This window comes from Alnus glutinosa, chromosome 5 (genome assembly GCF_958979055.1).
Source record: "Alnus glutinosa chromosome 5, dhAlnGlut1.1, whole genome shotgun sequence".
NCBI classification, from domain to species: domain Eukaryota; kingdom Viridiplantae; phylum Streptophyta; class Magnoliopsida; order Fagales; family Betulaceae; genus Alnus; species Alnus glutinosa.
Window position 1 is genome coordinate 24,182,514 of NC_084890.1, and position 115,974 is coordinate 24,298,487.

Below are 115,974 nucleotides of genomic sequence, written 5' to 3' on the forward strand. Positions count from 1 at the left end.
ATAATTGTACAATACAGGTTATTTTCAAAATAAATTTTAAGACTCTAATATGGTAAAAATCTAATAAAGAGTTTCTAATTAAGGCCATCAATCATGGTAAAAGTAATTACAAATTGAAAGTCTCATTATTCACATTCAAAAAAAAAAAAATTCCATAAATTCTTGAAAAGTCTCACTTATTTACTTTTTCTAAAAGCCCTATTTTTATATTCATGAAATTAGTCCAACTTGCATATTTTTTCCCCAACGTTTATTTGAATTGAATGTTTAGAAAAATATGAAAGTCTTCAAAGTTCATAAATTCTCATTATTTGCGTTGTACATAATAGATAGAATTACACCATTGGTGAGTCTTCAATGTCCAACAATTTTTTTTCCGCATTATGTTATATTACAATTCAATTTTTATATAACTTATTTCCACTTTTCTCTTTATTTTTCTTTAAATCTTATTATTGCATGTCTTTGAATTAAGTGATAAGTCATTCTATATCTAATAAAAAATATATAATATAAATATTAAAATAAATTTAATTTAATTAATATTTAAGTATAAGAAAATGGCATCACTTAAATTTGTCGCCTTAGGCCTCAAAAGTTATCGAGTCGGCCCTGCGTGGAGTCATTTTTTTATTTTTTATTTTTTGTTCATTCTATCTTCCATAAAATGAAAAAAATGACGCCACGTAGGATGAGGTGTTGGAGAAGTGTATGAAAGATGTAGGATAATCATTTCTCTATTGTCATTATTATTTGACAATCTTATAACCTCTATAATCAATGCAATTGGTATGTTAAGCGTGACAATTTATATGTTTTATCTTTCTTCATTAATCTCATTATTATTTGGTAATCCAATAAATATTGTAATTAATACAGTTTTGCATATTAAGGCTGTACAATATATATGGTTTACCCATTTGCCATGTAATGTCATTTCCTATATACATGTGTGTGTGTGTGTGTTTGTGTGTGTTTTCTAGGATATATATATTTGTATAATTGTGTCTATGCGCTTTAAACCTGCATACTCATATGTGGCAAACCTATTTATTGACCATGGCAGCAAGGGTGGACTTAATAGTTTTCTGCCTGTGCTTTCTCCATCTTAGCAACAATCTGGTTGAAGCAGATTGGAGATTATCTTTAAAGGAAGAATTGAAATTTCATAAGTGACTTATAAATCTTCAAAAGTTTACAATTAAAAGCATTCAAGTAAGATTTTTGGAAGCTTTTCTTTTAAATTCTTTTATTCTAAGTAGATTTTTTTTAATATTTTGCATAAGATATTGAACTTATGATAGCTATGCCTAAGCTAATCATAATAAAAATCAAAGTCCCTATCCTAAAACCTCTACATAGGAGATTGAGAGTCACGTATGGGCTAAAGCCATACTTAATCATAATAATATAATTTAATGCCATATACATAATTCATATGTCCTAGTTTATTTCATGTTATTAGACTCACAATATGTTTGGAACTACTTTTAATTTAGGGTTAAATAGGGTATTGCCCCCCTGTGGTTTGACTCTTTTATTTTTTGCCCCTTATGCTTCAATTTGCATCATAGATGATATTTGAGCTATGATTGAAGACGGAGATGGTACCTCCGTCCAAATTTTATCTAAAACCTAACGGTAGTTCACGTGTCTATTCTCAGGTATTGACAAGTTTCATATGCATTAAAAAAAAAATGAAAAAACTTAAAATAATAATTTTTTTTTTTTTAAAAAAAAAAGAGATAAAAGCTTTCAAAAAAAGAAAAAAGAAAAAAGAAAAAACAAAAGGAGGAACCGCCCCCTTGCCTAGTCAGGGGGTGGCCGAACCACTCCGGTGGCCCATGGAGGTGGCTACAAGGCTCTTAGGGGTGGTTTTGGCCGCTCCGAAGGGTCATATAATTCAATGCTTCGTTTTCAAGTTATCTCAAAGTTAAAACAACAAATTATGCTTGGACTAAGAAATATGCATCAAGTCATGATTGAACAATTTACACATTTGATCTGCATATTAAAATTCAATTTATTTCAGAACCTTAGAACATCTCACCCATTTCTTGCCACTGACGTTTTCATTGAACATGGCGCGTTTGATCTTTGCCATTCTCAATCGGGTTCCTTTCTGCATGTGCAAGAACATAGTCATGACAATGATAGAGATGCAAGAGGATAATCAAATTGCCCTACTCTTTGGAGGACTCATCACGAAGATCTTTAAGAAGAAGTTGACAAATATCCCTGTCAATGAGCCAGAGGATATGCCTGACGGACCTTTTGAGAAGATGATCATGATGAAGTCAAATGCCCAGCTTCACCAGTTCTAGGCACAGGATGATCCAGTTCCTACAACTCCTTCCGCTCCTTCAGTTGCCTCTTCTTCACATGCTGAGCCTTCAGATGATGCTGTTTTGAGTATGCTAACTCAAATATCTGATCGGCTGCAATCTATGGATACGCGGATGACTGATATGTTTCAATCCATGGATAACCGGCTTATCTCCTTAGATGATCGATTTTTGACCATAGATCAGCGCATTCAGCTCAGGGAGGCAAACATGGCCCAGATCAATGTACGGAACACTCTCCGTCATATTCTTCCAGCAGACCAGCGGGATGAAGTGCCCTGGCATTTGTTTTTATCTTCTTCTTCTTATATATATATATTTTTTAATAGTTGATAAATTTTTAGAAAGCTAAACTGTTTGGATATTTTGGACTTAATATTTTTGGATAATTGTGACTCTTTTTTTTTTTTTTTTTTAATTACTCTTTTTACCTTTTGTCCTTTTCTGACAAAAAATGGGAGTAATTTTAATTTTTGAGGCGTAATCGTTTTTGCCCCAGAATGGCCAACGGAAGAGTTTGTTAGTGTTTATTTATTGGCTATATTTTGTCGACAAAAACGTTACCATATCAAGGATTTCGTATTCCCAGAAGACTTTCAGAATAATATTGCAAGAATTTTAATCAAGAAATGAAAGGACCGAACAAGGGAAGATTTCCAATATATTTCTCAAGAAAGGAAAGAATTTGTTGAAGAAGATCTTTTGAAGACTTTAAAGACTCAGAAAAGTCGGTATCTTTGCAGATCATCCAGATGGCCAAGATCAGTGTCTGGACGGAAGCCACAGAGAGTTCATGTTTGCTGGATGTCCGGACAGCCCATCGGACGCAAGCCATAGAGATTTCATGTTCGCTACATGTTCGGACGGCCAGTGGAAGCGAGCCACAAAGAGTCCCTATCTGCGAGGATGTCTTGATGTAAAAGTGAAGATTGCGGTTGGAGAAGCTTTTCCATGCAGATGTCCGGACGCTAGGTCAGCTTGTTTGGACGCGCTTCTGCAAAATATGATATTGCTGATACTTGTCCGGACGCGCGATGACCTGTTCAGACGCCGCTGCTTAGAAATCCGTTCTTGACTTATTTTAGGATTTTCAGACCCTATTTAAAGGGGCTTTTAAGCAGTGTTATTGTAAGAATTCCTATAAATAATTCTAGTGTTCTAAGAGAATGTTTATTAGGCATAAAAGTTATATGTATCTCTCTTAGAGTTTATTTTGTGTTGTAATTGTTCAACCGTTGAAGTCTAACTAGAAAGGAGCTCTAGTTAAGGAAGTCAATTAAAGAACACTCCAGACAGGTCTAGGAGAGAGGCAGACAAATAGGCGCTTGTTAGAGTTCAAGAGAGTGACTACTACAAAGAGTTGTGAGTACGAACTTCTTATAACTAGCTATTTCTTCTATTAGTTGATTTCCTAGGTTTGGCTGCCCTTGAGTTGTTTTTTTCTTTGGCACAAAGAGTTTACACTTCGTAACAAAATATCTGTGTTATTTCTCTTGAGATTTGATTCCTGCACTACACCATCACAACAAGTGTACAACAACCCTTCACATGAGAGTAGGCCCTACACACTGGGGCCCACTCTCATTTGAGGGGTTGTTGTGTAGTTGTTGTGTTGGTGTTGTAAATCTAACATTTTCCTTTTCTCTTTACTGCTTTTTATATTTGGATATCTGTTTGATTGCGGTAATTTAGGAGTCTATATATATTTTCATAGGCATTTTGAAGAGGATTGAGAAGAAGGGATAGAGAAAGATAAAGAGAAAGAGAGGGTACGATTGGAGGTTAGTAAACATACACAGGAACTAAGAGGTCCTTGGAGGCCCTCCATTTCAGCTGTGCGGTTGTTGAAGTGTGCCTTAAATTTTTTCCCTTTCTTTCTGGGATTCCATTAGCTTGGGTAATTGATTAGCGGCGCCAAAGCAATTGGTACAGTTCAAGCAATAGGCGAAGTCGTTGGAAGCGAAATCATGCTTTTAGCCTTTCTACTTGCCTGCCTAGTGGATGATCGAACTTGGAGGCGAGGTTTGGGTCGGTTTGGACTTTGACCAGCTCGACAATGAGGTTGGTCGTGACACGGAGAAGCTTGTTGATTAAATTTTAATTAATTTTTTTAAAAAATAATAATAATAATTTTTAATTATTTAATTAGTGTAATTTTAAAATATTTACAAGCGTATAAGGGACATTGCACTCCTTTGCTATCTCATTTAACCCCAAAGCTTAACAATAGGTGTGACATTGCAAACTTTTTAAACTTGAATACACTAAATCGAGAGGTTTTTTTTTTTTTTTTTTTTTTTTTTTTTTTTTTTTTTTTTTTAAGGGAGGAGGGGAGTGATTGCAAAAATATGTTAATCTTATATGTGGGTTGTATGAAATTTCCTACAAATCTATCATTGTTTGACAATCTTATAACCTCTATAATCAATGTAGTTGGTATGTTTAAGGCTGGACAATTAATACATTTTATCTTTCTTCATTAATGTCATCATTATTTTGTAATCCTATAAATACTGTAATTAATACAATTGCCATATTAAGGCTAGACAATTCCTATGGTTTACCTACTTGCCTTGCAATTAATGTCATTTCCTATATGCATGTGTGTTTGTGTGTTTTTAGGATATATATATTTGTGTCTATCAGTCTATGAGCTTTAAACCTACAAGCTCATATGTGGCAAACCTATTAATCGACCATGGTGGCAAGGGTGGACTTAACAGTTTTCTTCTTGTGCTTTCTCCATTTTAGCAACAATCTGGTTAAAGCGGATTGGGGATTATCTTTAAAGGAAGAGTTGAAATTCCATAAGCGACTTATAAATCTTAAGAAGTCTGCAATTAAAAGTATTCAAGTAAGATTTTTGAAAGCTATTCTTTTAATTCTTCTATTCTATGTAATTTTTTTTTAATATTTTGCATAAGATATTGAACTTATGATTCTATGACAAAGCTAATCATAATAAAAATCAAACTCCTTATTCTAACACCTCTACATAGGAGATTGAAAATCATGTATGGGCTCAAGCCATACATAATCGTAATAATATAATTTAATGCCATATACATAATTTATATATCCTAGTTTATTTCATGCTATTAGACTCCGAGTATGTTTGAAACCTCTTTTAATTTATTGGCTAAAATAAGGTAAAATATACATTTCAAATCACATCTAGGAAAATTTCGGCAATAAAAATTCCATTTTTTTTTTACAAACTAAATTGTTATGAGATCCAACAAACATACACATAAGTTTGATTTGATTTGACATCTGCAGACAAGAGATGGAGATATATATGACTGTATTGATTTCTACAAACAACCTGGCTTTGATCATCCTTTTTGGAAGAATACCACTTTTGAGGTTGAACTGTTAATGCAAACCTTTTTTCTTTCAATGCTAACTAATACAATTGATATCGTTCTAACCTTTCAAGAGTGTTATTACAGATGAAACATAATTTGTTTGTAGAAGGAATGAAAGCCAAAAGGAATTTGCCATTAAATTTTGGACTAAAAGGTGCAGGTTGTCCTTATGGAACAGTTCCTATAATAAGAATCAATAAAGATGACTTGGCAAGAGCCAAAATGCTTTCAACAATATATTCTTCAAATATAGATGAAGAACCTGGACATCATGTAAGTATAATTTTTTTATGCTTGGAAAAAGGGTAATATATTTTTGTTAGTGAATCTACCCTAGTATTAGTGATGCAAGTGACAAGAAATTGATTATCTCATGCAGTATGCAATACTTCGAACAAAAACTGACCCCAACAGGAAGCTTGTTGGAATTGAATCATATTTTAGCATAAATAATCCAAAAGGAGTCACTGGATCTCAGTATAGTGAATTGCGGATGACATTTTCAAATAGTTTTGACACCATAAAAACAGGTTTCACGGTAATTTTTTAATTTAAGATATCATATCCTTTGTTAGCTAATTTTACTATATCCAGCAGACTAACATACTGAGCAAATTTATTTTTAGGTAAATCCTTTATTGTTCAAAGATAACCAAACTCGTCTATTTGCTCACATCACGGTGTGTTTTCGTAGATTATGTTGAGTAATTTCATTTTTTTTTAATTATTTGCAATAAATCGAACGATTTGTATTTAATATTTTCTATTGATTGAAAAATCTTTTATTTCATGAACTCATTCTACCAGATTGATGGAAGAACACATTGTTTCAATCAACATTGTCCTGGATATGTGCAAATAAATTCTCAAATACCTCTAGGTTGGGCGACAGACAAGATTTCAGTTGTAGGTGGAAAACAATTTGCCATTAAATTGTGAATCAATAAGGTATGAAAATGAATATGTGCATTTAGATGTTCATTAAATTACTCAACAAATCCATGGGGAAAAAAAAAAAAAATTAGCCATGAATATATATGTTCTTATATATACACTTGTTGACACTAAATTTTGTTTCATTTTGACTTACTATCACGCGGTAGGAAATACGTGATGGGCCAAATTCAACAAAGTTTGTTTGGACATTATACTTTGAAGAAGAGAATTCTGTAATTGGTTTTTGGCCCCCGGCACTATTTGGCAAATTAAGTGAGTTTGGCAATCAAGCCGATTGGGGAGGAGAAGTCTATAGTCCACTAGATCAACCTAGTCCCCCTATGGCCACTGGCCTTCCTCCATACGGGAGGAATTCAAGATATTCCGCTAATAGTCGTCAAATTGCAGCTGCGTATGAGAATGCAAAGTTTCATTTTGTCAATCCAATCGATACAGAGGTGTATGCGTCTGATCCACCTGCATACGATATTCATGATTTTGGATATTATGATGAATATTGGCGACGTCTTATTTCTTATGATGGTCCTGGCGGAATCAAAGGAGCTTGAGACTATAGTATAACTTCTCATTTTAATAATAATGAGTTTTATCTAATTATTGATATTTTATGCGACCATAATTTGTTTGTTCTTGGCCAATAGTTAAAATTTAAAACAAGCTGGACCATTGGCTATTTTGTTTCTTTCATTTTATTGGTTACATAATGTGCCACTAACGTTATTTTTATAGTTTAGATAAGACTCATATACTTTTTATATATGCCCAAAGTTAATTTATAAATCTGCGAAAAAACAACTTTACTCTATTACAAACTAAAATACCATGCAAAATAATTAGAATTTGGGACTCTGATTTTTTCCAACAGTAGCTACCCTAGTTGTGCTAATGAACTAGTCCAAGGCACCTATGGATCTGCTGGGGTGATTGTCCCAAATGTGCGACGACATTGGGGACAATCAGCCCTTCTCCCTATGGCCACCATGTCCACAAGACATTGTGCATGGAAGATGTGTGCGCATGGTAGCATGCGTAGGCTGTCTCCTTCCACCAACTCCGTTTGACATATTCCACAATGAGTGGTTTCAAATGCACCCACTGCCCCAGAAAAAAACTCTAAACTTAGTAACCTTTCTATCATCCGCCTTGGCTCCCTACGCAAGTAAGAAAGCCATAAATAGCGTAGTCGCAAGCCTATTAGGGATAGCACGCCCCCAAGGACACAAAAAATAACACCAATCTTCCACTCCTTATTATTATTTTCAGGGTGTGGAAGGTTATCCATTCCTGAAACTCCCGTAAAAAGGACAGAAAAAGTTATGAAGTATATGATCCGACGAGCCTGCAATAAATAATATAAGATTATGTTAGAATTAATCTGCAACGTAGCCAATTTGACCAAGTAATTCTATTCATCACTCTCATTTTTACCATCTTCCTAAAGTCTATATGACGTGATTTTTCAAACTAAAAATTCAATTTTTATGCACCAAATGCTATGAAGGATCACGTTATAACGTAAACTTTGGAGGATAGAGGTGATGAGAGTGATGTATATCATTACTTGAGTACAAACTCACGCTCCAGGAAAGACAGGAAATTAACTAGCTGGAAGGGCTAGTTCTACTCACACTCAACATACATGTCTAATGTCTTACTGCATAAAACAAAACTGAAGAAACCACATGCGAGAAACAAATTAAAGGAACACCAAACAAGGTATACTACTCTAATAACAACCATTAATTACAAATCAACTCCAATCTACCAGAATCTATTCTATTTACAATAATACAACAGAGAGATCGGAGGCAATGCATGGTGACATGTTTCAAGCCAAAGGATCCAGATGGTTCATACTCAGATCCGATCCAACAAAATATGTTTATGGCATCTACGTAAATTAATGATGCAAGTTAAAACCACATAATTCAATGCTCTATCTGCTTCCAAGTCATCTCAAGTTAAAACCACAAATTATGCTTGGACTAAGAAATATGCATCAAGTCGTGATTGACCAATTTACACAATATTTGAGCTGCATTTTAATATTCAATTTATTTCAGAACCTTAGATTGTACTAATATCAATAAATCTTGATTTTCTTTTTTCTTTTTTCTTATAATGTTCACTTGAAATTCTTTTAAAAGAAATTCTCAATCACAGAGTTTATGTAATGTATATATAAAGGGCCTATTGCACCAATTACATGTTTACAAATCATTTATTCTAAACAAACGGTAAATTCTAAATTAATGGATTAAATTTGTACCTCTTCATCATTTATGAATTCTTGATTTTCTACTGATTATGCATTTCACATATGATATATAAACTATTTAATTTAAAAAGAATATTTAAAAAATATCATAAAAAATTCAAAAAAACTCTTAATTCAATAACATTAGAAAAATTGCAGGCAGTTGCATAAATACTCGAATGGATCATTGGACATTGAACTGAGCATCATCAATACCAAATCCAATAGTGAAAAGTTTCCTTTATGGCCGATTCACGTTTCAGATCATAATTAAGTGGATAAATTGTAATTGCTTAGAATTAAAAAGAATAGGATAAAATTAATTAATGTGAGTTAATTACTTGTACCCGATGTCCATTGTTGCAAAAGTAGAGTACTGTGGAGGCCAAGATCCATTGGAACGACTCTCCATTGACTGCAGAGACGTGTTGGAGGCCAAGATCATCGCCTTTGAACCCATTCATGACGTGAACGCACAACTTGTTCAAGGCTGAGTTGCTAATCAATGCCTCACTCAGCATGCACACAGCTAAGACAAGTACTAAGAGGAAACGACTCATTTTCTGTGCCTTCATTTCAAATGCTTACTTACCTCTATCTACCCTTTAAATACCCAATCAAGTTAACAACTCTTCATTCTACAAGTTAACTTCTCTTTTTATGCATGTCCATATTAATTAATTTCCAATGGACCTATTAAAATCGGTCATTTACGAAAATTAGTCCACCAACCATTTCCTAATCAATGATAAAAAAAAAAAAAAAAAAAAAGGCATTAAATGAGATACTTTTATTTATTTTATTTTATTTTATTTTTACTTCTAATTGGGGGCATCTGTTTAATTTGCACGACAATGCAAGAAGCAAAAAGTTTTGGAGGCTATTTCCTTGGCAAAATGGATCGAGTTAAATGATATAATTACCAAGCGTAAGAAAAAGTGTGGGCGGCAAACTCTGCATTATTGCCGGAATCGCCCATTTGATGATCATTTGAAAAATGGGATTCATATGCCATGTCGGTGGTGAAATTAACTATATATAGGCAACAACGATTTTAAACTTAATTCTTTCCGGCCAAGATGTATATATTTATAGACAACTTGGGAACAGAGCGACTGTTCAGAATACTTGAAGCTGGCGATCGAGGTGCAGAGAAAATCAATTTGAAAACGACAAACACTCACTCGCCGTCTTAATTATCAATTTTTTCCAAAAGAAGCAAAGGAAAGACAATTAAGCTAAGAAACTTACCCAAACAAGCACCTTGTTTGTTTGTGTGTGCGCTCTGTCAACACTCCACGACCCTTAATTAAGTTTTACCTTCGTGTAATAAGTGTGTTCTACAATTTTTATATTTTATTTTTATTTTTTCTTTTTAGGTGAAATAAGTGTGATATACAAAAGAAAATAAAGAGCCTATAATAAAACATAATTTATATGGACCGGATTGACCATTTGTTGAAGTTGCATTTTTAATTTTTAGTATTGCTTTATTTTTTTAATTTTTTTTAGAGAAAAGTACAAGTACCATCCTCAATGCTCAAACTACCATTTCATTGTAATTTTCCTCTCAAAATATCAATTGTTTCAATGTCTCCCTAAATTATCAAAAAATGTCAATGCACCACTCCCTTCGCCAGCAAAAGACAAAAATGACTTGGAAAAAATACACATATCCCCTTTAAACTACCACTTAATTGTAAATGTCCATCCTAAACTACCAATTGTCTCAATGCCCTCCTCTCAAACTACCAAAAAATGTCAATGTCTCCCTCTAAGACCAACAAAAAGACAAAAATGATCATAATTTTTTTTTAAGAAGACAAAAATGTCCTTCCAAATTTGAAAAAAAAAAACTAAAACTAAAAAAAAAAAAACTATTAAAAATTATGTTTTTTTTTTTTAAAAAAAAAATTAAAGAAAGAATGATTTTTTTCTTCTTTTTTTTTTCAAAAAAAAAAAAAAAAAACAAAGAAAAAATAACAGAAATTATAAAAAGAAAAAGGAAAAAGAATTATTTTTTTTTTATTTTTTTGTAAAATTTTTTGTTATTTTATATTTTTTTAATAAGTTTTTTAGTTTTTATTTTATTTTAATAATTTTATAAAGGGTATTTTTGTCATTAGGGGGACATCGACACAATTGGTAATTTGGGGGGACATTAACAATGATGTGATAGTTAAAGGGGATTATGTGTACTTTTCCTATTTTAAGACAAAAATATCTTTATAAAAAAAAATCAATTTATTTATTTATTTTTTTTAAAAAAAAGGTGGTATGAAAAAAATCAACAAAAATCCCATTGGTTTTTCATTTGTTTTGTTTTTTTAAAAATAAAAATTAAAAAAATTGAGTCATTAACACCATCGATAGTTTAAAGAAAATATTGACAATGTAGTAATAATTTAAGAAAAAAACGTGTAATTTTTGTGTTTTTTTTTTTTTTTTTTAACCTCCTCTTCTTGTAGTTGTGAAATAGTGGCTGTGGTTTTGCGTAGGAACCAGGATCAGCAGAGAAACTAGGAACTTCTCTTTTTATGCATGTCCATATTAATTTAATTTCCAAATCCAATGGACCTATTAAAATCATTTACGAAAATTAGTCCTCATGACTCAGTACTCATCCCTATTTGCCACTTGGAAATAGCTAGCCAATCAAATCTCACGTACACTCAAAAAATTAACCTGGATTTAGCACATATAAAAAGACCAACCATAATTTACTAATCAATAATAAAAACGAAAACAAAAAGGCATTAAATGAACCATTTCAAGATGGATGATTAATAGATGAATGAGATGGCATCTTTTTTTGCCTTTTCTTTTCTTTTCTTTTTTCTACTTCTAATTGGGGGCATTTGCTTAATTTTCACGACAATGCAGGAAGCAAAAAGTTTTCAAGCTACGTTGATATATATGGTTATTTCCTAGGTACATAATTTTAGTGGTTATTTTCTTGACAAAATGGATCGAGTTAAATGATATAATTACCGAGCGAAAGAAAAAGAAAAAAAAATGAAAGATAAATAATTAAACTGACTATGGCGATTAATTGGATAGTAATTATGTTTCTTTTGGTTTAAGAAACTGATAACTCAATCGGTCTTGTTGGATTTAAAAATTGGGATTCTCCACACACTTACGTAATCCCCTGAATAGTTGGTAAGATAGATGCTTTGTCGAAGCATTATGTTGATATTAATGCTACTGATAAGGTATAGAGAACAAGCACTTGCATGGTATATATATGGGCCACTAAACGGTATAAAGTGCATGGAGTTCTATTCACGGCTGAAAAATTCCTTGTACGGTATAAAGTTTGATATGGTTCGGAGATTAATTTTTTCTAACAAAAGATAAAACAAAGAAATGCCAAGGAGTGACACAGTATCAGAATAATTTCAGCTTACTTCACCTCAACCTCCACATTTAAGACTAGAGACTAAAGTTGAAAAAGAAAAACGTAAGAAAGAAATGCATTCGAAACTGTTTTTGTGGCTTTTAAGGTAGAGCCGTAGAAGGAGATGATATCAATGTAAGAGTTTGGTTACAAATGCCTCGTTAATTTATTGCCACTAAGATCGTCGAAGCTTAATTAATATGATTAATCGCAACTTTCTTATTAATTCTATTAAAAAATGTAACTTTTTTAAAGGCTTCATTTTCTATTTCACACGATTATTCATTATGTTATTACTATTTTTAGCAATTTAAAAGATAAAAGAAAAAGAAAAGAAAAGAAAAAGAAATAGGTTAAAAGGTTGGACGAACAGCTAGCTATGAGTAAGTTCTTTAGTCCTTCAAAACATGATAAAAGCTTATGTATATCTTTAATTATTGTGCGTATCTTTAATTCTACGGGCTAATTTTGATATTAAATAGATCGGATGAATGTTAACACTTCTCTTTTTTGTAGTCCTATTTCATATGCTTGCAATGAGGCGGTGAATGCCATTTTAGTCAGAAACAAGAACTAAAAATTTTCGTTTAAAAAAAGAAAAAGTATGAATGATAAGGTAGATTTCTGTCAATAGCGGTGGACCTAGGGGGAGGGCAGGAGGAAGGCAAGCAAGGGAGGCTCGTCTTCCTCCTCCCTGGTGTACTCACAAAAGAGAGGAAAGGCCGGAGAGGACGAAGGTCACACAAAGAGAAGTTCTTTCGCTTGGGCTTTGAATTGGTCTTTTGGGCAATCAATGAAATGACTTTGTCCCATATCGTCAAAGTGCCTGCCCATATGACTACATTTGGTTACATTTGTCACTTCCATACCACAAGTATAAAAAGATATGTAATGAAAGGTTTAGACTAATCACAATGCACCGTCTATAATGTTATCAAAATAAAAAATAAAAAGAAAATCAAATTTTTATACAATAGTCTCTTGGCATGTAAGAAGTACATATTATTTTAATAATATATATTATTTTATACAAATCACTTATATGATGGGCCAGAAAAATAAAAAAAATCATATTCAATCAACCAGTCCACCTGCAGTGGCGATTTCAGACAATTAATGACATTAGCTGGGTACTCAGAATCACAATTACTCTTTAGTTTTATATAATCATATATAGTTTGGATAAACATAATATAAACAAGTTGGAGCGACCCGAAATACTAACCCACCCGAAAGACCGTACCCACTAATAACGGCTAGAAAATTCCAAAATCTTAAAAGCGTGCGTTACAAAATTTAAGAGAAGAGTACCCAGCCGTTGGATTTCACATCCATCCAATGGTCAGATTTCGATCAAGAGTCTGACCGTTGGGCTTGCAGCGTTTCATATCTTTAAAACTCGAAGCCCTGAAGAAAGCAAAAGAAGCCTTAGAAAGAAAGAAATCAATACAATCTGGGAGAGAGAAACTAGAGAGAGAGAGAGAGAGAGAGAGAGAGAGAGAGAGAGAGAGACTGTGGTATTTGGGGTCGACGAGGCGGCGACCACATAAGCCGAAGAAGGAGAGACGCTCAACAGTCGTATCCAAGTGTTTCTGCCGTCGTTGTTGTCGAGTTTTGGAGGAGTTTTTGGCTATAACGCTCAAGGACAAGGACAAGAAAAAGAGTTATTATTGTTCCTATGCAACAGCCCGGAGGTAATTCCAGTTCTTTTTCGAGTTTCGACCCTCTCTGTTCGTTTGCATCTTATGTAAGTTTTTGTGATAAATGTTTTCTTTTTTAAGATTAAGTCCATTTCCTTTTTGGCTTCTTTTTTATCTATTAGTTCAAATGCTGTTTTTCACTACCACGTCACCACAGTAATTTCAGTTCTGAGGGATCTTTGTTTGATGCAATTTAATAATAAGAAAGAAGCGTTCTAGCTTTGCTTTAATTCTTGGAGAAACTCTTTTTGGTTTTCTGCTGTTTCAGTATCATTGGTGGTTTAGAGTTCGTTGTTTCTTTAATCTATGTTTGTTGCTGACTTTCTGCATATGTTAGTATCATAATAGCATTTGGATCTCCATACTCAATTTTTATTTTTTGGACTATTCGATTTTCTAAGTGTTGTGTTCTTTTTCTTTCTTATCAATCATGTTTATTTTGATTTTACGGTGGTATTTTCGGGTGGAGGGAAACTGAAAAATGTGCCAGATCATGCAAAGAGAGCTGTGGTAATCTGGGCGAGTTCTCCAAGATATTGGTAATCTGGTTGCTAAGAGAGCTGTTCATGCTCAGATTTCTCAGAATAATGCAAAGTCTGTCTCTTGCTCATATAATCATTCTTGCCTAGATTAGCTCATACCCGAGGAGGTGATAGTGATTAGCTCTGACGAATAGGACGAGGGTAAAACTGCTGGTGGTAGAAAATCTCAAGGAAGAGAATGGCTTCACTTCAACCCTCACTTCTCTTGAAGGCACCCTTCTGGTTTTTGATTGTTGATGTTGTTCTGTCTCTTTGTTTGTACTAAACGTATTAGCTTCAGGCTTCTTTGTATTTTTATTTATCTTGTTCACTACTTGCAGGCCAACAGAAGGTTCTTCTCTTCTCATCCTCGTTAAATTACCTTCGTAGGAATGCCTCTGCTTCAGCTAATATCAGCAACCTCATTTCGCAAAGCTCTCCTGAAAATCCAGGTTTTCGATCTAAACAAAGAGATTTATTTATTTAGCGATTCCTGATCATTGTGGTTTTACAAGAAAGTGAAAGGAACAATGTAGTTTGTCATTTATGAAACAAACATTGTAAATGGATTTCCTTATATTTACATAATGCATTTCCTTATAGAGGATTGTTGAACAGTTAGATGTTTATAATTATGATTACGTTAATGCTTGTAAGTGTATGGTTCGACGAAGTGGATTAGGATTTAAATGTAGTGCTGGAATTTTTTTTTCAGAGGATCAGCCAGGATATACTAATTATTTTGTTGGAATATTTTGGAGTTTATAGTTAAAACTCCATTCTTTTGGGTGTGCATCTGTAATATCTTGCAACAAGATAGATGATAACTTTCTTGCAAATTATTTAGTTATTTATATTAAGATTGAAAATTTTAACACATGATAAATGATTTCTATTCCCTGAAACATCGCCGCGTCCATTGTGATAGGAAATTTGTGAATTTTTTTTGTCTTAAATTGACAATATATACTTTCATATACTCCTCTTCGTTCAAAGGTAATTTTAATATACAAAAGATATCATTTGAAACTTTTTCTTTAATTTAATATTTTTACTTTATTTCTAGTAGTATTATTTTATTAATCTTCCAACTCTAAGAGAAAACTCCTGGCTCCGCCACTATCAAGGAACTCTTTGATGGTGATTCAAACAAGTCATCTGGTATGTTTGTTTGAGGGATACCGATGACATGCTCTTGAGCTTTCATGTTACTGATAAAGATTGACGCACTGCATGATCCATGATATGCTATGGATAAGATATTAATTAATATGGATTTAAGTGGGAATGCTCTTTACCATGTCTTTTCTCTGTCAATCATGCTCTACTTTCAAAATAATTATGAACTTTGACTTGATAAAATTCAGAGGGAGAGATGTTGAAGATACTCTTTGTTTCTTTTATAATTGGTTCTTATGCTTTCTGCTTCCTTTGATTTCTTTTGCCTTTTTTCTTCTTCTTTAATCTTCTAGCTCCTCTCAAGCGCACAAGCAGCTCGTCCTTCGATGAGAAGCTTCTTATACAGTCTCTCTACAAGGTACTGTCTTTTTGTTGTGAATTCCAGCAGCAAGTAATGGGCCTCCTGCTACCATGTACTGCCCATGATTATTTAGTTAGGCCGTAGGTTTGAATCCCACTCATTACTTGGTGAAGAAATTTGATAGGTGGAAATCCATGTTGAATTCTTTTGCAGATTTTGGTTTTTGTGTCAACAACTAGTCCCATCCATATCTCCATCATTTGATGAAAGTACATCGATGATGTGGTTTCTGTTATCCTGAACCTAGATCATCTTCATATCCTCCTCCAGTTGACAAGATGGGATTCATCTTCTGGAGGCCTGATCTCAATGTTGTAAGGGAAGATGGAGGCCTGATCTTTTCTTACAATATTGAGATCAGGCCTCCGGAAGATGAATCCCATCTTGTCAACTGGAAGAGGATATGAAGATTATCCAGGTTCAGGATAACAGAAACCACATCATGAAAGTACTTTCCACAAAATGATCTTGATTGTGAAGATCTGGATACAATCTGTATGGCAGGCACTATGGCTCTCAGTAACTACATACAAGAGATTGTGGTATCAGCAATTTTTTATCATTTAATGAATAACAGGGATCTTGATTACTTGTTATATATCATATGATAGGTAAGATTATCATTTCTAATGGTGCCCCAACGATTTAGCCTCTACTTTACACACTGTTGTAATGGAACAGTTTGTCCCATGGATTGAGTGTCTTCCTCCAAGGGAAATCCAATGGCAAAGATACGTTAAAGTTGGAAGCACAGCTCTTTTCCTGAACCAGGCTAAGGTATGTGAAGTTGAGAATAGCAGACGTGGTATAAAACCAGACTAACTAGCATGATCTGATTCTACTTCTTTTCCACCAATTACAGAATAGTAGGAAGCCGTAGGCATGAAGCCAGAATCAAAGGCTGAAAGCACAGCTCCTGAACACAAAAGTGAAGTAGCATCAGCTTCAGTGCCAAAGACGGATGGCAATAATACAGTTCCATCTTCAAAAGCTCCAGTAAGGATTTTCTTTTCTTTTTTCCCATTTTTTCTTTGCTCTGTTTATACACACCTGTGCATGAGTGCATGTGTACACAAAATTGTGAAACCCCAAATACTTGTCTTAAAAACAAAAGGTGTTTTGGAGAGAATAGAACAGTACAACAGTAATCAATTTTACGTAGTTTCTGAAGCCATCAATTTCTGCAGTGTATAATTTTCTCATTGACTACTTTCTGGGAAAATTGTAGGGAAAGGCCTTGCAACAACAAAGGTGGCGTTACCTTGGAAGATTGTAGTCAAGGCCCATACCCGAGGAGGTGATGGTGATTAGCTTTGACGAAGAGGACGAGGGTAAAAGTGCTGGGGGAAGAAAATCTGAAGGAAGAATGGCAAGACCTTCACTTCAACCCTCAGTGCTCGAAGCAAGGTGATTTTGTTTTGCAGGCACCCTTCTGGTTTTTGATTGTTGATGTACTTCTGTCTCTTTGTTTGTACTACACGTATTAACCTCACCAATAAACTGAAGAAACCAATCGAAAACATTGATGCAGCCGGCGTTGACAACGAATTGGCAGTAGTTGAATACTTGGATCGATAACATGTAAAACTTTTACAAGCACGCTCAGGTCATGTCTCACACCTTCTGACTCTCTCTCTCTTCTCTCTCTATCGTTTTTCTGATGTAAGAATCTAATTACATTGATCGGTTCCATTTGCAAACTGTAAGATTTTAATTTGTTCCTTTAGTTGTTTTGAACTTCTGTTTGGTGGATTACTGCATTCTAGTCGATATTTTCACTCGTTCAAAGTTTCGAAATATTAATGTATATTATATAGATTCTTAGTTTTTTATTTCTTTTTTGAATTTAAAATGAAACTGGATTTTCTTTTGATACTTAATCAAATTTCTCTTTTGGGTGTTTTGATTTCCTGTGGAATATTTTACTAAATTTGAAACTGGTGTTTGTCGGAATTTGCATTCTATTATTAATTTGTTTTTGTGAAATTTTTTTTGGTTGTCAATATTTTTTGTATTTGAGTTTTCGACCCTATCTCTATTCGTTTGCATTTTTTATTTGTTAGTTTTTGTGATATTGGTTTTGATCTTTTAGGCACCAGTGGATTCAATATGAAACTGGATTTTCTTTTGATATTTAATCTATAAATTCCCTTTTCGGTATTTTAATTTCCTTTGAATTATCTTACTGAATCTCTCAAGTTTTGACATCATCTTCGTTTGTTCGCATTTTTTTATCTGTTAGTTTTTTTGATTTCTTTCGCACCAGTGGATTTAATATGAAATTGGATTTTCTTGTGATATTTAATGCATTTCTCTTTGTTCTTGTGAAATTGGATTTTTTTTCACATTTGAGTTTCGACCCCATCTCTATTTGTTTGCATTTTTTACTTGTTAATTTTTGTGATACGTTGGTGTTTGATTTCTTTTAATATTTAATCCATTTCTCTTTTGGGTGTTTTGATTTCCTTTACAATATTTTACTTAATCTGCCACCAATGTTTATCGGAATTTGATTTTTTTTTTTTTTTTTTTTTGCGGATTTTCTTTTGAAATTTAATCCATTTCTCTTTTCGATGTTTTGATTTCCTTTGGAATATTTTACTGAATCTGCCACCGATGAGTGTTGGAAATTGTGTTTGGTTTTTTGGTTTTAATATTTAATCCATTAATGTTTTGGGTGTTTTGATATTTAATCCATCCATGTTTTGGGTGTTTTGATTTCCTTTAGAATATTGTACTGAATTTGCCACCGGGGTTTGTCGAATTTGTGTTCAGTTTGTTTTTGTGAAATGTTTATTGGTTTTTTGATTTTTGTATTTATTTTCGACACCATCTTCGTTCGTTTGCATTTTTTATCTTTTAGTTTTTGTGATTTTTTATTTATTTGTGATTTATTATCAAATTGGATTTTCTTTTGATATTTAACAAATTTCTCTTTTCGGTGATTTGATTTTCTTTGGAAAATTTTACTAAATATGCTACGGTTTTTGTTGGAATTTGTGCTCTGTTTTTTTTTTTGAAATTTTTCTTAGTTGTCGATTTTTTTTTTTTTTTGGTATTTGAGTTTCGACCCCATCTCGATTCGTTTGAATTTTTTATTCGTTAGTGTTTTGTGATACGTTGGTTTTGATTCCGTACGCACCCGTGAATTTAATATGAAACTGGGTGTTTTTATTTCCTTTGAATTATTTTACTGAATCTACCAATGGTGTTTGTCGGAAGTTTTTGTGAAATGTTTCTTGCTTTTTCAATTTTTTCGTATCTGAGATTCGACCCCCATCTTCATTCGTTTGCATTTTTTTATCTATTCGTTTTTGTTATTTCTTGATTTCTTTCGCACCAGTGGATTTAATATAAAACTGGATTTTCTTTTGATATTTAATCAATTTCTCTCTTGCTTGTTTTGATTTCGTTTAGAATATTTTACTGAATGCGCGTTCTCTTTGATTTTGTGTTTCTTGGTTTTCGATTTTTTTCCCATTTGAGTTTCTTGACACCATCACCATTTGTTTGCATTTTTCTATCTTTTAGTTTTTGTGATTTTCTTGTGATATTGTTTAGTTTTCCTTTGGAATATTTTACCAAATTTTCCCACCGGTGTTTGTCGAAATTTGCGTTCTATTTGATTTTTTTTTTGAAGTTTTTGTTAGTTTTCAGTTTTTTTTTTTTTTTTTTTTTCGTTTTTGAGTTTCGAGCCCATCTCTAGTTGTTTGTGCATTTTTTACATGTTAGTTTACGTTGATGTTTGATTTCTCTTTTTCGTGTTTTGATTTCCTTCATAATATGGTTTACTTATCTGCCACCGATGTCTGTTGGAATTTGAAATTTGTTTGTTTTTGGGAAAGTAGAAGGTTTTTGAATTTATTTATTATTATTATTATTTATTTTTTTGTATTTGAGTTTCAACTGCATCTCTATCCGTTTAAATTTTTTATTTGTTAGTTTTTGAGATACGTTTTTTATTTCTTTTGTTTTTAGTTTTGAGATACATTGGTAAGTGTCGGAATTTGCGTTCTGTTTGTTTCTATGAAATGTTTCTTATTTTTTTTTTTTTCTCGTATTTGAGTTTCAACACCATCACCTTTGTTTGCATTTTGTTTTTTATCTTTTAGTTTTTTTGATTTCTTTCGCACAAGTGAATTTAATACGAAACTAGATTCTCTTTTAGTATTTAATCCATTTCTGTTTTAGGTGTTTTGATTTCCGTTACTAAATTTGCCAGTGGGGCTTGTCGAAATGTTTCTTGGTTTTTGATTTTTTTTTCGTATTTGATTTTCGACACCATGACCGTTTGCATTTTTTTTTAATCTTTTAGTTTTTTGTAATTTTTTATTTTTTTTATTTTTTTCACCCACTAGATTTAATATTAAACTGAATTGGATTTTCTTTTGATATTTAACAGATTTCTCTTTTCGGTGTTTTGATTTCTTTTGGAATATTTTACCAAATCTGCCACTGGTGTTTGTCGGAATTCGCGTTCTGTTTGTTGTTGTGAAATTTTTCTTGGTTGTCAATTTTTTTTCTTATTTGAGTTTCGACCCCATCGCTTTTCGTTTGCATTTTTTATTTGTTAGTTTTTGAGAAACTTCCGAAGTCAACAAAATGTGAGACCCAGATCATCGGGTTCTCAGATGATGACTATGCAGGGGTGCCTCTTCCGCACACCGACGCTTTGGTGTTGAGCTTGGCCATTGTCAACCGCAGGATACACCAAATCCTGATAGACATAGGGAGCTCGGCTGATATCCTATACAAGCTTTATGAAGATAGACTGGAGAAAAATTGTCTTGGCTAGACACTCACTGGTGGGATTCTCGGGAGAACCGCTATTCCCATTCAGATCTATCTAGCTCCCGGTCATGGCAGGAACATACCCAAGCCAAAAAACCAACATGGTAAAAGTTCTTGGTGATAGATCGACCCTCGGGGTACAATGCCATCCTCGGGAGGACGACATTGAATGAGTTCAAAGCAGTAACGTTGACACCCCACCTAAGCATGAAATTCCCCACCGAAGAAGGAATTACGGTCCAAAAAGGTGATCAGAGGATGGCCCGGGAATGCTAGAACACAAGCTTGACAAAGCTTCTAAAGGTCATCAGCCGATGTAAAAAAAGAAAGGAGGACGGGAAATAGCAATCATAGCTAGAAGAAAGTTAAGCTTGTTTGATTCCTCGTAGATTAGAGAAATCTGCAGAATCCCGAACGAGACCAACGTCCTCGAGAAGAACGCAACGAGTCCAGCAAAACCAAGTAGTCTCGCGATGGCCGAGAAAGGCGCCGTAAAAGGACCCCGCCAAATTGTTGTCGAGATGACACTCGGAGGAGGTAAGGAGCTGGAGCCAACCTCGTCAGGCACCACAGGAAAACCTTCCGAAAATTCACACAATTGCTGAGGGTTTCAGAGGAGGAGGAGTGTCTAGCTCGGCTCGTAAAGCCTCTATGCAAGGCAAATGAAGGACTTCGAAGTGTACATGGTGCAGGAACCTCCGAAGTCGACAAAATTTGAGACCCAGGAAAACCTCGGATGATGACTATGCGTGGGTGTCTCTTCTGCATATCAACGCATTGGTGTTGAGATTGGCAATTGCCAACCATAGGATACAGTGAATCCTGATAGACATAGGGAGTTCGACTGATATCCTATCCAAGACAGCCTTCGAGCTTATGAAGATAGACCAGGGAAAAATTGTCCCGGCTAGACACTCACTGGTGGGATTCTCGGGGGAACAGCTATTCCCATTCGGGTCTATCGAGCTCTCGGCAGGAACATACCCAAGACAAAACACCATCATGTTAAAATTCTTGGTGATCATTGTACAAGGCCATCCTCGGGAGGACGGAACTGAATGAGCTCAAAGCAGTAACGTTGACACCCCACCTAAGAATGAAATCCCCCACCGTAGAAGGATTTGGGGTCCAAAAAGGTGGTCAAAGGATGGCCCGAGAATGCTAGAATAAAAGCTTAAAAAAGCTTCCCAAGGCCATCAGCCTAGGTAAACAAAGGTGGATGGGAAATAGCAATCATAGCTAGGAGAACAGGAAACTTGTCTGATTCCTCGTGGATTAGAGAAATCTGTAGAATCCTGAACGAGACCATCGTCCCTGAGAAAAGCGCAACCAAGTCCACAAAAACCAAGGTAAGCCTCAGGATGACTGAGAAAGGGGCAGCAAAAGGACCGAGGAGCCAAATCGTTGAGATTCCACTTGGGAGTGGTGAGGAAGGAGCAGGAGCCGAGTACGTCAGGCACCGCACGAAAAACTCACGAATATTCACACAGTTGCCGAGGGTTCAGAGGAGGGGGAAAGGGTCCAGCTCGGATCGTAAAGCTCCGAGGCAAATGAAGGACTTCGAGGTGTACTCAGTGCAGAAACCTCTGAAGTCGACAAAATGTGAGACCCAGATCATCGAGTTCTCGGATGATGACTATGCGGGGGGTGTCTATTCCACATACCAACGCTTTGGTGTTGACCTTGGATATTGCCAACCACAAGATACGTCGAATCCTGATAGACACATGGAGCTCGGCTGATATCCTATACAAGGCAGCCTTTGAGCTTATGAAGATAGACGCGGGAACAAGTATTCCATTCGAATCTATCGAGCTCCCGGTCATTTCAGGAACATATACCCAAGAAAAGAAACCATCTTGGTAAAGTTCATGGTGATAGATCCCTCTGGTTTCAATGCCATCCTCAGGAGATGGCACTGAATGAGCTCAAAGCAATAACGTTAACACCCCACCTAAGCATGAAATTCCCCATTGACGAAGGAATTGGGGTCCAAATAGGTGATCAGAGGATGGCCCAGGAATGCTAGAACACAAGCTTGAAAAAGCTTCCGAAGGCCATCAACCTCAATAAGAAAACATAAGAGGACAGGAAATAGCAATCATAGCTAGGAGAACATTAAGATTGTCCGATTCCTCGTGGATCAGAGAAATTTGTAGAATCACGAACCAGAACAGAGTCCTCGAGAAGAACGATTCCGAGTCCACCAAAACCAAGGTCAGCCTTTATATAGCCGAGAAAGGCATCGTTAAAGGACCGAGGAGCCAAATCGTTGAGATGACGCTCGGGAGTGGCAAGGAAGGAGCAGGAGCCGAGCAAGTCAGGCACCACAATAAAATCTCCCAGAAATTCAAACAATTGCCGAGGCTTTTAGAGTAGGAGGAGAGAGTCTAGCTCGGCCCGTAAAGTAAAAATGCGAGGCAAATGAAGGACTTAGAGTTATACTTAGTGCAAAAACCTCCGAAGTCAACAAAATGTGAAACCCAGATCTTCGGGTTCTTGGATGACTCTTCCGTATAATGACACTTTGGTGTTGAGCTTGGTCTTTTCCAACCACAAGATACATCGAATCCTGATTTACACAGGGAGCTCGGCTGATATCCTATACAAGACAGCCTTCGAGCTTATGAAGATAGACTGTGGAAAAATTGTTATGGTAAGACACTCACTGGTGGGCTTCTCGAGAGAATAGGTATTCCCATTCGGGTCTATCGAGCTCACGGTCATGACAGGAACACACCCAAGACAAAAAAAAATCATGGTAAAGTTCATGGTGATAGATCGACCCTCAGGTTACAATGTCATCCTCAGGAGGACGGCACTGAATGAGCTCAAAGCAGTAACGTTAACACCCCACCTAAACATGAAATTCCCCTCCAACGAAGGAATTGGGGTCCAAAAAGGTGATCAGAAGATGGCCCCAGGAATGCTAGAACACAAGCTTGAAAAAGCTTCCGAGGGCCATCAGCCTTAGTAAGTAAACATAGGAGGACAGAAAATAACAATCATCACTAGGAGAACGGTAAGACGGTCCGATTCCTCATGGATCAGAGAAATTAGCAGAATCCCAAACAAGACCATCGTCCTTGAGAAGAACGATTGTGAGTCCACCAAAACCAAGGTCAGTCTTGATATGGCCGAGAAAGGATCCATTAAAGGACCGCGGAGCTAAATCGTTGAGATGACGCTCAAGAGATACGAGGAAGGAGCAGGAGCCGAGCACGTCAGGCACCACAAGAAAAACCTCCCTAAAATTCACACAATTGCCAAGGTTTTCAGAGTAGGAGGAGAGAGTCCAACTCGGCTCGTAAAGCCAATTGGCAAATGAAGGACTTCGAGTTGTACTTAGTGCAGAAACCTCTGAAGTCGACAAAATGTGAGACCTAGATCATCGGGTTCTCGGATGATGACTATGCGAGGTTGTCTCTTCCGTATTCCGACGCTTTGGTATTGAGCTTGGTCATTGCCAACCAAAGGATACACTGAATCCTGATTTACATAGGGACTCAGCTGATATCCAATACAGGTCAGCCTTCGAGCTTATGAAGATAGATCGTCGAAAAATTGTCCCGGCTAGATACTCACTGGTGGGCTTCTTGGGAGAACAACTATTCCCATTCGGGTCTATCGAACTCCCAGTCATGGCAGGAACATACCCAAGATAAAGCACCATCATGGTAAAGTTCTCAGTGATGGATCGACCCTCAGTGTACCACGCCATCCACGGGAGGACAGAACTGAATGAGCTTAAAGCACTAACTTTGACACCTCACCTAAGAATGAAATTCCACACCGAAGAAGGATTTGGGGTCCAAAAAGTTGATTAGAGGATGGCCCGGGAATGCAAGAACACAAGCTTGAAAAATTAGAGTGCTCGATTAATTATGATGCTAGAGGTTTTTGTTCTAGTAGGGGCAAGGCTAAGCGGCCTAATGTGATGTATTAGTCTCGGGGTGTTGTGGGTTTTGTAGGGTTTTTTTGGGTTTCCTTCTGTTTGGGTTTCTCGGGTGTTTTTCTTCCCTTTCCACTCTTTCCCTTTTTTGGTGTCCTTCATGTATGCTTAGGGGCGCCTTTACGCTTTTTATAAAATTCTCTACTTACTTATCAAAAAATAGATTGTCTGATTCCTCGTGGATCAGAGAAATCTGCAGAATCCCAAATGAGACCATCGTCCTCGAGAAGAACGATTCCGAGTCCACCAAAACCAAGGTTAGTCTCGTGATGGCCAGAAACGCTCTGTTAAAGGACCGGGGGGCCAAATCGTCGAGATTACGCTCTGGAGTGGCGAGGAAGGAGCTGGAGCTGAGCACGTCAAGCACCACAGGAAAACCTTCTGAAAATTCACACAATTGCCGAGATTTTCAGAGGAGGAGGAGAGAGTCCAACTCGGCTCGTAAAGCCAAATGCAAGGCAAATGAAAGACTTCGAGTTGTACACAATGCAGAAACCTCCGAATTCGACAAAATGTGAGACCCTGATCATCGGGTTCTCGGATAATTACTATGCGGGGTTGAGCTTTGGTGTTGAGCTTGGTCATCGAATCCTGATTGACGTAGGTAACTCGGCTAATAGACTGTCGAAAAATAGTCCTGGATAGACACTCACTGGTGGGCTTCTCGGGGGAATAGCTATTCCCATTCGGGTTTATCAAGTTCCTGGTCATCGTAGGAACATACCCAATACAAAAACCCATCATGGTAAATTTCTTGGTGATGGATCGACCCTCAGTGTACAACGCCATTCTTGGGAGGACGGAACTGAATGAGCTTAAAGCACTTGGGGTCCAAAAAGGTAATCAGAGAATGGCCTGGGAATGCTAGAACACAAGCTTGAAAAAGCTTCCCAAGGCCATCAGTTGAGGTAAGAAAACTAAGGTGGATAGGAAATAACAATTATAGCTAGGAGAACATTAAGCTTGACCGATTCCTCGTGGATCAGAGAAATCTGCAGAATCTTGAACGAGACTATCGTCCCCGAGAAGAACGCAACCGAGTCCACCAAAACCAAGGTAAGTTAAGGGATGGCCGAGAAAGGTGTCGTAAAAGGACCAGGGAGGCAAATCGTTGAGATGAAGCTCGGGAGAGGCGAGGAAGGAGCAGGAACTGAGTACGTCAGGCACCACCGGAAAACCTCCCAAAAATTCACACAATTGCCGAGGGTTTCAAGGGAGGGGGAGAGAGGGTCCAGCTCATCTCATATAGCCAATGCAAGGCAAATGAAGGACTTCGAGGTGTACTCAGTGCAGAAATCTCCGAAGTCGACAAAATGTGAGACCCAGATCATCGAGTTCTCGGATGATGATTATGCGGGGGTCTCTAATCCGCATACAGAAGCCGAAGCTTTGGTGTTGACCTTGGGAATTGCGAACCATAAGATACGCCGAATTCTGATAGACATAGGGAGTTCGGCTGATATCCTATACAAGACAACCTTCGAGCTTATAAAGATAGACCAGGGAAAAATTATCCCTGCTAGACACTCACTGGTGGGCTTCTCGGGAGAACAGGTAATCCCATTCAGGTCTATCGAGCTCCCGGTCAAGGCAAGAATATACCTAAGAAAAAAAAACATCTTGGTAAAGTTCAGGGTGATAGGTCGACCCTCAGGTTACAATGCCATACTCGGGAGGACGGCACTGAATGAGCTCAAACAAATAACGTTAACACCCCACCTAAGCATGAAATTTCCCATCTGCGTAGGAATTGGGGTCCAAAAAGGTGATCAGAGGATAGCCCGGGAATGCAAGAACACTAGCTTTAAAAAGCTTCAGAAGGCCATCAGCCTCGGTAAGAAAACATAAGTGGACGGGAAATAGTAATTATAGCTAGGAGAATGGTAAGATTGTCCGATTCCTCGTGTATCAGAGAAATCTACAGAATCCCGAACAAGACCATCCACCCCGGGAAGAACGATTCCGAGTCCACCAAAACCAAGGTCAGTCTTGATATGGCCGAGAAAGGCACCGTTTAAGGGACTAGGTAGGCAAATCGTTGAGATGACACTCGAGAGTGGCTAGGAAGGAGCAGGAGCGGGAGCCGAGCATGTTAGGCATCACAGGAAAACCTCCCGAAAATTCACAGAATTGCCAAGGTTTTCGGAGTAGGAGGAAAGAGTCCAGCTCGGCTTGTAAAGCTAATGCATGGCAAATGAAGGACTTCGAGGAGTACTCTGTGCAGAAACCTCCGAAGTCGACAAAATGTGAGGCCTAGTTCATCGAGTTCTTAGACGATGACTATGCGGGGGTGTCTATTCCGCATATCGAAGCTTTGTTGTTGACCTTTGCTATTGCCAACCATAACATTCGCCAAATCCTGATAGACACAGGGAGCTCGGCTGATATCCTATACAAGACGGCCTTCGAGCTAATGAAGATAAACCACCTAAGCATGGAATTTTCCACCGACGAAGGAATTGGGGTCCAAAAAGGTGATCAGAGGAAGGCCTGGGAATGCTAGAACACAAGCTTGAAAAAGCTTCCGAAGGCCATCAGTCTCGGTTAGGAAACATAGTAGGATGGGAAATAGCAATCATAGTTAGGAAAACGGTAAGATTGTTCGATTCCTTGTGGATCAGAGAAATTTGTAGAATCACGAACAAGACCATCGTCCCCGAGAGGAACGATTTCGAGTCCACCAAAACCATGGTCAATCTCGATATGGCCGAGAAAGGCGCCGTTAAAGGACCAGGGAGCCAAATTGTTGAGATGACGCTCGGGAGTGGCGAGGAACGAGCAGAGGAGCTGAGCACCACGGGAAAACCTCCAACTAATTCACACAATTGCCGAGGTTTTCAAAGTAGGAGGAGAGAGTCCAGCTTGGCTCGTAAGCCAATGCAAGGCAAATGAAGGACTTTAAGTTGTACTCTATGCAAAAACCTCCGAAGTCAACAAAATGTGAGGCCTAGATCATCGGGTTCTCGGATGACTATGCGGGGGTGTCTGTTCTGTATACCAACGCTTTGGTGTTGAGCTTGGTCGTTGCCAACCATAGGATACACCGAATACTGATTTACACAGGGAGCTCGGCTGATATCCTAGACAAGACAGCCTTCGAGCTTATGAAGATTGACGGTGGAAAAATTGTTTCGGCTAGACACTCACTAGTGGGCTTCTAGGGAGAACAGGTATTCCCATTCGGTTCTCTCGAGCTCCCGGTCATGGGAGGGACATACCCAAGAAAAAACCCATCATGGTAAAGTTCTTGGTGTAGGATCGACCCTCAAGGTACAATGCCATCCTCGGGAGGATGGCACTAAATGAGCTCAAAGTAATAACGTTGATACCCCACCTAAGAATGAAATTCCCCACCGAAGAAGGATTTTGGGTCCAAAATGGTGATCCTAGGATGGCCTAGGAATGCTAGAACACAAGCTTGAAAAAGCTTCCCAAGGTCACCAGCCGATGTAAGAAAACAATGGTGGACAAGAAACAGCAATCATAGCTCAGAGAACAATGAGCTTATCTGATTCCTTGTGGATCAGACAAATCTGTAGAATCCTGAACAAGACCATCGTCCCCGAGAAGAACGTAACCGAGTTCACCAAAACCAAGGTTAGTCACGGGATGGCCGAGAAAGGCGCCGTAAACGGACTTGGGAGCCAAATGGTCGAGATGACGCTCGAGAGAGGCGAGGAAGGAGCTGGAGCCAAGCACGTTAGGCACCACTGGAAAACCTCCCAAAAATTTACACAATTGCTGAGGGTTTCAGGGGAGGAGGAGAGGGTCCAACTCATCTCGTAATGCCATGCAAGGCAAATGAAGGACTTCAAGGTGTACTCAGTGCAGAATCCTCCGAAGTCGACAAAATACGAGACCCAGATTATCGAGTTCTCGGATAATGACTGTGCATGGGTGTCTATTCTGCATACCAAAGCTTTGGTGTTGATCTTGTATATTGCCAACCATAAGATACGCCGAATCCTGATAGACACAGGGAGCTCGGCTGACATCCTATACAAGACAACCTTTGAGTTTATGAAAATAGTCTAGGGAAAAATTGTCCCTCATGTTACAATTCCATGCTTGGGACGACGACACTGAATGAGCTCAAAGCAATAACGTTAACACCCCACCTAAGCATGAAATTTCTCACCGACAAAGGAATTGGGGTCCAAAAACGTGATCAGAGGATGGCCCGAGAATGCTAGAACACAAGCTTGAAAAAGCTTCCAAAAGCCATCAGCCTCTGTAAGAAAACATAGGAGGACGGGAAATAGCAATCATAGCTAGGAGAACAGTAAGGTTGTCCGATTCCTTGTGGACTAGAGAAATCTGCAGAATCCCGAACGAGACAATCGTCTTCGAAAAGAACGATTCCAAGTCCACCAAAACCAAGGTCAGTCTCGATATGGCCGAGAATGGCGCCATTTAAAGACTGGGGAGCCAAATCGTAGAGATGACGCTCGGGATTGGCGAGGAAGGACCAGGATCAGAGCACGTCAAGCACCACAGGATAACCTCCCTGAAATTCACACAATTGTCGAGGCTTTCAGAGTAGGAGTTGATAGACCCGCTCGGCTCGTAAAGCCAATGCAAGGCAAATGAAGGACTTTGAGTTGTACTTAGTGCAAAATCCTCTGAAGTCAACAAAATGTGAGACCCAGATCATCGGGTTCTCTGATGACTATGCGGGGGTGTTTCTTTCGTGTACCGACGCTTTGGTGTTGAGATTGGTCATTGCCAACCACAAGATACACCGAATCTTGATTGACACAGGGAGCACGGTTGATATCCTATACAAGACAACCTTCGAGCTTATGATGATAGACCATGGAAAAATTGTCTTGGGTAGACACTCACTGGTGGGCTTCTCGAGATAACAGGTATTCCCATTTGGGTCTATCGAGCTCTTGGTCATGGCAGGAACATACCCAAGACAAAAAAAACCATCATGGTAAACTTCTTGGTGATGGATCGACTCCCAGGGTATAATGCCATCCTCAAGAGGACATCACTGAATGAGCTCAAAGCAGTAACGTTGACACCCCTCCTAAGAATGAAATTCCCCACCGAAGAAGGATTTGGGGTCCAAAAAGGTGATCAGAGGATGGCCCTGGAATGCTAGAACTCAAGCTTGAAAAAGCTTCCCGACGCCATCAGCCGAGGTAAGAAAACAAAGGTGGACGGGAAATAGCAATCACAGCTAAGAGAACAGTAAGCTTGTCCGATTCCTTGTGGATCAGAGAAATTTACAGAATCCTGAACGAGACCATTGTCCCGAGAAGTACACAACCGAGTCCACCAAAACCTAGGTTAGTCTTGGGAGCAAAATCGGCAAGATGACGCTTAGGAGAAGCGAGCAAGGAGCAGGAGTTGAGCACGTCATGCACCATTGGAAAACCTTCCGAAAATTCACACAAATGCAGAAATGTCCGAAATTGACAAATGTGAGACCCATATGATCGGGTTCTCTGAGGATGAATATAAAGGGGTGTCTCTTCCGCATACCAACCATAGGGAGCTCGGCTGATATCCCATAAAAGACAGACTTCGAGCTTATGAAGATAGACTGGGGAAAATTGTCTTGGCTAGACACTCACTGGTGGGCTTCTCGGAAGAACATGTATTCCCATTCTGTTCTATCGAGCTCCTGGTCATGGCTGGAACATACCCAAGAAAAAAACCATCATGATAAAGTTCTTGCTGATGGATCAACCCTCAGGGTACAATGCCATCCTCGGGAGGACGAAATTGAATGAGCTCAAAGCAGTAATTGATAAGCTTCAAATGTTGCACATTTAAGCCCCTTTAGCATTGCTATTTGTTTGATTTTCAGGTTTTAAATAAAGACCTAGAAGACCTAGAAGATATTGGTAACTTAACCAATCATAATAGAAGACCTATATGATGCGGTTAAGTTTAATCAAATCAAGTGAAGGATTAAATCGAAATTTCTCCACTAAGAGTCAAAATCGGATTGGGTTCAAATTTGGATTCTGCACATGTCTCAGTGTTTTGATCATAACTTTTGGCTCAGATATTGGATTGCAATAAAATTGTTGCGTTGGAAAGCTAATAAAAAAATGCAACAACTACGTCAGAAATAGCTTTTCCCTAATTCGGACGTTTACTATGAGAAAATTGCCCTATAATTAAAGACCCCAATTCTTAACGAATTTGGAATCATTTTCCTACTTGGATTGAAATTTCAATCTCATATTTGGACAAGAAGACTCAAGAGACGATTTTTCTGGAATCCCAAGAGTTTCTAGGCCTCTCATAGTCTCTATAAATAGACCCCTAAGCTTCAAAAGAATGAGTGCTTGTGCTTGTGCTTAGATTTAGACAGAAAATTCTTCTTGGAAGCTTAACAAGTTAAAGAGGAGAAAAACATGGCAGGAGGCCATCCCAGCACCATGATGAGCGGCTAAATTCCTAATAGGGTGTTGATGTAGCCCTTTCCAAGTAACAATGGTTTGATTGTATTTTAATTTGGGATTCTATATGCATGATGTTTATATTCAATCATTATGAATTTCCTTTGAAGGCATCCGGACACCCCACAGAGCAACATCGTCCGGACGCTAGGTCAATCAGTATTCAACACGGAGTTGGATTTCTGAAGTCGACACTGTTAGGAAGTCTCTGCAAGCCGTCCGAACGATGTGGCAACACGTTCGGATGCTGTCCAGCATTTCAGAATATTTCAGTGTTCCGTTCAAACGCTACAAGGAGTTATAGCGAAGACCGTCTTGACGCTTGGCCAAGCCGTCTGGACGTTGACTTGATAAAGATAGAATTGCGCTGTTTCTGAAAGGATATCACAAAAGACTGTCTAGACGTGGCTAACTTCCGTCCAGACGCTCGACAGCCAGAGCCCGAATCTCAGCAGTTTTAGGTTTCCTGTAAGCCTATAAATAGAGGGCCCTGGGCTTGTAAATAGTACAGAATTCGGTATTGAAATCTCCTAGCTTTGATAGGGTTTTTAAGGAGAATTGAAAATCTACTAGCTCTCAAGTCGTTGCCGGTGTGTGCTCAACAAGTTCATGTAAAGGAATCCATCAAAAACCCTTTCGGATAGGAGATCTGGTTGGGAAGCGTTCACAATAGGCTTCGTATCAGAGTTAAAGGTACGACTACTGCATAAGGGTATGTGAGTATGACTGTCTTGTAACTAGCTTTGTTTTTGGATAGTGGAGTTCCTGGGTTTGGCTGCCCCAGAGTGGTTTTTTCTCTTTCATAGAGATTCCACTTCGTAACAAATATTTTGTTTTATTTAAATTCCGCATTTAAGATATTTTGTTGCACACAAACACACACACTTGGTTAAATTAGAAGTCAATATTTTATTTTCAGTAAGCTTGTCCGATTCCTCGTGGGTCAGAGAAATCTGTAGAATCCCGAACGATACCATCGTCCCGATAAGAACGCAACCAAGTGAACCAAAACAAAGGTCAATCTCGGGACAGCCAAGAAAGGCGCCGTAAAAGGATGAGGGAGTCAAATCGTCGAGATGACGCTCGGGAGAGGTGGGGAAGGAGTAGGAGCCAAGCACGTAAGGCACCACAAGAAAATCTCCCTGAAATTCACACAATTGCCAAGGGTTTCAGAGGAGGAGGAGAGTCCAGCTCGGCTCGTAAAGCTTATGTAAGGCAAATGAAGGACTTCGAGGTGTATTCAGTGCAGAAACCTCCGAAGTCAACAAAATGTGAGACCCAGATCATTGGGTTCTCGGATGATGACTATGCAGGGGTATCTCTTCCGCATACCGATGCTTTGGTATTGAGCTTGGCCATTGCCAACCATAGGATTCACCGAATCCTGATAGACACAAAGAGCTCGGTTGATATATACAAGATAACCTTCAAGCTAATGAAGATAGAATGGAGAAAAATTGTCCCTGCTAGACACTCACTAGTGGGCTTCTTGGGAGAACAGGTATTCCCATTCGGGTCTATCGAGCTCCCGGTCATGGCAGGAATATACCCAAGACAAAAAACCATCATGGTAAAGTTCTTGGTGATAGATCGACCCTCAGGGTACAATGCACCTCGGGAGGAAGGCACTGAATGAGCTCAAAGCAGTAATGCTAGAACAAAAGCTTGAAAAAGCTTCCCAAGGCCATCAGCCTCAGTAAGAAAACAAAGGAAGACGGGAAATAGCAATCATAGATAAGAGAACGGTCAGCTTGTTTGACTCCTCGTGGATCATAGAAATCTACAGAATCCCGAATAAACCATCGTCCTCAAGAAGAAATTAACCAAGTCCTCCAAAACCATGGTCAATCTCGGGATTGCCAAGAAACTGTAAAAGGATCAGGGAGCCAAATCCTCGAGATGATGCTCAGGAGTGGCGAGGAAGGAGCAGGAGCCGAGCACATCAAGCACCACATGAAAACCTCCCGAAAATTCACACAATGGCTAAGGGGTTCAGAGGAGGAGGAGATTCCAGCTCAGCTTGTAAAGCCTATGCAAGGCAAATGAAGGACTTCAAGGTGTAATTAGTGCAGAAACCTCCGAAGTTGACAAAATGTGAGACCCAGATAATCAAGGTCTTGGATGATAACTATGCGGGGGTGTCTCTTCTGCATACGGACGCTTTGGTGTTGAGCTTGGCCATTGCCAACCATAGGATACACCGAATCCTGATAGACAGATGCAGGGAGCTCGGTTGATATCCTATACAAATCCTTTGAACTTATGAAGATAGGCCGGGGAAAAATTGTCTCGGCTAGACACTCACTGGTGGGCTGATCGGGAGAACAAGTATTCCCATTCTAGTCTAACGAGCTCCTGGTCATGGCAGGTACATACCCAAGACCAAATACTATTGCTAAAGTGCTTGCTGAAAGATCGACCCTTGGGTTACAATGCCATCCTCAAGAGGACGACACTGTCTGAGCTCAAAGCAGTAACGTTGACACTCCCCCCCAGCATGAAATTCCCCATCGAAGAAGGAATTGGGGTCCAAAAAGGTGATAAGAGAATGGCCCGAGAATGCTAGAACACAATCTTGAAAAAGCTTCCCAAGGCCATTAGCCTCGGTGAAAAACAAAGGAGGACGGGAAATAGCAATCATAGCAAGGAGAACGATAAACTTGTCTGATTCCTTCTGGATTAGAGAAATATGCAGAATACCCAACGAGTTCGTCGTCCCCGAGAAGAATGCAACCGAGTCCACCAAAACCAAGGTCAGTCTCGGGATGGCCTAGAAAGGCATCGTAAAATGACGTGTGAGCTAAATTGTCGAGATGACGCTCAACAGAGAAAAGGAAGGTGCATGAGCCGAGCACGTCAGGCTCCATAGGAAATCCTCCTAGAAATTCACACAATTGCTAAGGGTTTCAGGGGAGGAGAGTCCAACTCGGCTCGTAAAGCCTATGCAAGGCAAATGAAGGACTTCGAGGTGTAATCAATGCAGAAATCTTCAAATTCGACAAAATGTGAGACCCAGATCATCAGGTTCTGGGATAATAACTATGCAGCGGTGTCTCTTCGGCATACGGACGCTTTGGTGTTAAGCTTGGCCATTGCCAACCATAGGATACACCGAATCCTGACAGACAAACATAGGGAGCTCGAGTGAAATCCTGTACAAGACATCCTTCGAGCTTACGAAGATAGGCCGGGGAAAAATTGTCCTGGCTTGACACTCATTGAGGGCTTCTCGGGAGCATAGGTATTCCAATTCTGGTCTAACGAGCTCCCGGTCGTGGCAGGTACATACCCAAGACATAAAACCGTTGGTAAAGTTCTTGGTGATAGATCGACCCACGGGTTACAATACCATCCTCGGGAGGACGGCACTGAATGAGCTTAAAATAGTAACATTGACAGGGCATGTAAGCATGAAATTCCCCACTGCAGAAGGAATTGGGATTCAAAAAGGTGATCAGAGGATGGCCCGGGATTGCTAGAACACAATCTTGAAAGAGCTTCCCAAGGCCATCAGCCTCAGTAAGAAAACAATGGAGGGCAGGAAATAGCAATCAAAGCTAGGAGAACGGTAAGCTAGTCCGATTCCTTGTGGATCAAAGAAATCTACAAAATCTTGAAAGAGACCATCGTCCCTGATAAGAACGCAACCAAAACAAAGGTCAGTCTCAGGATGTCCAAGAAAGGTGTCGTAAAAGGACAAGGGAGCCAAATCGTTGAGATTACGCTCAGGAGAGGTGAGGAAGGAGCATGAGCCAAGCACGTAAGGCACCATAAGAAAATCTCCAGGAAATTCACACAATTGCCAAGGGATTCTGAGCAGGAGGAGAGTCCAGCTCGGCTCGTAAAGCTTATGCAATGCAAATGAAGGACTTCGAGGTGTACTCAATGTAGAAACCTCCGATGTCGACAAAATGTGAGACCTAGATCATCGGGTTCTCGGATGATGACTATGCAGGGGTGTCTTTTCTGCATACCGACACTTTGGCGTTGAGCTTGGCCATTGCCAACAACAGGATACACCGAATCCTAATAGACATAGGGAGCTTGACTGGTATACTATACAAGATAGCCTTAGAGCTTATGAAGATAGACTGGAGAAAAATTGTTCCGGCTAGACACTCACTGGTGGGCTTTTCGGGCGAAAAGCTTTTCCCATTTGGGTCTATCGAGCTCTCAATCATGGCAGGAACATACCCAAGACAAAAAACCATCATGGTAATGTTCCTGGTGATAGATTGACCCTTGGGGTACAATGCCATCCTCGGGAGGGCGGCACTGAGTGAGCTCAAAGAAGTAACGTTGACACCCCAGCTAAGAATGAAATTCCCCGCCGAAGAAGGAATTGGGGTCCAAAAAGGTGATTAGAGGATTGCCTGGGAATGCTAGAGTAAAATCTTGAAAAAGCTTCCAAAGGCCATCATCCTCGGTAAGAAAACAAAGGAGGACGGGAAATAGCAATCATAGCTAGGAGAAGGGTAATCTTATCTGATTACTTGTGGATTAGAGAAATCTGTAGACTCCCGAATGAGACCATCGCCCCTGAGAAGAACACAACCCAGTCCAACAAAACCAAGGTTAGTCTAGGGATGGCCGAGAGAGGCGCCTTAAAAGGATCTGGGAGCCAAATCGTCGAGATGACGCTCAGGACTGGCGAGGTAAGAGCAGGAGCCGAGAACGTCAAGCACCACAGGAAAACCTCCCAAAAATTCACACAATTGCCGGGGTTTCAGAGGAGGAGATTACAGCTTGGCTCGTAAAGTGTATGCAAGGCAAATAAAGGACTTCGAGGTGTACTAAGTGCAGAAACACCTGAAGTTGGCAAATTATGAGACCTAGATCAGCGGGTTCTAGGATGATGACTATGCGGGGGTGTCTCTTCCGTATATTAATGCTTTGGGGTTGAGCTTGGCCTTTTCCTACCATAGGATACACCGAATCCTAATAGACACGGGGGGCTCTGCTGATATCCTATACAAGACATCCTTCGAACTTATGAAGATAGACTAGGGAAAAATTGTCCTCGCTAGACATTAACTGGTGGGCTTCTGGGAGAACAGGTATTCTCATTCGAGTCTATCGAGCTCCCAGTCATGGCAGGAACATACCCAAGACAAAAAACCATTATGGTAAAGTTCTTGGTGATAGATTGACCCTCGGGATACAATGCCGTTCTCAAGAGGATGGCACTGAATAAGCTCAAAGCCGTAACGTTGACACCCCACCTAAGCTTGGAATTCCCCACCGAAGAAGGAATTGGTGTCCAAAAAGGTTATTAGAGGATGGCCCGGGAATGCTAGAACACAAGTTTAAAAAAGTTTCCCAAGGCGATTTACCTCGCTAAGAAAACAACGCAGGATGGGAAATAGCAATCATAGCAAGGAGAACGGTAATCTTGTCCGATTCCTCGTGGATTAGAGAAATCTACAGAATCCAGAATGAGGCCATCGTCCCCAAGAAGAACACAACCGAGTCAACCAAAACCAAGGTCAGTCTCGTGATGGCTGAGAAAGGGGTCATAAAAGGACCAGGGAGCCTAATCATCGAGATGACGCTCGAGAGAGGCGAGGAAGGAGCTGGAGCCGAGAACGTCAAGCACCACTGCAAAACCTTTCGAAAATTCATATAATTGTCGAGGGTTTCAGAGTTGGAGGAGAGTCTAGCTTAGCTCATAAAGCCTCTGCAAGGCAAAGGAAGGACTTCGAGATTTACTCAGTACATCAATCTCTAAAGTCGACAAAATGTGCGATCTAGATCATCGGGTTCTCAGATAATGACTATGCGGGGTTGTATCTTCTGCATACTGATGGTTTGGCGTTGAGGTTGGCCATTGCCAACCACAGGATACACCGAATCTTGATAGACAAAGGGACCTCGGTTATTAAGATAGATCAAGGAAAAATTGTCCCGGCTTGACACTCATTGGTGGGCTTCTTGGGAGAATAGGTATTCCCATTCGGGTCTATCGAGCTCCCAGTAATGGGAGGAACTTACCCAAGACAAAAAACAATCATGGTAAAGTTCTTAGTAATCGATCGACCCTCGAGTTACAATGCCATCCTTTGGAGGACGGCACTGAAAGAGCTCAAAGCAGTAACGTTGACACCCCACCTAAGCTTGAAATTCCCCACCGAAGAAGGAATCGGGGTCTAAAAAGGTGATCAGAGGATGGCCCGGGAATGCTAGAACAAAAGCTTGAAAAAGCTTCCCAAGGCCATCAGCCTTGACAAGAAAACAAATGAGGACATGAAATAGCAATCATAGCTAGGAGAGTCTAGCTAGGCTCGTAAAGCCTATGCAAGGCAAATGAAGGACTTCGAGATGGACTCAGTACAGAAACCTCCGAAGTCGACAAAATGTGAGACCCAGATCATTGGGTTCTCGGATAATGACTATGTGGGGGTGTCTCTTTCGAATACTGATGCTTTGGTGTTAAGCTTGGCAAATTCCAACCACTAGATACACCGAATCCTAATAGACATAGGGAGCTCAATTGATATCCTATACAAGACATGCTTCGAGCTTATGAAGATAAATCGATGAAAAATTTTCCCTGCTTGACACATATTGGTGGGCTTCTTGGGAGAACAGGTATTCCCATTCTAGTCTATCGAGCTCCAGGTCATGGTAAAAACATACCCAAGACAAAAAAACCATCATGGTAAAGTTCTTGATGATACATAGACCCTTGAGTAAAAATGTAATCCTTGGGAGGATAGCACTGAATGAGCTCAAAGCAGTAAAGTTGACACCCCACCTAAGCAAGAAATTCCCAATGGAAGAAGGAATTGGTGTCCAAAAAGGAGATTAGAGGATTGTTCGTGAATGCTAGAACAAAAGCTTGAAAAAGCCTCCCAAGGACATCAGCCTCGGTAAGAAACAGAGGATGGGCAATAGCAATCATGGCCAGGAGAATAGTAATCTTGTCTGATTCCTCGTGGATCAGAGAAATCTACAGAATCCTAAACGAGACCATCGTCCTCGAGAAGAACGCAACTAAGTCAACCAAAACCTAGGTCAGTCTCGGGATGGCCGAGGAAGGCGTCGTAAAAGGACCAAGGATCCAAATCATCGAGATGACGCCCAAGAGTGAAAAGGAAATGCAGGAGTCAAGCACGGTAGCCACCGCAGGAAATCCTCCCAGAGATTCATAAATTGCCGAGGGTTTCAGAGGAGGAGGAGAGTCCAGCTCGACTCGTAAAGCCTATTCAAGGCAAATGAAGGACTTCGAGGTGCACTCTGTTCAAAAACCTCCGAAGTTGACAAAATGTGAGACCTAGTTCATTGGGTTCTCGGATGATGACTATGCGAGGGTGTCTCTTCTGCATATCGACGCTTTGGTGTTGAGCTTGGCCATTGCCAACCACAAGATACACCGAATCCTGATAGACACAGGGAGCTCAGCTGATATCCTATACAAGGCTTCCTTCGAGCTTATCAAGATAGATCGATGAAAAATTGTCCTGGCTTGACACTCATTGGTGGGCTTATCGGGAGAAGAGCTATTACCATTGGGGTCTATCAAGCTCCCGGTCATGGCTAGAACATACCTAAGACAAAAAAACATCATGGTAAAGCTCAAAGAAGTAACATTGACACCCCACCTAAGCTTGAAATTCCCTATCGAAGAAGGAATTGGGGTCCAAAATGGAGATCAGAGGATGACCCGAGAATGCTAGAACACAAGCTTGTAATAGCTTCCCAAGGCCATCAGCCTTGGAAAAGAAACAAATGACGGCAAATAGCAATCATAGCCAGAAGAACAGTAATCTTGTCTGATTCCTCGTGGATCGAAGAAATCTGTAGAATCCCGAACGAAACCATCATCCACGAGAAGATTGCAACCGAGTCCACTGTAGGTTAGTCTCGAGATGGCTGAGAAAGGCACCGTAAAAGGACCAAAGAGCCAAATTGTTGAGATGACGCTCGGAAGAGGCAGGAAAGGAGCAGGAGCCGAGTACGTCAGGCACCACAGGAAAACCCTTCAAAAATTCACACAATTGCTGAGGGTTTCAGAGGAGGAGGAGAGTCCAGCTCAAGTCGTAAAGCCTATGGAAGGCAAATGAAGGACTTCGAGGTGTACTCAATTCAGAAACCTTCGAAGTCGACAAAATGTGGGACCTAGATCATCGGGTTCTCGGATGATGATTATTCGGGGTTGTCTCTTCCGCATACCGACGTTTTGGTTTTGAGCTTCGCCATTGTAAACCACAGGATACTCTGAATCCAGAAAGACATAGGGAGCTCGGCATACAAGACAGCTTTTCGAGCTTATGAAGATAGACCGGAGAAAAGTTGTCCCAGCTAGACCCTCACTTAGGGGGCATCTCGGGAGAACAGGTATTCCTGTTTGGGTCTATCGAGTTCTCGGTCATGGTGAAAACATTCCCAAGACAAAAAACCATCATGGTAAAGTTCATGGTGATTGATTGACACTCAGGTTACAATGCCATCCTCTAGAGGACGGTACTGAATAAACTCAAAGCAGTAACGTTGATACCCCGTCTAAGCATTAAATTCTCCACCGAAGAAGAATTGGGGCCCAAAAATGTGATCAGAGGACGGATCGGGAATGCCAGAATAGAAGCTTGAAAAAGCTTCCCAAGGCCTTCAGGCTCGGTAAGAAAGCAAAGGAGGACGGGCAATAGTAATCATACCAAGCAGAACAGTAAGCTTGTCCGATTCCTTATGGATCAGAGAAATCTGCAGAATCCCGAACGAGACCAACATCCTCGAGAAGAACGCAATCGAGTCCAAGAAAACCAAGGTCAGTCTCGAGATGGCCGAGAAAGGCACCATAAAAGGACCAGGGAGCCAAATCATCGAGATGACGGTCGAGAGAGGCGAGGAAGGAGTAGAAGCCTAGCACGTCAAGCACAACAGGAAAACCTCCCAAAAATTCAAACAATTGCCGAGGGTTGAGGAGGAGGTGGAGGAGAGTCCAACTCTGCACGTAAAGCCTATGCAAGGCAAATGAAGGATTTCGAGGTGTACTCAGTGCTGAAACCTCCGAAGTCGACAAAATGTAAGACCCAGACCATCGGGTTCTCGGATGATGACTATGCAGGGGTTTCTCTTCCGCATACCGACGCTTTGGTGTTGAGCTTGGCCATTCCCAACAACAGAATACACTGATTCCTGATGGACATGGGGAGCTTAGCTGATATCCAATACAAGACAGCTTTCGAGCTTATGAAGATAGATCGGAGAAAAATTGTCCCGGCTAAACACTCATTGGGGGGGCTTATCGAGAGACCATGTATTCCCATTCGGGTTTATCGAGCTCCCTGTCATGGCTGGAACATACCCAATACAAAAAAAAACCCTCATGGTAAAGTTCTTGGTGATAGATTGAACCTCGGGTTACAATGCCATCCTTGGGAGGATGACACTGGATGAGCTCAAAGCAGTAACGTTGACACCCCACCTAAGAATGAAATTCCCCACCGAAGAAGGAATTGGAGTCCAAAAAGGTGATCAAAAGATGGCCCGGGAATGCTAGAACACAAGCTTGAAATAGATTCCCCAGGCCATCAGCCTCGGTACGAAAACAAAGGTGGACGGGAAATAGCAATCATAGCTAGGAGAACAGTAAGCTTGTCGGATTCCACGTGGATTAGAGAAATATACAAAATCCCGAACAAGACCATCGTCCCCGAGAAGAACAAAACCAAGTCCACCAAAACCAAGGTCAGTCTCGGAATGGCCAAGAAAGGTACTGTAAATAGACTAGGGAGACAAATCGTTGAGATGGCGCTCGGGAGTGGCGAGGAAGGAGCAAATGCCGAGCTCATCAGGCACCACAGGAAAACATCTAGAAAATTCGCACAATTACCGAGAGTTTCAGAGGAGGAGGATAGTCAAGCCCGGCTCGTATAGCCTATGCAAAGCAAATGAAGGACTTCGAGGTGTACTCTGTGCAGAAACCTCTAAAGTCGACAAAATGTGAGACCCAGATCATCGGGTTCTCAGATGATGATTTTTCGGGGGTGTCTATTCCGCATTCCGACGTTTTAGTTTTGAGCTTGGCCATTGCAAACCACAAGATACATCGAATCCTAATAGACTTAGGGAGCTCAGCATACAAGACAACCTTTGAGCTTATGAAGATAGACCGAAGAAAAATTGTCTTGGCTAGACACTCATTGCTTGGGAGAATAGATATTCCCATTCGGGTCTACCGAGTTCTTGGTCATGGCAAAAACATTCCCAAGACAAAAAACCATCATGGTAAAGTTCATGGTGATTGATCGACGCTCAAGTTACAATTCCATCCTCGAGAGGATGGCACTGAATGAGCTCAAAGTAGTAACGTTGGCACCCTGCCTAAGCATTAAATTCCCCACCGAAGAAGGAATTGGGGCCCAAAAGGGTGATTAAAGGACAGCCCATAAATGCTAGAAGACAAGCTTGAAAAAGCTTCCCAAGGCCTTCAGCCTCGTTAAGAAGACGAAGGAAGACGGGCAATAGCAATCATAGCTAGCAGAACGGTAAGCTTGTCCGATTCCTCGTGGATCAGAGAAATCTACAAAATCTCGAATGACATCAACGTCCCCGAGAAGAACGCAACCAAGTCCACCAAAACCAAGGTTAGTCTCGAGATGGCCGAGAAAGGCGCCGTAAAAGGACCAGGAAGCCAAATCATCAAGATGACGCTCGGGAGAGGCAAGGAAGGAGCAGAAGCCGAGCACGTCAAGCACAACAGGAAATCCTCCTTAAAATTCAAACAATTGCCGAGGGTTTCAGAGGAAGAGGAGAGTCCAAGTTAGCTTGTAAAGCCTATGCAAGGTAAATGAAGGACTTCGAGGTGTACTTTGTGCAAAAACCTCCGAAGTCAACAAAATGTGAGACCCAGATCATTGGGTTCTCGGATGATGACTATGCGGGGGTGTATCTTCCGCATGCCGACGCTTTGGTGTTGAGCTTGGCCATTCCCAACAACAGAATACACTGAATCCTGATAGACACAGGGAGCTCGGCTGATATCCTATACAAGACAGGCTTCGAGCTTATGAAGATAGACTGAGGAAAAATTGTCTCGACTAGACACTCATTGGTGGGCTTCTCGGGAGAACAGGTATTCCTATTCTGGTCTATCGAACTCACGGTCAAGGCAGGAACATACACAAGACAAAAAACCATCAGGGTAAAGTTCATGGTGATTGATGGACTCTCTGGTCACAATGTAATCCTCGGGATGACGGTACTGAATGACTTCAATGCAGTAACATTGACACACCGCCTAAGCATGAAATTTCACACCGAAGATGGAATTGTGGTCCAAAAAGGTGATCAAAGGATGACTCGGGAATGCTAGAACACAAGCTTGAAAATGCTTGCCAAGGCCATCAACCTTGGTAAGAAAATAAAGCAGGACGAAATATAGCAATCATTGCTAGGAGAACAGTAAGCTTGTCCGATTCCTCGTGGATCAGAGAAATCCTGAACTAGACCATCGTCCCCAAGAAGAATGCAACTGAGTCCACCAAAACCAAGGACAGTCACGAGATGGTAGAGAAAGGCGCCGTAAAAGGACCTGGGAGCCAAATCGTTGAGATGATGCACAGATGTGGCGAGAAAGGAGCAGGAGCTGAGCACGTTAGGCACCATAGGAAAACCTTCCCAAAATTCACACAATTGCTGAGGGTTTCAAAGGAGGAGGAGATTCTAGCTCAGCTTGTAAAGCCTGTGCAAGGCAAATGAAGGACTTCGAGGTGTACTCATTGCAGAAACCTCCGAAGTCGACAAAATGTGAGACCTAGATCATCGAGTTCTCGGATGATGACTATTCGGGGGTGTTTATTCCGTATACCGACGCTTTGGTTTTGAGCTTGGCCATTGCAAACCACAGGATACACTGAATCCTGATAGACTCAGGGAGCTCAGCGTACAAGATAGCCTGCGAGCTCATGAAGATAGATTGGAGAAAAATTGTCCCGCCTAGACACTCACTGGGGGCATCTCGGGAGAACAAGTATTCCCATTCGGGTCTATCGAGTTCCCGGTCATGGAGAAAACATTCCCAAGACAAAAAACCACCATGGTAAAGTTCATGGTGATTGATCGATGTTCAAGTTACAATTCCATCCTCGGGAGGACGGCACTGAATGAGCTCAAAGCAGTAATGTTGACACCTCGCCTAAGAGTTAAATTCCACTCCGAATAAGGAATTGGGGCCCAAAAAGGTGATCAGAGGATGGCCCGGGAATGCTAGAACACAAGCTTGAAAAAGCTTCCCAAGGCCTTTAGCCTCTGTAAGAAAACAAAGGAGGACGGGCATTAGCAATCATAGCTAGCAGAACGGTAAGGTTGTCCAATTCCATGTGGATCAGAGAAAATTACAGAATTCCGAACGAGATCAACGTCCCCGAGAAGAATGCAACCAAGTCCACCAAAACCAAGGTCAGTCTTGAGATGGCCGAGAAAGGCGATGTAAAAGGGCTAGAGAGCCAAATCATCGAGATGACACTCGGGAGAGGCAAGGAAGGAGCAAAAGCCGAGCACCTCAAACTTAACAAGAAAACCTCCCGAAAATTCAAACAATTGCCGAGGGTTTCAAAGGAGAAGGAGAGTGCAGCTAAGTTCGTAAAGCCTATGCAAGGCAAATGAAGGACTTTGAGGTGTACTCAGTGCAGAAACCTTCAAAGTCGACAAAATGTGAGACCCAGATCAATGGGTTCTCAAATGATGACTATGCAAGGGTGTCTCTTCCATATACCGTCGCTTTGGTGTTGAGCCTGGCCATTCCCAACAACAGAATATACTGAATCCTAATAGACACAGGGAGCTCAACTGATATCCTATACAAGACAATCTTCAAGCTTATGAAGATAGACTAGGGAAAAATTGTCTTGGCTAAACACTCACTAGTGGGCTTCTCGAGAGAACAGGTATTCCCATTTGGGTCTATCGAACTCACGGTCATGGCCGGAACATACCCAAGACAAAAAACCATCATGGTAAAGTTCATGGTGATTGATCGACGCTCAGGTCACAATGCAATCCTTGGGAGGACGGCACTGAATGAGCTCAAAACAGTAACATTGACACACAACCTAAGTATGAAATTCTACACCGAAGATGGAATTGTTGTCCAAAAAGGTGATGAGAGAATGGCCCGGGAATGATAGAACACAAGCTTGAAAAAGCTTCCCAAGGCCATCAACCTCGGTAAGAAAATAAAGGAGGACAGAAAATAGCAATCATAGCTAGGAGAACAGTAAGCTTGTCCAATTCCTCGTGGATTAGAGAAATCTGCAGAATCTTGAACGACACCATCGTCCCCGAGAAGAACGCAACTGAGCCCACCAAAACCTAGGACAGTCACGGGATGACCGAGAAAGGCGCCATAAAAGAACCAAGGAGCCAAATTGTTGGATGATGCTCAGGAGTGGCGAGAAAGGGGCAGGAGCCGAGCACGTCAGCCACAACAGGAAAACCTTCCTGAAATTCACAAAATTAACAAGGGTTTCAAAGGAGGAGATTCCAGCTCGGCTCGTAAAGCCTATACAAGGCAAATGAAAGACTTCGAAGTGTACTCAGTGCAGAAACCTTCGAAGTCGACAATATGTGAGATCCAAATAATCGGGTTCTCGGATGATGACTATGTGGGGGTGTCTCTTCTGCACACCGACGCTTTGGTGTTGAGCTTGGCCATTGCCAACCACAGGATACACTGAATCCTGATAGACACAGGGAACTCGTCTGATATCCTATACAAGACATCCTTCGAGCTTATGAAGATAGACCGGGGAAAAAATTTCTCGGCTAGACTCTCACTGGTGGGCTTCTTAGGAGAATAGGTATTCCTATTCGGGTCTATCAAGCTCCCAGTCATTGTAGGAACATACCCAAGACAAAATACCATCTTGATAAAGTTCTTGGTGATAGATCGACCCTCGGGTTACAATGCCATCATTTGGAGGACGGTACTGAATGAGCTCAAAGCAGTAACGTTGACACCCCACCTAAGCATGAAATTTCCCACCGAAGAAGGAATTGGGGTCCAAAAAGGTGATTAGAGGATGGCCTGGGAATGCTAGAGCACAAGCTTGAAAAAGCTTCCCAATGCAAAAGTCTCGATAAGATAACAAATGAGGATGTGAAATAGCAATCATAGCTAGGAGAATGGTAATCTTGTTCGATTCCTTGTAGATCGAAGAAATCTGCAGAATCCGATTGAGACCATCGTCCCGGAGAAGAACACAACCGAGTCCTTCAAAATCATGGTTAGTCTTTGGATGGCCAAGAAAGGCGCCATAAAAGGACCAAGGAGCTAAATCGTTAAGAATAGGCTTTGGGAGAGGCGAGGAAAGAGCAGGAGCCAAGCGAGTCAGGCACCACAGGAAAACCTCTCGAAAATTCAAACAATTGCCAAGGGTTTCAGAGGAGGAGGAGATTCCAGCTCGGCTCGTAAAGCCTATGCAAGATAAATGAATGACTTTGAGGTATACTTAGTGCAGAAACCTCCGAAGTCAACAATATGTGAGATGCAAATCATCGGGTTCTCGGATGATGACTATGCGGGTGTGTCTCTTCTGCACACCAACGCTTTGGTGTTGAGCTTGGCCATTGCTAACCACAGGATACATCGAATCTTGAAAGACACAGGGAGCTCGTCTGATATCCTATAGAAGACTTCCTTCGAGCTTATAAAGATAGACCTGGGAAAAATTTTCTCGACTAGACACTCGCTGGTGGGCATCTTGAGAGAACAGGTATTCCCATTCGATTCTATCGAGCTTCTAGTCATTGTAAGAACATACCCAATTTGAAATTCTAGCCATGCTTCTTTAGCAGATTCACAATTTGAAATTCTTGCGAATTCAGATGGGGAAAGCGCTTGACATAGAGCATGGAGGGCTTTATCATTGGAAAGTCGTGCACTATTTTGAGCCACAGATAGTTCGGTAGTTGTAGCCTTTGGTTTAATCCAACCAGTTTCTACAATTTGCCAAACATCAATAGATTTTAAAAAGAAGCACATACAAGCTTTCCATTACCCATAATTCGTGCCATCAAAGGCAGGAATGCAATGAAGAGATTGAGACATAATAAAAAAAATAGAAGTCAAAAAGATCACACTTAAGAAATAAATCTTAAACATAGTGTACCAAGCTCTGATACCAATTGAAAATAAATATGACTTCTAAATTACCAAGTGTGTGTTTGTGTGCAACGAAATCTCTTAAATGAGGAAAATAAAAGAGACAAGATATTTGTTGACGAAGTGGAAACTTTGTGAAGAGAAAAACCACTTCGGGGCAGCCAAACCCAGAAAATCCACTATCCAAAGACAAAGCAAGTTACAAAGCACTCGTACTCACAAAACCTATTGCAGTAGTCATACCTTTAACTATAACACGAAGCCTATCATGAACGCTTCCCAACCAAGTCTCTACTTGAAGGGGTCTTTGATGAATGCCTTTACCTTAAGGCCGACACCTAAGATAGACTTCACACGAACAATGGTAGCACACACCAGCAACGACTAGAGAGCTAGCGGATCTTCAATTCTCCCTAAACACCATCTCTAAGCGGTATAAAATTCTATATTGAATTCTTACAAATAACAAGCCTAGAGCCCTCTTTATATAGGCTTTATAAATCCTATTACAACTCAAATTCAGACTCTGACTGTGGAGCGTCCGGACGGAAGATAGCCTTGTCCTGACGGTCTTCTGCGACCGCCTTTCTAGAATAGTGCAATTCTTCCCAAAACAGGACCACGTCCGGACGGCTTGGCTAAGCATCCATGCAATTTTCACTGTCACTCCTTTTCGCATTAGTAAAGGAAACCCGAAATATTTTGGAACACTGGGTAGCATCCGAATGTCTTGCAGAAACTTCCCAAATAAGTGTCAGCTGAAATCCAACTCCGTGTAGAAATCAGAGAAGCTTAACCTAGCGTCCGGACGGTGTTGCCCTGACGTCTAGACGTCTTTAACGCTGAAGCTTCTAGACACTGCGGAGCGTCCGGATGGTTGCACAGGAACCGGTTGATCTGACTTGAAAATTGCATGGAATCTTCATGGACATCTTCTAGAAACTTGTGACAAGGCACATGGCTTGAAAAAAACATTGTCCATATAACTTAAAGATTCTGAATAAGACCGATAATCCTGTTTAAATAGCAACCATTACCTAAAGTGTTTTTGTCATCCAGACTGTAGCCAACATAAAATACTAACTTATATAGTTAATGCCTAGAATATCCTTAAACTAAAATAGGCATTATAACGGCATTAGTATGCTAAAAATGTATTACTTTTTTGTACAAAAATGTATATAGTTATCCCATTAGTATAAATAATAGTATAATATTTTTAAAAACACATGGGCGACATAACGGCCTTATAAAATTTGGGTAGAATAATGGCATTAGTGTAACTAATGCTTAAAAACATTTTTATAATTTTGGGCAGCGTAATGACGCTTTTATAAAATATTAAAATAACTTGAGCATCATAACGACGTATTTTGTAAATAAATACACCCCTTAAAATATTCTTTTAAGCACATATTAAACTTTAAATAACCCAATAGCTTTAAAATTACAAAACTAAAACCAAAGCTTTAGGGACTTACCAAAATACCTCAAAATATGGTTGAGATATTTTGAGAACTCCAAGCATATAAAAAAAGAACCGGCCGAGAAAACAAAGAGGGGAAGAATTTTCTGTTTTCTTTGCAACCATGCTGGTCGAGAGAGAGTAGGAGAGGATTTTGAGAGCTTTTCTTTACTTGCTTACAAAAAATGTGAGTTGAAACGTGAGAGGGCTTTGTTAAACAACCTTGTTGGCCGAGTAAGAGACACAGAGAGAGAGTTTTAAAGAGCTTTTCTTCTTGTTTTAAGAAGGAAGTGAGTCGTTGGAAAAATACCCAAGACTTACACTACTGCTGTTGGCCGAGAAAAAGATAAGGAAAGTTTTTTGCTTTTCTTTTTTGTTGCAAGCCAGAGAAAAAGAAGAAGGAAGAGAGCTTCTGCTGCCTCTCTCTTGCTGCTCAAATTTACAATGAATTGAGAGAGAAACAGAAAAGAAAAAAAAAAAAAGAAAAAAAAAAGAGAGAATGAGAGCTTGTTGTTTTCTTTTAAAAGAGAGGTGCAGGGACGTTGGGTGAATGCCTTCTATATATAGACATGTTGAAAGGTTAGGATCGTTTGAGGTTAAATGATCAAGGGCTGGGGAAGATGCAGGTGTGCTGTGAGCTGTCTAGTGAGTCACGCATGCAATGATTGGTTCTACAAAAATCGAAGGATAGCTGTTGTTTGGTGAAGTTAATCCTTTGCAGTTGTATGTTACTCGAGTGCTACATTTTGTGGGAACGAGTGCCACTGTGGATCGATCACCAATCTTGTGGAACGATCGTTAGCTCGGATCGATAACCAACCTGTGGATCAATCTCCACCTTAGACTGGTTATCTTTATGTCTATTATATATATAAATATGGTTGCAACATAATTTTAAATGATCATTTTCTTGGGCATTACAATTCGTGGTGGGGACCATGATCGTTCTTGAGGGAAAATCGTGAATGTTCTTGGTGGAATCGCAAACGTTCCTAGTTCAGTCAACTGAAAAAAAAAAAAAAAAAGGTCAAACAATCCCAATTTCGTAATTAGGACGTAATTATCCTTGATAATAATAAGAGGCACTACAGATTAAGGTGGTTCGGCCAATGCCATACATCCACACGTAAAAGCCTTATAGGCTACATCTTTCCTTCATAATTGATTTGAGACAGGACTTTATTTATGGAGCTTTACATGTGATTTGAATAATTTCAAATAAAAACATATCCCCTTGGATTATGGTTAACAAATCTCTTAATCTACTATAATCAAATCATCTAAATCATTTGATTTATGGGTTACAAATCAACATTTATCACAAATGATTTCTATCCTTTAACACTCACAACCATGAAGGCCGTGAAGGACGGCTACCTCGAGAACCAAACTAGCTCCATGAAACTAGGCCATGGTCAGAGCCATAGAGGCTGGACCTCCATAGCTACCCTTTTTTGGTTAAATAAATAATTATGTCTCTGTGATAAATATAATTAACATCCACAACTATATTACATATATTTATATATATATATATATATATATATATATATATATATATATATATATATATATATATAAGAAAACTCTTGTTAGGAAATATTTACATTTTTTCATAATTCTAAAACGGTAAATTATATGAGTGTAATATAAAGAACACCAAATAACCAATAAAATTAAGGCCATTCATTTTTTGCAAAGATGAACGAGCAACCAAACCAAAATTCAAAAATTCATTATAAGATTCCACAAAATGCAAATTACAATAGAAACAGGTGTGTCATTGTTACAATATATATGAAGAAAAAGTACATTAATTGAAGCAAAAGTAATTTTTATTTTTTTATTTTTTTTTATTTTTTTATTTTTTTATTAACTATATATATAAGGCTAATTGCTACTCTCATGAGCATCATCAATCCTGGCTACTTTATTTTATAAATGGCAAGAACACTTTATTCTAAATCCTTAGACATACATTAATTATTCCTGCTCAAACATTATATAAGGCTTTAATTCCTTGAATATCGTCAGCATGTAGACCTTTGCTCACTCCTGCAGAGATGCTAGCGTACATGATAGCTCCCTCAACTTTGCTATGCCCGAGTCCAAGAAGGTGCCCAATTTCATGCAAGGCAACTGTCTGCAAGTCAAATGCACCTGGCCTCACACCTACACTCCATGACTCATCAGCATCATAATGGAATCTCCCGTCAGTTGGAGCAAAAGCATGAGCCAAGATGCCTCCGGTTCCATCAAAAGGGGACCCGTCTCCATGATTGCCACGATGAAAACCAATTTTAATATCCGCGTTTGAGACGCCTTGAGCCTGTGAGAAGGTGAAGTGTGTGCGTGAGGCCCATGTCTGGAAGGCTTGTGCAACGGGGTTCATGGCTGCGGTTGGGGTGCCAGAGATAAATCCATAAGTGAGGTGATACTTGGAGGGCGGCCACTTTGGATTGCTGGGGAAGAAAGAATAGTCAGAGACAGTATGCAATGAGCCATGACCGTTGTGATGCCCCTTCTTTCCCGGACGCATCCAATTTGTACCATTGACGATGTCTGCGACGCCGCAACGAGGCATCATCATCTTTGATATTGTTTTGTCATCCAAAGTGCCGCTCGCATTGAGGTGGTAATTGAGTTGGTAAGTTTTGATGGCCAATTCCAAGAGCTCGTCGAAATTGTCATCGTTGGCATGGGTATTTTTGGAATGGCTATAGCTTAGATAACCAAAATTTTCGAGGTATTTTTTGAGGTCGTGGATGCCTTTGATCTTAACACCCTTGTGACATCCCTGAAGGTGCTTGAGAAACTCGAAAGGTGAAGATTTTTCGTCATGCGACATTAGTGAAGTTGCATGAGAAAGCAGAGGAAGGAGGAGGAGGAGGAGGAGGAGGGGAATCAATGAGAGGAGAGAAAAAGGTTTAAAAGCCATGGTTGCTATGGTTTGTAACGAAGCTAGCTCTAACACTTGTTGGATATTGTAAAAATCTTAGTCTCGAGGCTTTTTATAGTAGTGAGGACGTTGTGAAAGCAAATTTGATTTTTCTTTTGTAAGTCTATCGATGCATAATGAGATTGACAGGCATCACAACGATGTGTTTTATAAAATAGTAACATTTTTAAAGTTCATCTAATAAATATTCATATTTATTTTATCTCTATTTCTAGGTCTTAAATTCTAATTTAAGATATAATATTTTATATCCAAAAATCTAGGGCGTTATAATTATGGTCTTAATTAATGCCATTCAGAGCTCCTAAAGGAGACTAGACTCCATTTTTTAACTTCGTAATTTTAAAACTCCAACATGCTTTAGACCAATTCTGATCCTGATCCAAGATATTTAGAGTACTCATTCAGATTGGAGGTCCATACATACTGCATGGTCCATGACCATAGACCATGGTCGTCTATGGGATCAACCTACACAGTCATGGACGCTACTGCGAGAATCAAACTACATGAAACTAGGCCATGGTCAGGGCTATAGATAGAGATTCGACCTCTATAGGCAACCTTTTTGGTTAAATAAAAAATAGAAATATATATAGATAATAAATAAATAAAACCAAAATAAAATAAAATTGGTTTAGAGTCCCACAACCCTAGAAGTACTCCATATTGTCTGGGCATAAACCTCCATGGTCCAGTTGACGATGCCCATTATAATTTCATTGAATATATCTGCATACGCTAGCACAGTCGGGTGATGGCTCTAGTTATAAAGGTCTCTAGAAGTTCACTAGAACTCTCAGCATAAGAACATAAAATATTTTGGCGGCGTAACGGCATTTCTATAAAATAGTAACTTCTTACTGGAGCATCAAAACGGTGTGTTTTATAAAAAAAAGTAACATTTTTCATATTTCTCTAATAAATATTCATATTTATTTTATCTCTATTTCTAGGTCTTAAATTCTATTTTAAGATATAATATTTTATATTTTAAAATCAAGGGTGTTATAATTATGGTCTTAATTAATGCCATTCAGAGCTCCTAAAGGAGACTAAACTCCTTTTTTTAATTTCTTAATTTTAAAACTCCAACACACTTTAAACCAATTTTGATCCAAGATATTTAGAGTACTCATTTAGATAGGGGGTCCATACATATTGCATGGGCCATGACCATAGACCATGGCGGTCTATGGGATCAACCTCCACAATCGTGGACGTCAGGGCTATATATAGAGAATCGTCCTCCATAGGCAACCTTTTTGGTTAAATAAATAATAGAAATATATATAGATAATAAATAAATAAAATCAAAATCAAATTAAATCAAATAAAATTGGTTTAGACTCCCACAACCCTAGAAGTACTTCATATTGTATGGGCATAAACCTCCACGGTCCAACTGACGATGCTTTTTGAAATTTCATTGAATATATCTGCATACGTTAGCACAGTCGGGCGATGGCTCTTATTATAAAGCTCTCTGGAAGTTCACTAGAATTCTCAGCATAATAACATAAAATATTTGGGCGGCGTAATCTCGTTTCTATAAAATAGTAACTTTTTACTGGAGCATCAAAACGGTGTGCTTTACAAAAAAGAAACATTTTTAATATTTATGTAATAAATATTCATATTTATTTTATCTCTATTTCTATGTCTTAAATTCTATTTTAAGATATAATTTTTTATATTTTAAAATCAAGGGTGTTATAATTATGGTCTTAATTAATGCCATTCAGAGCTCCAAAAGAAGACTAGACTCCTTTTTCTAATTTCTTAATTTTAAAACTCCAACATACTTTATACCAATTCTTATCCAAGATATTTAGAGTACTCATTTAGATAGGAGGTCCATACATATTGCATGGGCCATGACCATAGACCAAGGGGATCAACCTCCACAGTCACGGACATTACCGCGAGAATCAAACTACATGAAACTAGGCCATGGTCGGGGCTATATATAGAGATTCGACCTCCATAGGCAACCTTTTTGGTTAAATAAATAATAGAAATATATATAGATAATAAATAAATAAATAAATAAAACCAAAATAAAATCAAATCAAATAAAATTGGGTCGGCGTAACGGCGTTTCTATAAAATAGTAACTTTTTACTGGAGCATCACAACGGTGTGTTTTATAAAATAGTAACATTCTTAATATTTATCTAATAAATATTCAAATTTATTTTAACTCTATTTCTAGGTCTTATATTCTATTTGAAGATATAATATTTTATATTTTAAAATCTTGGGCGTTATAATTATGGTCTTAATTAATGCTATTCGGAGCTGCTAAAGGAGACAAGACTCCATTTTTTAATTTTTTTAATTTGAAAACTCCAACGTACTTTAGACCAATTCTGATCCAAGATATTTAGAGTACTCATTTAGATCGGAGGTCCATACATACTGCATGGGCCATGACCATAGACCATGGGGGTCTATGGGATTAACCTCCCTAGTCATGGGCGCTACCACGAGAATCAAACTACATGAAACTAGGCCATGGTCAGGGCTATATATAGAGATTCGACCTCCATAGGCAACCTTTTTGGTTAAATAAATAATAGAAATATATATAGATAATAAATAAATAAATAAATAAATAAAATAAAATCAAATAAAATTGGTTTAGAGTCCCACAACCCGAGAAGTACTCCATATTGTATGGGCATAAACCTCCACGGTCCAGCTGACGTTGCTCTTTGAAATTTCATTGAATATATTTGCGTACGTTAGCACAGTCGGGCAATGGCTCTAGTTATAAGGCTCTTTGGAAGTTCACTAGAATTCACCGCATAATAACATAAAATATTTGGGCGGTGTAACGGCGTTTCAATAAAATAGTAACTTTTTACTGGAGCATCACAATGGTGTGTTTTATAAAACAGTAACATTTTCAATAAATATTCATATTTATTTTATCTCTAATTCTAGGTCTTAAATTCTATTTTAAGATATAATATTTTATATCTTAAAATATAGGGCGTTATAATTATGGTCTTAAATAATGCCATTCAGAGCTCCTAAAGGAGACTAGACTTCAATTCTTAACTTCGTAAATTTAAAACTCCAACATGCTTTAGACCAATTCTGATCCAAGATATTTAGAGTACTCATTTAGATTGGAGGTCCATATATACTACATGGGCCATGACCATAGACCATGGTGGTCTATGGGATCACCCTCCACAGTAATTGACGCTACCACAAGAAACAAACTACATGAAACTAGTCCATGGTCAGGGCTATATATAGAGATTCGACTTCCATAGGCAACCTCTTTGGTTAAATAAATAATGGAAATATATATAGATAAAAAAATAAATAAAACCAAAAATAAAATAAAATTGGTTTAGAGTCTTACAACCCTAGAAGTACTCCATATTGTATAGGCATAAACCTCCATGGTCCAGTTGACGATGCTTTTTGAAATTTCATTGAATATATCTGCATACGTTAGCACTGTCGGATGATGGCTCTAGTTATAAAGCTATCTGGAAGTTCACTAGAATTCTCAGCATAATAATATAAAATATTTGTGCGGCGTAACAGCGTTTCTATAAAATAGTAACCTTTTACTGGAACATCACAACGGTATGTTTTATTAAATAGTAACATTATTAATATTTATCTAATAAATATTCTTATTTATTTTATCTCTATTTCTAGGTCTTAAATTCTATTTTAAGATATAATATTTTATATTTTAAAATCTAGGGCGTTATAATTATTGTCTTAATTAATGCCATTCAGAGCTCCTAAAGGAGACTAGACTCCATTTTTTAATTTCATAATTTTCAAACTCCAACGTTAGGCTTGGCAATTCAGGTTTACCGATCGAGTTCGTGTCAACCCGACCGACTCGATTACATAATCGGGTCCAACATGAACCTAACCCGATTATTAATCGAGTTGGATTATTAAACCCGAACACGACCTGTATATTACCTGAGTTACCCGAACACGACCCAGGTAACCGGTTGGCAAGGGATCGTGATCCTGCCCTGGTGCTGAATCTGCTGATGCCTATACTCCTCCTCAGCCTCCCTTAGAAGCTCACCAACAGGGGATGGTTAAAGTAAATCACGGGCACCAAAACTCTGTGAAAGGCATCGTCTTGTTGCCCCACATACAAGGCCAGGTGTCCCTTCAGTACTGCCACCTTCTTCGCCCTATCCAGCGGCTCGTAGCCGACGGGTACATAACTCGACCCAGGTTTTATAAAGCACTGAGTTCTCGATCCGTTTGTCAACCGCCGGCCCCAGGTGATGAGTTTCAAGATGGGCTTAGGCTTGCTCGACGGCAGGTTTATCCGGCGGTATCCGAATCTGGCCTGTACATTGCGGAGGTGCCATTTGGAGGCCCAACCAGCCGTTTTTCAAGCTTGAAGCCTTTAATCTTTCTCATGTCTGCGTTTTACTGAGTGAAACGGAATGGGGTTTTTACCGAAAGGAGCGGGGCTTCGTGAGGGTGTTGTGGTGTTGAAGAAAAGGCCCACGGGTTGGCGATGGACATGGTGAGGCGGAAGAGGGCGAGGCAGACTTCAGAGAGCGATGTGGGTATGTTTCTCATGGTAGAAATTGCTATTCCAGAGAGGCAGAGAGAATTTCATCCAAAAAGAGCTAGGTTACACCGTTTCTTGAAGGTTTTTTTCTTTTCTTTTTTTAATATATCTACCCGTGTTGTAATCATGTCTGGCGGGTCACCCGCGGGTTGACCCGCTAGACACGATTATGAACGGGTCATAATTGGGTTGACCCGATTATGACCCGAACCCGATAACCCAAAACCCTATATTTTTGTGTCGTGTTCGTGACTGGTTCGCGGATCGTGTCATAAATTGCCAAACCTATCCAACGTACTTTAGACCCATTCTGATCCAAGATATTTAGAGTACTCATTTAGGTAGGAGCTCCATACCTACTGCATGGGCCATGACCATAGACCATGGGGGTCTATGGGATCTACCTCTAAAGTCATGGACGCTACCGCGAGAATCAAACTACATGAAACTAGGCCGTGGTCAGTGCTATATATAGAGATTCGACCTCCATAGGCAACCTTTTTGGTTAAATAAATAATAGAAATATACATAGATAAAAAATAAAAAAATAAATAAAACCAAAATAAAATAAAATAAAATTGGTTTAGAGTCCCACAACTCTAGAAGTACTCCATATTGTATGGGCATAAACCTCCACGGTCCAGCTAACGAAGCTCTTTGAAATTTCATTGAATATATCTGCATACATTAGCACAGTCGAGCGATGGCTCTAGTTATAAAGCTCTATGGAAGTTCACTAGCATTCTCAGCATAATAATAAAAAATATTTGGGCGGCGTAACGGCATTTCTATAAAATAGTAACTTTTTACTGGAGCATCACAATGGTGTGTTTTATAAAATAGTAACATTTTTAATATTTATCTAATAAATAGTCATATTTATTTTATCACTATTTCTAGGTCTTAAATTCTATTTTAAGATATAATATTTTATATCTTAAAATCTAGGGTGTTATAATTATGGTCTTAAGTAATGCCATTCAGAGCTCCTAAAGGAGACTAGACTCCATTTTTTAACTTCGAAATTTTAAAACTTCAACATGCTTTAGACCAGTTCTGATACAAGATATTTAGAGTACTCATTTAGATTGGAGGTCCATATATACTGCATGGGCCATGACCACAGACCATGGTGGTCTATGGGATCAACCTCCATAGTAATGGACGCTACCGCTAAAATCAAACTACCTGAAACTAGGCCATGGTCAGGGCTATATATAGAGATTCGTCCACCAAAGGCAACCTTTTTGGTTAAATAAATAATGAAATTAAATATAGATAATAAATAAATAAATAAATAAATAATAAAATAAAATAAAATAAAATAAAATTGGTTTAGAGTCCCACAACCCTAGAAGTACTCCATATTGTATGGGCACAAACCTTCATGGTCCAGCAGACGATGCTTTTGGAAATTTCATTGAATATATCCGCATACGTTAGCACAGCCGGATGATGGCTCTAGTTATAAAGCTCTCTGGAAGTTCACTGGAATTCTCCGCATAATAAAATAAAATATTTGGGCGGCGTAACGGCGTTTCTATAAAATAGTAACTTTTTACTGGAGGCTTACAACAGTGTGTTTTATAAAATAGTAATATTTTTAATATTTGTCTAATAAATATTCATATTTATTTTATCTTTGTTTCTAGGTCTTAAATTCTATTTTAAGATATAATATTTTATATCTGAAAATATTGGGCGTTATAATTACGGTCTTAATTAATGCCACTCAGAGCTCCTAAAGGAGACTAGACTCCATTTTCTAATTTCTTAATTTTAAAACTCCAACATACTTTAGACCAATTTCGATCCAAGATATTTAGAGTACTCATTTAGATAGAAGGTCCATACATACTGCATGGGCCATGACCATAGACCATGGGGGTCTATGGGACCAACCTCCACAGTCATGGACGCTACCGCGAGAATCAAACTACATGAAACTCGGCCATGGTCAGGGCTATATTTAGAGATTCGACCTCCATAGACAACCTTTTTGGTTAAATAAATAATAGAAATATATATAGATAAAAAATAAAAATAATACCAAAATAAAATAAAATTGGTTTGGAGTGCCACAACCCAAGAAGTACTCCATATTCTATGGGTATAAACCTCCACGGTCCAGCTAACGATGCTCTTTGAAATTTCATTGAATATATTTGCATACGTTAGCACAGTCGGGCGATAGTTCTTGTAATAAAGCTCTTTGGAAGTTCACTAGAATTCTCTGCATAATAACATAAAATATTTGGGCGACGTAACGACGTTTCTGTAAAATAGTAACTTTTTACTGGAGCATCAAAACGGTGTGTTTTATTAAAAAGTAACATTTTTAATATTTATCTGATAAATATTCGTATTTATTTTACCTTTATTTCTAGGTCTTAAATTCTATTTAAAGATATAATATTTTATATTTTAAAATCAAGGGCGTTATAATTATGGTCTTAATTAATGGCATTCAGAGCTCCTAAAAGAGACTAGACTTGTTTTTTTAATTTCTTAATTTTAAAACTCCAACTTACTTTAGACCAGTTTCGATCCAAGATATTTAGAGTACTCATTTAGATAGGAGGTCCTTACATATTGCATAGGCCATGACCATAGACCATGGGGGTCTATGGGACCAACCTCCAAAGTAATGGACGCTACCGCGAGAATCAAACTACATGAAACAAGGCCATGGTCAGGGATATATATAGAGATTCGACCTCCATAGGCAACCTATTTGGTTAAATAAATAATGGAAATATGCGTAGATAAAAAAATAAATAAATAAAACCAAAATAAAATAAAATAAAATTGGTTTAGAGTCCCACAACCCTAGAAGTACTCCATATTGTATGGTTATAAACCCCCACTGTCCAGCTGACGATGCTCTTCGAAATTTCATTGAATATATCTGCATACGTTAGAACAATCGGGTGATGACTCTAGTTATAAAGCTCTCTGAAAGTTCACTAGAATTCTCTGCATAATAACATAAAATATTTAGACCTATCCAACGTACTTTAGACCCATTTTGATCCAAGATATTTAGAGTACTCATTTAGGTAGGAGCTCCATACCTACTGCATGGGCCATGACCATAGACCATGGGGGTCTATGGGATCTACCTCTAAAGTCATGGACGCTACCGCGAGAATCAAACTACATGAAACTAGGCCGTGGTCAGTGCTATATATAGAGATTTGACCTCCATAGGCAACCTTTTTGGTTAAATAAATAATAGAAATATACATAGATAAAAAATAAAAAAATAAATAAAACCAAAATAAAATAAAATAAAATAGGTTTAGAGTCCCACAACTCTAGAATTACTCCATATTGTATGGGCATAAACCTCCACGGTCCAGTTGACGAAGCTCTTTGAAATTTCATTGAATATATCTGCATACGTTAGCACAGTCGAGCGATGGCTCTAGTTATAAAGCTCTCTGGAAGTTCACTAGAATTCTCAACATAATAACATAAAATATTTTGGCGGCGTAACGGCGTTTCTATAAAATAGCAACTTTTTACTTTAGCATCACAACGGTGTGTTTAAGATATAATATTTTATATCTTAAAATCTATGGCGTTATAATTATGGTCCAATTTATTTTATCTCTATTTCTAGGTCTTAAATTCTATTTTAAGGTATAATATTTTATATCTTAAAATCTAGGGCGTTATAATTATGGTCCTAATTAATGCCATTCAGAGCTCCTAAAGGAGACAAGACTCCATTTTTTAATTTCTTAATTTTAAAACTCTATCGTACATTAGACCAATTCTGATATAAGATATTTAGAGTACTCATTTAGATAGGAGGTCCATACATATTGCATGGGCCATGACCATAGACCATGGGGGTCTATGGGATCAACCAACACAGTCATGGACACTACCGCGAGTATCCAACTACATGAAACTAGGCGATGGTCAAGGCTATATATAGAGATTCGACCTCGATGGGCAATCTTTTTGGTTAAATAAATAATAGAAATATGTATAGATAAAAAAGTAATTAAATAAATAAAACCAAAATAAAATAAAATTGGTTTAGAGTCCCACAACCCTAGATGTACTCCATATTGTACGGGCGTAAACCTCCACGGTCCAGCTGACGATGCTCTTTGAGATTTCAATGAATATATGTGCATACGTTAGCACAATCGGGCAATGGCTCGGGTTATAAAGCTCTCCATAAGTTCACAATAATTCTCAGCATAATAACATAAAATATTTGGGCAGTATAACATCGTTTCTATAAAATAGTAACTTTTTATTGGAGCATCACAAAGATGTGTTTTATAAAATAGTAACATTTTTAATATTTATCTAGTAAATATTCATATTTATTTCATTGCTATTTCTTGGTCTTAAATTCTATTTTAAGATATATTATTTTATATCTTAAAATCTAGGGCGTTATAATTATGGTCTTAATTAATGCCATTCATAGCTCTTAATGGAGACTAGACTCCATTTTTTAACTTCGTAATTTTAAAACTCCTACATGCTCTAGACCAATTCTGATCCAAGATATTTAGAGTACTCATTTAGATTGGAGGTCCATATATACTGCATGGGCCAAGACCATAGACCATGGTGGTCTATGGGATCAACCTCCACAGTAATGGACGCTATCGCGAGAATCAAACTACATGAAACTAGGCCATGGTCAGGGCTATATATAGAGATTCGACCTCCATAGGCAACCTTTTTGGTTAAATAAATAAGGAGTAATTACCTTTTCCCCCCCATGAACTACAAAAAAATGCGCGATGCCCCCATGAACTACCAACTCGACCAAAATAGAGCATTCAACTATCAAAGACAACCATTTTCCCCCCTTCCGTTAGTTAGAGGGGTTAAAAGAAACAGTCAACGGGTCATGTGCCATTTTACATGGGGGCATGTTGAAAGATGGTGGTAGTTCATAGGGGGAAAAGAGGAAGATGGTGGTAGTTCATGGGGGGAAAAGAGGAAGAAAATGAGGGTAAAACGGCGTGTGACGGTCACATGACCCGTTGACCGTTTATTTTAACCCCTTTGACTAACGTTAGGGGGAAAAAGGGTTATCTTTGGTAGTTGAATGCTCTATTTTGGTCGAGTTGGTAGTTCATGGGGGCATCGTGCATTTTTTGGTAGTTCATGGGGGGAAAAGGTAATTACCCCTTATAATGGAAATTGGTTTAGAGTTCCACAACCCTAGAACTTTTTACTTTAGCATCACAACGGTGTGTTTAAGATATAATATTTTATATCTTAAAATCTATGGCGTTATAATTATGGTCCAATTTATTTTATCTCTATTTCTAGGTCTTAAATTCTATTTTAAGATATAATATTTTATATCTTAAAATCTAGGGCGTTATAATTATGGTCCTAATTAATGCCATTCAGAGCTCCTAAAGGAGACAAGACTCCATTTTTTAATTTCTTAATTTTAAAACTCTATCGTACATTAGACCAATTCTGATATAAGATATTTAGAGTACTCATTTAGATAGGAGGTCCATACATATTGCATGGGCCATGACCATAGACCATGGGGGTCTATGGGATCAACCAACACAGTCATGGACACTACCGCGAGTATCCAACTACATGAAACTAGGCGATGGTCAAGGCTATATATAGAGATTCGACCTCGATGGGCAATCTTTTTGGTTAAATAAATAATAGAAATATGTATAGATAAAAAAGTAATTAAATAAATGAAACCAAAATAAAATAAAATTGGTTTAGAGTTCCACAACCCTAGAAGTACTCCATATTGTATGGGCACAAACCTCCATGGTCCAGCTGATGATGCTCTTTATAATTTCATTGAATATATCTGAATATGTTAGCACAATCGGGTGATGGCCCTAGTTATAAAGCTCTCTGGAAGTTCACTAGAATTCTCTGCATAATAAGATAAAATATTTGGGCGGCGTAATAGCGTCTCTATAAAATAATAACTTTTTACTGGTGCATCACAACGGTGTGTTTTATAAAATAGTATCATTTTTAATATTTATCTAATAAATATTCATATTTATTTTATCACTATTTCTAGGTCTTAAATTCTATTTTAAGATATAATATTTTATATCTGAAAATCTAGGGCGTTATAATTATGTTCCTAATTAATGCCATTCAAAGCTCCTAAAGGAGACTAGACTCCAGTTTTTAATTTCCTAACTTTAAAACTCCAACGTGCTTTAGACCAATTCAGATCCAAGATATTTAGAGTACTCATTTAGATAGGAGGTCCATACATACTGCATGGGCCATGACCATAGACCATGGGGGTCTATGGGATCAACCTCTACAATCATGGACACTACCACGAGTATCAATCTACAAGAAACTAGGCCATGGTCAAGGCTATATATAGAGATTCGACCTCAATAGGCAACCTTTTTGGTTAAATAAATAATAGAAATTTGTATAGATAATAAATAAATAAAATTGAAATAAAATAAAATAAAATAAAATTGGTTTAGAGTCCTAGGACCCAAGAAGTACTCCATATTGTACGGGCATAAACCTCCACAGTCCTGCTAACGATGCTCTTTGAAATTTCATTGAATATATCTGCATACGTTAGCACGGTCAGGCGATGGCTCTAGTTATAAAGCTCTCTGGAAGTTCACTAGAATTCTTTGCATAATAACATAAAATATTTGGGCAGCATAATGGTGTTTCTATAAAATAGTAACTTTTTACAGGAGCATCATAACAGTGGGTTTTATAAAATAGTAATATTTTTAATATTTATCAAGTAAATATTCATATTTATTTTATCTCTATTTCTAGGTGTTAAATTCTATTTTAAGATATAATATTTTATATCTTATAATCTAGGGTGTTGTAATTATGGTCTTAATTTTAATGCCATTCAGAGCTCCTAAAGGAGACTGGACTCCTTTTTTTAACTTCGTAATTTTAAAACTCCAACATGCTCTGGACCAATTCTGATCCAAGATATTTAGAGTACTCATTTAGATTGGAGGTCCATAGGGGTGGGCGCGGGCCGGATTGGGCCGGATTTGCATGTTTTTCACAACCCGCCCTGCAGTGAACGGGTTTAAAAATCGAGATCCGCAATCCGCATTGTGAATGGTCAACCCGATGGGCCTTGGGTAGTGCGGATCGGGACGGGTTCATGCGGGTTCGAGTATTCCTCTTCTTTTTTCTTTTTTTTTTTTGCCCAAAACCAAAAAAATAATTTCCAATCTTGCTAACCCAGTTTAAAATTTGAAAATCCCAATTGAATCAACCTCACTAGCAAACAAGAACAAGAAGAAAGAACCAAAATTACCAACAAACCCAACTGTAAATAACTTTTTTATTCTTTTTTGTGATTGTGGATTGAATGGGTATATGTATGTGAGAATGTAGAGATTGAAGTGTATATGAGAATGGAATAAGAATAGAGATGAAATGGATAATGCAAAACTGTATTGAATGAAATCAAAGTTACACAACCTGGGCAATTTGTGACTCTAGTAGTGACTTTTATAATTTTTTTGGAGAAAATTTGATGAAATCAAAGGCACACCCCTATTCGTGACACTTATAATTTTTTTGGGGAAAATTTGATGAAATCAAAGGCACACCCCATGTAATGACTCTTATAATTTTTTTGGAAAAAATTTGATGGTACGAGTATAAAGAGATTGTAGGGCGGGGCGGGTGTGCGGGTGAAACTAGGCCATGGTCAGGGCTATATATAGAGATTCGACCCCCATAGGCAACCTTTTTGGTTAAATGAATAATGGAAATATATATAGATAAAAATAAATAAATAAGTAAATAAAACCAAAATAAAATAAAATAAAATAAAATTGGTTTAGAGTCCCACAACCCTAGACGTACTCCATATTGTTTGCGCATAAACCTCCATGGTCCAACTGACGATGCGTTTTGAAATTTCATTGAATATATCTGCATACGTTAGCACAATCGGGTTATGGCTCTAGTTAAAAAGCTCTCTGGAAGTTCTCTAGAATTCTCTGCATAATAACTTAAAATATTTGGGCGGCGTAACGGCGTTTCTGTAAAATAGTAACTTTTACCTGGTGCATCACAACGGTGTGTTTTATAAAATAGTAACATTTTTAATCTTTATCGAGTAAATATTCATATTTTTTTTTATCTCTATTTCTTGGTCTTAAATTCTATTTTAAGATATAATATTTTATATCTTAAAATCTAGGGTGTTATAATTATGGTCTTAATTAATGCCATATAGAGCTCCTAAAGGAGACTAGACACCATTTTTTAATTTCCTAATTTTAAAACTCCAACGTACTTTAGACCAATTCCGATCCAAGATATTTAGAGTACTCATTTAGATAGGTGGTCCGTACATACTGCATGGGCCATGACCATTGACCATGGGGGTCTATGGGATAAACCTCCACAGTCATGGACGCTACCGCGAGTATCAAACTACATGAAACTAGGCCATGGTCAGGGCTATATATAGAGATTTGACTTCGATAGGCAACCTTTTTGGTTAAATACATAATAGAAATTTTTATAGATAAAAAATAAAACAATAAATAAAATAGAATTGGTTTAGAGTCCTACGACCCTAGAAATACTCCATATTGTATGGGCATAATCCTCCACGGTCAAGCTGATGATGCTCTTTGAAATTTCATTGAATATATCTGCTTACGTTAGCACGGTCGGGCGATGGCTTTAGTTATAAAGCTCTCTGGAAGTTCACTAGAATTCTCAGCATTATAACATAAAATATTTGGGCGGCGTAACGGTGATTCTATAAAATAGTAACTTTTTACTAGAGCATCACAACAGTATGTTTTATAAAATAGTAACATTTTTAATATTTATCTAGTAAATATTCATATTTATTTTATCTCTATTTCTATGTCTTAAATTCTATTTTAAGATATACTATTTTATATCTAAAAATCTAGGGTGTTATAATTATGGTCTTAATTAATGCCATTCAGAGCTCCTAAAGGAAACTATACTCCATTTTTTAACTTCGTAATTTTAAAACTCCAACATGCTCTAGACCAATTCTGATCCAAGTTATTTAGAGTACTCATTTAGATTGGTGGTCCATATATACAGCATGGGCCATGACCATAGACCATGATGGTCTATGGGATCAACCTCCACAGTAATGGACGCTACCGCGAGAATCAAACTACATGAAACTAGGTCATGGTCCGGGCTATATATAGAGATTCGACCCCCGTAGCAAACTTTTTTGGTTAAATGAATAATGGAAATATAGATAGATAAAAATAAATAAATAAAACCAAAATAAAATAAAATAAAATAAAAAAATTGGTTTAGTGTCCCACCACCCGAGAAGTACTCCATATTTTTTGGGCATAAACCTCCATGGTCCAACTGATGATGCGTTTTGAAATTTCATTGAATATATCTGCATACGTTAGCACAATCGGGTTATGGCTCTAGTTATCAAGCTCTCTGGAAGTTCTCTAGAATTCTCTGCATAATAACATAAATATTTGGGCGGCGTAACGGCGTTTCTGTAAAATAGTAACTTTTAAACTGGTGCATCACAACGGTGTGTTTTATAAAATAGTAACATTTTTAATATTTATCTAATAAATATTCATATTTATTAGATAAATAAATAAAACACCTTTAGGAGTCTAGTCTCCTAAAGGAGACTAGACACCATTTTTAAACTTCGTAATTTTAAAATTCCAGCATGACTAGACCAATTCTGATCCAAGATATTTAGAGTACTCATTTAGATTGGAGGTCCATATATACTGCATGGGCCATGACTATAGACCATTGTGGTCTATGGGATCAACCTCCACAGTAATGGACGCTACCTCGAGAATCAAACTACATGAAACTAGGCCATGGCTGGGCTATATATAGAAATTCGACCTCGATAGGCAACCTTTTTGGTTAAATAAATAATCGAAATATATATAGATAAAAATAAATAAATAAAACCAAAATAAAATGATTTAGAGTCCCACAACCCTAGAAGTACTCCATATTGTATGGGCACAAACCTCCACGGTCCAACTGACGATGCTCTTTGAAATTTCATTTAATATATCTGCATACGTTGGCACAATCGAGTGATGGGTATAGTTATAAAGCTCTCTGGAAGTTCACTAGAATTCTCTGCATAATAACATAAAATATTTGGGCGGCCTAACGGCATTTCTATAAAATGGTAACTTTTTTCTAGTGCATCACAACGGTGTGTTTTATAAAATAGTAACATTTTTAATATTTATCTAATAAATATTCATATTTATTTTGTCACTATTTCTAGGTCTTAAATTCTATTTTAAGATATAATATTTTATATCTGAAAATCTAGGGCATTATAATTATGATCCTAATTAATGCCATTCAGAGCTCCTAAAGTAGACTAGACTCCAGTTTTTAATTTCTTAATTTTAAAACTCCAACGTACTTTAGACCAATTCAGATCCAAGATATTTAGAGTACTCATTTAGATAGGAGGTCCATACATACTGCATGGGCCATGACCATAGACCATGGGGGTCTATGGGATCAACCTCCACAGTCATGGACACTACTAGGGGTGGGTATCGGGGGAATCGGTTCCGGTAGAAGAGTTTTCACCCACCGTCCCAATGTTGTCTGTGAAGTTTGTAATTTCACAGACTTCTTTCCGAGAACATATCTTTTGCCCGATATTGTTACCGGCGCATCAGTGACGGTAATGGTCGGTAATCGGTTAGAAAGTGAAATCTAAAAGTTTTAGACTCAGAGAGAGAGATTTTGTTTTCGCTAATCATACAAGCCGCACTGGCCACACAAAAAAAAAAAAAAAAAAAAAAAAAAAAGGGACAAGCTTCAGACTCGGAGAGAGAGAGAGAGACAGAGACAGACAGAGACAGAGACAGAGACAGAGACAGTTTTGAAGATGGTGGGTAAGCTTCAGACAGACAGAGTTTGGCTACTCTGATTTCACCGAAGGTGCAAGCTGATATTCTCTAGATATTTACCCATTTTCGCTGTTGTATACTTGGTGACTTGCAGTAGAGTTTGCAGTAGAGTTCAATAAAAAAGAAAAAGAGAAGAAGAAGATGGAGAAAGTTATGAAGAAGAAGAAGAATGAGTAAAAAAAGAATAAAAAGTCGTAACTTTTTGGGTGACTAGCTTGCAGTAGAGTTCAATAAAAAGACAAAAGAAAAAAAAAAGTGAAAATAGAAGAACAACGGGAAAGCAATGAAGAAGAAGAAAGAGTTAAAAAAGCAAAAAAAAAAAAAAAAGAAAAAAAAAAAAAAGTAAAGAAAGGCAGAGAGAGAGAGAATAGAATTTAAGTCCGAATGAGGTACTACCTCGAAGTCCAAAACAAGAATATGGGTTACAGCTAATCCATACCGTCCGATCAGACTTAAATGATCCACACTTCGAGCTAGTCTGAATCGCTCGTCTTTAATGATACACTCCTGATAGCCCATGATTTTATTTTTTTCTCTGATACCACGCCTTACCGGTTACTAAGCTTTAATCCATACCGTCCGATCAATTTTTTCCCTCAATCCCGGCCATGTGTTTTGAAATATGGGTTACAGCTATAAGGCACCGATACCACTGGATATTATATGGTGTTTCAACTTTCCCTGAGCACAAACTTTTAAATAGTATCCAACGACTTAAATGGAATCATCAAATTAGTAATTATCATAAACGGCCAGGATCGCAAGTGGAGCTGATTTCAACTACATACGTGTAGAGGAGAAAACAGAATTTAAATCCCTTACCATCTGGTCATCGACCATTGATTCAACCCTTCACTTCCACTCAGTTACATTTTATGCAACCACCCATTGAATAGTCACGCACCCCAAACAATCACAACGTCTTCCCCTTCTCCAATTCATTACTTTCTCCATCTTCTTCTCTAGTTTTATTTTCTCCTTTTATTGAACTCTACAGCAACCCTCTGTCTCTCAAAAATGTCCATAAACCACCTCTCTTCTGAGCTTCAAAAAATACTCTGGTCGACTCAACTACAACAAATGTGAATATGGCCAAATACAAGCCAACTCAACTACAACAAATGTCGGTTCGGTTCGGTGCAAAACCCGACTCTCAGAAAATTGTTTCGCCTACCGACCGAACCGACGTCAGTAGGCAAAATCTGTACCGCCTACCGGCCGCCGAATGTTGACGTCGGCTTAGCGTCGGCACGGTGACGGCCGATAGGGGGCCGATCTGCACAAAGCTAGACGCTATCGCGAGTACCAAACTACATGAAACTAGGCCATGGTCAGCGCTATATATAGAGATTCGACCTCGATAAGTAACCTTTTTGGTTAAACAAATGATAGAAATATGTATAGATAATAAATAAATAAAACTAAAATAAAATTGTTTAGAGTCCCACAACCCTAGAAGTACTCCATGTTCTACGAGAATAAACCTCCACGGTCCAGCTGACGATGCTCTTTCAAATTTCATTGAATATATCTGCATACGTTAGCACAGTCGGGCAATGGCTCAAGTTATAAAGCTCTCTGGAAGTTCACTAGAAATCTCTGCATAATAACGTAAAATATTTGGGCGGCGTAACGGCGATTCTATAAAATACTAACTTTTTTCTGGTGCATTGCAACGGTGTGTTTTATAAAATTGTAACATTTTTAAAATTTATCTAATAAGTATTCATATTTATTTTATTACTATTTCTAGGTCTTAAATTCTATTTTAACATATAATATTTTATATCTGAAAATTTAGCGCATTATAATTATGATCCTAATTAATGCCATTCAGAGCTCCTAAATGAGACTAGACTCCATTTTTAAATTTCTTAATTTTAAAACTCCAACGTACTTTAGATTAATTCTGATCCAAGATATTTAGATTACTCATTTAGATAGGTGGTCCATACATACTGCATGGGCCATGACCATAGACCATGGGGGTCTATGGGATCAACCTCCACAGTCATGGACGCTACCGCTAGTATCAAACTACACGAAACTAGGCCATGGTCAAGGCTACATATAGAGATTCGACCTCGGTAGGAAACCTTTTTGGTTAAATACATAATAGAAATATGTATAGATAAAAAAAAAATAAAAAATAAAACCAAAATAAAATAAAATTGGTTTAGAGCCCTACGACCCTAGAAGTACACCATATTGTATGGGCATAAACCTCCATGGTCCAGCTGACGATGCGCTTTGAAATTTCATTGAATATATCTGCAACATTAGCACAATCAGGTGATGACTCTAGTTATATAGCTCTCTGGAAGTTCACTAGAATTCTTTGCATAATAACAAAAAATATTTGGGCGGCGTAACGGTGTTTCTGTAAAATAGTAACTTTTTACTGGTGCATCACAACAGTGTGTTTTATAAAATAGTAACATTTTTAATATTTATCAGATTAAAAATTCATATTTTTTAGATAAATAAAAAAAACTACTTCATAATTTTAAAACTCTAACATGCTCTAGACCAATTCTGATCCAAGATATTTAGAGTACTCATTTAGATTGGAGGTCCATATATACTGCATGGGCCATGACCATAGACCATGGTGGTCTATGGGATCAACCTCCACAGTAATGGACCCTACCTCGAGAATCAAACTACATGAAACTAGGCCATGGTTTGGGCTATATTTAGAAATTCGACCTCCATTGGCAACCATTTTGGTTAAATAAATATTCGAAATATATATAGATAAAAATAAATAAATAAATAAAATTAAACTAAAATAAAATAAAAATGGTTTAGAGTCCCATAACCCTAGAAGTACTCCATATTGTATGGGCGCAAAACTCCATGGTCCAGCTGACGATGCACTTTGAAATTTCATTGAATATATCTTCGGTATGTATATTCTTCTCCTCTCTCTCTCTGTCTCTCTACGATTAGATTTTTCTCTCTTTTACTCAGACTATTTTATTATAAAATTTTATTGGGAACAAAGTATGTTTTTCTAGTTCTTTCTATTTTTCTTGATTTTTCTATTTCTATAAAATTTTCTTGATTTGTTTGTTTGTTTGCTATTGGATGAATTCTATATTAGAGCAACAATACGGGTTTGGGGCTTTTGGTATGTATGTGTTATGTGTGTGTTGAATTTGAGGCTTTTATTGAGTTCTCAGAAGCATTATGGAGGAAAAGGAATAATATGTGTTTTGTTCTTAATGGCATATGTGGATGGAATTTCACATCAGTTTAGATTTCTATTAGAATTCTTATTGTAATATTGGAAGACATGGGAGTGCGTAGACCTTCCTATGTAATTGGATACATTTAAGTGGATCATGAGATTTTTTCTCATAGTTGAGACTATAATTCACTGATCGTTTTCTTTTACTAAAATAGTAAAAGAGATATTTGCATTCATACTATTTCCCTTGGGAATGTTCTGTAGCCAGGGATTATAGCAGAGTTTACATCTGTACATAATTAGTGCCAAAAAAAAAATGAAGCTCCTTTATTATCATATAATTTATTTTGGTTTGTTTGTGCTAAAAACTGATGATAAATATATTGATTGAGGGATAATTATATCTGTATCAGAGCAACAATACAGATTTGGGGCTTTTGGTATGTATATTCTTCTCCTCTCTCTCTGTCTCTCTACGATTAGTTTTTTCTCTCTCTCTCTCTCTCACTCAGAAATTTTATTATAAAATTTTATTGAGAACAAAGTATGTGTTTTTCCAGTTTTTTCTGTTTTTCTTGATTTTTCTATTTTCTTTAAAATTTTCTTGATTTGTTTGTTTGCTATTTTCATTGGATGAATTTTGTATCAAAGCGACAATACGGATTTGGGGCTTTCAATATGTATGTGTTATGTGTGTGTTTACATGTATTTATATGTACATGTTATTGGGTCAGTGTTTTTGTTGATAAATGGTTGCTAAAGTTTGTAGATTGTTTTGAATTTGTGAAGAGGGCATGTGTCCATTGGTTGTTTTGATTGGTTTTGTTTGATTTTGTTTAGAAATGTTCCATTTGGTTGGTGAAACATTGGAAAATAAGTGAGGATTTGGAATGTCATATAGCTGGTTGGGGGTTGGAGTGGCAGTTGATTTTGAGGCTTTTTTTGAGTTCTCAGAAGCACTATGGCCGAAAAGGAATAATATGGGTTTTGTTCTTAATGGCATATGTGGATGGAATTTCACAGCAGTTTAGATTTCTATTAGAATTCTTATTGTAATAATGGCATAAATGGGAGTGCGTAGACCTTCCTATGTGATTGGATACATTTAAGTGGATCATGAGATTTTTTCTCATAGTTGAGACTATAATTCACTGATTGTTTTCTTTTACTAAAACAGTATAAGAGATATTTGCATTCATGCTATTGCCCATGGGAATGTTCTTTAGCCAGGGATTATAGCAAAGTTTAAATCTGTACATAATTAGTGCAGAAAAAAAATGAAGCTCCTTTATTTTTGATATAATTTATTTTGGTTTGTTTGTGCTAAAAACTGATGATAATTATATTGATTGAGGGATAATTATATTTTAACATTAGTGATAAATGGCAAGGGCTTTATTATTGCTTCAACTTTGTTCCACTGGTAGACGTGGATTGTTTTTACTCTTGACAAAATTGTGGTTATGATTTTGGTGGTTGCTAATTTGCTCTTCTTTATGGTGTTTGTTATGAAACAAATTTCAAAAAATTGTGATATGAGCCGGTGAATAATTTGTTGAATACTGAGTTCGAGGCTTGTTGATTTGCTCGGTTGCTCATAAAGGATAGAGAAAGAAAGCAATTTTTGAGTAGTATGTTTATGTTGTTTGATTTCAAATATGTCAGAAATTATGGAAATATGTGTATATACATGTGCTGTGAGAACTAAAATTATGGTTCTTTTCATAGTAAAATTTTGTATGATTCATATATTCATGCAATGTTCTTTGTGCAATGGTAACATTGAGTTCCAACTTAGAATTGGCATTGAATTATGACACGTGGCGTGAACCCATAATTTTTAAACACTGAACCGGTTTTTTAAGTAAAAAAATTGATGAATTTTAAAAGTTGAACCGGTTTTGTCATGATTTGAATAAATTTATTATGCTTTAATGAGTCATTATAGCCGCATTAAGAAAAAACCGGTGAATTTTAAAGGTTGAACCAGTTTTGTCGTGATTTGAATAAATTTATTATGCTTCAATGAGTCATTATAGCCGCATTATGTCATGAGTTTTTTTTTTTTTTTTAAAAAAAAAAAATTAAATTAAAAATACCAGATTCACTACCCATTATATCATAATAAAATTAAGGATCTTAACATTTAATGTCTTTTTATTAAAGATATGTGAGAGTTTTTTTACACGCATTTTTTAACATATAATGAAATTAATTTATACAGGAGAGAGAACATCTGAGAGTTTTCTAGAGAGAGAGAGGAAAGGGTGAAACTTGTTTGCTGGGGGGGGGGGGGGGGGGGGTGGGGGGAGGCCTCGCGCCTCCTCCTCCTGGGTTTGGTTTAGTTTTTTGTTCCCCTTGGCTAGTTTCCAGTGGTGGCTGTTTTTTCCAAGCCTCTAGGGCTGTTGGAGTTTTTCCTCCCAGTGTTAGCACTGGTGGAGGCTGTTGTTTTCTTTTTCTTTGTTTTGCTTTGTCTTTTTTGGTGCAAGCAGAGGACTTTAGGTTCTAGCTCGTGGAGAAAGACGGGTGTTGGAGGATTGCCGGTGGAGATGTTGTTCAAAGCTAGATCTATTAACCTTAGCTGGTTTTTCTTCGATAAGAACCTTCATGTTGCGGTCTTTGGCCCTCTCCAGTCACGATGGTCGCCCGGCGAGACCGTGTAGCTTGCTCCTGTTCAGCACGTGACCAGCACATGCCGGGGGTCTTCCTTCCTGCCCTCGCGCGTGTGGGTTACGACTTGCTTTTTTGGCTTCGGAAGGTACCGATCTGGACTTCTGAAGGTCTCTGACGTTGGGGGGGTTCCCGGAGAAGGCGAGTGTTCTACACGCGCTGGTTTCCGACAGTTTTTTTCAGGTGCTTGTATTCCTGGGTTCTCTGGTTGTTTGATGTATATTCTTATCTTGTTTCACAGCCTATCGTTTTGGTAGCTGCTTTAAGCTAGGATTTTCTTCACTTAGTGGGTAGAGGTTCTTTACCTCTAGTCACTACCTTAGCCTTCAGGCATAGTTAGTTTAACCTACGGGCGGTGTAATTGCCTTCGATGCTCTGGATTGTGTATTTGGCTATCTAGTCTTTGTAACCCTTTAGGGTCTGCTTTTCCAGTAATGAAGAAGGTTTTTACGTTCCAAAAAAAAAAAAAAAATTAAATTATAATAAAGAATCTCACGCATAGAGCTGGTTATGAGCTAGTTGGTCTAAAGTTTGAGTTTTAAAATTAAAACTTAAAACAATACAGTCTAGTCTCCTTTAGGAGCACTGAAAGGCATTAATTAGGACCATAATTATAACGCACTAGATTTTAAGATATAAAATATTATATCTTAGAATAGAATTTAAGACCTAGAAATAGAGATAAAATAAATATGAATATTTATTAGATAAATATTAAAATGTTACTATTTTATAAAACACACCGTTGTGATGCCCCAGTAAAAAGTTACTATTTTATGAAAGCGCCGTTACGCCGCTCAAATATTTTATGTTATTATGCTGAGAATTCTAGTGAACTTCAAGAAAGCTCTATAACTAGAGCCGTGGAGCTTGGTTGATATCCTATACAAGACAGCCTTTGAGCTTATGAAGATAGACAGGGGAAAAAATGTCCTGGCTAGATACTCAATGGTGGGATTCTCAAGAGAACTACTATTCCCATTCAAATCTATCTAGCTCCCGGTCATGGCAGGAACATAACCAAGCCTAAAAACCATCATGGTAAAGTTCTTGGTGATAGATTGACACTCGGGGTACAATGCCATGCTCGGGAATGAGCTTAAAGCAGTAATGTTAACACCATACCTAAGCTTGAAATTCCCCACCCAATAAGGAATTAGGGTCTAGAAAGCTGATCAGAGGATGGCTCGGGAATGCTAGAACGCAAGCTTGAAAAAGCTTCCCAAAGCCATCTGCCGAGGTTAGAAAACAAAGGAGGAGGGGAAATCGCAATCATAGCTAGGAGAACAGTAAACATGTCTGATTCCTCAAGGATCAGAGAAATCTATAAAATCCAGAACGAGACCATCGTTCCCGAGAAGAACGCAACGTGTGCACCAAAACCAAGGTTAGTCTCGGGATGGCTGAGAAAGGTGCTGTAAAAGGACCTCGCCAAATCGTTGTCGAGATGACGCTCGGGAGATGCGAGGAAGGAGCAGAAGCCAAGCACGTCAGGCACCACAGGAAAACCTACCAAAAATTTAGACAATTGTCGAGGGTTTTATAGGAGGAGGAGAGTCCAGCTTGGCTCGTAAAGCCTATGCAAGGCAAATGAAGGATTCTGGGGTGTACTCAGTGCAGAAACCTCTGAAGTCGACTAAATGTGAGACCTCGATCATTGGGTTCTCGAATGATGACTATGCGGGGGTGTCTATTCTACATACCAACGCTTCGATGTTGAGCTTGGCAATTGCCAACCACTGGATACACCGAATCCTGATAGACACAGGGAGCTCGGCTAATATCCTATGAAAGACGGCTTTCGAGCTTATGAAGATAGACCGGGGAAAAATTGTCTCGGCTAGACACTCATTGGTGGGATTCTCAGGGGAACAATTATTCCCATTCGGGTCTATCGAGCTCCCGGTCATCGCAGGAAAATACCCAAGCCAAAAAACCATCATGGTAAAGTTCTTGGTGATAGATCTTACAATGCCATTCTCGGGAGGACGACACTGAATGAGCTCAAAGCAGAAACGTTGACACCCTACCTAAGCATGAAATTCCCCACCAAAGAAGGAATTGGGGTCCAAAAATTTGATCAAAGGATGGCCTGGAATGCTAGAACACAAGCTTGAAAATGCTTCTGAAGGCCATCAGCCGAGGTAAGAAAACAAAGGCGGATAAGAAATAGCAATCATAGCTAGGAGAACGGTAAGCTTGTCCGATTCCTCGTGGATCAAAGAAATCTGCAGAATCCGAAACGAGATCATCGTCCCCGTGAACAACGCAATGAGTCCACCAAAACCAAGTTCAGTCTTGGAATGGCTGAGAAAGGCGTCGTATAACGACCTTGCCAAATCGTTGTCGAGATGACACTGGGAGATGCGAGTATCGAGTAGGAGCCCACCTCGTCAGGCTACACAGGAAAACCTTCCAAAAATTCAAACAATTACCTAGGATTTCAGAGGAGGAGGAGTCTCCAGCTCAGCTCGTGAAGCCTATGCAAGGCAAATGAAGGACTTCGAGGTGTACACTGTGTGGAAACCTCTGAAGTCGACAAAATGTGAGACCCAAATCATCGGGTTCTCGGATGATGACTATGCGGGGGTGTCTCTTCCTCGTACCAGCGCTTTGGTGTTGACCTTGGCCATTGCCAACCACAGGATACATCGAATCCTGATCGACAGAGGGAGCTCAGCTTATATACTATTCAAGACAGCCTTCGAGAGCTTATGAAGATAGACCGGGGAAAAATTGTCTCGGCTAGACACTCACTTGTGGGATTCACGTGGGAACAACTATTCCCAGTTGGGTCTATCGAGCTCCCGGTCATGGCAGGAACATACCCAAGCCAAAAAACCATCATGGTAAAGTTCTCAGTGATAGATCGACCCTCGGGGTACAATGCCATCCTCCTAAGGATGGCACTGAATAAGCTCAAAGCAGTTACATTGACACCCCATCTAAGCATAAATTCCCCACCCAAGAAGGAATTAGTGCCCAAAAAGTTGATTAGAGGATGGCCTAGAAATGCTAGACCACAAGTATGAAAAATCTTCCGAAGGCCATCAGCCTAGGTAAGAAAACATAGGAGGATGGGAAATAGCAATCATAGCTTGGAGAACGGTAAGATTGTCTGATCCCTTATGGATCAGAAAAATCTGCAAAATCCCGAACGAGACCAACGTCCTCGAGAAGAACAATTTCGAGTCCACTAAAAACCAAGGTCAGTCTCGATATGGCCGAGAAAGGTGCCGTTAAAGGTTCGATGAGCCAAATCGTTGAGATGACGCTCGGGAGCGACGAGGAAGGAGCTCGAGCGGAGCACGTCAAGCACCATGAAAACCTCCCAGAAATTTACACAGTTGCCGAGGTTTTTAGAATAGAAGGAAGGAGTCCTTCTTGGCTCGTATAGCCAATGCAAGGCAAATGAAGGACTTCGAGTTGTACTCAGTGCAGAAACCTCCAAAGTCAAAAAATGTGAAACCCATATCATCAAGTTCCCGGATGACTATGCGGGGATGTCTCTTCCTTATATTGGCGCATTGGTGTTGAGCTTGGTCATTGCCAACCACAGGATACACCGAATCCTGATTGACATAGGGCGCTCGGCTGATATCCTATACTAGACAGCCTTCGAGCTTAAGAATATTGACCGTGGAAAAATTGTCCCGACTAGACACTCACTGGTGGGCTTCGCGGGAGAACAGGTATTCCCATTCGGGTCTATCGAGTTCTCGTTCATGGCAGGAACATACCCAAGACAAAAAACCATCATGGTAAAGTTCTTGGTGATGGCTCGATGCTTTGTGTACAATGCCATCCTTGGGAGGATGGAACTAAATGAGCTCAAAGCAGTAAAGTTGACACCCCACCAAAGATTGAAATTCCCCACCGAAGAAGGATTTGGGGTCCAAAAAGGTGATCAGAGGATGGCCCGTGAAAGCTAGACTACAAGCTTCCAAAAGTTTCCCAAGCCAATCAACCCTGGTAAGAAAACAAAGGTGGATGGAAAATAGCAATCATAGCTTGGATCGAGAACGGTAAGCTTGTTACCAAGGTTCTATTCCACATGGATCAGAGAAATCTGCAGAATCTCGAACGAGACCATCGCCTCAAAGAAGAACGCAACCGAGTCCACACAAACGAAAGGCCAGTCTCGAGATGGCGGAGAAAGGAGCCGTAAAAGACCAAGGAGCCAAATCGTCGAGATGACACTCGAGAGTCGAGGAAGGAGCAGGAGCCGAGCATGTCAAGCACAACTAGAAAACCTCCTAAAAATTCACACAATTGGCGTGAGTTTCAAGGGAGGAGGAGATGGTCCAGCTCGGCTCGTAAAGCCAATGCAAGGCAAATGAAGGTCTTCGAGGCGTACTCAGTGCAGAAACCTCGGATGTTGACAAAATGTGATACCCAGATCATCTAGTTCTCGGATGATGACTATACGGGTGTGTCTATTATGCATACCGATGCTTTGGTGTTGACCTTGGATATTGCCAACCATAAGATAGGTCGAATCCTGATAGACATAGGGAGCCCGACTGATATCCTACACAAGACAGCCTTCGAGCTTATGAAGATAGAACGTGAAAAAATTGTCCCTGCTAGACAGCACTGGTGGGCTTCTCCGGAGAACAGGTATTCCCATTTGGGTTTATCGAGCTCCTGGTCATGGCAGGGACATACCCAATAAGAGAAACAATTGTGGTAAAAGTTCATGGTGATAGATCGACCCTCAGGTCACAAAGCCTTGCTCGGGAGGACGGCACTGATCGAGCTCAAAGCAGTAACGTTAACACCCCACCTAAGCATGAAATTCACCACCGACAGGAATTAGGGTCCAAAAAGGTGATCAGAGGATGGCTCTGGAATGCTAGACCACAAGCATGAAAAAGCTTACGAAGTCCATAAGCCTAGGTAAGAAAACATAGGGGGACGGGAAATAGCAATCATAGCTAGGAGAACAATAAGATTGTCCGATTCCTTATGGATTAGAGAAATCTGCAGAATCTCGAACGAGACCATCGTCCTTGAGAAGAACGATTCCGAGTCCACTAAAAACCAAGGTCAGTCTTGATATGGCCGAGAAAGGCGCCATTAAAGGTCCGAGGAGCCAAATCGTTGAGACAACGCTCTGGATCGGCTAGGAAGGAGCAAGAGCGAAGCACGTCAGGCACCACAAGAAAACCTCCCGGAAATCTACACTATTGCCGAGGTTTTCAGAATAAGAGGAGAGATTCCTGCTTGGCTCGTAAAGCCAATGTAAGGCAAATGAAGGACTTCGAGTTGTACTTAGTACAGAAACCTCCGAAGTCGACAAAATGTGAGACCCGGGTTCTCGGATGACTATGTGGGGATGTCTCTTCCGTATACTGATGCTTTGGTGTTGAGCTTGGTCATTGTCAACCACAGGATACACCGAATCCTGATTGACACAAGGTGCTCGGCTGAAATCCTATACAAGATAGCCTTCTAGCTTAAGAATATTGACCGTGGAAAAATTGTCCCTGCTAGACACTTACTGGTGGGCTTCTCGGGAGAACAGTTGTTCCCATTCGGGTTTATTGAGTTCCCGATCATGGCAGGAACATACCCAAGAGAAAAAACCATCATGGTAAAGTTCTTGGTGATGGCTCGACGCTCTATGTACAATGCCATCGTCAGATGGACGGAACTGAATGAGCTCAAAGCAGTAACATTGACACCCCACATAAGCATGAAATTCCCCACCGAAGAAGGACTTTGGGTCCAAAAAGGTGATTAGAGTAAGGCCCGGGAAAGCTAGAATACAAGCTTCCAAAAGCTTCACAAGCCCATCAACCTCGGTAAGAAAACAAAGGAGGATGGAAAATAGCAATCATAGCTAGGATCGAGAACGGTAAGCTTGTTTGATTCCTCGTGGATAAGAAAAATCTGCAGAATCCTGAACGATACCATCGCCTCAGAAAAGAATGCAACCGAGTCCACACAAACCAAGGTTAGTCTTGAGATGGCGGAGAAAGGCGTCGTAAAAGACCAAGGAGCAAAATCATCGAGATGACACTCGAGAGTCGAGGAAGGAGCAGGAGCCGAGCACGTCAAGCACAACTAGTAAACCTCCCAAAAATTCACACAATTTCCGTGGGTTTCAGGGGAGGAGGAGATGGTCCAGCTCGACTCGTAAAGCCAATGCAAGGCAAATGAAGGTCTTCGAGGCGTACTCAGTGCAGAAACCTCGGAAGTCGACAAAATGTGGACCCAAATCATCGAGTTCTCGGATGATGACTATACGAGTGTGTCTATTCCACATACCGACGCTTTGGTGTTGACCTTGGATATTGCCAACCATAAGATACACCGAATCCTGATAGACATAGGGAGATCGACTGATATCCTATACAAGACAGCCTTGGAGCTTATGAAGATAGACCGGGAAAAAATTGTCCCTTCTATACACTCACTGGTGGGCTTCTCCAAAGAACAGGTATTCCCATTGGGTTTATCGAGCTCCCGGTCATCGTAGGAACATACCTAAGGAAAAAAATCGTCATTGTAAAGTTCATGGTGATAGATCGACCCTCAGGTTACAAAGCCATGCTCGGGAGGATGGCACTGAATGAGCTCAAACCAGTAACGTTAAAACCCTATTTAACCATGAAATTCGCCACCAACGAAGAAATTGGGGTCGAAAAAGGTGATTAAAGGATGGCCCGGGAATGCTAGAAGACAAGCTTGAAAAAGCTTGTGAAGGCCATCAACCTTGGTAAGAAAACGTAGGAGGACGGAAAATAGCAATCATAGCTAGGAGAACGGTAAGATTGTCTGATTCCTCGTGCATTAGGGAAATCTACAGAATCCAGAACGAGACCATCGTCCTCGAGAAGAACGATTTTGAGTCCACTAAAAACCATGGTCAGTCTCGATATGGTCGAGAAAGGCGCCGCTAAAGGTCCAATGAGCCAAATCGTTGAGATGACGCTCGGGAGCGGCGAGGAAGGAGCAAGAGCGGAGCACGTCAGGCACCAGGAGAAAACCTCCCCGAAATTTACATAGTTGCCGAGGTTTTTAGAATAGAAGGAAGGAGTCTTGCTTGGCTCATATAGCCAATGCAAGGCAAATAAAGGACTTCGAGTTGTACTTAGGGCAGAAACCTCTGAAGTCGAAAAAATGTGAGACCCATATCATCAAGTTCCCAGATGACTATGCGGGGATGTCTCTTCCTTATATTGACGCTTTGGTGTTGAGCTTGGTCATGCCAACAATCGGATACACTGAATCCTGATTGACACAGGGTGCTCGACTGATATCCTATACTAGAAAACCTTCGAGCTTAAGAATATTGACCGTGGAAAGATTGTCCCGGCTAGACACTCACTGGTGGGCTTCTTGGGAGAACAGCTATTCCGATTCGGGTCTATCAAGCTCCTGGTCATGGCAGGAACATACGCAAGACAAAAAACCATCATGGTAAAGTTCTTGGTGATGGCTCCACGCTCTGTGTATAATGCCATCCTCGGGAGACGGAACTGAATGAGCTCAAAGTAGTAACGTTGACACCCCACCTAAGATTGAAATTCCCCACCGAAGAAGGATTTGGGGTCCAAAAAGGTGAACAAAGGATGGCCTGGGAAAGCTAGAATGCAAGCTTCCAAAAGTTTCACAAGCCCATCAACCTTGGTAAGAAAACAAAGGAAGATGGAAAATAACAATCATAGCTAGGATCGAGAACTGTAAGTTTGTCTGATTCCTCGTGGATCAGTGAAATCCGTCGAATCCCAAACAAGACCATCGCCTCAGAGAAGAACGCAACCGAGTCCACACAAACCAAGGTCTGTCTCGAGATGGCCGAGAAAGGCGCCATAAAAGACCAACGAGCCAAATCGTTGAGATGACGCTCGAGAGTCAAGGAAGGAGCAAGAGCCGAGCACGTCAAGCACAACTAGAAAACCTCCCAAAAATTCACACAATTGCCGTGGGTTTCATGGGAGGAGGAGATGGTCCAGCTAGGCTCGTAAAGCCAATGCAAGGCAAATGAAGGTCTTCGAGGCGTACTTAGTTCAGAAACCTCGGAAGTCGACAATATGTGAGACCCAGATCATCGAGTTCTTGGATGATGACTATACGGGTGTGTGACGTAGTCTATTCCGCATATCGACGCTTTGGTGTTGACCTTGGATATTGCCAACCATAAGATACGCCGAGTCCTAATAGACATAGGGAGCCCGACTGATATCCTATATAAGACAACCTTCGAGCCTATGAAGATAGACTGGGAAAAAATTGTCCCTTCTAGACATTCACTGGTGGGCTTCTTAGGAGAACAGGTATTCCTATTTGGTTTTATTGAGCTCCCGGTCATGGCAGGAACATACCCAAGAAAAAAAAATCGTCATTGTAAAGTTCATGGTGATAGATCGACCCTCAGGTTACAAAGCCATGCTCAGGAGGACGGCACTGAATGAGCTCAAAGTAGTAACGTTAAAACCCTATTTAAGCTTGAAATTGACCACATACGAAGGATTTGGGGTCAAAAAAGGTGATAAGGGGATGGCCCGAGAATGCCAGAAGACAAGCTTGAAAAAGCTACCGAAGGCCATCAACCTCGGTAAGAAAACATAGGAGGACGGGAAATAACAATCATGGCTACGAGAATAGAAAGATTGTCCGATTGCTCATGGATCAAGGAAATCTGTAGAATCCCGAACGAGACCATTGTCCTCGAGAAGAATGATTCCGAGTCCACCAAAACCAAGGTCAGTATCATGATGGCCGAGAATGGCGTAATTAAATGACCCAGGAGCCAAATTATCTAGATTACGCTCTGGAGTGGCGAGGAAGGAGCAAGAAGCGTGCACAATTGCCGAGGTTTTCGTAGGAAGAGGAGAGAGTCCAGCTCGGCTCATAAAGCCAATGAAAGGCAAATGAAGGTCTTCGAGGCGTACTTAGTGCAGAAACCTCGGAAGTCGACAAAATGTGGACCCAAATCATCGAGTTCTCGGATGATGACTTTATGGGTGTGTCTATTCCGCATACCGACACTTTGATGTTGACCTTGGATATTGCCAACTATAAGATATGCCGAATACTGATAGACATAGGGAGCCCGACTGATGAGCCCGACTGATATCCTATACAAGACAGCCTTCGAGCTTCTGAAGATAGACCGGGAAAATTTTTTTCTTCTAAACACTCACTAGTGGGCTTCTCCGGAGAACTGGTATTCCCATTTGGGTTTATCGAACTCTCGGTCATCGTAGGAACATACCTGTTAGTTTTTGTGTTGTCTACATTCTGTTGGACAAAATCACTTCTATGTAATGTTGCTGCTTTCACAGGGATGCTGCTTTATCCAGAGTCTACTCGTCAGCTATGTTCTTCGAGAAGATTCTGTGAAGTTTACAAGGATTTATTTCTGTTCCTTGTCAGCCGTCCAGACGGCATGGTATTCCGTCCGGACGCTCATCAGTCAGCAACATTCGTCCGGACGATGAGATCTTTCTGTTCAGACGCCCATCAGTGTCTAGAAGCTTCGAACAGTTCAAGGTTTCATCCGTCCGGACGTAATGGCAAATCATCCGGACACTCTTCAGAGTTCGAGAAAATCCCAGTGTTCCAGCGCATCCGTCCGGACGACGTGGTTATACCGTCTGGACGATGTGTGATCCCGTCCGGACGATGTCCTTTATAAGGCAAGAACGTGCATACCAAGTTTAATCCGTCCGGATGACGTGTCATTCCGTCCGGACGTCAGACAAACAAGCATCATCTGTCTGGACGACGTGTTTCTTCCGTCCGGACACCTACATCGTATCGAGAAGCTTCTGTGCCAGCTTGCTCCGTCCGGACGTTTCAGCAGCACGTCTGGACGCCTATCAGTTCTCGAACGGTTCACTGATTCTTCCCAAGTTCAAGAAAGGGAAGATCAATCAACCGTCCGGACGATGTGGTATCTCGTCCGGACGCGTATCTCCGTAAGGCAAGAATCGCAGTTCAAAATGAACCGTCTGGACATTTGACAGCTATGGTCCGGACCATGGTGCATCGTATATGGTAACTGACGATTCGACTTCAACCGTCCGGACGTCTCCCCCTTATGGTCTGGCGAACACGTATCAGATATGGAAATTGCATGTTGAAGTTTAGCCGTCCGGACGCTCCTGCCCCTTCGTCCGGACACGCGACGCCTATTATGGAAATTACTTGCAGCGTACGTGCGTCCGTCCGGACAATCGAGCCATCCCGTCTGGATGATGTTCTTATACAAGAAAGATTTCTCTGCAAAAATTTTGGAAAATCCTGTCGCACAGTTGTCCGTCCAGACGGCCATGGTCCACCGTCCGGACGGCTCACAGGCTTATTTTGCCTGACGCCCATTCTGACCCCCAGCCTATAAATAGGGGCCTCTGGGCACTTAGAGTTGCAAGAATTCGGTGGTGAATTCTCTACAGCTTAGAGACGTGATATTTCCTCTAAAGCCTTGCCAAGTGTGTGATTTGATCAGCTGTGAAGTCTATCTTAGGGGTTGGCCCTAAGGTAAATGAGTTCCATTGAAGACCCCTTCAGGTAGGAGAACCTGGTTGGGAAGCGTTCGTGTTGGGTTACACGTCAGAGATCAAGGTACGACCACTACATTGATACATGTGAGTGTTACTGTCTTGTATCTAGCTATGTCTTCTGAATAGTGGAATTCCTGGGTTATCCCAAAGTGGTTTTTCTCTTAACTGAGTTTCCATTTCGTCAACAAAAATATCTGTGTCATTTACTTTCCGATGTGCTTTAATTTTTGTTGACACTTATGCACACACTTTACTTTTAGAAGTCATTTCAATTTTTCAATTGGTATCAGAGCCGACACACTCTATTTAGGATTTAATTCCTGAGTGTGATCCTCATCTCTTTGTGACTTCTATTTTTTTATTACACCTTTTATCATGAATTCTTCTCAGTTATCAAATGAGGATTCTGATATTAAGCTCTTGAAGGTTTTTAATAAATTGAAGAGTGATCATCATTCTAAAATTTCACATAAAGAGCTTAAAAAGGTGAAGCAAGAAAAAAAGTCTTTGATTGTTCAATTGTTTGAATCACATGCCTTAATTGACTCTTTGAGATCTGAGAATACCATGCTGTTTAACATTATTGATTCACTAGAGATTAAATTAAAAGATTCTGTTTCTCTAGTGATAATTTGAAAAGCATGATGTGTATTCATTCAGATATTTCCAACAAGCCTAATTTAGTTGTTGATGATTTGAGTGCTTCTACTTTACATGTTTCTGATTCTGAATTAGATTCCTTTATTATTGAGCCTGTGATAGTAGACACAAGCTTGGATAATTCTTGCTTGAATGATTGTGTGATGCCAAAATCCAAAGACACAGGTACACAAGCTCATGGTAATTTTGTCCCTACTTGTCATAATTGGGGGAAGATTGGTCATTTTAGGCCAAATTGTTGTTTGTTGAAATCCCACAGGCCTTGGATCAAGCAGGATGCTATGAGGAAATGTAAAGTTGAAGATTCTTACTCATCAAAATATGTTCCTTCGCATAGGAGACATATAGAAGGTAAGGGCACTGTTATGTAAAAGAATGCTAACCATAGTTTTGCAGAGAATGTCAAGAAGCATTCAAACAAAATAAGCTTGCCCACCTGTCATCACTGCGGCATCACCGGTCACATCCGACCCAAATGTCCACAACTCCAGAAGTTGAAGGTTCAGAGAAAGCTGCCAATAGGAGCTAGACCTCCGATGGCTCTTCAGGCTCTACGGCATCAGCAGAAGTTTGTTCCTGCTAATCAGAGTGGCAAATCAAGGCGCTACAAGAGAAAGCCGCATAAGCCCAATGGCAGCCATGCCCATGAAGGATTGCTGAACTTAATACAAGGTATGCTACGGAGAATGGACAACATGGGTAAAACCTGCAGCCTACCGCCTCGGGTGAAGCAGGTATGGGTCAGGAAGGATGTGACCATTCACCCCTTGAGGGGGAGTGGACTTACCTAGTAAAGGTGAAGTCTCCCATGCCTAGGATTGTGGTTCTTTAATCCTAGTGCATGTCAGGTATGTTTGCATTGCATTGTCTATCTTGTCATATTTTATTCATGCCTTGCATTCTGTTTGAGGAACTGTTTATTTTATCCCCATATTTTCTCTTGTTATCTTGAGAAGCTTCTGCAGATATTTTTGGGGATGACAGTTATAGCACGTCGGGCGGCTGCTTCTCTGTCTTGGTATTTCTAAACCTCTCTCTATGTGGATAGGTTTGGTTTTACCTTACATGCTGGGATTAGATGTCATTTCCTTTTCTGAGCATGTGTTTGTTGTTTTTCTGTTTATTGGTTTTCAAAAAAAAAAAAAAAAATGGGGAGAATTTGTAGGATTTTCTTTCTCTTGGCTTATTAGGTATTGTATGTATCCTTACCTGATATCTCTCTTCTGTGAGCATTAATTTATTATGCTTAGATATATTCGAGAGTTTTGACTATATTAGCCAAGTGTTTTTCCTGTTTATGCAAAAGTAGGATAGCTTCTTTCCTCATGCGATGGAAAAAGTGAACTATCCCGGGCTCCCCTAAGGTACTTCTTTCCTTCTCTGACTCGTTGCTTTTGGAGATTTTGGATATGAATAGAAGTCCTTGATTAGATAGCCAAATTGACCATAGGCTAGTTGAACCTAGCATCTATAAATTCTGGCACTCCCTTCAGTTTGCAGTACCATAAGATTCGAGCAGTAATTCATAAAAAGTTATGTGCTTTAAATTTGTTTAATCACTGCTTATGTGCTTAAATTTACCTTGCCCTCTATGAGCAAGTAAAAATTTATCTTGTCCTACATGGTACAAGTAAAATAGAATATGTGCTGTTTCTTTGGGGTAGTGTATTAAATGAGGGTGGCTAGGCCCTAGTAAGTTATAAGGTTTGACTTTTGGCTTATCTGTCTCTGATTTTCTCTCGTGTCTGGAAAATCTAATGCTCTTTGTCATGTCTTGGAAAGTCATACCTTGTGGGAAAAGAGTCTCCACACACAAACGCATTGCTTGAGTTGAGTTGCCTATTTGAATTTTCTGTGATCAGGAAAAGTTATTTGTGCATATTGAAATCTCAACTCTTTTTTTTATCTCTGCTTAGTTTTGAGATGCTCTCTGATTGTGTTATCTGTTGATTATACATGCGTGTTCTGAAACTGCCTTTGGAAAAATTATTTGTCTGCAAATTTTCCTCAAGTTTCAAAATTTTCAGTGTGTTGTGTTTGGACAGACTTATTCTTACGTCCAAAACGAGAGCAGTCTTACCATATGCTAACCTAGCAATTGCTCATCCGGTCAAGATCTCTATAGGTTTAAGACCTACTTCTCTTTCTCTGTCATACACACATCTTTACATTTTTATTGATTTATCATGGCATCTTGTGTGTTTTTCTCGTGGATTTCTCCCGAGATTTTGGCAATTTGTTGCACATCTCTTCTCATCACATGATCTTCTTTGTGTCTTCCGTTATTCTTTTAAGTCTTTGTGCTTTTAAAATATTGAAATATTTGTTGGGATATTTTCTTGAGATATTATGCATGAATAATCCTTTTCTGTCTGTGTGTTGGGCTGATCATGATATATTTATGCCTTATGAGTAGCTGCATTGCTTATATTTCTCTTTGCCATCCATTTGACAGCCGTGTTAAATACCACATTATGTTTGGAACTAACATGATCTAATGGTATTTTTGAAGATACTTCTGATTGGTTTTTCAGGGATACGACATCCAGCGGCTTCCAGCACAGTGATTGACAGATGCATCCTTTGGAAAACAGACTATTGTTGAAGTCGGATGTATAATTTCCAAAGGTCTTGGGATTTGATACTTGGAGGATTTCTGTTCCTCTCTTTTGGGCCATTTGCAGACGTTTCTCTACTTTCCTATTGTTCTGGATTTTAGAATGTTTTTGTTTGTGGATATTATTACTCCGTTTACCCTTGTCCTTCTGAGACATTAAGAGGGAGTAATTGTAGTGTGGTTTTTCTCATTACTCTGTTTTACCCTTTGTCCCTTTGTGACAAAAAGGGAGAGTAATTGTTGATTTGGACCGGGATTGTATTTTTAACCAGTCAAGTGATTTTTGTCACAGAATGGCCAAAGGGGGAGTTTGTTAGTTTTTGTGTTGGTTACATTCTGTTGGACAAAATCACTTCTATGTAATGTTGCTGTTTTCACAGGGATACTGCTTTATCCAAAGTCTACTCGTCAGCTATGTTCTTCGAGAAGATTCTGTGAAGTTTTCAAGGATTTATTTCGGTTCCCTGTCAGCCGTCCAGACAAAGTGGTATTCCGTCCGGACGCTCATCAGTCAGCAACATTCGTCCGGACGACGAGATCTTTCCGTCCGGACGCCCATCAGTGTCTAGAAGCTTCAACAGTTCAAGGTTTCATCCGTCCGGATGTGATGGCAAATCGTCCGGACGCTCTTCAGAGTTCGAGAAAATCCAGTGTTCCAGCGCATCTGTCTGGACGACGTGGTTATACCGTCCGGATGCCATTCAGGGTTTGACAAGCATTAGGGTTTCTGCCTCAAGACACAGTTATGGGAAGACAGCTGCTACCATCCGGACGATGTGTGATCTCGTCCGGACGATGTCCTCCATAAGGCAAGAACGTGCATACCAAGTTCAATCCGTCCGGACGTCAGACAAACAAGCATCATCTGTCCGGACGACGTGTTTCTTCCGTCCGGACACCTACATCGTATCGAGAAGCTTCTGTGCCAGCTTGCTCCGTCCGGACGTTTCAGCAGCACGTCCGGACGCCTATCAGTTCTCGAACGGTTCACTGATTCTTTCCAAGTTCAAGAAAGGGAAGATCATTCAACCATCCGGACGATGTGGTATCCTGTCCGGACGCGTATCTCCGTAAGGCAAGAATTGCAGTTCAAAATGAACCGTCCGGACATCTGACAGCTGTGGTCCAAACACTGGTGCATTGTATATGGTAACTGACGATTCGACTTCAACCGTCCGGACGACTCCCCCTTATAGTCCGGACACACGCGTATCAGATATGGAAATTGCGTGTTGAAGTTTAGCCGTCCGGATGCTCCTGCCCCTTTGTCTGGACGCGCGACACCTGTTATGGAAATTACTTGCAGCGGACGTGCGTCCGTCCGGACGATCGAGCCATCCCGTCCAGACGATGTTCTTATACAGGAAAGATTTCTCCACAAAAATTTCGAAAAATCCTGTCGCACAGTTGTCCGTCCGGACGGCTCATAGGCTTATTTTGCCTGACGCCCATTCTGACCCCCAGCCTATAAATAGGGGCCTCTGGGCACTTAGAGCTGCAAGAATTCGGTGGTGAATTCTCTACAACTTAGAGACGTGATATTTCCTTTAAAGCCTTGCCAAGTGTGTGATTTGATCAGCTGTGAAGTCTATCTTAGGGATTGGCCCTAAGGTAAAGGAGTTCCATTGAAGACCCCTTCAAGGTACGACCACTGCATCGGTACATGTGAGTGTTATTGTCTTGTATCTAGCTATGTCTTCTGAATAGTGAAATTCCTGGGTTTGGCTGCCCCGGAGTGGTTTTTCTCTTAATTGAGTTTCCACTTCGTCAACAAAAATATCTGTGTCATTTACTTTCCGCTGTGCTTTAATTTTTGTTGACACTTATGCACACACTTTACTTTTAGAAGTCATTTCAATTTTTCAATACCCAAGAAAAAAAACCGTCATTGTAAAGTTCATAGTGATAGATCGACCCTCAAGTTACAAATCCATGCTTTGGAGGACGGCACTGAATGAGCTCAAAGCAGTAACGGTAAAACCCTATTTAACCATGAAATTCGCCACCGACGAAGAAATTGGGGTCCAAAAAGGTAATCAGAGGATGGCCCGGGAATGCTAGAAGACAAGCTTGAAAAAGCTTGTGAAGGCCATCAACCTTGGTAAGAAAACGTAGGAGGACGGAAAATAGCAATCATAGCTAGGAGAACGGTAAGATTTTCTGATTCCTCATGGATCCGGGAAATCTGTAGAATCCAGAACGAGACCATCGTCCTCGAGAAGAACAATTCTGAGTCCACTAAAAACCATGGTCATTCTCGATATGGCCGAGAAAGGTGCCGTTAAAGGTCCGATGAGCCAAATCGTTGAGATGATGCTCGGGAGCGGCGAGGAAGGAGCAAGAGCGGAGCACGTCAGGCACCATGAGAAAACCTCCTTGAAATTTACATAGTTGCCGAGGTTTTTAGAATAGAAGGAATGAGTCCTGCTTGGCTCGTATAGCCAATGCAAGGCAAATAAAGGACTTCGAGTTGTACTCAGTGCAGAAAATTCCGAAGTCGAAAAAATGTGAGATCCATATCATCAAGTTCCCGGATGACTATGCGGGGATGTCTCTTCCTTATACTGACGCTTTGGTGTTGAGCTTGGTCATGCCAACCACCGGATACATCGAATCCTGATTGACACAAGGTGCTCGGCTGATATCCTATACTAGACAGCCTTCGAGCTTAAGAATATTGACTGTGGAAAAATTGTCCCGGCTAGACACTCACTGGTGGGCTTCTCGGGAGAACAGGTATTCCGATTCGGGTCTATCGAGCTCCTGGTCATGGCAGGAACATACGCAAGACAAAAAACCACCATGGTAAAGTTCTTGGTGATGGCTCCACGCTCTGTGTATAATGCCATCCTCGGGAGGACGGAACTGAATGAGCTCAAAGCAGTAACGTTGACACCCCACCTAAGATTGAAATTCACCACCGAAGAAGGATTTGGGGTCCAAAAAGGTGATCAGAGGATGGCTCGGGAAAGCTAGAATACAAGCTTCCAAAAGCTTCCCAAGCCCATCAACCTCGGTAAGAAAATAAAGGAGGATGGTAAAGAACAATCATAGCTAGGATCGAGAACTGTAAGCTTGTCTAATTCCTCGTGGATCAGAGAAATCCGTCGAATCCCAAACAAGACCACCGCCTCAGAGAAGAACGCAACCGAGTCCACACAAACAAAGGTCAGTCTCGAGATGGCCGAGAAAGGCGCCGTAAAAGACCAAGGAGCCAAATCGTTGAGATGACGCTCGAGAGTCGAGGAAGGAACAGGAGCCGAGCACGTCAAGCACAACTAGAAAACCCCCCAAAAATTCACACAATTGCCGTGTGTTTCAGGGGAGGAGGAGATGGTCCAGCTTGGCTCGTAAAGCCAATGCAAGGCAAATGAAGGTCTTCGAGGTGTACTTAGTGCAGAAACCTCGGAAGCTCGGCTGATATCCTATACAAGACAGCCTTCGAGCTTGTGAAGATAGACCAGGGAAAAATTGTCCCTACTAGACACTCACTGGTGGGCTTCTCGGGAGAATAGGTATTCCCATTCGGGTCTATCGAGCTTCCGGTCTTGGCAGGAACATATCCAAGCCAAAAAACCATCATGGTAAAGTTCTTGGTGATAGATCCACCCTCGGGGTACAATGCCATCCTCAGGAGGTTGACACCCCACCTAAGCATGAAATTCCCCACAAAATAAGGATTTGGGGTCCAAAAAGGTGATCAGAGGATGGCCTGGGAATGCTAGAACACAATCTTGCAAAAGCTTCCCAAAGGCCATCAGCCGAGTTAAGAAAACAAAGGTGAGCGGGAAATAGCAATCATAGCTAAGAGAACGGTGAGCGTCCGATTTCTCGTGGATCAGAGAAATATTCAAAATCCCGAACGAGACCATCGTCCCTGAGAAGAACGTAACCGAGTCCACCAAAACCATGGTCAGCCTCGGGATGGCCGAGAAAGGCGCCGTAAAAGGACTAGGGAGCCAAATCGTCATGATGATGCTCGGGAGTGGCGAGGAAGGAGCAGGAGCCGAGCACGTCAGGCACCACAGGAAAACCTCCCAGAAATTCACAAAATTGCTGAGGGTTTTAGAGGAGGAGGAGAGTCCAACTTGGCTCGTAAAGCCTATGCGAAAATGAAAGACTTCAAGGTGTACTCAGTGCAGAAACCTCCGAAGTCGACAAAATGTGAGACCCATATCATCAGGTTCTCGGATGATGACTTTGCGGGGGTGTCTCTTCCGCATACCGACGCTTTGGTGTTGAGCTTTGCCATTGCCAACCACAGGATACACCGAATCTTGATAGACACAGGGAGCTCGACAGATATCCTATAAAAGACAGAATGAGCTCAAAGCAGTAAAAATGACACCCCACGTAAGCTTGAAATTCCCCACCGAAGAAGGAATTGGGGTCCAAAAAGGTGATAAGAGGATTCTCCCAAAAGTGCGTCGACATTGGGAACAATCAGCCATTCTCCCTATAGCCACCATGTCCATGAGACATTGTGCATGGAAGATGTGTGCGCATTGCAGCATGCGAAGGCTATCCCCTTCCACTAACTCCGTTTGACATATTCCACAATGAGTGGTTTCAAAGGCATCCACTGCCCAGAGAAAATCTCTAGACTTGGTAACCTTTCTATCATCTTCCTTGGCTCCCCTTGCAAGTAAGAAAGCCATAAATAGCGTAGTCTCAAGCCTATTAGGGATAGCACGCCCCCAAGGATACAAAAAATAACACCAATCTTCCACTCCTTATTATCATTTTTAGGGTGTGGAAGGTTATCTATTCCTGAAACTCCCGTAAAAAGGACAGAAAAAGTTATGAGAAACAAATTAAGGGAACACCGAACAAACTATGGTACTCTAATAGCAACCATTAATAACAAATCAACACCAATCTACCAGAATCTATTCTATTTACAATACAACAGTAATGTGTCTTTTCTCGTTGTTGGTTGATCTACCAACTTAATTATTTGACAACTTTCCTCCCTGAGTTGCTCAATATCCTCTCGTCTTGCAAATGAAACAACATCTATCATGGTTTGAGGTCATCGAGTCGTGACTTCTCGTCAGATTTTCAGCCGAAGTCCTTCAATGAATGTCCCCATTAGCTGTACTTCGAATCAATTATGAGTTTGATCATATAACTGCTCAAAGCGGCTTATGTATTCCTAAACTGTTGATGTTTGCCAAATTTTTTACTTGCTTGCCATCTATATTTTCATATGTTAAATAACCAAATCAAACAAGCATGAGGAGATTAGCTGTTCTCGAATTAGCCATAAGTGTTCTTGGGCTTCTCGAATTGCCCTACCTTATTCATCATCCATCTTTTCCATTCAATCACCATTATTCATCCAAAATTCATATCCATTTCCATCTTTATCATAGAAAATATCCTACAAACAAGAAAATACATTACATAATCGAACTAGTCAATTTCTTCATGTTTTGGTTACTGTTTCTTAACAAGAATGCCTTGAAAAAGATGGCTTGATTTTCTATTCTTTTATTTCTTTTTCTCTTTTTGGGTACAGAATTCCACCTTGCAGCATTACACACGTTACAAGCCTTCTGATTTGTGTAACTGCGTCAAGGATCTCCACCACCTGTGCTGTAATAGCCTTAGTTCTAGTTTACCTGCTATCAGGGAGAAATACAGTCAGCATAAGGAAAGCAAAATTCGATACAAATCAACATGAAATTAGCGAGTTAAGGTTGATGAATTTGACCCGTTTAATTAAATAGATCAATAAGTTAAGGTTGACCTATATAATCTGAAATTAAAGGAACACCGAACAAGCTATAGTACTCTAATGGCAACCATTAATTACAAATCAACACCAATCTACCAGAATCTATTCTATTTACAATACAACAGTGAGAGGCAAGGTCACACGTTTCAAGCCAAAGGATTCAGATGGTTCATACTCAGATCCGATCCAACAAAATATGTTTATGGCATCTACGTAAATTAATGATGCAAGTTAAAACTACATAATTCAAGGCTCTGTTTCCAAGTTATTTATCTTAAGTTAAAGCCACAAATTATGCTTGGACTAAGACATATGCATCAAGTCGTGATTGACTAATTTACACAATATTTGAGCTGCATATTAAAATTCAATTTATTTCAGAACATTAGATTAATGTTCTAATTAATATCAATAAATCTTGATTTTTTTTTTTCTTTTATCAGTTTCCAATCTTATAATTTTCACGTGAAATTCTTTTAAAAGAAATTCTCATCACAGAGTTTATGTAATGTATATATAAAGGGCCTATTGCACCAATTACATGTTCAGAAATCATTTATTCTAACCAAACAGTAAATTCTAAATTAATGGTTTAAATTTGTACCTCTTCATCATTTATGAATTCTTGATTTTCTATTGATTATACATTTCACATGTGATATATAAACTATTTAATTTAAAAAGAATATTTAAAAAATATCATAAAAAATTCAATAACATTAGAAAAATTGCAGGCAGTTGCATAAATACTCGATCGAATGGATCATTGGACATTGAATTTAGCATCATCACTACCAAATCCAATAGTGAAAAGTTTCCTTTTATGGCCGATTCACGTTTCAGATCATAATTAAGTGGATAAATTGTAATTGCTTAGAATTAAAAAGAAAAGGATAAAAAATTAATGTGAGTTAATTACTTGTAGCCGATGTCCATTGTTGCAAAAGTAGAGTTGTGTGGAGGCCAAGATCCATTGGAACGACAATGCAATTTGCTTAATTCGCACGACAATGCAAGAAGCAAAAAGTTTTGGAGGCTATTTCCTTGGCAAAATGGACCAATTAACCAATTAACCAAACGAAAGAAAAAGTGGGGGTGGCAAACTCTGCATTATTGCCGGAATCGCCCATTTCATGATCATTTGAAAAATGGGATTCATACGCCATGTCTGTAGTGAAATTAACTAACTATATATCGGCTACAACAACCTTAAACTTCTCGATCTCCAGCCAAGATGTATGTATTTATAGACAACTTGGGAACAGAACGACTGCTCAGAATACTTGAAGCTGGCGATCGAGTTGCAGAGAAAATCAATTTGAAAACGACAAACACTCACTCACCAGCCGTCTTAATTATCAATTTTACCAAAAGAAGCAAAGGAAAGACAATTAAGTTAAGCAACTTACCCAAACAAGCACCTTGTTTGTTTGTGTGTGCGCTCCGTCAACACTCCACGACCCTTAATTAAGTTTTACCTTCGTGCAATAATTAGTGTGTTTTACAATTTTTTATTTTTTTAAAGTGAAATAAGTGTGATGTACAATAGAAAATAAAGAGCATATAATAAACATAATTTATATGGACCGGATTGACCTTTTGTTGATGTTGCATTTTTAATTTTTAGTATTGCTTTCGATTTTTTTAATTTTTTTTAGATAAAAGTATACGTACCATCCTCAATGCTCAAACTACCATTTTATTGTCATTGTCCTCTAAAAATATCAATTGTTTCAATGTCTCCTTAAATTATCAAAAAATGTCAATGTACCACCCCCTTCGTCAGCAAAAAATATCAATGTACCACCCCCTTCGTCAGCAAAAGACAAAAATGACTTTAAAATTATTTTAGGGAAAAATACGCATATCCCTCTCAAACTACTAATTGTCTCGATGCCCCCCTCTCAAACTACTAAAAAATGTCAATGTCTTCCTCTAAGACCAATAAAAACACAAAAATGATCATAATGTTTTTTTTTAAAAAAAAAAAAATTAAAGAAAGAACAATTTTTTTTTTCAAAAAAAAAAAAGAAAAAGAAAAAATAACAGAAATTATAAAAAGAAAAAAAGAAAAAAAATTATTTATTTATTTTTTGTATAAATTTTTGTTATTTTATATTTTTTTTAATAATTTTTTTTAGTTTTTATTTTATTTTAATAATTTTATGAAGGGTATTTTTGTCATTAGAGGAAAATTGACACAATTGGTAGTTTGAGGTGATAATTTGAGGGGGTAATGTGTATTTTTCCTATTTTAAGACAAAAATATCTTTATAAAAAAAAAAAAAAGGTGGTGTGAAAAAAATCAACAAAAATCCCATTGGTTTTTCATTTGTTTCGTTTTTTTAAAAATAAAAATTAAAAAAATGTTTTTGCATTTTTTATTTTATTTATTTATTTTTAATTTTAGTTTTTTTTTATATAATTTTTAATTTTATGAAATTTATTATACTATTATTGTCAATGAGAGGACATTGACATTTTTTTTTGATAGTTTAAGGGGGCATTGAGTCATTGACACCATTGATAGTTTAAAGAAAATATTGACAATGTAGTAATAATTTGAGAAAAGAATGTGCAATTTTGGTTTTTTTTTTTTTTTTTTAAACGTCCTCTTCTTGTAGTTGTGAAATAGTGGCTGTGGTTTTGCGTATGAACCAGGATCAGCAGAGAAACTTGGAACTTCTCTTTTTCTGCATGTCCATATTAATTAATTTCCAATGGACCTATTAAAATCATTTACGAAAATTAGTCCTGATATATATATATATATATATATATATACTCATGACTCAGTACTCATCCATATTTGCCACTAGGAAATAGCTAGCCAATCAAATCTCACGTACACTCAAAAAATTAACCTGGATTTAATTAGCACATATAAAAAGAACAACCATAATTTCCTAATCAGTAATAAAAACGAAAACAAAAAAGCATTAAATGAACCATTTCAAGATGGATAATTAGATGAATGAGATCGCATCTTTTTTTTTTTTTAACTAAAGTTATAAAGGAAATACTTAAGAAAGAAACGCGTTTGAAACTGTCTTTGTGGCTTTTAAGGTAGAGCTGTAGAGGGAGATGATATCAATGCAAGAGTTTGGTTACTAATGCCTCATTAATTTATTGCCATTAAGAACGTAGGAGCTTAATCAATATGATTAATTGCATCTTTCTTATTAATTCTATTAAAAAATGTCACTTTTTTAAAGGCTTCATTTTTTATTTCACACCATTATTCATTATGGTATTACTATTTTTAGCAATTTAAAAGATAGAAGAAAAAAGAAAAAGAAAAATAAATAACAAAAGAAATAGGTTAAAAGGTTGGACCAACAACTAGCTATGAGTAAGTTCTTCGGTACTTCAACATAGGATAGATGTTTATGTATATCTTCGATTATTGTGCCTCTCTTTTTTGTAGTCCTATTTCATATGCTTGCAATAAGTAACAGAACTAAAAAAATTTCATTTAAAAAAGGAGAAAGTTATGAATGATAAGGTATATTTCCGGCAATATGGGTGGGCCGAGGGGGAGGGCAGGAGGAAGGCAAGCAAGGGAGGCTCGTCTTCCTCCTCCCTGGTATACTCACAAAAGAGAGGAAAGGAGAGGACGAAGGTCTCACAAAGAGAAGTTCTTTCGCTTGGGCTTTGAATTGGTCTTTTGGGCTATCAATGAAATGACTTTGTCCCCTATCGTCAAAGTGCCTGCCCATATAGTCACATTTGGTTACATTTGTCACTTCCATACCACAAGTATAAAAAGATATGTAATGAAAGGTTTAGACTGAATCACAATGCACCGTCTATAGTGTTATCAAAATAAAAAATAAAAAATAAAAAAATTCAACCCAAAGTTCGAAGTGCAAAATTGTAGTTTAGAGTATTTAAAAGAAGTCACAGTTTTTTCTTAAGAAAAAGAAAAGAAAAAAGAAAAAAGAAAAAGAAGTTACAGTTTGAAGTTGTATTTGGATTTTACGCTATTATATAATACTTCGTTATTCACTTATTCTATTGAAAAAAAAAAAAAAAAAAAAACAAAGGGGACAATAGCTTATTGGATAGAAATTTTATACAAATTAGTTTGTAAAATTTTTTATATAAATTATATTTAAGATTGACATGTGTCTTTCGATATGTAAGAAGTACATATTATTTTAATAACATATGTATAGCTTATCCCGGCCCCCAAACCAAAAATAAAAAATTCAATCCAATCTAACAGACCACCTACTGTGGACGATTTCCGACAATCGACAAAAATTGGTCACAAAGGAAGATCTGCTTCTTTTTTTTCTTTCTTCCCTTTTTTTTGTTTTTTTTTTTTTTTTTTTTTTTTAAGTAAGTGATTGAGAAGAAATTTTTTTTTTCTTCATATAATCAATTGTTGGCCCTAAACGGGCTCACTTATATGATGGGCCAGACGATCCAACCCAAAAATAATAAAAAATCATATTAAATCAACCAGTCCACCTGCAGTGACGATTTTAGACAATTAATGACATCAGCTGGGTAATCAGAATCACAATTACTCTTTAGTTTTATATAATCATGGTTTGGATACACATAATATAAACAAGTTCGAGCGACCCGAAATACCAACCCACCCGAAAGACCGTACCCACTAATAACGGCTAGAAAATTCCAAAATCTTAAAAGCGTGCGTTACAAAATTTAAGAGAAGAGTACCCAGCCGTTGGATTTCACATCCATCCAATGGTCAGATTTCGATCAAGAGTCTGACCGTTGGGCTTGCAGCGTTTCATATCTTTAAAACTCAAAGCCCTGAAGAAAGCAAAAGAAGCCTTAGAGGGAAAGAAATCAATACAATCTGGGAGAGAGAAACTAGAGAGAGAGAGAGAGAGAGAGAGAGAGAGACTGTGGTATTTGGGGTCGACGAGGCGGCGACCACATAAGCCGAAGAAGGAGAGACACGCAACAGTCGTATCCAAGTGTTTCTGCCGTCGTTGTTGTCGAGTTTTGGAGGAGTTTTTGGCTATAACGCCCAAGGACAAGGACAAGAAAAAGAGTTATTATTGTTCCTATGCAACAGCCCGGAGGTACTTCCAGTTCTTTTTCGAGTTTTTACCCCTCTCTATTCGTTTGCATCTTATGTAAGTTTTTGTGATAAATGTTTTCTTTTTTAAGATTAGTCCAATTCTTTTTTGGCTTCTTTTTGATCTATTAGTGGGATCTATAATAACTGGATATTGATTCCAGGTGGAAAATTGGATTGAATCTGCAACCGGGTGTCTATTTGGCTATCGCACTTGCAACATTTTTATGAAATGAGGGAAAAAAATGTCTTCTTTGGTTGTGGATTTCTTGACTTTTTTGTTTTAATAACTGGTAGTGAACCAACCATACAGAGAGTTAACTTCTTTTGATTCTTTGAGTAAATTTTAATTTCTTATTCGTTCGTTCCATTGTCGTGCGACTGATTTGATGAGAAAAAAAAAATAACGATTGGAAACAAGAAAGAAACTGAGAAAGATAAAGGATATATGCTGTGATCTGAGTAATTTCAGTTCTGAGGGATCTTTGTTTGATGCAATTTAATAATAAGAACGAGCGTTCTAGCTTTTCTTTAATTCTTGGAGAAACTCTTTTTGGTTTTCTGCTGTTTCAGTATCATTGGTGGTTTAGAGTTCGTTGTTTCTTTAATCTATGTTTGTTGCTGACTTTCTGCATATGTTAGTATCATAATAGCATTTGGATCTCCATACTCAATTTTTATTTTTTGGACTATTAGATGTTCCAAGTTAGGGCTGTAAACGAGCCGGTCCGAGCCGAGTTTCGGCAATCCCGGACCGGCTCGTTTTAAGGAAAATTTAAACGAGTCGATCCCGAGCTCGAGCCGGGCTTAAGGATCTTTGTCTGGGATCGACTCGTTGGGGTATTACCCCAACTCGGGACTGAGCTCGGGACTGTTAAGTAAGCCCTCACGAGTTGATCCGAGTGCTCGACTCGCTCGAGTCAACTCGAGCTCGGATCAAACCCAGAAAGTTGTTTCAAGTTCGATCCGATCCCGAGCCCGAGCTTCGGGTTGAGGGCTCGGCCTGTCGAGCCCTAATTGGGTAGCTCGGCCCAATTAGGGCTCGTTAGTTCAATAATTATAAAAAAATAAATAAATAAAAAAATTAAAAAAATAAAAAAATAAAAAATAAAAAAAAAACAGAACCATAAATAAACAAATTTGAAATTTGAAGTCTGCAATTTACAGTTCAAAAAACTACATACATGAATCAAGATTCATCTAAAGCTAATAAGCTATGAATCAAAAAAATCAACAAGTTGCTTTTACCTGCAACTTAAATTACAATTTTACAAATTAAAACATACAAACTACAAAGAGATCAGATTTACATAGTTTGAAACAGATCAAATTTTACCCAAATACATAGAGATCAAAATTAAAAAGACTACAAGTCTACAACTTCTAGAAGACAACTTAAATTACAGCACAACTGCAGCCTGCAAAATGTTAAGAACAATCTGAGTTGCCACTTGCCAAATGCCGCAGGTCCACAGCTCAGAGGAATCACAGGATCACACTGAACTAAGACAAAAAAAAAATTGTTAAACTATTTTTACTCCCTTGCACATTTAATCAAAGTTTTGTTTACCTTGATAAACATGTCAAGGGAGATTTATCATTTAAGATTTGTCTAGACAGACTATACATAGTTACATACCAACTGCAACTTCTCTATCTCCAACAGAAAAGGTATAAAATACAAAGAGTTCAAATTTACAAAGAGATCAGGTTTATATGAAGATTGAGTAATTCTCATTCGAGTGAAGGATTAAAAGACAACATAAATTATGACATATTAACAATTTGAAAATGAATAGTTAAAAACAATCTGAGTTGCCACTGCAAAATTTTCCACAAAACCACACTGCACTAAGACATTCTTGGGATAAAATAAATTGCATAACAGATTTCAGATTCTCACATTTCAATCTTATCATTAGTGCATAGCTTAGGTCATTTGGTAATGTGACTTGCATGCAAGAGACTCCCACTTACCTCATATGCTTGTGATTCTCTTGAATTGCAAGCATAAGAGGCAAATGGGAGTCTCTTGGCATAAAAGTCCCAAGCAAAGCAATAGACATGGCATACAAGTCCCAAGCAAAACACCATAGATTACATATTTCTAACTTAGCAAAGCCTAACAAAGAACATGGCAGATTGTGTTTTATTAACTAAAAAATAAACATGGCAGAATATGGAATATTACAGATGAACGAAATTTTCAAAAGCCAAAGAAAAGCTTAATTTTTTAAAGAACTCAGTGACTCAAACAAATCCCAGAACCAGAATAATAGATTACAAATTTCTAACTAAGCAGATCATAATTTTTTATAGAATTCAGTTACTCAAACAAAGCCCAGCAATCAGCATAATAGATGAGAGATTTCTAACTAAGCAGATCATAACCGTTTATAAAGAACTCAGATACTCAAACAAAGAGTGATGTTCACCACTTCACCCAAATGGCCAAAATACAAAGAGATTAGATTCACAATGCCACGTGTGACTTGTCAAATGCCACTCCTTACAAGACCACACTGGACTAAACAAAAAGAATTGTTAAAAATTTTCACTCCCTTGCATATTTAATCAAAGTTCTTTTAACCTTGATAACATGTCAAGAGAGATTTATCATTTAAGATTTGTCTAGACAGACTATACATAACAATTAAGAGTTAAGACATACCTCATGACAGATTGTCCAGCAAGGCAGCAACAGATTGTCCAGCAGGAAGCAACAGATTGTCCAGCAGGAAGCAATTCAAGTTTTAAACAGTTCAAGTTTAAACAGATTGTCCAGCAGTTCATATTACATACTTAACAAAAAGAATTGATAAACATGTCAAGGGAGATTTATCATTTAAGATTTGTCTAGACAGACTATACATATCATTATATCAATTAAGAGTTAAGACATACCTCATGACTTGAGTCATGCCAACTTTTCCAGCAAAAATGGACAAAAGGGTATATTAGCTCAGGTTAAACAGATTGTCCAACAGGAAGTAGTTCAAGTTTCCAACAGTTAAAGTTTAAACAGATATATGACCAACAATTCATATTACATACTTAACAAAAAATAAACATATATAAAGTTAATAACCTCCGAATTATACTTAACAAAAAATAAACATATATAAAGTCAATAACCTCCGAATATCTGAATCAAATCCAAGAAGATGGTGGCAATTCAACTTCAATCAGTTTCTACAAAAAGAAGCACAAAGACAGGTAATAAAGTTAGTTCATACCTAAACAATAATCAGTGATAAACACATGTAATTTCATGCAAATTATGTGCTTAAAATGCCACTTACAGTTTCAGAAGTTTTTTTCTTGATACCATGGAGTGCTCTCACCCAATCGGATCCACACAATAGCATTTGAACGGTTTCAGTTTTCAAGGATGCTCGGTGTGGATCAATTACCCTACCACCTGCACTGAATGAAGATTCAGAAGCAACTGTGGTGATGGGTATGGCTAGAATGTCCTTTGCCATCTTAGACAAAATTCGGTACTTCAAGGCATTGAGCTTCCACCATTCCAAAGCATCGAATTCATTATCAATATCTTCACCACTGTCATCCTTATCGCCTACGTACACATCCTCTTCAAGATAGATATCTAAATCTGATTTAAGAGGCCGAATGACATCAGTAGTTCTAACATGATCCCGATACATTGATCGAGCTGTGGAAACTCTACTGACACATGGTGTAGAAACACTTTGTGAAACAACTGCAGCCTGCTCAGCAGCAATGTGTTTCAAAACAGCAGAATTATGGGCAGTGACGTACACTTCAAACAACTCATGCAGAACGACCAGCACAGTCTGTATATGCTGGGGATACTCAAAATCAGGGCAAATAAGAGGAAAACAGAAATTGATCAACTTCATCTTGTATCTCGGATCCAAGACAGCAGCTATGGACATCAACAAATTGCATTCCCCCCAATACTTCTCAAATTTCTGAGTCATTTTTTCTGCCATTGATCTAATGTAGTCACGCCTATCAACACATTTCAACTGTAGAATTTCCTTCATTCTCCATACCTCAGGTAGAAACAGATTTGAGGTTGGATAATCACTTCCCGATATCATGTTTGTAACTTCATTAAAAACCGACAAAACCTGGTTTACATTCTCCACCTTCTCCCACTGTTCCGAACTCAAAACCCACTGAAATGCTTGATCAACTTGGTGATATCTTGGGAACACTTCTTTGAACCCTACTGCAGTGGCCAGCATCAAGTAGGTGCTGTTCCAACGTGTGGGTACGTCTAAAACCAGTTTCTTAGATGGCAAATGCAAACGTTGAGCTATTCCACTAAACTCTTTCAACCGTCCCTCCGAAGCAACCACATACTTTATTCCCTGTCTAACAGAATCAACAATGTCTCCAATTTCAGAAAGCCCTGCTTGCACCAACAAATTTGTCACATGCGCACAACATCGCACATGGAATAACCGACCCCCAACAGCCAACTCATTCCTCAACTCAAAATCATCTTTAATGATTCTGATGGCAGAATCATTTGCTCTTGCATTATCAACTGTTATTGTTAATACCTTATCTTCAATGCCCCATTCTATAAAACACTTCCTAAGGGCATCAGCAATGACAACACCACTATGAGGAGGAGGTACGTTAAAAAAGTTCAAAATTCTCTTTTGGAGGAACCAATCTGAATCTACATAATGGCAAGTAACAACCATATATGACACCCTTTGCGAAGATGTCCACATATCAGTTGTTATATTTACCTTCTCAACCCCACCAAGCATTGCTTTAATCTTTTTCTTCTCATTAAGGTATGTAGACATGCAATCACTTTTCACTGTTGCACGACTAATCTTTTTCCAATGGGGCGTGCATGCCTTCATAAACTTGTTAAAAAGATCATGTTCCATCATGTTAAAAGGGTACTCGTGGAACAGCACCATGTGGGATGCAAGTTCCCTGACTTTCTTCTCACTCCAAGAAAAATTTGTCAACGTAGCCCCCCCACCTAGCTGACGGTGATCATAGGTCAGAATCTTTTGCTTACTGTTGGATGCCACATACTTCACATATGCTACCAAATGCCTACCAAGTGTTGAGGTAGAACTAGATTTGGAAACAGCAAACAACCTCTTACACCAATTACACTGAGATTTTTTTACACCTAACACTTCAATTTGGGAGAAGTCATCCCAAACTTTAGAAGTCTTTTGCCTATGTTTCCTCTGATTTGCACTACTACTAGTACCGGTACTAATCTCAACAGGAGTATGAGCACTACCCATAGGCTGAGAATCAGTAGGACCAGGAATACATATAGTTTGGGGATCCAATTGAGGAGTATCAATAGTTACTGGTTGGTCTGGTGTATTTCCACTGTCACCAACTCCAATGGTAATGGAATGAGTAGTTGTATCATCACCTAAGTCTACTTCATTGACTAATACAACTTCATTGACTTCCATAGGCTGCCTTCTGTCCTCCATGTGCTGTTTTAAAACAAAACTAGGGCTGTTAACTAAAGGTTATTTCAGATTTCTAACATAGATTACAGATTTAGGATTTTAAAGTTTTAGGGATTAGAGATTTAGCCATTTAGGGTTTTAGAGTTCTAGGGATTAGGGATTTATGGTTTTAGAGTTTGAGGGATTAAGTTTTAGGGATTAGGGATTTAGGCTTTTAGAGTTTTAGGGATTAAGTTTTAGAGATTATGGATTTAGGGTTTCAGAGTTTTAGAGATTAAGTTTTAGAGATTATGGATTTAGGGTTTCAGAGTTTCAGGGATTAAGTTTTAGAGATTATGGATTTAGCCATTTAGGGTTTCAGAGTTTTAGGGATTAAGTTTTAGAGATAATCATCTTATGCTTGTGATTTAGGGTTTAGCGTTTAAGATTATGAAGTATGAGAGTTTTATGGTTTAAGTATTTAGTGTTTTAAGGTTATAACAGAACAAAGCATAGCATATTGTTTTTAACAGAGCAAAGCATATTGTTTTACAGATTACAGATTTCTAACAAAGCAAAGCATATTGTTTTAAACAACTCAGTTATACAAATCCCAGCAATCCAGCATAATAGATTATAGATTTCTAACAAAGCAGAGCATAACAGATTACAGAGCATAATTTTTAAAACAACTCAGTTACTCAAACAAAGGCCATCATAACAGATTACAGATTATAGAATGTGGACTATCAAAGAGAATTGCAGATTCTAGGGCTGTTAACTAACCTCAAACGGCAAGAAAGATTATATAATACAACAAAGCAAAGTATAATAGATAAAAGAAAGAACATGGCAGATTATGTTTTGTTAACTAACAACTAAAGTCTAAACATGGCACGACTATAACAAGCCTACAAAAACAAACCCTAACACGGCTACAAAACACAAAAATAAACAAGCCAAAGATATGTGAAACAAATCCAAACATTAACTAATGTTTTGATAAGTAAATAAAACTAAAAAAATAAAATGTAAAAAAGAAACTCCATTGAAACCAGGATTACATACCCAAGAGGCCAAGAGGGCCAAGATATATACTTGTATTGTAGACGTAGATGTAGTCGGATTCAGCCTTCAAGTACTTGAAAGAGTCCAAACTCAAGACACAAACCCAGGGTGCAAGAAGGAACAACCAAATGAAGACACAAAAAGCAGATATATCAAATGGGTGGATTAGAGAAATAAAAAACAACAAAAAATAGTATAAAACACACAAAGGCAGAGAGTCTAGTAGTGGTAGCACATCCATCAGATCAATTATGGATTCTGACTGCGAGAGGTGAGGCTTGTTAGCCTTTGGAGTGATCAAAATCGAGAGGATGGGATGGGATGGCAGATGGACCATCGCCTTGTACCCTGTTCTAGTTTGAACTCGAGGATATTGAAGAACAAAAATGAAATGGAACGAAATGGAAAATTGGAACGGCAGATTTGCCATTGGATTTTCTTCTTGATCGTTCATCAACGGCGGATAGAGAAACATAATGAAAGGGTCGTTGAGAAAATTGAATGAGAGCATTCAATTTTCTTCTGATCTGCCATTAATGCTTGCCGATTGAATTGAGTGACGGTAGGGTTTTTTGATACTCATTTAAGGCGTTTTCTCCATTTTTCACCGTTGGATTGATTTTTGGGTAAAACCAATTCATTTGAACGGCTTAGATCAAGCCTTGGTGATCTAAATTGAGCAGAAAATTTAATGGGGCTGTCAAGAGGCTTTTCAGTTTCAGAGGCGAACCCTAGGTTAAAAAAAAATGATCCCCTGCGTGCGCAACGGTGCGGTATGGCTAGAACCCGTGCCATCTCTTCATCGAAAATCATTATGACCGTTGATTACGATTATTATTTTTTGAATCTCAAATATGGTCAGTTAAGAACCCAGCTCATGTGGACATGCAAAACACAGAATTAGGACCCCCTCAGTCATGCGCACTAGCTGTCATCCATCTTCAAATCCAACGGTTATGATTTACTCCACTTTTAATCGAACGGCTACGGGCATTGCATTTTAAATTCTCGAGAAACAGGCTGGCCGACTCGATTTTGGGGGAAAAAAATTTCCCTCTCCATTTTTTTGGGTTCTAGACTCTTCCTCTCCTTGTTTTTTTTTTTTTGAAAAAAAAAAAAAAACAATTCTCTTCGTTTTTTTAACTAAGTCTTCCGAAATAAATTTTTTTTTTTTTTAAAAAAAAAAAAAAAACTTAGAAAAGACTAGTCTAATTTGTCTAAGACTGTAAATGTTACTTTATATATAATTATATATATATATATATATATTGTCTAAATGTCTAATAAATTATTTGTTATTAAAATTAATAAAAGTAAAAACAAAAGAAGAAACAACTTAAGTGCTTAACAAATGCTAGTCTAATGAGTTAATAATATTAAAAAATCTAATGAGTTAATAATATTAAAAAAATAAAATTCATTTTCATAAGATAAGTTATAATTTATGATTTATACGTGTATTTTTTTTGTTAACTAATTTTTTTAAATACCGATATACCATATTATCTACATTATACATTTATTATTTATACAATTCTACATTTATTTAAATCTATGATGTAGTCTCTTTTTTTTTTGGTATAGACCATATAGACCGTATAGTTATTACTTTTTACTTATTCCTTTTTAATTAAATACTAAAATCTATAGGATTAGGGTTTTAATGTAGATGTAGTTATTACCTATTGGCTACTTCCTAATGTTAGTAACTTAGTATAATAGTATTAATGTATTAGTATATAAGTTAATTTAATTATGAATCTATGATATTATTTAATTTGTAATTATAAACAAACACATTACACATTGTTAATTATAATTTATAATACTATTAAGTCTATTATACATTTATATTATTAACCTAAATTGGAATTACATAAATTTATCTAGTAATAATGTGTAACATATCTAATGATAATATGTATATAATTATATTGAACGGATCATATGCTTATATAGTTATATAATTATAAACTTATAGTTGTATTCATATGAATCTAATAATGATCAAAGGATATGATCTATATAAGATATATCATATAATTAATAAATTTTTATATCCAAATTGTTGATTTGAATTTTTGAAATTTCGAGCCCTAAACGAGTCGGGCAATCGGGTCGGGTCGGGTCAAGCGATACTCAAGCCGAAAATTTCAAGCCATAAACGAGCCGGGCGGGCGAGTCGGTCCGATCAAGTCTTAAACGAGCCGAGCTCTCGAGGCCTCATACGATCCGGGCGGTTCGGTCTCTAAACGGGTCGAGCTCACGAGCTCCCGTCGAGTTATGTCGGGCGAGTCGGGTAAGTATCACTAATTAATCGAGCGGGTTTCAACAGTAACGAGCGGGCTTCAACAGTGCCGAGCTCGAGCTCGGATCGGGCTAAACCGGGCGGGTACCGAGCGGGACCTCGAGCCCAGTCGGCTCGCTTACAGCCCTATTCCAAGTGTTGTGTTCTTTTTTTCTTTCTTATCAATCATGTTTATTTTGATTTTACGGTGGTATTTTCGGGTGAAGGGAAACTGAAAAATGTGCCAGATCATGCTAAGAGCTGTGGTAATCTGGGCGGGTTCTCCAAGATATTGGTAATCTGGTTGCTAAGAGAGCTGTTCATGCTCAGATTTCTCAGAATAATGCAAAGTCTGTCTCTTGCTCATATAATCATTCTTGCCTAGATTAGCTCATACCCGAGGAGGTGATAGTGATTAGCTCTGATGAAGAGGACGAGGGTAAAACTGCTGGTGGTAGAAAATCTCAAGGAAGAGAATGGCTTCACTTCAACCCTCACTTCTCGAAGCAAGGTGATTGTGTTTTGAAGGAACCCTTCTGGTTTTTGATTGTTGATGTTGTTCTGTCTCTTTGTTTGTACTAAACGTATTAGCCTCAGGCTTCTTTGTATTTTTAATTATCAGGTTCTTCTCATCCTCGTTAAATTACCTTCGTAGGAATGCCTCTGCTTCAGCTAATATCAGCAACCTCATTTCGCAAAGCTCTCCTGAAAATCCAGGTTTTCGATCTAAACAAAGAGATTTATTTATTAACGATTCCTGATCATTGTGGTTTTACAAGAAAGTGAAAGGAACAATGTAGTTTGTCATTTATGAAATAAACATTGTAAATGCATTTCCTTATATTTACATAATGCATTTCCTTATAGAGGATTGTTGAAAAGTTAGATGTTTATAATTATGATTACATTAATGATTGTGAGTGTATGGCTCGACGAAGTGGATTAGGATTTAAATGTAGTGCTGGTCCTGCTGGAATTTTTTTCAGAGGACCAGCCACAATATACTAATTATTTTGTTGGAATATTTTGGAGTTTATAGTTTAAACTCCATTCTTTTGGTTGTGCATCTGTAATATCTTGCAACAAGATAGATGATAACTTTCTTGCAAATTATTTAGTTATTTATATTAAGATTGAAAATTTTAACACATGATAAATGATTTCTATTCTCTGAAACATCGCTGGGTCCATTGTGATAGGAAATTTGTGAATTTTTTTTTGTATTCATTTATATATATATATATATATATATATATATATATATATATCCAAATTGACAATATATACTTTCATATACTCCTCTTCGTTCAAAGGTAATTTCAATATACAAAAGATATCATTTGAAACTTTTTCTTTCATTTAATATTTTTACTTTATTTCTAGTAGTATTATTTTATGAGTAATGATTCACTACCACCTAAATATACAACTTTTCACCACCTTGTCTATGTGGCAAGGTGGTCCCCCACCTTAATTTATTTTTAAAAAATAAAAAAAATAAAAAAATAGTGGGGGACCACCTTGCCACATAAGTAAGATGGTAAAAAGTTGTATATTTGGGTGCCATTGAATCATTATTCTTATTTTATTAATCTTCCAATTCTAAGAGAAAAATCCAGGCTCCGCCACTATCAAGGAACTCTTTGATGGTGATTCAAACACGTCATCTGGTATGTTTGTTTGAGGGATACTGATGACTTGCTCTTGAGCTTTCATGTAACTGATAAAGATTGACGCACTGCATGATCCATGATATGCTATGGATAAGATATTAATTAATATGGATTTAAGTGGGAATGCCCTTTACCAAAATAATTATGAACTTTTACTTGATCAAATTCAGAGGGAGAGATGTTGAAGATACTCTTTGTTTCTTTTATAATTGGTTCTTATGCTTTCTGCTTCCTTTGATTTCTTTTGCCTTTTTTCTTCTTCTTTAATTTTCTAGGTCCTCTCAAGCGCACAAGCAGCTCATCCTTCGATGAGAAGCTTCTTATATAGTCTCTCTACAAGGTACTGTCTTTTTGTTGTGAATTCCAGCAGCAAGTAATGGGCCTCCTGCTACCATGTACTTGCCCATGATTATTTAGTTAGGCCGTAGGTTTGAATCCCACTCATTACTTGGTGAAGATATTTGATAGGTGGAAATCCATGTTGAATTTTTTGCAGATTTTGGTTTTTGTGTCAACAACCAGTCCGATCCATATCTCCATCATTTGATGAAAGTACATCGATGATGTGGTTTCTGTTATCCTAAACCTGGATAATCTTCATATCCTCTTCCAGTTGACAAGATGGGATTCATCTTCCGGAGGCCTGATCTCAATGTTGTAAGGGAAGATGGAGGCCTGATCTTTTCTTACAATAGTGAGATCAGGCCTCCGGAAGATGAATCCCATCTTGTCAACTGGAAGAGGATATGAAGATTATCCAGGTTCAGGATAACAGAAACCACATCATGAAAGTACTTTCCACAAATGATCTTGATTGTGAAGATCTGGATACAATCTGTATGGTACTATGGTTCTCAATAACTACATAGAAGAGATTGTGGTATCAGCAATTTTTTATCATTTAATGAATAACAGGGATCTGGATTACTTGTTATATCATATGATAGGTAAGATTATCATTTCTAATGGTGCCCCAACGATTTAGCCTCTATTTACTTACACACTGTTGCTATGGAACAGTTCGTCCCCTGGATTGAGTAGCTTCCACCAAGGGAAATCCAGTGGCAAAGATAAGTTAAAGTTGGAAGCACAGCTCTTTTCCCGAACCAGGCTAAGGTATGTGAAGTTGAGAATAGCAGACGTGGTATAAAACCAGACTAGCTAGTATGGTCTGTTTCTGCTTCTTTTCCACCAATTACAGAATGCAGTAGGAAGCCGTAGGCATGAAGCCAGAATCAAGGCTGAAAGCACAGCTCCTGAACACAAAAGTGAAGTAGCATCAGCTTCAGTGCCAAAGACGGATGGCAATAATACAGTTCCATCTTCAAAAGCTCCAGTAAGGATTTTCTTTTCTTTTTTCCCATTTTTTCTTTGCTTTGTTTATTTATACACACCTGTGCATGTGTACACATATCAGACTTCTCAATTTTGGACAAAATTGTGAAACCCCAAATACTTGTCTTAAAAACAAAAGGTGTTTTGGAGAGAATACAACAGTACACCAGTAATCAATTTTACGTAGTTTCTGAAGTCATCAATTTCTGGGAAAATTGTAGGGCTTTCCTTGCAAACAACAAAGGTGGCATTACCTTGGAAGATTGTATAGTCAAGGCCCATACCCGAGGAGGTGATGGTGATTAGCTTTGACGAAGAGGACGAGGGTAAAAGTGCTGGGGGAAGAAAATCTGAAGGAAGAATGGCAAGACCCTCACTGCTCGAAGCAAGGTGATTTTGTTTTGCAAGGCACCCTTCTGGTTTTTGATTGTTGATGTACTTCTGTCTCTTTGTTTGTACTACACGTATTAACCTCACCAATAAACTGAAGAAACCAATCAAAAACATTGATGCAGCCGGCGTTGACAACGAATTGGCAGTAGTTGAATACTTGGATCGATGACATGTACAACTTTTACAAGCACGCTCAAGTCATGTATCACACACCTTCTGACTCTCTCTATCGTTTTTCTGATGTAAGACCTCGGCATCAGAAGGTCTTATGACCGCTTTGCCCCACATCCGCTCAGCCTCCGAGATCATTTCGACAATGCGGTCCTGAGCTGTGAACTTCCGCTTTCTTGCCGGATGTTTCACCCTGCGTGCGACTTGTATGTCTCGGGCCTCAGGAATCGTTTCCTCCCCCTCTCCAGATCTCTCTGGTTCCGGAGTAGTCACTACAGAAGCTCCGAGAGGAGGTTCCTCAAAAGAAGTTTCGGGCCCTGGTACGACGCCTCGGAGCCGGACTCATCCCTTAAGACAAAGGAAGGAGCAGTACCGGCTTCTGGTGTAGGGGAAACTTCTGGAACGAAACCCCGAAAGCTCGCGGATCCCTCTTCAACGTTTACTCCAGCTGACGGTACCGAAGGGGGAGTTCTCCTTGCACCCGAGGCGGCTAGAGGAATGTTCTGTTTCTTCCGCAAAGGAACACCCTCAGGGACTTCTTCGGCTCTTCTAAAAGGCCTCTTCTTGGCAACAGGCCTCGGAGATGGAGGTGCATCGTTCCTCTTCTTAACAACCCCTCTCTTGGTAATAAGTTGTTTGTCCCTCGGGATATCGTATCCGAGGAATTGCCTTAAATTCTCCTCGGTGACAAGATTGTCAAAATCGACTTCCTCAAATTTGATAGCCTTGACCCTAACTGCTGACCACTCACTTATCTTCTTGACATCCTCCTGGTCGGATACGCTAAGTGAAGGGGGGTCGCTTCGGTCAGGTCGTAACAATTGCCAGGTCCGAGGCATCCTACGGTTCTCGGGCAAAAGAGTACCCTCAGGGCATTCCCACTCCCCAGAGACTCGGAAAAAATTGCATTTCCCAGAACTTGTTGTTTGTTAGCCCACTCTTAAGCTTGATGAATATAGGCGGGTGACGAACACAAAGTTCAATCATTCCCTCTAAAGTTTGCCTCGGTTTGTAGATGCTGAAAAATTGAAGAATGAAGATCTCCTTCTTCAGTACGAGCCTCCAAAGGATGTACGAAGCGAATAAATACCTCCAGGCGTTAGGCATGATCTGACTAGGCGCAACCATCAGAAAAATGACAAAATCCCGAGCAATCTCCGAAAATGGTAACCGAAGTCCAGCAAGAAACATCCTTTCGAATAAGGTGATGTCGCCGCCATCAATAAGCCGAGCTTCAGGTGCTTGATAAAACATCCTCACTGTTGGAGGAATGTCGTAGTTCAGACGTAGAACACCCTCATGCTTCGCAAATAGGGCGGTTTCCACCCTACTCTCCAGGGGAGAGAGATCCACGAAGCCATCAGACCTTTTGGTCCGAGCCCGAGACGTAGCAGGAACGTTTGAAGCAGCCTTCTTAGGAGCCATATCAAATCTCAGAGTTACGTCTGGAACATTCGTTACGACTCAGCAAAGGAAGATCGTCTAGGTATAATGACGTCTCGGTCTTATCAAATCTGATGACGGTATAAAATATCCCGAGATCTCCTAATCTGATCGGAGCGAACATATCTCGGATATTTGTGCCTCGGGGTGATATCAAGCCGGTATGACAACGCCTCGGATATCTCGGATATTTCTGCCTCGGAGTAATAACGCCTCGGGGTAATATCAAGCCGGTATGATGGCCCCTCGGGGTGATATCAAGCTCGGTGTGACAACACCTCGGAGTAATAAACATCTCAGTGTAACAACATCTCGGACCTTCCACAACCCTGTTATGGTGCGGCAATATTCCGAGATCTCCAAGTCTGAGCGAATACATCTCGAATATTATCACCTCGGAAGTTGGCTGAAGTATGCCGCAGTTGTCTTAGAATGCGATAAAGATAGTATCCCAGAAGATCAGGGATAAGTCTCAATTACATAATTAATGGGATAAGGTAGTTATTGACACGAAATTAAGATTAAAGAAGTACGAACGCAATCAACTTCGAACTCTGCAATTTCATTAGAATTCCCTGAAGGCAAGGACAGGGTTCAAACAAAATAGGACTCAAACTCCTAATCCAACTGGGCTTCAAGGATTCTAATAAGACTACAACTGTCGGCCTATAAATAAGACCACCGCACCAGGTATGAAGACGCATGCATTCTCTGTGCTTTTGAGATTACAGATATTCTTCAGAAATAAGGTTTAGATCTGACTTAGGCATCGGAGTGGGCGTAGTCGGCACCCCCGACGAGTTGTTTGTTCTTTTGCAGGATCGAGGTTGCAGATCAGAATCCAGAAGCGAATCACTAGGCGACACGTCACCATACCGGAAACTGTATCAACAGATAGGTTCCATTTGCAAACTATAAGATTTCAATTTGTTCCTTTAGTTGTTGTGAACTTCTGTTTGGTGGATTACTGCATTCTAGTCGATATTTTCACTCGTTCAAAGTTTCGAAATATTAATGTATATTATAGATTCTAAGTTTTTTTTATTTCTTTTTTGAATTTAAAATGAAACTGGATTTTCTTTTGATACTTAATCAAATTTCTCTTTTGGGTGTTTTGATTTCTTGTGGAATATTTTACTAAATTTGCCACTGGTGTTTGTCGGAATTTGCATTCTATTATTAATTTGTTTTTGTGAAATTTTTTTTGGTTGTCAATATTTTTTGTATTCGTTTGCATTTTTTATTTGTTAGTTTTTGTGATATTGGTATTGCCAACCACAAGATACACCGAATCCTGATAGACACAGGGAGCTCAGCTGATATCCTATACAAGGCTTCCTTCGAGCTTATCAAGATAGATCGAGGAAAAATTGTCCTGGCTTGACACTCATTGGTGGGCTTATCGGGAGAAGAGCTATTACCATTGGGGTCTATCAAGCTCCCGGTCATGGCTAGAACATACCTAAGACAAAAAACCATCATGGTAAAGCTCAAAGAAGTAACATTGACACCCCACCTAAGCTTGAAATTCCCCATCGAAGAAGGAATTGGGGTCCAAAATGGAGATCAGAGGATGACCCGAGAATGCTAGAACACAAGCTTGTGATAGCTTCCAAAGGCCATCAGCCTTGGAAAGGAAACAAATGACGGGAAATAGCAATCATAGCCAGAAGAACGGTAATCTTGTCTGATTCCTCGTGGATCGAAGAAATCTGTAGAATCCCGAACGAAACCATCATCCACGAGAACATTGCAACCGAGTCCACCAAAATGTAGGTCAGTCTCGAGATGGCCGAGAAAGGCACCGTAAAAGGACCAGAGAGCCAAATTGTTGAGATGACGCTCGGAAGAGGTAGGAAAGGAGCAGGAGCCGAGTACGTCAGGCACCACAGGAAAACCTTTAAAAAATTCACACAATTGCTGAGGGTTTCAGAGGAGGAGGCTCAAGTCGTAAAGCCTATGGAAGGCAAATGAAGGACTTCGAGGTGTACTCAATTCAGAAACCTCCGAAGTCGACAAAATGTGAGACCCAGATCATCGGGTTCTCGGATGATGATTATTCAGGGGTGTCTCTTCCGCATACCGACGTTTTGGTTTTGAGCTTCGCCATTGCAAACCATAGGATACTCTGAATCCTGAAAGACACAGGGAGCTCAGCATACAAGACAGACTTCGAGCTTATGAAGATAGACCGGAGAAAAGTTGTCCCAGCTAGACCCTCACTTAGGGGGCATCTCGGGAGAACAGGTATTCCTGTTTGGGTCTATCGAGTTCTTGGTCATGGTGAAAACATTCCCAAGACAAAAAACCATCATGGTAAAAGTTCATGGTGATTGATTGACGCTCAGGTTACAATGCCATCCTCTAGAGGACGGTACTGAATAAACTCAAAGCAGTAACGTTGACATCCCGTCTAAGCATTAAATTCTCCACCGAAGAAGAATTGGGGCCCAAAAATGTGATCAGAGGACGGCTCGGGAATGCCAGAACAGAAGCTTGAAAAAGCTTTCAAGCTTCCCAAGGCCTTCAGGCTCGGTAAGAAAGCAAAGAAGGACGGGCAATAGCAATCATACCAAGCAGAACAGTAAGCTTGTCCGATTCCTCATGGATCAGAGAAATCTGTAGAATCCCGAACGAGTCCATGAAAACCAAGGTCAGTCTGGAGATGGCCGAGAAAGGCACCATAAAAGGACCAGGGAGCCAAATCATCGAGATGACGCTCGAGAGAGGCGAGGAAGGAGTAGAAGCCTAGCACGTCAAGCACAACAGGAAAACCTCCCAAAAAGTCAAACAATTGCCGAGGGTTGAGGAGGAGGTGGAGGAGAGTCCAGCTCTGCACGTAAAGCCTATGTAAGGCAAATGAAGGACTTCGAGGTGTACTCAGTGCTGAAACCTCCGAAGTCGACAAAATGTAAGACCCAGACCATCGAGTTCTCGGATGATGACTATGCAGGGGTTTCTCTTCCGCATACCGACGCTTTGGTGTTGAGCTTGGCCATTCCCAACAACAGAATACACTGATTCCTGACGGACATGGGGAGCTTAGCTGATATCCAATACAAGACAGCTTTCGAGCTTATGAAGATAGACCGGAGAAAAATTGTCCCGGCTAAACACTCATTGGGGGGGGGGCTTATCGAGAGACCATGTATTCCCATTCGGGTTTATCGAGCTCCCTGTCATGGCAGGAACATACCCAATACAAAAAAACCCTCATGGTAAAGTTCTTGGTGATAGATTGAACCTCGGGTTACAATGCCATCCTTGGGAGGACGACACTGAATGAGCTCAAAGCAGTAACGTTGACACCCCACCTAAGAATGAAATTCCCCACCCAAGAAGGAATTGGAGTCCAAAAAGGTGATCAGAAGATGGCCCGGGAATGCTAGAACACAAGCTTGAAATAGATTCCCAAGGCCATCAGCCTCGGTACGAAAACAAAGGTGGATGGGAAATAGCAATCATAGTTAGGAGAACAGTATGCTTGTCGGATTCCACGTGGATTAGAGAAATATGCAGAATCCCGAACAAGACCATCATCCCCGAGAAGAACGAAACCAAGTCCACCAAAACCATGGTCAGTCTCGGAATGGCCAAGAAAGGTACCGTAAAAGGACTAGGGAGACAAATCGTTGAGTTGACGCTCGAGAGTGGCGAGGAAGGAGCAAATGCCAAGTTCGTCAGGCACCACAGGAAAACATCTAGAAAATTCACACAATTACCGAGAGTTTCAGAGGAGGAGGATAGTCAAGCCCGGCTCGTATAGCCTATGCAAAGCAAATGAAGGACTTCGAGGTGTACTCTGTGCAGAAACCTCTGAAGTCGACAAAATGTGAGACCCAGATCATCGGGTTCTCAGATGATGATTTTTCGGGGGTGTCTATTCCGCATTCCGACGTTTTGGTTTTGAGCTTGGCCATTGCAAACCACAAGATACACCGAATCCTAATAGACTCAAGGAGCTCAGCATACAAGACAACCTTTGAGCTTATGAAGATAGACCGGAGAAAAATTGTCTTGGCTAGACACTCATTGGGGGGCATCTTGGGAGAATAGGTATTCCCATTCGGGTCTACCGAGTTCTCGGTAATCGCAAAAACATTCCCAAGACAAAAAACCATCATGGTAAAGTTCATGGTGATTGATCGATGCTCAAGTTACAATTCCATCCTCCTCAAAGTAGTAACTTTGGCACCCCGCCTAAGCATTAAATTCCCCACCGAAGAAGGAATTGGGGCCTGAAAGGGTGATTAGAGGACGGCCCATAAATGTTAGAAGACAAGCTTGAAAAAGCTTCCCAAGGCCTTCAGCCTCGTTAAGAAGACAAAGGAAGACGGGCAATAGCAATCATAGCTAGCAGAACGGTAAGCTTGTCCGATTCCTCGTGGATCAGAGAAATCTACAAAATCTCGAATGACACCAACGTCCCCGAGAAGAACACAACCAAGTCCACCAAAACCAAGGTTAGTCTCGAGATGGCTGAGAAAGGCGCCGTAAAAGGACCAAGAAGCCAAATCATCAAGATGACGCTCGAGAGAGGCAAGGAAGGAGCAGAAGCCGAGCACGTCAAGCACAACAGGAAAACCTCCTTAAAATTCAAACAATTGTCCAGGTTAGCTCGTAAAGCCTATGCAAGGTAAATGAAGGACTTCGAGGTGTACTCTGTGCAAAAACCTCCGAAGTCAACAAAATGTGAGACCCAGATCATTGGGTTCTCGGATGATGACTATGCGGGGGTGTATCTTCCGCATGCCGACGCTTTGGTGTTGAGCTTGGCCATTCCCAACAACAGAATACACTGAATCCTGATAGACACAGGGAGCTCGACTGATATCCTATACAAGACAGGCTTCGAGCGTATGAAGATAGACCGGGGAAAAATTTTCTCGAATAGACACTCACTGGTGGGCTTCTCGGGAGAACAGGTATTCCTATTCGGGTCTATCGAACTCACGGTCATGGCAGGAACATACCCAAGACAAAAAACCATCTGGGTAAAGTTCATGGTGATTGATAGACTCTCTGGTCATAATGCAATCCTCGGGATGACGGCACTGAATGACTTCAAAGCAGTAACATTGACACTCCGCCTAAGCATGAAATTCCACACCGAAGATGGAATTGTGGTCCAAAAAGGTGATCAAAGGATGACTCGGGAATGCTAGAACACAAGCTTGAAAAAGCTTGCCAAGGCCATCAACCTTGGTAAGAAAATAAAGCAGGACGAAAAATAGCAATCATTGCTAGGAGAAGTAGACCATCATCCCCAAGAAGAATGCAACTGAGTCCACCAAAACCAAGGACAGTCACGAGATGGCAGAGAAAGGCACCGTAAAAGGACCTGGGAGCCAAATCGTTGAGATGATGCACAGGAGTGGCAAGAAAGGTGCAGGAGCCAAGCACATTAGGCACCATAGGAAAAC

At 39.1% G+C, this 115,974-nt stretch overlaps 2 protein-coding genes and 1 long non-coding RNA gene across 3 annotated transcripts; 2 read left to right on the forward strand and 1 right to left on the reverse strand.

Annotated features, from left to right (window-relative positions):
* Positions 1-2,459: 2,459 nt before the first annotated feature.
* On the forward strand, positions 2,460-7,218 carry LOC133869128 (uncharacterized). The gene is made up of 6 exons (XM_062306093.1): positions 2,460-2,626; positions 5,097-5,199; positions 5,625-5,711; positions 5,798-5,986; positions 6,093-6,251; positions 6,817-7,218. Exons 1-6 carry the CDS (start codon positions 2,460-2,462, stop codon positions 7,216-7,218), a joined length of 1,107 nt encoding a protein of 368 aa, XP_062162077.1.
* A 9,368-nt stretch (positions 7,219-16,586) lies between these two features.
* Positions 16,587-108,513, forward strand: LOC133868165 (uncharacterized). The gene is made up of 3 exons (XR_009900299.1): positions 16,587-16,699; positions 16,770-16,865; positions 108,411-108,513. It is a non-coding gene; the product is annotated as an uncharacterized LOC133868165 (long non-coding RNA).
* On the reverse strand, positions 49,756-50,759 carry LOC133867608 (metalloendoproteinase 2-MMP-like). Its single transcript, XM_062304358.1, has one exon. It carries the CDS (start codon positions 50,757-50,759, stop codon positions 49,815-49,817), a length of 945 nt encoding a protein of 314 aa, XP_062160342.1. The 3' UTR covers positions 49,756-49,814.
* Positions 108,514-115,974: the final 7,461 nt, after the last annotated feature.

What these genes read in the sequence shown, in the direction of transcription:
- LOC133869128 (XM_062306093.1), top strand. Translation starts at nt 2,460, where the DNA reads ATGACTGATATGTTTCAATCCATGGATAACCGGCTTATCTCCTTAGAT. An exon ending in GGAAGAATACCACTTTTGAG is followed by an intron (nt 5,712 to 5,797) that starts GTTGAACTGTTA and finishes GTGTTATTACAG; the next exon opens with ATGAAACATAATTTGTTTGT. An exon ending in ATGAAGAACCTGGACATCAT is followed by an intron (nt 5,987 to 6,092) that starts GTAAGTATAATT and finishes TATCTCATGCAG; the next exon opens with TATGCAATACTTCGAACAAA.
- LOC133867608 (XM_062304358.1), bottom strand. Translation starts at nt 50,759, where the DNA reads ATGGCTTTTAAACCTTTTTCTCTCCTCTCATTGATTCCCCTCCTCCTC.